Source organism: Pelodiscus sinensis, unplaced genomic scaffold (assembly GCF_049634645.1).
Source record: "Pelodiscus sinensis isolate JC-2024 unplaced genomic scaffold, ASM4963464v1 ctg127, whole genome shotgun sequence".
Taxonomy (NCBI): Eukaryota; Metazoa; Chordata; order Testudines; family Trionychidae; genus Pelodiscus; species Pelodiscus sinensis.
Window position 1 is genome coordinate 137,334 of NW_027466027.1, and position 111,056 is coordinate 248,389.

At 69.9% G+C, this 111,056-nt stretch overlaps 2 protein-coding genes across 2 annotated transcripts; both read left to right on the forward strand.

Moving 5' to 3' along the window:
• The first annotated feature begins 1,777 nt into the window (after positions 1-1,777).
• On the forward strand, positions 1,778-25,684 carry LOC102460552 (furin-like). The gene is given in 17 exon segments (XM_075918398.1): positions 1,778-1,802; positions 6,164-6,512; positions 17,153-17,251; positions 17,757-17,852; positions 18,974-19,102; positions 19,254-19,330; positions 19,883-19,971; positions 20,113-20,285; positions 20,719-20,931; positions 21,847-21,947; positions 22,042-22,145; positions 22,662-22,779; positions 23,638-23,817; positions 23,891-24,015; positions 24,814-24,930; positions 25,004-25,110; positions 25,112-25,684. Coding segments are annotated over 16 exon segments (2,343 nt in total). The 5' UTR covers positions 1,778-1,802; positions 6,164-6,332; the 3' UTR covers positions 25,547-25,684.
• A 14,577-nt stretch (positions 25,685-40,261) lies between these two features.
• Positions 40,262-94,655, forward strand: LOC142825993 (tyrosine-protein kinase Fes/Fps-like). Its single transcript, XM_075918397.1, is given in 23 exon segments — positions 40,262-40,380; positions 40,951-41,012; positions 46,619-46,857; positions 52,606-52,779; positions 54,941-55,037; positions 55,699-55,882; positions 57,704-57,735; positions 57,738-57,840; positions 57,921-57,940; positions 57,943-58,039; positions 58,909-59,055; positions 61,677-61,749; positions 61,752-61,850; positions 62,784-62,871; positions 64,276-64,484; positions 70,907-71,029; positions 73,210-73,263; positions 76,528-76,646; positions 78,671-78,765; positions 90,240-90,363; positions 90,556-90,713; positions 91,012-91,134; positions 93,959-94,655. Coding segments are annotated over 23 exon segments (2,667 nt in total). The 5' UTR covers positions 40,262-40,276; the 3' UTR covers positions 94,102-94,655.
• Positions 94,656-111,056: the final 16,401 nt, after the last annotated feature.

Genomic DNA, 111,056 nt, shown 5'->3' on the forward strand with positions numbered 1-111,056 from the left:
GCAGGCTGCATGGCCCCATCGCCCCAGGGAGAAGGCCCCGGGGCAGGCTGCATGGCCCCGCCGCCCCAGGGAGAAGGCCCCGGGGCAGGCTGCATGGCCCCATCGCCCCAGGGAGAAGGCCCCGGGGCAGGCTGCATGGCCCCATCGCCCCAGGGAGAAGGCCCCGGTCAGGCTGCATGGCCCCATCGCCCCAGGAAGAAGGCCCCGGGGCAGGCTGCATGGCCCCATCGCCCCAGGGAGAAGGCCCCGGGGCAGGCTGCATGGCCCCATCGCCCCAGTGAGAAGGCCCCAGGGCAGGCTGCATGGCCCCGCCGCCCCAGGGAGAAGGCCCCGGGGCAGGCTGCATGGCCCCATCGCCCCAGGGAGAAGGCCCCGGGGCAGGCTGCATGGCCCCATCGCCCCAGGGAGAAGGCCCCGGACAGGCTGCATGGCCCCATCGCCCCAGGGAGAAGGCTCCGGACAGGCTGCATGGCCCCATCGCCCCAGGGAGAAGGCCCCGGACAGGCTGCATGGCCCCGCCACCCCAGGGAGAAGGCCCCGGTCAGGCTGCATGGCCCTGCCGCCCCAGGCAACGCCAGGGAAGTCTTTAGTTCTCAAATATGCATCAGTACTTATAGATTAGCCAAGCCACCCCTTAGCCTTCTCTTTGTCCAGCTACGGAGACTGGGGCTGTTGCCGTAAGGGAGCTTTTCTAATTCGCTCGTCATCCTTGGGGCTCTTCTCTGAATTCTTACCAGTAACTTACATCTTCCTTGAACTGTGAGCACCAGAACTGCGCTATCACAGCTGGGCCATTTGGAGACCTATCACTTAGGCAGCGTTAATCCAGTTCATGTGTCCCAGGTTCTCGTGTGTATTCTAGTTTTTTAAATCCAAATGCTGTGATCCCTAGAGTTCTGCAAGGCATCTGACTTAGTATGTTACCTCAGCCAGCTCTATAATCTCATCAGAATAAGAGCCAGTTCATTTGACAGACTCTGTTATCCACAAACTCATGTTGATTGGCATGAATAAGATCACGTGTGTTACTCTCCTTTAATTCTGTATTAATCAAGTCCCTCTGAGTTGCTTCATTATGTTGATCAGGGTCAGCATTGGACTGCTATTCTGCTTGTGCTTTGAAACACTGACACAGCAGTACATGTCTCCCATGTTTCTGCAACTTCCCTGATCTTCCAAGACTTCTGGAAAGTCAATGATAATGGCCCAACAAACTCCTCAGCCAGCTCGTTTTCAACTCTTGGCAGCAAATGATCCTGACCTGATTTTTGAAATGTTTAATTTTAGTAGGTGCTGTTTAACTTGATCTTGAGATTCTAGTGGAATGGAAAGTGTGTGGCCACGTATGACCACATCACGTGTCTCCACAAATACGGAGCAAATAGTGGCTGAATCTTTTTGCCTTACTATGGATAGTTCTGTCATTTTCATCAAAGAGCAGACCAATGACATCACTGGGGTTCTTCTTGTTCCTATCTGCATTAAAAACTCTTTCCTAGGTCTCTAGCAACACTAGCCATAGACTTCTCCTCGCACCTTTTTGCTTCCTTTAGCAGTTTTTTCAAATTCCTAGCTTCTGACTCGTATTTACACTCTCCACTTTCCCAGAGTGCTCAGCATGTGTCACCCAGATGGAAGTCCCTCCTGAGCACACAGCGTCCCCCTACACTCTCTGGATCAGTGCCCTCGTGCGGCCGGGGGCTCTGCGGCAGACACCGACGAAAGCACCCGTCCTGTGCCGGATCCGCCAGGGCACGGAGCAGTAGATCCATTTTCTTTCAAGCTAGCAGTGACTCAGACAGGTGTGGTGCCCGCGAGCTCAGCACAGGCATTTCCACATGCCATGGACTTGTGCTGTAGAGAAACCCCCTTTCCGCCCTGCCGGGGGCCTCTCTCAGCCACTCCGCCACACTCTCTATTGCAGCTCAGGGGAGTCTGTCCGTGGGGACCCAGTGACTGGGGGAGGCTCTTACACTTCCCAGCCAACCCCCCAGCTTCCTAAGAGCAGCCCTGCGCCCATGGGGTTGAAGTGGGGGGGAGTGACTCGGTGCTTACAGGCAGGCGGGGTGGGGATGACCTGACGCGTGGGGATGCAGAGGTGGAGGGGTGGTGATTGGGGGGAGTAGTGGGGTGGGCTTGGGGGGTAGCGGGGGGGGTGAGAAGTGGGATGGGGTGACTGGGGAAGGAGCAGGGGGGAATGGGGGGGTGAGAAGCAGGGTGGGGTTGGGGGGTGACTGGGGAGGAGCAGGGTGGGGGTGGAGCTGTGGGGAGGAGCAGGGTGGGGTTGGGGGCTGGGGGGGAGGAGCGGGGAGGGGGGCCGTGGGTGAGTAGGGGGGTGGGGTTGGGGTGGCTGGGGGAGGAGCAGGGAGGTCCGGGCGCTGAGAAGCAGGGTGGGGTTGGGGGGTGGCTGGGGGGGCGGAGTGGGGGGGGTTGGGCAGGAGCAGGGTGGGGATGGGGGTGAGTAGGGGGGTGGCTGAGGGAGGAGCAGGGGGGTCTGGGGAGGGAGGAGTGGGGGGGGGCAGGGGGTGAGTAGGGGGTGGCTGAGGGAGGAGCAGGGGGGTCCGGGGAGGGAGGAGCGGGGGGGCCAGGGGAGGGTGGGGGGGCTGGGGGAGGAGCGGGGGGGCCAGGGGTGAGTAGGGGGTGGGGGGGCCAGGGGAGGGTGGGGGTGGCTGGGGGAGGAGCGGGGGGGCCAGGGGGTGAGTAGGGGGTGGGGGGGCTGGGGGAGGAGCGGGGGGGGCCAGGGGAGGGTGGGGGTGGCTGGGGTGGCTGGGGGAGGAGCGGGGGGGGCTAGGGGAGGGTGGGGGGGGCCAGGGGAGGAGCGGGGGGGCCAGGGGGTGAGTAGGGGGTGGGGCTGGCTGGGGGGGCCGGGGGAGGCGCGGGGGGGTGGGGGGGGCCGGGTCTCGGCCGCGGGCTCCCGGGTGTCCGGCGCCGCCTCCCGGGGAGGGGCCGGCCGGTCCCGCTGCTCCGTGACGGCATCCGGCGGCGCCCGCGGGGCCGGGCCGGGCCGGGCGGGGCTGCGGCGAGTCACCAGGCGGCCGGGCCGGGCCCCCCCGCTCCTGCTGGGCCGGGCTGGCTCCGGGGCGGGGGCTCCGGGCTTCCCCGCGACGTGACGCTGCTCGGCCGCCCAGAAAGGGCCGCGGCCGCCAGCCCCGCGCCCCGCGCCGCACGGTGAGAGCGGGGGGGCCGGGCCGGGGAGCGGGGGGGGGCCGGGCCGGGCCGGGGAGCGGGGGGGGGCCGGGCCGGGCCGGGGAGCGGGGGGGGGCCGGGCCGGGCCGGGGAGCGGGGGGGGGGTTGCTCGGGGAGCGGGGGGGGGCCGGGCCGGGGAGCGGGGGGGGGTTGCTCGGGGAGCGGGGGGGGGGCCGGGCCGGGGAGCGGGGGGGGGGTTGCTCGGGGAGCCCGGGCTCTGCCCCGCCGCCCGCCTGGCCCTGGCCCCAAAGCGCCACGGAGCCAGCGAAGGCTCCGCTGGGCCAGGCTGCCTGGGCGTCGCGCAGCGGGCGGCCCGTGGGGCTCTGTGCGTGGCCCATAGATGGCCTATGGGGTCTGTGCGTGCCCCACTGGTGGACTGTGGGTTTCTGTGTCCCGCGAGCGGCCCGTGGGGCTCTGTGCGTGACCCATAGATGGCCTATGGGGTCTGTGCGTGCCCCACTGGTGGACTGTGGGTTTCTGTGTCCCGCGAGCGGCCCGTGGGGCTCTGTGCGTGGCCCATAGATGGCCTATGGGGTCTGTGCGTGGCTCGCTGGTGGACTGTGGGTTTCTGTGTCCCGCGAGCGGCCCGTGGGGCTCTGTGCGTGACCCATAGATGGCCTATGGGGTCTGTGCGTGCCCCACTGGTGGACTGTGGGTTTCTGTGTCCCGCGAGCGGCCCGTGGGGCTCTGTGCATGGCCCATAGATGGCCTATGGGGTCTGTGCGTGCCCCACTGGTGGACTGTGGGTTTCTGTGTCCCGCGAGCGGCCCGTGGGGCTCTGTGCGTGGCCCATAGATGGCCTATGGGGTCTGTGCGTGGCTCGCTGGTGGACTGTGGGTTTCTGTGTCCCGCGAGCGGCCCGTGGGGCTCTGTGCGTGGCCCATAGATGGCCTATGGGGTCTGTGCGTGCCCCGCTGGTGGACTGTGGGTTTCTGTGTCCCGCGAGCGGCCCGTGGGGCTCTGTGCGTGGCCCATAGATGGCCTATGGGGTCTGTGCGTGGCTCGCTGGTGGACTGTGGGTTTCTGTGTCCCGCGGGCGGCCCGTGGGACTCTGTGCGTGACCCATAGATGGCCTATGGGGTCTGTGCGTGCCCCACTGGTGGACTGTGGGTTTCTGTGTCCCGCGAGCGGCCCGTGGGGCTGTGCGTGGCCCATAGATGGCCTATGGGGTCTGTGCGTGCCCCACTGGTGGACTGTGGGTTTCTGTGTCCCGCGAGCGGCCCGTGGGGCTGTGCGTGGCCCATAGATGGCCTATGGGGTCTGTGCGTGCCCCACTGGTGGACTGTGGGTTTCTGTGTCCCGCGGGCGGCCCGTGGGGCTGTGCGTGGCCCATAGATGGCCTATGGGGTCTGTGCGTGCCCCACTGGTGGACTGTAGGTTTCTGTGTCCCGCGGGCGGCCCGTGGGGCTCTGTGCGTGGCCCGCAAGACATCGTGTTTCCTTGCCCACGCGCGGGGCTGCCACGTTCCGCTGGATTCTGCCCGTGGGGCTTTTCCCTACCGGTGTCACTGAAGTGGCAGGCACGTTGGCGCCAGGGCCTGTGCAGCGAGGTGGGGGCTGGTTGCACACAGCCCTGCCTGTCGGAGCCGTGCGCTCCCTGCAGCCGGTCCCAGCGCTGCTCCGGTCCGGTCAGTGCCCCCGCACGGCGAGGTGAGCGAGCAGGGAGCAAAGCTGCCCTGTGCTGGAGACCGTCTGAGCTACGAGTCTTGTGACCCGCCGAGACCAGCCTCTCCCATTCAGGCCCCCTGGGAGTAAAGCTCTTGCTGCCCTTGGCTTTGGAGGGCACTGGAGGCAGGCGGTTCCCTATCAGCAGGAGGTGGCAGCTGGATGATTGACAGGGGATGGCAGTGTGTGGCTGCCCCAGCAGATGGTCTTGTGGATCAAGAGGAAGTGGTTTGTTTGGAGCCACGTGGCCTGTCGGCCACGTCTCTGCACTGGCCTGCATACTGACGTGGGGGCGGTGAGTTCCACAGGTGGCCATTCAGGTGGGAGTGCAGCGGGTGGGGTTGGCGTTGTGCGGAGCTCACCCCCAGCTGTTGAAATGGCAGGTCCGGGGCACTGCCAGGTGGGAGCCAGCTGGCCACATTCCCTGAGCTGCTTCTCAGACTCCTGAACCACCTTGGTGCCCCCCGTCCCCCCCCTGCGCTGTGCCCAGCTGGTCTCGGCCCGGGGTGTGCCCCGCACGGGCCGCAGGCACCACAGCTGTGCGGTGACTCGCAGGGCTGGGGGCCTGGGCAAAGCACCCCACCCCCTCCTGCTCCATGGAAACAGGCAGCGCTGAGTGCCGGGGCAGGCTCTGGGCGCACCGGGGCTGGGCCGATTCCCAGGCCCTGCAGAGCTTTGCTGAGGCAGCTTCCTTGCTGGTCGCTCGTCCCCTGCGGCTGTCACGTGGGGTCAGAACCCGGGGAGCTGAGCCGTGCATTCCCCCAGCCCTGTCCGTGCGAGGCGTGTCCCCGCCCGCTGGGCCCTTCGCACTATTACGGCTTCTCGTGAGGCGGGACGTGGGGCCCATCCGCGGCAGGTCCAGGCTGCTGCCTTTGTGAGCCCCATGTCCCCTGCCTGGCTTCCAGCTAGATCCACGTTCCCTGCACGAATCCGCACGAGCGTCGCAGCGCCCGCACCCGCCGGGGGCCGTGGCACCAGCCGAGCGTGGCCAGCTGGGGGGTTTGCACCGAGGGCCAGTGGCCCTGCAGCGAGTGGCTCTCCCATAGCCCCAGGAGGGGGGTTCTCAGCCCTCGGGTGTGGCTGCGATTTGGCTGCTTGACCCAGGTGGGGTCTGCCCCCGAGCTGGGCACTGGGCGGGTTCCTGTTTGAGCCGTTTGCTGCCGGGTTGTAAGTCCAGCGCGTAAACACATTGACCAATAGCTGGGTAAACAGCCCGAGGGGAGGGGAGCTCCGGCTGCAGGGCCTCCGCGCGGGAGCCGGGCCTGGGTGGGCTCTGCGGCTCTCAGCCCTGACCTGTGCTGCTCTTCCTCCAGGGGCACCGCTGCCTGCTCGTTTGGCCAGCCCCTGCCTCCAGCTCAGCCTGCTGCCCGGATGTGGTCCCCGGGCTGGCCGCAGGGCCAGCTGGGCAGAGCGAGCGGCTGAGCGCCCGGCGGGGCTGGGCGCTGCTGTTCCTGGCCCCCCGCGAGAGGCGCCGACCTTCTGATGGATCGGGGGCCCCGTTGGCTGCTCTTGCTGTGGACTCCAGTGGTGGCCGTGGCGCTGCTGGCCCAGGAGGGGCGCGGCCAGCGTGTCTACACCAACAGCTGGGCTGTGCTGGTCCCGGCGGGGCCGCAGCAGGCCCACAGGCTGGCCCGGAAGCATGGATTCCTCAACCTTGGGCCGGTGAGTGACCCTCCCTGCTTGGCGCGACACCCCCGTGCCGGGGGCTGTGTCTGGCTCCTGCCCAGGGCGAGGGGCATGTCCCCCGGGCTGGGCGTCTGTTGGCACCTCTGGCTTGGCGTGACCGGAGCTGTGGGGAGGCAGGGCGGAGGCGCTCGGGACCCACCCCCGGCAGACTCGGGCAGGCTGAGCGAGCAGGGTGCAAGGCCCAGCGGTCGGGCCCCGCGAGCGGCTGCGGGCCTGCCCGGGCGGGTTGCTGACGCTGGCTCCTGTGCCCTTCGCCGGCCGGGCCTGTCCTCTGCAAACGCAGGCGTCAGCATGTGGCCATGGGGGCTGGGTGCCGGGCCAGCCGCGTGTCCCTTCCCCATTGGCTCTGCGGGTCCTCCTGCAGGACGGGCTCCGGCCCAGGGCTCAGCACCTGCTCCCTGGAGGGGGCCCACTGCTGGGCAGACCCGTCCCGGAGGCGCCGCTCCGGAGATGCACCTGTCCCGGGCTCCTTGGCCTGCTGGAGCCGGGACGTGCTGGGCGAGGCCTTGTCTGGGTCCTTGTTTTCTTGTCCCGTTGGCAGCCTCCGGGCAGGTCCCTGGCTGGGGAGCGGTGGGGGGGGAGACCTGTCCCTGTCCGGGGGGGGGGGGGACCAGTCTCTGGCTGGGGAGCGCCGGGGGGGGGGGAGACCTGTCCCTGTCTGAGGGAGTGGGGGGGACCAGTCTCTGGCTGGGGAGCGCCGGGGGGGGGAGACCTGTCCCTGTCCGAGGGAGGGGGGGGGACCAGTCTCTGGCTGGGGAGCGCCGGGGGGGGGAGACCTGTCCCTGTCCGAGGGAGGGGGGGGGACCAGTCTCTGGCTGGGGAGCGGTGGGGGGGGGAGAGACCTGTCCCTGTCCGAGGGAGGGGGGGGGACCAGTCTCTGGCTGGGGAGCGGTGGGGGGGGGAGACCTGTCCCTGTCCGAGGGAGGGGGGGGGACCAGTCTCTGGCTGGGGAGCGGTGGGGGGGGGAGACCTGTCCCTGTCCGAGGGAGGGGGGGGGACCAGTCTCTGGCTGGGGAGCGCCGGGGGGGGAGACCTGTCCCTGTCCGAGGGAGGGGGGGGGACCAGTCTCTGGCTGGGGAGCGGTGGGGGGGGGAGAGACCTGTCCCTGTCCGAGGGAGGGGGGGGGACCAGTCTCTGGCTGGGGAGCGGTGGGGGGGGGAGACCTGTCCCTGTCCGAGGGAGGGGGGGGGACCAGTCTCTGGCTGGGGAGCGCCGGGGGGGGGGAGACCTGTCCCTGTCCGAGGGAGGGGGGGGGACCAGTCTCTGGCTGGGGAGCGCCGGGGGGGGGAGACCTGTCCCTGTCCGAGGGAGGGGGGGGGACCAGTCTCTGGCTGGGGAGCGGTGGGGGGGGGGAGACCTGTCCCTGTCCGAGGGAGGGGGGGGGACCAGTCTCTGGCTGGGGAGCGGTGGGGGGGGGAGACCTGTCCCTGTCCGAGGGAGGGGGGGGGACCAGTCTCTGGCTGGGGAGCGGTGGGGGGGGGGAGACCTGTCCCTGTCCGAGGGAGGGGGGGGGACCAGTCTCTGGCTGGGGAGCGGTGGGGGGGGAGACCTGTCCCTGTCCGAGGGAGGGGGGGGGACCAGTCTCTGGCTGGGGAGCGGTGGGGGGGGAGACCTGTCCCTGTCCGAGGGGGGGGGACGGACCAGTCTCTGGCTGGGGAGCGGTGGGGGGGGAGACCTGTCCCTGTCCGGGGGGGGGGGAACCAGTCTCTGGCTGGGGAGCGCCGGGGGGGGAGACCTGTCCCTGTCCGAGGGGGGGGGACGGACCAGTCTCTGGCTGGGGAGCGGTGGGGGGGGAGACCTGTCCCTGTCCGGGGGGGGGGAACCAGTCTCTGGCTGGGGAGCGCCGGGGGGGGAGACCTGTCCCTGTCCGGGGGGGGGGGGACCAGTCTCTGGCTGGGGAGTGCCGGGGGGGGAGACCTGTCCCTGTCCGGGGGGGGGGGGGACCAGTCTCTGGCTGGGGAGCGGTGGGGGGGGAGACCTGTCCCTGTCCGAGGGGGGGGACCAGTCTCTGGCTGGGGAGCGCCGGGGGGGGAGACCTGTCCCTGTCCGGGGGGGGGGGACCAGTCTCTGGCTGGGGAGCGCCAGGGGGGAGACCTGTCCCTGTCCGAGGGGGGGGGAGACCTGTCCCTGTCTGGGGGGGGGGGGACCAGTCTCTGGCTGGGGAGCGCCGGGGGGGGAGACCTGTCCCTGTCCGGGGGGGGGGGGGACCAGTCTCTGGCTGGGGAGCGGTGGGGGGGGACCATCTCTGGCTGGGGAGCGCCGGGGGGGCTGTGAGGGAGTGGGGGCATGGCTTCCGCTTGCTCAGGGTGATGGGCAGGGGGCCGCGTGCCGGCGGCAGCACTCGGCTCTGGCTGCCTAGGCCCCCCAGCCAGCCCTGTCCCCTGCCCGAGGGGAGCAAGGCTGTGGCACGTCCACCTGCCCCTGGCTGAGCAGCGAGTGCTTGGGGAGCGGGCGGGCTCCCTTGGCGAGGCTCTGCCCCCGCGCCCTGCCCTGGCAGCAGTGGCTTAGTGCCAAGTGCAGGGCCCTGGCTGGGCTCTCTGGGGCGAGGGCCTCTGCCCCCCTGCATTCCTGGCTCCTCTCCTCTGGTGCCCGCAGCTGCCCAGGTGCAGGCGGAGGGCGGGGAGGCCGTGGGCGCAGGGCTGGCCCTGCCAGGAAGGAAGCGTGTGCGTGGGGGGTGAAATCCCTCAGGAAGTTGCACAATAAGTGAGGGCAGGGCCGGGCCTTGCTCGGAGCCTCCAGCTGCAGCCAGCTGGGAGCCGTGAGAGCGGCTGCCTGAGCAGCCCAGGTGCCCGGTGCTGCCTGCTGGCCAGGAGAGCTGCCGGCCGCTGGGGCCAGGGTTCCGCGCTGGAGGAGGGGGGCGGGGGCGAAGCTGCCTGCTGTGCTGCCGGGCCCGGCTCTGGTTGTGGGGCCCTGCTCAGGCTGGCTCCCAGAATGCACTGGGGCTGCACAGCTCCTCTGCCAAAGGCCGTGACTTGCCTGAGCCCCATGGGGTGAGCTCAGGTCCCTTGGCCAGGGCAGTGGGTCGCCCCTGTTGCATCCTGGGGCTGGAAGTGACTAGCCCCCGTCTCTCTCGGGGCAGCGAGGGGGAGCAGGAGCTGGCCTAAAGGCTCCGTGGGGGGAGGCGCGAGCTGGGACTCCTACCCCCGTGAAGGGCAGAGGGCAGCGGGGTTGGCTCCTGGGGCAGGGCCAGGGTCCCTGCGCTGGTGCCCGCAGCGTGCCGGGCTCTGCTGAGACGGCCCTCTGGGCCTGGCTGGCACCCGGCGCCATGGGAGCGAGCGAGGACGGGCAGGACGTGGGGCGCCCCGGTGGGCGTGCCCAGTGAGCTAGCTTGGGACTGGGCTGCTGCTCGACCGGGTCTGGCCCTGGCAGTGTCGGGCGAGGGCCCAGTTCCCCCAGAGTCGCTGCTGGCATAGTGGGCAGGGGGCTGTGCGGTGCCCCTCTGCCATCTGCGCCCGCCCTGACCTGCCGGCTCGGCAAGCAGGGCCGCCCCCGCCTGTTGCCATGGAGCATGTCTGCTGAGCCCGGCCTGGGGGCGCTGCGGGCAGGCCCAGGGGTCTGGGTCGGCTGCTGGTGGCCTGCTCGGAGCATGCTGCTCCCACAGCCTGGCGGGCCCCGGCGCTGGGGCTGAGGCCGGGCTGCCTGCTGGCACTGCCGCTTGGGTCGGGCACCCTAATCCCGTCTGGCAAGCAGGCAGAGCCTGGCGCTGCGCCGAGCAAGGGGCCCTGTCCCTGGGCCAAGGGCGGCTTACGGAGCCAAGGCGCTTGTCTCCCGCCCCGTGGCTGGCCAGGACTCCAGCCCCGCTGACAGGGAACGTGGGGTCCCGTCTGTGGCCTCAGTGCCTCAGCTCTGCCCCGGTGCTGCGGGGGCCAGGGCCATGGGGCAGGAAAGGGACTCGCCTGTGGCCGCACGGGGCAGGGCCGCGCTCAGCGGAGGCACTTGGGAGAGAGAGCGGGGAGCCAGGCTGGGCAGCCACCTGTGCTGGGTGAGGCCCGTGGGGGGGCAGAGCCCAGCTGCTGCTCGGCCGGGGCCCCTGCACCTGCTTGGGGAGGGCTCGCCGGCGCCGTCTGGCTGTGCCTCCCCTGCCGGAGCCGAGGGGCCCCGCCCGGCTACCCGATGGCTGGCCTGTCCCAGCCAGGGCATGGGGCGCAGCAGTGGGGCGCAGCGTTCAGGCTGGGTGGGGCCGTGAGACCTGCCTCAGCCTCGGGGCTGCTGCTTGTGTTCCCCTGGCCCCGTGGGGCCTAGGACACGTGCAGTGGGACTGGGGCAGATGGGTGCAAGGAGGAGACTGTTGGGGACACTTCCTGGGACAAGCACTGAAGGAACCGAGCAGGGGCCGTGCGCAGCTCGACCTGCTGCTCACAAACCCGGAGGAACTAGCAGGGGAAGCAGAGGTGGGTGACAACCTGGAAGCAGGGATCACGAGACGGTGGGTTTCAGGGTCCCGATCAAAGGAGAGCAGCAAAATACACCCCCTGGACTCCAGAAGAGCAGAACTGCCGGGCAGGAGTCCCTGGGATGTAACACGAAGGGGAAGGGAGTCCAGGAGAGCTGGCAGGATTTGAAGAAGCCTTACTGAAGGCACAGGATGAAACGATCCCGAGGCGCAGCACGAAAAACAAAGCTAGTGGGCGACCAGATTGGCTTCCTGGGGACATCCCTGGTGAGCTGAAACACGGAGAGGAAGCTGACAAGAACTGGAAACTTGGACTGATGAGCAGGGAGGGGGAGAACGCGGGGGGGGTTCTCAGGCAGGCCACAGCACAACGGGAATTGCAGCTGGCGAGGGATGTGAAGGGGAACCAGAAAGGGTTCTCCAGGCATGTAGCAATGAGAGGGGATCCGAGAGGGTGAGCGGCCCCTACTGGCTGAGGGCGGTAACCCAGTGACAGACCATGTGGGGAAGCTGAAGCGCTCAGGGCGTTCTTCGCCTCTGTCTTCACGGACAAGGTCACCCCCAGACGCAGGCGCTCGGCGCGCCGGTCGGTGTCTAGCGCGGCGCCCCGGACGCAGGCGCTAGGTGCGCCGGTCGGTGTCTAGCGCGGGGCCCCGGACGCGGGCGCTCGGCGCGCCGGGCGGTGTCTAGCTGTGACGGCGCGTTGGGGTCCCCCGTCTCCTGCACCCCGAAATGGCACAAACAGACTGCACCAGCCGGTGGACTAGAGGAAGTTTATTGCCTCTCCAGGATACAGCACAGCACAGATGTAGTCTGGTCACAGAGCTGGGCTAGGATGCCTCAGGCCCCCTTGAGATGGGGGAGACTGGGCCCCTAAACTCCAGCCTCTTTCCCTAGGCTCTCCTCCATGCTCCCAGACAGTAACTAACTAAATTCCCTTCCAGCCCTGCCCCCCAGCCAGGGCAGCATCCACCTTCCTTTGTTCCTCTCCATGGGGGGTGTCTGGCTACTGGTTCAACAAGTTTGGCATTACCTCTGCCTAGTGAGGTTTTCCCTGCTGGGTCTTGCTCCAGACAGCAGGGGTCACCACAGCCCAGCAAGTACCCCCACTACGTCACACTAGCGCGGCGCCCCGGACGCGGGCGCTCTGCGCGCCGGTCGGTGTCTAGCGCGGCGCCCCGAGGGTCTGTTCTTGGACCAGTGTTGTTCAAAATCTTTCTGAATGATGCGCATGAGGGGATGGATTGCACCCTCAGCAAGTTCCCAGATGACACTGAGCTGGGGGAGGGGTAGATACGCTGGGGGGCAGGGAAGGGTCCAGAGTGACCTGGACAGATTGGAGGATTGGGCCAAAAAAATGTGCTGCATTTCAACAAGGAGAAGTGCCGAGTCCTGCCCTGGGGGCGGAAGAATCCCATAGGTACAGGCTGGGACCGACTGGCTAAGCAGCCGTTCAGCAGACAAGGCCCTGGGGGCGGAAGAATCCCATAGGTACAGGCTGGGACCGACTGGCTAAGCAGCCGTTCAGCAGACAAGGCCCTGGGGGCGGAAGAATCCCATAGGTACAGGCTGGGACCGACTGGCTAAGCAGCCGTTCAGCAGACAAGGCCCTGGGGGCGGAAGAATCCCATAGGTACAGGCTGGGACCGACTGGCTAAGCAGCCGTTCAGCAGACAAGGCCCTGGGGGCGGAAGAATCCCGTAGGTACAGGCTGGGGACCGACTGGCTAAGCAGCCGTTCAGCAGGAGAGGCCCTGGGGGCGGAAGAATCCCATAGGTACAGGCTGGGGCTGACTGGCCAAGCAGCCGTTCAGCAGGAGAGGCCCTGGGGGCGGAAGAATCCCATAGGTACAGGCTGGGGACCGACTGGCTAAGCAGCCGTTCAGCAGACAAGGCCCTGGGGGTGGAAGAATCCCATAGGTACAGGCTGGGACCGACTGGCCAAGCAGCCGTTCAGCAGACAAGGCCCTGGGGGTGGAAGAATCCCATAGGTACAGGCTGGGGCTGACTGGCCAAGCAGCCGTTCAGCAGACAAGGCCCTGGGGGTGGAAGAATCCCATAGGTACAGGCTGGGACCGACTGGCCAAGCAGCCGTTCAGCAGGAGAGGCCCTGGGGGCGGAAGAATCCCATAGGTACAGGCTGGGGACCGACTGGCCAAGCAGCCGTTCAGCAGACAAGGCCCTGGGGGCGGAAGAATCCCATAGGTACAGGCTGGGACCGACTGGCCAAGCAGCCGTTCAGCAGACAAGGCCCTGGGGGCGGAAGAATCCCATAGGTACAGGCTGGGGCCGACTGGCCAAGCAGCCGTTCAGCAGGAGAGGCCCTGGGGGCGGAAGAATCCCATAGGTACAGGCTGGGGACCGACTGGCCAAGCAGCCGTTCAGCAGACAAGGCCCTGGGGGCGGAAGAATCCCATAGGTACAGGCTGGGACCGACTGGCCAAGCAGCCGTTCAGCAGACAAGGCCCTGGGGGCGGAAGAATCCCATAGGTACAGGCTGGGGACCGACTGGCCAAGCAGCCGTTCAGCAGACAAGGCCCTGGGGGAGGAAGAATCCCATAGGTACAGGCTGGGACCGACTGGCCAAGCAGCCGTTCAGCAGACAAGGCCCTGGGGGCGGAAGAATCCCATAGGTACAGGCTGGGGACCGACTGGCCAAGCAGCCGTTCAGCAGACAAGGCCCTGGGGGCGGAAGAATCCCATAGGTACAGGCTGGGACCGACTGGCCAAGCAGCCGTTCAGCAGACAAGGCCCTGGGGGCGGAAGAATCCCATAGGTACAGGCTGGGGACCGACTGGCCAAGCAGCCGTTCAGCAGACAAGGCCCTGGGGGCGGAAGAATCCCATAGGTACAGGCTGGGGCCGACTGGCCAAGCAGACGTTCAGCAGACAAGGCCCTGGGGGCGGAAGAATCCCATAGGTACAGGCTGGGACCGACTGGCCAAGCAGCCGTTCAGCAGACAAGGCCCTGGGGGCGGAAGAATCCCATAGGTACAGGCTGGGACCGACTGGCCAAGCAGACGTTCAGCAGACAAGGCCCTGGGGGCGGAAGAATCCCATAGGTACAGGCTGGGACCGACTGGCCAAGCAGACGTTCAGCAGACAAGGCCCTGGGGGCGGAAGAATCCCATAGGTACAGGCTGGGGACCGACTGGCCAAGCAGCCGTTCAGCAGACAAGGCCCTGGGGGCGGAAGAATCCCATAGGTACAGGCTGGGGACCGACTGGCCAAGCAGCCGTTCAGCAGACAAGGCCCTGGGGGCGGAAGAATCCCATAGGTACAGGCTGGGACCGACTGGCCAAGCAGCCGTTCAGCAGACAAGGCCCTGGGGGTGGAAGAATCCCATAGGTACAGGCTGGGGACCGACTGGCTAAGCAGCCGTTCAGCAGACAAGGCCCTGGGGGAGGAAGAATCCCATAGGTACAGGCTGGGGACCGACTGGCCAAGCAGCCGTTCAGCAGACAAGGCCCTGGGGGAGGAAGAATCCCATAGGTACAGGCTGGGGACCGACTGGCCAAGCAGCCGTTCAGCAGACAAGGCCCTGGGGGCGGAAGAATCCCATAGGTACAGGCTGGGACCGACTGGCCAAGCAGCCGTTCAGCAGACAAGGCCCTGGGGGCGGAAGAATCCCATAGGTACAGGCTGGGGACCGACTGGCCAAGCAGCCGTTCAGCAGACAAGGCCCTGGGGGCGGAAGAATCCCATAGGTACAGGCTGGGACCGACTGGCCAAGCAGCCGTTCAGCAGACAAGGCCCTGGGGGCGGAAGAATCCCATAGGTACAGGCTGGGGACCGACTGGCTAAGCAGCCGTTCAGCAGACAAGGCCCTGGGGACGGAAGAATCCCATAGGCACAGGCTGGGACCGACTGGCCAAGCAGCCGTTCAGCAGACAAGGCCCTGGGGGCGGAAGAATCCCATAGGTACAGGCTGGGACCGACTGGCCAAGCAGCCGTTCAGCAGGAAAGGCCCTGGGGGCGGAAGAATCCCATAGGTACAGGCTGGGGCCGACTGGCCAAGCAGACGTTCAGCAGACAAGGCCCTGGGGGCGGAAGAATCCCATAGGTACAGGCTGGGGACCGACTGGCCAAGCAGCCGTTCAGCAGACAAGGCCCTGGGGGTTGCAGCGGGTGAGAAGCTGGAGATGCGTCACCAGGGCCCCTGGTAGCCAAGAGGATGCGAATGGCACATTGGGGGCACTAGGAGCATGGCCAGGCCCTCCTGAGAAGTGTTTATTCTGCTCTGGTGAGGCCACATCTGGGCTGCGTCTAGACTGGCCCGTTTTTCTGCAAAAGCACCTGCTTTCTGAGAGCAGCCTGCAGCTCCCGGGGGGGGGGGGGGGGGGGGGTCCAGAGAGGCTGGTCTCAGTGGGGCAGGTGGCAGACAAGGAGCAATGGGCTCAGGTTACCGTGGGGGAGGAGGGGTCTAGGTTGGAGATTAGGAAAAACTCTTTCCCTAGGCAGGTGGGAAGCGCTGGGCTGGGTTCCCTGTGGGGCGGGGGGGTGGGGATCTCCAGCCCTAGAGGTTACGTCTCGTCTGGGATGACTGAGCTGGGCTGGTCCTGCCTTGGGCAGGGGCTGGACTCGATGGCTCCTGAGGTCTCTGCCAGCCCTGGGATTCTGTGATTCTATGGGGGAGGAGGCTGCCAGGGGCTGGAAGTGCCAGGGCCCCTCGGTGTGCAGCGAGCCCTGTGGCTTACAGCCCCCTCTGCCAGCCCCGCTGCACCGGCTCCCTGCTGGCCATAGCCCCACTCCTGCTGTGGGGTGGAGCTGCAGGCTGCGCCCACCTCGCGCTGCCTGGCTCCCCCCCCCTACCTCGCGCTGCCTGGCTCCCCCCCCCCACCTCGCGCTGCCTGGCTCCCCCCCCTACCTCGCGCTGCCTGGCTCCCCCCCCTACCTCGCGCTGCCTGGCTCCCCCCCCATACCTCGCGCTGCCTGGCTCCCCCCCCCACCTCGCGCTGCTTGGCTCCCCCCCCCACCTCGCGCTGCTTGGCTCCCCCCCCATACCTCGCGCTGCCTGGCTCCCCCCCCATACCTCGCGCTGCCTGGCTCCCCCCCCCACCTCGCGCTGCCTGGCTCCCCCCCCTACCTCGCGCTGCTTGGCTCCCCCCCCATACCTCGCGCTGCCTGGCTCCCCCCCCCCACCTCGCGCTGCCTGGCTCCCCCCCCCATACCTCGCGCTGCCTGGCTCCCCCCCTACCTCGCGCTGCTTGGCTCCCCCCCCATACCTCGCGCTGCCTGGCTCCCCCCCCTACCTCGCGCTGCCTGGCTCCCCCCCCTACCTCGCGCTGCTTGGCTCCCCCCCCATACCTCGCGCTGCCTGGCTCCCCCCCCCCACCTCGCGCTGCCTGGCTCCCCACCCTACCTCGCACTGCCTGGCTCCCCCCCCCATACCTCGCGCTGCCTGGCTCCCCCCCCCATACCTCGCGCTGCCTGGCCCTCCCACTGCTGCAGAGGGGTGCAGGCTGGGGCTGCAGTCAGGCTCGTGCTCCACTCAGAGGCCTGCACGCTGGCTGTGGAGGGCAAGGCCTGGCTCCCACCCCCAGCAGTCTGTGGCTGGGAGTAGCGAGCAGGGTGACCTGGCTGCTCCCAAGCAGCAGCTGAGCAGAGGAGACCCCAGCGAGCAGCCCAGACCTGGCCCTGCCCCCAGGCAGGGGGGTTCAGGGCAGAGGCTGCCTGCGGGATCCTGGCAGGCTGGGCTGCGGCTTGGAGGGGGAGGGAGGGTGGCCTTGGCCTGCGGCCCCAGAGCACAGGCTGGGGGAAGTGGGGGCAGGCCGAGGGACCCTGCCCTGGGCTGCCTTGCCCCAGCGGAGGCCCGGGAGGAAGGCCGGGGCTGAGCCGGGCAGCGTGTGCAACCCAGGGCTGGCGAGGCCGGAGCCAGGCCACTGCGGAGCCGAAGGGGCAGGCCCGGGCTGCCGTTGGCCGCGGTCCCCGGCGTGGAGCGCTGGCCGGGCCGTGCCGGGACTCGCAGCGGGAGGCCTGACCTCAGCCGGGCACGGGGCTGCTGGCCCGGGTCGGGTGGCTGCGCCCTGAGGGAGGGAGGAGTTGCCTTGGGGCAGGCGGGCCCCTGGCGCTCTGGGGGGGGGCTTGCCCTGGCTGCTCGGGCACTCGGCCCTGGAAGGAAAGCGCAGCGCCCAAGGCCTGGGGTACGGCCCGGGGCTTGCCCAGCCTGGCGGGTGCCTGCTCTGCCCCTCCCCGCTGTGCTCACCCGCGCCCTGTGCCCTGCAGATCGTCGGTGACTATTACCACTTCCGGCACCGCGCCGTGGTGAAGCGCTCCCTCTCGCCCCACCGCGCCCGGCACGCCCACCTGGCCAGGGAGCCCCAGGTGAGTGGCGCTGGGGCGGGCCAGAGGAGAGACGGCCTGTGGGCCAGGCCTTCCCAGAACTGGGGGGCTGCTGTAGCAGAGCCCTTGGCTCCCTCAGGCTGGTGCTGAGTGCAGGGGCCCTGGCTTGCTGCAGGGGCCCAGGGGCCCCACGCAGGGCTGTCCGGGGGCATGGCCTTGCCTGGGCTCCGGCCACAAACAGGGGCGCCCGTGGTGTGGCTGGAGGGGTCGGAGCTGGGAACAGGGAGGCAGGAGGGGGCAGGTGTCTGGCTCCCGGGGCCCCGAGCCAGCAGCCTGGGCCTGGCTTGACAGCCTCAGGTGTGTTGGCGGGGAGCCAGCCGAGAGCTGGCACTCACCCCAGCAGGATGGCAGGGTCCGGCCCCCCCAGTGTGCCAGCCTCCTGGCCTGGAGCGCCCCTGCCCTTGCCAGCCTGGCCGGCTCCTGCAGCCGGACAGGGAAGGGGCATGTGGCCAGGGGCGGAGGCTCTTCACCCTGCTGCTGTCTCTAGGTGCACTGGCTGGAGCAGCAGGTTGCGAAGCGCAGGACGAAGAGAGACGCCTTCGCGGAGCCCGCGGACCCCAAGTTCCCTCAGCAGTGGTACCTGGTGGGTGATGGCTGGGTGCTGTGCCTCAGTTTCCCTGTTTCCTTCCATTTCAGCCATTCTCCAGCCTGGCCAAGCCAGGGCTCCCTCTGTTCCCTCCTGCCCTGTAGTTCCCAGCAGAGCTCCCATGTCTCCCCCCAGGCCGGCTCTGATCCCTGCCCAAGGCCGGGTGCTCTGCTTGCCGGAGGGCACTGCTGTTCAGCCCTAGGGTCTGGGGTGGGTTGGCTCCAGCAATGCGTGAGTGAGGTGTCAGGAGTGGATCTGCCCCTTTAGCCCCTCTGGGAGCAGTGTAAGGCACGGAGGGAAACCGAGGCACGCAGCATGTATATATAAACTGGGCCACTGTGTCCCATCCCCCACACACCTAGGCTGCGTCTAGACTGGCAAGTTTTTCCGCAAAAGCAGCTGCTTTTCTGGAAAAACTTGCCAGCTGTCTACACTGGCCACTTGAATTTCCACCAGAACACTGACGTCCTACTGTCTGAAATCAGTGCTCCTTGTGGAAATGCTACGCTGCTCCCGTTCGGGCAAAAGGCCAGTGTCGACAGCTCAGATTTGTTTTGCGCAAAAAAGCCCCGATGGCAAAAATGGCGATTGGGGCTTTTTTGCCGAAAAGCGCGTCTAGATTGGCACGGACGCTTTTCCCCAAAAAGTGCTTTTACAGAAAACTTTTCCGTTAAAAGCATTTGCGAAAAATCCTGCCCGTCTAGACGTAGCCCTGGTGTGGCCTGATGGCCAGAGCATCTGTTGTTGCCGGAGCCGGGGGCGGGGGGGGGGTGACAAAGTGGGAATGTGCTAAGCTCTGCCTCAGTTTCCCCACCTGGTACTAACATGGCTAGGTGACGGAACACCAGGCTGGCCTCGTTGCAGCCAGTCGGCAGTCATGCCTGCCCTGCCCTGTCCATCACCGCACGCAGCGCTCGGACAGGGCACCCAGCTTGTTCCCACTTCGGCCCACGTGTCATGGCAGCCATTTGCACGTTCCCTGTGGCTTGGGGGTCTCTGGCACCGACCGTTCCGGCAGGCCGCCGTGCGGCATGGGAGTTGCCGCCTGTGGCCTTGGGGGCTGCACCCCCGCCCGCCTTCCCAGGTTTGACCGTGGGTTTCTGGACTCGTTCCTCTAGTACAACGTGAACCAGAGAGACCTGAATGTGCGGGGGGCCTGGGAGCAGGGCTACACCGGCAGGGGCGTCGTGGTCTCCATCTTGGACGATGGCATTGAGAAGAACCACCCGGACCTGGAGAACAACTACGTGAGTAGGCCCCCGGCGCCCTGAGCCCCACGCAGGCCACCAGAGGGACGACCTCTGCCCCTCCCTGAGCCCGCTGTGACCCACAGCGCAGCCCCGGGCAGCTGCCTGGCCCAGGAGGGCTCTGCTGAGCTGCCTGGCTTCTGCTTTCTAGGACCCCGGGGCCAGCTTTGATGTGAACGACCAGGACCCGGACCCCCAGCCTCGCTACACGCAGATGAACGACAACAGGTAGCAGGGCTGGGCGGCCCGTCGGGAGGGAGCTCAGGAGGACTCCGGGGCCTCGGCTGTGGTGGGAGCCTGCTTCTCCTCGGGGCTCTTGGGGTGGCCTGCGCACAGGACCCCCAGGTCCGGGCGGGAGTGGGCCCTGCACCCGCTGTGCACTGGCAGAGCTGGAGCCGCCCCTCCTGCCGTGAGCCCTGCACTGGAGGGGGGCTGCGTGTGGCGGGGCCCGGCCGTGTTGCTGCGCGTGGCGGGCCGTGTTGCTGCGCGTGGTGGGCCGTGTTGCTGCGCGTGGCGGGCCGTGTTGCTGCATGTGGCGGGGCCCGGCCGTGTTGCTGCGCGTGGCGGGCCGTGTTGCTGCGCGTGGCGGGCCGTGTTGCTGCGCGTGGCGGGCCGTGTTGCTGCGCGTGGCGGGGCCCGGCCGTGTTGCTGCGCGTGGCGGGGCCCGGCCGTGTTGCTGCGCGTGGCGGGCCGTGTTGCTGCGCGTGGCGGGCCGTGTTGCTGCGCCTGACGGGCCGTGTTGCTGCGCCTGACGGGCCGTGTTGCTGTTCCCTGCTGCAGACATGGCACCCGCTGTGCTGGTGAAGTGGCCGCTGCAGCGAACAACGGGATCTGTGGCGTGGGCGTGGCTTACAACGCCCGGATCGGAGGTGGGTGTGCGCCCTGGCCTGCCTGCCTCTCACCCTGTGGCACCGGGGGGAGACCTGCGTGGGGCTGGTGCCTGCAAACGCTAGGCCCAGGCGGGGGCTGCAGGCTGGGCCGGGGAGCCGCTGACGTGCCTGTGACCCTAGGTGTGCGCATGCTGGATGGGGAAGTGACTGACGCGGTGGAGGCCCGTTCCCTGGGCTTAAACCCCAACCACATCCACATCTACAGCGCCAGCTGGGGCCCTGAGGACGACGGCAAGACGGTGGACGGGCCGGCCCGGCTGGCGGAGGAGGCGTTCTCTCGAGGGGTCAGCCAGGTGAGCGGGTGTGACGGCGCCCCCCGACCCTGCACCCCTCTGCCAGCCAGGAGAATAGGGAGGGACAGCCCGGCCGGGTTCCATGTGGGTATCCAAGCGAGGGGCCGGGGGGGAGGCACAGGCCCCTGACCCCAGTACCCGGCTTAGTCCCTTCTCCCTGTGTGCCCAGCCCAGAATACCCCCCCTTCGTTCACACCCCTGCCCCGGGCAGGCGAGCAGGTGCTGGGCCATGGCCTGTGCCTGCCCTCAGGGACCCCCCCCGGGCAGTGCACACGGACCCCGGCCAGCAGGGGGCACCCCCGGCCCGACACAACCAGTGACTGACCCACAGAGCGGGTCCAGGCCCCCCCAGCGTGTACAGCACCCCCCCGCTACGTCACACCAGGCGGGCGGGCACGGCTGGGCCCTGCCTCACTCTCTCTCCTTTCTGCAGGGCCGGGGGGGCCTGGGTTCCATCTTCGTCTGGGCCTCTGGGAACGGGGGTCGCGAACACGACAGCTGCAACTGCGACGGCTACACCAACAGCATCTACACGCTGTCCATCAGCAGCACCACGCAGTACGGCAACGTGCCCTGGTACAGCGAGGCCTGCTCCTCCACCCTCGCCACCACCTACAGTAGCGGCAACCAGAACGAGAAGCAGATTGTGAGTTTGGGCCGGGCCCAGGGCGTGCCGGAAGCGGCGGCCACGTCTGTCTCCGTGGGCCGGCCGGGCCCCTACCACGCTCGGGGCGGGGGCCACGTCTCTCTCCGTGGGCGGGCCGGGCCCCTGCCACGCTGGGGGCGGGGGCCACGTCTCTCTCCGTGGGCGGGCCGGGCCCCTGCCACGCTGGGGGCGGGGGCCACGTCTCTCTCCGTGGGCGGGCCGGGCCCCTGCCACGCTGGGGGCGGGGGCCACGTCTCTCTCCGTGGGCGGGCCGGGCCCCTGCCACGCCGGGGGCGGGGGCCACGTCTCTCTCCGTGGGCGGGCCGGGCCCCTGCCACGCCGGGGGCGGGGGCCACGTCTCTCTCCGTGGGCGGGCCGGGCCCCTGCCACGCCGGGGGCGGGGGCCACGTCTCTCTCCGTGGGCGGGCCGGGCCTCTGCCACGCCGGGGGCGGGGGCCACGTCTCTCTCCGTGGGCGGGCCGGGCCTCTGCCACGCCGGGGGCGGGGGCCACGTCTCTCTCCGTGGGCCGGCCGGGCCCCTACCGCGCCGGGGGCGGGGGCCACGTCTCTCTCTCTGGCTCTCTCTCCGTGGGCCGGCCGGGCCCCTGCCGCGCTGGGAGTGGGAGCCACGTCTCTCTCTCTCTCTGGCTCTCTCTCCATGGACGGGCCGGGCCCTTGCCGTGCTGGGAGTGGTGGCCATGTCGCTCTCTCTCCGTGGGCGGGCCGGGCCCCTGCCGCGCTGGGAGTGGCACTCGGTGTTGGCCGCCTCTCCGAGGAAGTGCCTGGTGGGGCCAAGCCCCGTCTCTGGCAAGAGCCCAGCAGGGGTCTCAAGAGGCCGGGCTCCACTGCTCCAGGCTGCGTGGGGCCGCGCTGGGGCAGGACGTGCCGTGGCTCAGGCCCTGCCTCTCCCCACAGGTGACCACGGACCTGAGGCAGAAGTGCACCGAGTCCCACACGGGAACCTCCGCCTCGGCCCCCCTGGCTGCAGGCATCATCGCGCTGACCCTGGAAGCCAAGTAAGGCCGGGCGGAGGCTGGGGGGCGGGACTGGTTTCAGCGTCCCGGGGGCGGGACTGTAGCCACGGCTGCCCCATCCTGCCTCTCTCCACAGTAAGAACCTGACGTGGCGCGACATGCAGCACCTGGTCGTGCGCACCTCCAAGCCAGCCCACCTCAACACCAACGACTGGGCCACCAACGGTGTAGGCCGCAAAGGTAACCCCCCCCCCGGCCCGGGCAGCCCACGGATACATGGCAAGCACCCCCCCCCGGCCTGGGCAGCCCACGGACACGTGGCAAGCACCCCCCCCCCGGCCCGGGCAGCCCACGGACACGTGGCAAGCACCCCCCCCGTCCCGGGCAGCCCACGGACACGTGGCAAGCCCCCCCGCCCCGGCCCGGGCAGCCCACGGACACGTGGCAAGCACCCTCCCCGCCCGGGCAGCCCACGGACACGTGGCAAGCACCCCCCCCCGGCCCGGGCAGCCCACGGACACGTGGCAAGCACCCCCCCCCGGCCCGGGCAGCCCACGGACACGTGGCAAGCACCCCCCCCCGGCCCAGGCAGCCCACGGACACGTGGCAAGCACCCCCCCCGGCCCGGGCAGCCCACGGACACGTGGCAAGCACCCTCCCCGCCCGGGCAGCCCACGGACACGTGGCTAGCACCCTCCTCGCCCGTGCTCCAGGGACCTTCCCTTGTCCCCCCCACCTCACCCTCTCTCTCTCCAGTCAGCCACTCCTATGGCTACGGCCTGCTGGACGCGGGGGCCATGGTGACCCTGGCCAGGAACTGGACCACGGTGGGACCCCAGCGGAAGTGTGTCATCGACATCCTCACCGAGCCAAGGTGAGAGTGGGTGTGTCCCGGGGGCCCCTGGCCTGGTGCCCGACTCCTCCCTGTGGGGCTGGCCTGAGCGTGGCGCCCTGCCCTGGCTCCGTGGCTCTGCCCTGCCTGTGGCGCGGTGCCAGGCTTTGCTGGTGCCACTCCCTGGGCGCTGCGGTTTGGGAGCAGCCGGCATGAGCTGCTCTGGGACAAGGGCCTTGTCAGGCCTCACAGACGCGCCTTTCACAGGGCTGGCTGCCGTGCCCCGGGCTCCCCTTCCCCCACCCCGCCGGGCCATGGCCAGTGCCCAGGCCGAGTGCAGCCGCCTGGCACGCTGGGTGTGGGGCTCTATCCCTGCCGCCCAGCCCCAGCTGCTCTGGGCCCCAGGGACAGCGGCCTGGCAGCTTAGGCCCAGCTCCCGGCCCAGGCAGTGGCGCTCCGCGGGGCGTGTCTCCGCTGCAGGTGAAGAAAGGGGCCATTCACGGCTGGCACAGAGGGGCCATTCAGCCTGGGAGGGGACTCGCCCAGCGCAGGCCACACGTTTCCGGGAACTGGCTGCTGGGAACGTGGTGGCGGGGGGGCTGGCCAAGGGGTCCCCGTGTCCATCCCAGAGCCAGGCCTCTGGGAGAACGTCCGCACCCCACGGCTCTGTACCGCAGCGCAGTTCTGCCTGCTCCCCTCCCCGGAGCCAGCTCCTGCCAGGCCTGACTCCGCTGCGCGTGCTTGTGCCCGGCTCTGGGCCCTCCAGGGTAGGGGGCTGGGATCCGGAGCCCCACGGCCGGGGCGGAGGGTGCCCGTGGGGCGGGGGCTGGGTTTGGCAGTGGGGGGCGCTCAGCGCCTGGCAGCAGGGCGGGCCGGGCGCTGACCCTCCTGCGTCCGCAGAGACATCGGGAAGCGCCTGGAGGTGCGGCGGAAGGTGGACGCCTGCGTGGGGAAGGCCAGTGCCATCAGCCAGCTGGAGCACGTGCAGGCCCGGCTGACGCTCTCCTACAACCGCCGCGGCGACCTGGCCATCCACCTCACCAGCCCCATGGGCACCCGCTCCACCCTCCTGGCACCCAGGTAGGGCCCCGCCCGCCCGCCGGCGCCGCCAGGCCCCTTTCGGGCAGCAGCCTCACCTCGCTCTCGCCCCCAGGCCCCACGACTACTCCGGCGACGGCTTCAGCGACTGGGCCTTCATGACCACGCACGCGTGGGACGAGGACCCTGCCGGCGACTGGGCGCTGGAGATCGAAAACACCAGCGAAGCCAACAACTACGGTCCGTCCGTCCGTCTGTCCTGCGCTGCCGTCTCCCCCGCCCGCTGCCCAGCCTCCTTCCGCCCCCTGCTGCCCCTTCCCCGCCTGCCCAGCCTCCTTCCGCCCCCTGCTGCCCCTTCCCTTCCTGCCCAGCCTCCTTCCGCCCCCTGCTGCCCCTTCCCTTCCTGCCCAGCCTCCTTCCGCCCCCTGCTGCCCCTTCCCCGCCTGCCCAGCCTCCTTCCGCCCCCTGCTGCCCCTTCCCTTCCTGCCCAGCCTCCTTCCGCCCCTTGCTGCCCCTTCCCTTCCTGCCCAGCCTCCTTCCGCCCCCTGCTGCCCCTTCCCTTCCTGCCCAGCCTCCTTCCGCCCCCTGCTGCCCCTTCCCCGCCTGCCCAGCCTCCTTCCGCCCCCTGCTGCCCCTTCCCTTCCTGCCCAGCCTCCTTCCGCCCTCTGCTGCCCCTTCCCCGCCTGCCCAGCCTCCTTCCGCCCCCTGCTGCCCCTTCCCTTCCTGCCCAGCCTCCTTCCGCCCCCTGCTGCCCCTTCCCCGCCTGCCCAGCCTCCTTCCGCCCCCTGCTGCCCCTTCCCCTCCTGCCCAGCCTCCTTCCGCCCCCTGCTGCTGCCCCTTCCCCTCCTGCCCAGCCTCCTTCCGCCCCCTGCTGCTGCCCCTTCCCCGCCTGCCCAGCTCCCCGGCCTTGTGCTGCGCCCCCCCGCCTGCCCCGTTCCCAGCCTCCTTCCGCCCCTCCCCCTTCCCCGCTGTGGCCAGCGTTGGGCCGGGCGGGCTCAGGAGGCCCCGGCGCCCCTCACCCTCTGCCTTGGCCTGCAGGCACCCTGACCAAGTTCACGCTGGTTCTGTACGGGACGGCGCCGGAGCCCCCCGGCCTCTCCAACCAGCTGGAGGGCAGCGGCTGCAAGACCCTCACCTCCAGCCAGGCCTGCGTGGGTGAGTGGGGGCCGGGCCGGGCCGGGGGCGGGGGAGGCAGGCCAGGCCGAGCACTCACCCCTCTCTCCCGCAGTGTGCGAGGACGGCTTCTACCTGCACCAGAAGAGCTGCCTGAAGCGCTGCCCCCCCGGCTTCGCGCCCGGCCTGCCGGCCCCCCCCGCCCTGGAGAACAGCGTGGAGCCCGGCCCCCCCCCGCCTGTGCGTGCCCTGCCACGCCTCCTGCGCCACCTGCAGCGGGCCCACCGCCACCGCCTGCCTCAGCTGCCCTGCCCACTCGCACCACGACAGCCTGCAGCTCACCTGCTCCCGCCAGAGCCCGAGCAGCCGGGCCTCGCCCGCCCTGCCCCAGGGCCCGCCCGCCGCCTCCCGCCTGCCCGTGCTGGTGGCCAGCCTCAGCTGCACCCTCATCGTCCTCGTCTTCGTCACCGTCTTCCTGCTGCTGCAGCTGCGCTCGGGCTGCTCGCTGCGGGGCGTCAAGGTGTGCGCCCTGGACGGCGGCCTGGTCTCCTACAAGGGGCTGCCCTCCGACCTGTGGCAGGAGGAGCCGCCCTCCGAGGAGGAGGGCGAGGTGCAGGGCGAGAGGACTGCCTTCCTCAGGGACCCAAGTGCCCTTTGAGCCCCCGGGGTGCTGGGGTGAGGGCTCCCCGCTGCTGGCCCCGTCCTGGGCCCTGGCCCCACCTGCGTTTCGTTTACCTCGCCAAGGGCCTTCGAGCGTGGCCCCCCCCGGGGCCCGCCGTGGCCGCGCCTCTCAGGGCAGCGCCGGGGCTCGGGCGGGGGAGGGGTGCGTTGCCTTGCGCTCCCTCGCCCACCGGGCAGGGCCAGGCCCCGGCTCAGAGCCCAGCAGCCAGTGGCAGCGCCTCCTTCCTCTACAGCAATAACGTCTGGGCCGGGGCCCGGGGCCCCGCCCCTGTGGCCCCTGCTGGCTGCCCCCGCTGGCCCCGGCAGTGCAGGGCCTGGGCTGCGCCGCCAGCCCCCTGCAGAGGACCTGAGGCCTGGCCCGTTCCCCGACGTGCCTTGCCCCCCTTGTGGTGACAATCCGGTCTGCTCCCCGGGGAGCCCCCCCCGTTCAGTCACAAGGCGCGAGGCAGGCCCGGGGGGGTGCCAGTGCGGGGGGGCTCCCGCGGGCCCCGGCCTTGGCCCCCGCGCCTGCTTTTCTAGCAGAACTTTTTGGTGCCCGGTAATTTCTTCTTGTAATTTAATCAGGCAGGTGCTGCCTCTTGCGCCCGGTTTTTAATTTAATGGTTGTGGATATAACGCTAGAGACTGAGAGTTATTAAATGTGGAGAACTATGCAACCCCTCCCCCGCCTGCTCGTGTGTCCCTGCACCCCGGGCCTGGGCCTCTGCGCCACGCACCCCCCTTTGGCCCCCGGCTGGCTCTTGGTCTTGGGCTCGTCTGGCCCTTGCTGCTGCCTGACTTCCCCACGCGCTGCCCGGCTCGCAGGCTGCGGGAGCACGGGGAGGCATGGGGGGGTCCACGGGGCCCTGCGGGCAGGCTGGGAGCTCTAGTCCGAGGGTGCCCAAAGCAGGCCCCTGCCCCTGCCGCACCCCCTGGAAGTCAAGGCCTGGATTCTCTGTTAGCAGCTCACCAGCAGGGGCGGGGCTCAGGCAGCCCCCCAGGGCGATGAGACGGGGCCCTGGGCTGGGGGGCTGCCCCATGGCGCTCCCCGTGCTTTCCTCAGTGCCGCAGCCATGCCCGGCGGGTGCCCGGTGCCAGGGGCGCGTGGGGGAGGGGAGAAGCCGGGTGTATTTGGAGACCCAGCGCCTGCCCTGTTGTTGGGGGGCAGTGTCATGACATGGGCAGCAAGGGGGTGGCGGGGGCAGAGGGCCAGGCTGGGAGTCGGGCCGGGCCATTTACCTGCTGCCCCGTCACTGGCAGTGGCGGCTTGGGCCCCTCGGAGGAAGGTGGAAGATCTGGGCATTGGCAGACATGGGGCAATTTGACTGCCCCCGCAGGTCACACCCCGCCCCCGGCAGCATGGCTCACACTGTGGAGGAGGGTTGTCTCGTCCCAGGGCTGCTATTTACAGAAATAGCCCCCCCACTCCCTGTGGCTCTTGTTCCGGGCCAGACCTCAATGGCTTCCTGTGGCGGTGAGTTCCGCAGGCTAACGGCAGGGCTGGGGACAGGTGTTTCCTTTGCTCGGTTTCCAAAGCCTCAGCTTGGTGGGTTGCTTCCTGGCCCCTGGTGCTCAGCCAGCAGCTCCTCCACACCCTTGGCCCGGCCTCCCCCCGCCCCTGGGCTTCCCTCGGCTCTGGCCCCCTTCCCACCTAGAGGGCTGGAGCCGGCCCCAGGTGAACTGGCCACACGCCAGGGCTGGATCCCTTTGCTGGGGCCCCGGAGCCATCCCAAGGCCCAGCAGAGGCTGGTCCGAGCGCTGCAGCCTGCCCCCCGGGCCGGGCGGGCGCACACTGGAGTCAGCCTCTCCCTTGAGCCTGGGGTGACTGGCCCTGGCCCCTGGCCCCCTGCCGGGCCAAGGGAGCAGCCTGGCTCAGCCCATGGCGTTTCCTGCCCGGTGCCCACGGACCCCTTCCTGCAGCCACGGCCTGGGGCAGGGAACGGGCAGCGCCAGCCGCCGGGCGTGTCTGAGCACCGCCCCGGTGCAGCCAGGCCTGAGCGCCCCTGCTGGGCAGCGTGTGCTGCCGGCCGCCCAGCACCGTGCCTGTGAAATCGGCCCCGCCGGGTTTCCGGCCCCCTGCTGAGGCGGGAGGCCTAGAGCCGTGGCCGGCTCCCCAGGCGGGGTGGGTCCGGTGCCAGGCTGGGGCAGAAAGGGGCCTAGAGGCAGGGCCAGGCCAGTGCTGGCAACACTCCCAGCTCTGCCGGCCAGGCCCAGGGCTCTGCTGTCCTCCCGGCACCTCCCGCCGGGTCCCCTGGCCTCCCAGGCCGGTCACTCAGGCAGGGCGGGGGCCTCCCCTCCCGGCTCCTGGGACTGCCCTGCGCCTTGGAGAGCCGCCCGGGCCAGGGGCTCAGCCCCTCCTCCGCCCCACGGCTGCTGGGCCAAGGCAGGGAGACGAGGGCCCTGCTGCCCCATCCCTCCACCCAGGGCAGCCCCTCAGTCCCTGCGCCTCTCCCAGCAGGGCCAGGAGCTGCGCACGCTGTGAAACCCGCTGCTGGAGCCTCTGGGCCCTGGCACTTCTGTCACCCCACACCTTTGACTGGGCTCCCCTCTGTGCCGCAGCGCCCCCCTCGCCACCCCGCCCCCTGGCAGCGCCCCCCTCGCCACGCCCACCCCCTGGCAGCGCCCCCCTCGCCACGCCCACCCCCTGGCAGCGCCCCCCTCGCCACCCCGCCCCCTGGCAGCGCCCCCCTCGCCACCCCGCCCCCCTGGCAGCGCCCCCTCGCCACCCCGACCCCCCTGGCAGCGCCCCCCTCGCCACCCCGCCCCCCTGGCAGCGCCCCCCTCGCCACCCCGCCCCCTGGCAGCGCCCCCCTCGCCACCCCCACCCCCCTGGCAGCGCCCCCTCGCCACCCTGCGCCCCCTCGCCACCCTGCGCCCCCTCGTCACCCTGACCCCCCTGGCAGCGCCCCCCTCGCCACCCCCACCCCGCTGGCAGCGCCCCCTCGCCACCCCCACCCCCCTGGCAGCGCCCCCTCGCCACCCTGTGCCCCCTCATCACCCTGACCCCCCTGGCAGCGCCCCCCTCGCCACCCCGACCCCGCTGGCAGCGCCCCCTCGCCACCCCCACCCCCCTGGCAGCGCCCCCCTCGCCACCCCCACCCCGCTGGCAGCGCCCCCTCGCCACCCCCACCCCCCTGGCAGCGCCCCCTCGCCACCCTGTGCCCCCTCGTCACCCTGACCCCCCTGGCAGCGCCCCCCTCGCCACCCCGCCCCCCTGGCAGCGCCCCCTCGCCACCCCGCCCCCCTGGCAGCGCCCCCCTCGCCACCCCGCGCCCCGACCCCCCTGGCAGCGCCCCCCTCGCCACCCCGACCCCCCTGGCTGTGCCCCCTCGCCACCCCGTGCCCCCTCGTCACCCCGACCCCCCTGGCAGCGCCCCCCTCGCCACCCCCGCCCCCCTGGCAGCGCCCCCCTCGCCACCCCCACCCCGCTGGCAGCACCCCCTCGCCACCCCCACCCCCCTGGCAGCGCCCCCTCGCCACCCTGCGCCCCCTCGCCACCCTGCGCCCCCTCGTCACCCTGACCCCCCTGGCAGCGCCCCCCTCGCCACCCCCACCCCGCTGGCAGCGCCCCCTCGCCACCCCCACCCCCCTGGCAGCGCCCCCTCGCCTCCCTGTGCCCCCTCGTCACCCTGACCCCCCTGGCAGCGCCCCCCTCGCCACCCCGACCCCGCTGGCAGCGCCCCCCTCGCTCCCCCTCGCCCCCTGGCAGCGCCGCCCTCGCCATCCCGACCCCGCTGGCAGCGCTGCCCTTGCCATCCCACCGCCCCCGGCAGTGCCCCCTGTGACGTAGTGGGGGTACCTGGCTGGTTTCTAGGCTGCTGGCTCTGGGGTAACCCCCACTGGCTGCCGTGGGTACCACGACCCAGCAAAACAGGATGAGTCACTATGCAAAGGGTCTCTCAACCTGTCCAACCAGCCACCCCCCATGGAGAGGGACAAAGGGAGGTGGATGCTGCCTTGGCTGGGGGGCAGGGCTGGAAGGGAGTTAGTTAGTTCCTGGCTGGAAAGCAGGGGAGAAGGAGCTGGGGAGGGGGGCTGGGACTTCCCTATCTCAAGGGGGGCACTGAGGCATCCTAGCCCAGTTCCTGTGACCAGACTACATCTGTGCTGCGCTGTGCTGGAGGAGCAATAAACCACCCTCAATTCCACTGGCTGGGGGAGTCTGTTTGTGCCATTTCGGGGTGCAGGAGACGGGGGACCCCCAACACGCCGTCACACTGGTGTCAGAAGTGGGATGCACTGCACCCCGTGGATGGAGCTTCCAGCGGCAAGCGACAAGGCGCCGTAGAAGCAAGAGCCCTGGAGCCAGGCGTGCTGGAGACAGAGTGAAGCGGTTCCTGGGAATCGTGGGGCGCTGCAGCACTAGACTGGTGAGTCTGCACCGAGGGGCCCAGCGGGCAGATGGCCTACGCCCGACTCTTGAAGGCAGAGCTGGTGGGGCTGTGCAGAGAGAGGGGCTTGCCTGTGCAGAAAGCAACCAAGGCCCAGCTGATTGCCCAGCTGGAAGAGAATGACCAGCCACAGGGCCAGGATTTGCAACCCACCCTGAGCCCCCAAAACTCCCCCCCTTGTCACATTGACCAGTAACATCCGGGCACTGAGCCCCCCCCCCGTGTGCAACCCCCCCTCTGAGCCCCCAAAACTCCCCCCCTTGTCACATTGACCAGTAACATCCGGGCACTGAGCCCCCCCCCGTGTGCAACCCCCCCTGAGCCCCCAAAACTCCCCCCCTTGTCACATTGACCAGTAACATCCGGGCACTGAGCCCCCCCCCGTGTGCAACCCCCCCCCTGAACCCCCAAAACTCCCCCCCTTGTCACATTGACCAGTAACATCCGGGCACTGAGCCCCCCCCCGTGTGCAACCCCCCCTCTGAGCCCCCAAAACTCCCCCCCTTGTCACATTGACCAGTAACATCCGGGCACTGAGCCCCCCCCCCGTGTGCAACCCCCCCTGACCCTCCAAATCTCCCCCCTTGCTCACATCTCTGCCCCCTTCGAGACTGAACTGAGCTGCGCCGAGACCTGCCGCCACCTCGTCCGACTCCAGTCCCGCCTGGAAGGACCACGGCAGAGCCGAAGATGCTGGTGCCGAGTGTCGGGGCCTTGTCTGGGACCCGACTGGCGCCGAGGAGGCCTGGAAAGGGAGCAGCGTCTCGGACTCCTAGATCTTGACCTGGACCTGGAGCCCCACCTCTGCGCCGAATGCCGGAGCCTTGGAGCCGGCGTCTCTCGCCACGCTGGTGCCGGGGCCCCACGGAAGAGGAAGAGCCGCCCCGGCACCGCTCCGTGGACTGGCCAGCGGAGCACAGGTGGCTTCCCCCTGCGTGGTGCGGGCCCGGTGGCCGGTCCCACGCCGCAGACTCCATCGTCCTGGCCACGTCCGAGGGGCCCCCGGCGACCGGGAGGTCAAGACCCGCCCGGGCTGGTTCAGCCTGCAGGGGAGAGGAGCGAGGGGGGATTTGAGAGCAGCCTGCAGCGCCCTGCTGGGGGGTCCAGAGAGGCTGTTCGGGGGGGTGGCAAATGGCGGAACGAGCAGCGATGGGTTCAAGTTGCGGGGGGGCTGGGTCGGAGATTAGAACAGGCTGTGCCATTGTGAGGGTGGGACGCGCTGCCTGGGCTCCCTAGGGAGGGGTCTCCGAGAGGGGAGACAGAGGAGGGAGGGAGGGAGGGGGACACCTGGCTGGGGGCAGGGCCTGGGCAGTTTTCTGGCTAGGAACCACGAAGGGAACAGACTAAGCTGAGGGGGCGACGGACCCTCCCCCAAGGGGGCTGGGAGGCCTGCAAGCCGTAGCCCATCTAGGGCAGGGGCCAGCCCAGCGGAGCTGCGGTGGCTGGAGATCCAGCTGCGGATGAAGGAATTGGAAGTAGAAGATCGAGAGAGGGACCGGCAGGACCGAGAGAGGCAGCGGCAGCATGAGCTGGCCATGGCAGAGCGGAGAACCTGCGGGGCACCGGCTGCGCCAAGTGCGGATGGGCCCCAGGGTCCCGGGACTGTCAGACGCTTGGAGAGGCTCGTGGTGGCCCAGTTGAAGGACATGGGCGACATAGACGGGTTCCTCAGCTCCTTTGAGAGGGCCTGTGGACTGCAACGGGTTCCCCCAGCTGACTGGCTGCAGGAGCTCATCCCCGCACTGAACCAGGAGGCGGCCGGAGTGCTCAGTCAGCTGGAGGACCTACAGCCAGGGGATTACAGCCGAGTCAAGGAGGCCCTGCTGCACAAGTTCGGGCTGACCCCCGAGATGTACAGGAAGAAGTTCCGGGGGGTACAGAAAGGGCCACGGGAGACCTATGTGGATCTGGCCTCCCGCCTGGCGCAATACGGCCGCAAGTGGGTGTCTGGAGTCGGAGCCCAGACCGCAGAGGAGCTGCTCAAGCTGGTCATGATGGAGCAGTTCTATGAAGCGTGCTGTGACGGCGCGTTGGGGGTCCCCCGTCTCCTGCACCCCGAAATGGCACAAACAGACTCCACCAGCCAGTGGAATTGAGGGTGGTTTATTGCTCCTCCACGATACAGCATAGCACAGATGTAATCTGGTTACAGGAACTGGGGCTAAGAGGCCTCAGTGCCCCCTTGAGATAGGGGAGTCCCAGCCCCCTCCCCAGCTCCTTCTTCCCTGCTTTCCAGACAGGAACTAACTCCCCCTCTCCAAGCCCTGCCCCCAGCCAGGGCAGCATTCCACCTCCCTTTGTTTCTCCCCATGGGAGACCCCCAGGAGGCCAGGAGGCTGGCGGATGAGTTCATGGAGAGCCGGTCCGGGTGTGAACGGGAGTCCCGGAGAGAAAGGGAATCGCGCAGAGACCGGATCTCGGCTGAGCGACGGAGAGAGGCACCTCCGAGGTGAGCCCCAGGGACCAGGACCAGTCATCGATACCCCAGAAAACCAGCCAGGGCCTGGGCGGAGCCGACCCAAAAGGGCCCGCAGAACCTAACTTGCCATCGCTGTGGGCAACGAGGCCACAAGAGGGCTCAATGCACCAGGCGCAAGAACAGGTCCCATGACCTGGACCGTTCCAGGGTTAACAGGCTGGGGCGGGAGGAAGGGCCGGCTGCCCAGAGGCAGGGGCTGGCCGGCAAACCTCAGCTCAGAGTGGAGGGAAGGATGCTCAGTGCACCTCCCCTGGGAGGTCTGACCCTTGGGAGGAGGATTTCTCTGTATATCGGGTGGGGCAGGACGGCCCCTGCGGCGGGACTGCCTCGTACCCCTGGAGGTGGATGGTAGGAAGGTGACGCTGGCCCGACCCGGCATAGTGGCCCCAGACCGTATGCTACCCGACACTCAGCTGACACTGAGGGGCATAGACGGCACCCCCTTTAAGGTACCCGTAGCCAGAGTGCATCTGAAATGGGAGGCCAAGGAGGGCCTCAAGGAAGTGGGGGTGCACCCGCACTTACCCACCGAGGTGCTGATGGGGGTGACCTAGAGGAGTGGCCAGACGGACCCCACAGGACGCTGGTCACCACCCGTAGCCAGAGCAAGCGAGGGGCTGGCGGCCCAGAACTCATAAGAACATAAGAACGGCCGTTCTGGGTCAGACCAAAGGTCCATCTAGCCCAGTAGCCTGTCTGCTGACAGCAGCCAACACCAGGTACCCCAGAGGAGATGGACCGAAGACAATGATCAAGCGATTTGTCTCCTGCCATCCCTCCCCAGCCTCTGACAGACAGAGGCCAAGGACACCATTTTATCCCCTGGCTAATAGCCTTTTATGGACCTAACCTCCATGAAATTATCTAGCTTCTCTTTAAACTCTATTATAGTCCTAGCCTTCACAGCCTCCTCTGGCAGGGAGTTCCACAGGTTGACTACACGCTGTGTGAAGAAGAACTTTCTTTTATTAGTTTTTAACCTGCTACCCATTAATTTCATTTGGTGTCCTCTAGTTCTTCTATTTAGGGAACTAATAAATAACTTTTCTTTATCAGCCCTCTCCACACCACTCATGATTTTATAGACCTCTATCCTATCCCCCCTCAGTCTCCTCTTTTCTAAACTGAAAAGTCCCAGTCGCTTTAACCTCTCCTCATATGGGACCCGTTCCAAACCCCTAATCATTCTAGTTGCCCTTTTCTGAACCCTTTCCAAGGCCAAAATATCTTTTTTGAGGTGAGGAGACCACATCTGTACACAGTATTCAAGATGCGGGCGTACCATAGTTTTATACAGGGGCAGTAAGATAGTCTGGGTCTTATTTTCTATCCCTTTCTTAATAATTCCTAGCATCCTATTTGCCTTTTTGACCACCGCTGCACACTGCGTGGAAGTTTTCAGAGAACTGTCCACGATAACTCCAAGATCTCTTTCCTGATTTGTTGTAGCCAAATTAGCCCCCATCATACTGTACGTATAGTTGGGGTTATTTTTCCCAATGTGCATTACTTTACACTTAGCCACATTAAATTTCATTTGCCATTTTGTTGCCCAATCACTAAGTTTGGTGAGATCTTGGGAGTCCCTCACAGTCTGCTTCTGTCTTGACTATCCTAAACAGTTTTGTATCATCTGCAAACTTTACTACCTCACTGCTTACCCCTTTCTCCAGATCATTTATGAATAAGTTGAAAAGGATTGGTCCCAGGACTGACCCTTGGGGGACACCACTAGTTACCCCTCTCCATTCTGAAAATTTACCATTTATTCCTACCCTTTGTTTCCTGTCTTTTAAACAGTTCTCAATCCAAAAAAGGACCTTCCCTCTTATCCCATGGCCATGTAATTTACACAAGAGCCTTTGCTGAGGGACCTTGTCAAAGGCTTTCTGAAAATCCAAGTATACTATATCTACTGGATCCCCCTTGTCCGCATGTTTGTTAACCCCTTCAAGGAACTCTAATAGATTAGTAAGACAGGATTTCCCTTTACAGAAACCATGTTGACTTTTGTCCAACAAATTATGTTCTTCTACAATCTTCACAATTTTATTCTTTACTATTGTTTCAACTAATTTGCCCGGTACTGAAGTTAGACTTACCGGTCTGTAATTGCCAGGATCGCCTCTACAGCCCTTTTTAAATATTGGCGTAACATTGGCTACCTGCCAGTCAGTACAGAAGCCGATTTAAAGGATAGGTTACAAACCACAGATAATAGCTCAGCAATTTCCCATTTGAGTTTTTAGAACCCTTGGATGAATGCCATCTGGTGCCGGAGATTTGTTAACATTAAGTTTTTCTATTTGTTCTAAAACCTCCTCTAATGACACTTCAATCCGGGACAGTTCCTCAGATTCATCACCCACAAAGGACGGTGCGGATTCGGGAATCTCCCCAACGTCCTCAGCCGTGAGGACTGAAGCAAAGAAATGATTTAGTTTCTCCGCAATGGATTTATCGTCCTTGATTGCTCCTTTTTTAGCTCAATCATCTAGGGGACCCACAGGTTTTTTAGCAGGCTTCCTGCTTCTAATGTACTTAAAAAACATTTTGTTATTTCTTTTTGAGTTTTTGGCTAGCTGTTCCTCAAAATCTTTTTTTGCTTTTCTTATTACATTTTTACACTTGATTTGACAGTGTTTATGTTCCTTTCTATTTATCTCACTAGGATTGGACTTCCACTTATTAAAAGATACCTTTTTGTCCCTCACTGCTTCTTTTACATGGTGGTTAAGCCACAGTGACTCTTTTTTAGGTCTCTTGCTATGTTTTTTAATTTGGGGTGTACATTTAAATTGGGCCTCTATTATGGGGTCCTTAAAACTCGAGGAGGTTCCCCAACAGGGGGCCCAGGGCCCTATCCCAGCAGACATGGAGTTGGACCTAGGCAGTGGGGGGAACCACGCCCCTGTCCCAGCCCCAGCCACTGAATTCCAGGCGGAGGTGCGAGCGGATCCCTCCTTACAGTCCCTGAGGGACCGGGCTGACCTGGGTGCAGCTCAACCCCTAGGAGGAGATGGCCAGGAGAAGTTCCAGTGGGAGAGGGGATTTCTGTACCGGGAATGGCTTCCCCCTGGGAAGAAAGGGGAGTGGGGGCTCCAGCGGCAGCTGGTGGTCCCCCAAAGGTATCGCCGCAAGCTGCTATACCTGGCCCATGACATCCCGTTCTCGGAACACCAGGATATCCGGCGCACGCGGCTGAGGCTGCTCCAAAACTTCTCCTGGCCGGGGATGTTTGCAGCTGTCCAGCGGTACTGCCGGTCCTGCGACCCCTGCCAGCGAGTGGGGAAGGCCCAAGACAGGAGGAAAGCTGCGTTGAGACCCCTGCCCATCATAGAGGAGCCTTTCCAGAAGGTGATGATGGATATTGTGGGGCCCTTCAAGAGAGTGACCCAGACGGGGAAGAAATACATCCTGGTGGTGGTGGACTTTGCCACCTGCTACCCCGAGGCCATGGCCAACGGGCTGGTGGAGAGGTTCAATGGGACTCTGGAACAGATGCTATGGACCTTTATGCACAAACACCCGCAGGACTGGGACAAGTACCTACCCCACCTGCTGTTTGCGTACAGGGAAGTGCCCCAGGAGTCCACGGGGTTCTCGCCGTTCGAGCTGTTATATGGGAGGCGAGTGAGGGGCCCCCTGGACTTATTGAAAGACGAGTGGGAGGGGAAGGTCTCCCCGGAGGGTGAGCCGGTCGTGGAATACGTCCTGACGTTCCGGGAAAGACTTGCCGAGCTCATGGGCCTGGCCAGAGGGAACCTGAGCAGGGCCCAGAGGAAGCAGAAGGTCTGGTACGACCTCAATGCACGGGCCCGCGCCTACGCTACCGGGGACCAGGTGATGGTCCTGATCCCCATGCGGAAGAACAAGCTGCAAGCCGCCTGGGACGGCCCCTTCAAGGTGGTTAAGCAGCTGAACGAGGTGAACTACGTGGTGGAGCTGACGGGCCGGACGCGCGGCCAGCGGGTACAGGCAGTCCCCGGGTTACGTACACGATAGGGACTGTAGGTTTGTTCTTAAGTTGAATCTGTATGTAAGTCGGAACTGGCGTCCAGATTCAGACACTGCTGAAACTGACCGCCAGTTCTGACTTACATACAGAATCAACTTAAGAACCCCAGGCGTCCCCAAGTCAGCTGCTGCTGAAACTGATCAGCGGCTGATTCCAGGAAGCCCGGGGCAGAGCAACTCTGCCTGGGGCTTCCTGTAGTCAGCGTTGGCCAGTTTCAGCAGAAGCTGACTTGGGGACGCCTGGGGCAGAGCAGCTGGGGTGCTACTGGACCAACCCAGCAGCACCCCATCTGCTCTGCCCCAGACGTCCTGATTCAGCCGCTGCTGAAACTGACCAGCAGCAGCTGAATCAGGACCTGGGGCAGAGCAGCTGGGGTGCTGCCGGGTTGGTCCAGTAGTGCCCACGGGCGCTGCAGGACCAATCGGCAGCGCCCCAGCTGCTCTGCCCCAGAGTCCAAAACAAAAGCCTGGTCTGCTGGGGGGGGGGAGCACACTAGCTGCGCCCCCCCCCCCCCCCAGCAGACCAGGGACACGGGGAGCAGAGCCGCAGCGGCAGCGGGGTGCCGCGCCTCTGAGGCTTTGCTCTGGCAAAGCCTCTGAGGCGCGGGACCCCCTGCGGCTGCGGCTTCAGTCAGGGTGCCTGTGGTCTGCTGGGGACCGTCCCCAGCAGACCACAGGCACCGGGTCTCATGCGGCAGCAGCGGGGGTTCCCGCGCTTCTGAGGCTTTGCTCTGGCAAAGCCTCAGAAGCGCGGGAACCCGCCCGGTGCCCCTGGTCTGCTGGAGACGGTCTCCAGCAGACCAGGGGCACCGGAGCAGCTTACGAACGGGGCTTTCTCGCCCCGACTTCCGGGGCGAGAAAGCTCCGTTCGTAAGTGCGGATCCGACGTAAGTCGGATCCGCGTAAGTCGGGGACTGCCTGTATATCATGTTAACATGATGAAGCCATACTGGGACAGGGAGAACTTGTTGCTGGCCGTGTGTAAGCCCTGGGAGGAGCAGGGGGAGGATCCCCTGGTGGGCCTGTTCCCTGGGACCGGAGAGGACTCTTCGCTGGAGTCAATTTCCCTCTCGGACCAGCTCACCCCGGCCCAGCAGGCCGAGATCCGGGAGGTGCTGCGCTCCCACCAGCAGCTGTTCTCCAACAAGCCGGGTCTCACCAACCTGGCTGTACACCGGGTGCAGACGGGCACTCACCCCCCGGTGCACTGCTCCCCATTCAGGGTCACAGGGAAAACAGCCCAGGACCTGGAGAGAGAGGTCCAGGACATGTTGGCCCTGGGGGTGATCCAGCCGTCCTCCAGCCCCTGGGCCTCTCCCGTGGTGCTGGTTCCCAAGAAGGACGGGTCGATCCGGTTCTGCGTGGACTACCGGAAGCTCAACGCCGTCACGGTGTCCGACGCCTACCCGATGCCAAGGCCCGACGAGCTCCTGGACAAGCTGGGGGGAGCTCGCTATCTCACCACCCTGGACCTCACCAAGGGCTACTGGCAGGTGCCGCTAGACCAGGAGGCCAGACTGAAATCGGCTTTCATCACGCCGCTGGGGCTCTATGAGTTCCTGGTCCTACCCTTTGGCCTCAAAGGGGCGCCGGCCACCTTCCAGCGCCTGGTGGACCAGCTGCTGAGGGGAATGGAGAACTGTGCCCTAGCGTACATAGATGACATCTGCGTCTTCAGCCAGTCCTGGGAGGACCACGTGGCCCACGTCAGCCAGGTACTGGATCGGCTGAGGGAGGCTGGGCTGACCGTAAAGGCTGGGAAGTGCAAGGTCGGGATGGCCGAAGTGTCCTACCTGGGCCATAAGGTGGGGAGCGGCTGCTTGAAGCCAGAGCCGGCCAAAGTGGAGGCCATCCGGGACTGGCCTGTGCCCCAGCCCAAGAAGCAGGTCCAGGCTTTCATTGGGATGGCGGGGTACTACCGGAGGTTTGTGCCCAACTTCAGCTCCATCGCTGCCCCGATCACAGAGCTGTGCAGGAAGGGGGGGCCCGACAGGGTGGTCTGGACGGAGCAGTGCCAGAGGGCTCTCTGTGCCCTGAAGGGAGCCCTGGCCAAGGCCCCAGTGCTGGTAAACCCAGACTTCGACAAGCCCTTTATCGTGTTTACTGACGCCTCGGACACCGGGCTGGGGGCGGTGCTGATGCAGGCGGACGAGAAAGGGGAACGTCACCCCATCGTGTACCTGAGCAGGAAGCTGCTGCCCCGGGAGCGGAGCTACGCGACCGTAGAGAGGGAATGCCTGGCCATGGTGTGGGCCCTGCAAAAGCTGCAGCCGTACCTGTTTGGCCGGCGTTTCACGGTGTTCACCGACCACTGCCCCCTGACCTGGCTGCACCAGATGAAAGGGACCAACGCCAAGCTGCTGCGGTGGAGCCTGCTCCTGCAGGACTACGACATGGAAGTGATCCACGTCAAGGGGAGCGCCAACATCATCGCCGACGCGCTGTCCCGTGGGGGGGCCCGAACTTCCCTAGGTCACGAGTGGAGTGACCCTGCTCAGTTCGCTCTCGGAGGGGGGAGAACTGTGACGTAGTGGGGGTACTTGCTGGGCTGTGGTGACCTCTGCTGTCTGGTCATTATGCAAAGGGGGCTCCAAACCTGTCTGACCAGCTACCCCCCATGGAGAGGAGCAAAGGAAGGTGGATGCTGCCCTGGCTGGGGGCAGGGCTGGAGGAGAGGGAGTTAGTTTCTGTCTGGAATCATGGAGGAAGCAGCCTAAGCAAGGGGCTGGGATTTAGGGGCCCAGGCTCCCCCATCTCAAGGGGGGCTGAGGCATCCTAGCCCAGCTCTGTGACCAGATTCCATCTGTGCTGTGCTGTATCCTGGAGAGGCAATAAACTTCCTCTATTCCACCGGCTGGTGCAGTCTGTTTGTGCCATTTCAGGGTGCAGGAGATGGGGGACCCCCAACGCACCGTCACAGCCCCCCACCTGCATGAGGCCTGGCCCCACCCCACCCCTCCTCTTCCCCCAGGACCCCGCCCCGGCCAGGCGGGAGGTTGGCTCTGGGGGCAGGGGCGGGGGCTGCTCCCAGGAGAGGCTGCTGGGTGGACGCTGCCCATGGCTGCGCTGTCCGCCTGTGCAGGGCGCCCCTCAAGCTGGGGTTGAGTGGGAATGTCTCATAATCCTGTGTATGACCAGTGTGCCTGCCTCAGTTTCCCCAATGTGGGCAGCGGTTAGCTGGGTGGTGAGACAGGCTCGTTACAGGGCCCCGGGCGGGTGGGGGCCTGGCCCCATGCCCGTGGAGACTCAGACGACAATGGGTCTTTGATTGCCTGGGATTTGGCCAACTGCCCTCTGCAGGAGGCCGGCCGGGCACAAGCCGCTGGAGAGCTAAGGGCGAAGGAGGAGCCTGACTCCATTTGCCTGACAGGGACAAAAGGTGGGGGAAGGGCCAGGCAGGTTGTCAGTGGGGCAGGTGGAGTGTTAACAGGGCGGCTGGGAGCAGAGTAGGTCGGGTGTTAATGGGGTGGCCAGGAGCAGGGTAGGTGGGTTGTTATGGGGCAGTTGGATTGTCAGTAGGGTGGCTGGGAGGGGGCAGGTGGATTGTTATGGGGCGACCAGGTGAGGGACAGGCAGGTTGTTATGGAGCGGCTGGGGGGGCAGGTAGGTTGTTATGGGGGGGCTGAGTGCGGGTCGGCGGGTTTTGTGGAGAGGTTGGGGGGCAGGTAGGTTGTTATGGGGGGCACACAGGTTGTTATGGAGCGGCTGGGGGGGCAGGTAGGTTGTTATGGGGGGGCTGAGTGCGGGTCGGCGGGTTTTGTGGAGAGGTTGGGGGGCAGGTAGGTTGTTATGGGGGGCACACAGGTTGTTATGGAGCGGCTGGGGGGGCAGGTAGGTTGTTATGGGGGGGCTGAGTGCGGGTCGGCGGGTTTTGTGGAGAGGTTGGGGGGCAGGTAGGTTGTTATGGGGGGCACACAGGTTGTTATGGAGCGGCTGGGGGGGCAGGTAGGTTGTTATGGGGGGGCTGAGTGCGGGTCGGCGGGTGGTTGTGGAGAGGTTGGGGGGCAGGTAGGTTGTTATGGGGGGCACACAGGTTGTTATGGAGCGGCTGGGGGGGCAGGTAGGTTGTTATGGGGGGCACACAGGTTGTTATGGAGTGGCTGGGGGGGCAGGTAGGTTGATATGGGGGGTGGCTGAGTGTGGGGCCGGCGGGTTGTGGGGTTTGTGGGTGATTCCATTCCCCTGTGCGTGCGATGAAGCAGGGATTTTCGCTGAGTGTTGCACAAGGACTGTGGCTGATTCCGTCCCTCGTGTGCTGAGTGTGCAATGCAGCAGGGATTTTCTCAGCGCGTTGCACAAGGACACGGGGGCTGGGCTGGGGCCGGAGCAGGGCCAGAGGTGTAAAGGGGGACATTGGGGCACAGTGACCCTGCCCCTCCCTGTTCCCAGCTTGTCCTGGAGCAGCGACTCTGCAGGGGCTGGCGGGGTCGGGGCCGGGCGGGGCCGGGGGGAGGAAGTGTGGGAAATCGTGCAAGGTCGCTGGTCAGCGCAGCGTTTCCTGTTCCTCTTTCCCAGCTGGGGCCGTGCAGCGCCAGGGAACCCAGTGCACGGGGGGCTGGCCGGGGCTGCAGGCACAGGTGAGTCTTTCCGGGGTGCAACGGGCCCTTTGGCTCTGGCTCCCGCCCCCCCCGGCACCGCTGCCCCCTGCACTGGCTCCCGCCCCCCCCAGCATCGCTGCCCCCTGCTCTGGCTCCCGCCCCCCCCAGCACCGCTGCCCCCTGCACTGGCTCCCGCCCCCCCCAGCATCGCTGCCCCCTGCTCTGGCTCCCGCCCCCCCCAGCACCGCTGCCCCCTGCACTGGCTCCCGCCCCCCCCAGCACCGCTGCCCCCTGCACTGGATCCCCCCCCAGCACCGCTGCCCCCTGCATTGGCTCCCGCCCCCCCCCAGCATCGCTGCCCCCTGCTCTGGCTCCCGCCCCCCCCCAGCACCGCTGCCCCCTGCACTGGATCCCCCCCCAGCACCGCTGCCCCCTGCATTGGCTCCCGCCCCCCCCCAGCATCGCTGCCCCCTGCTCTGGCTCCCGCCCCCCCCCCAGCACCGCTGCCCCCTGCACTGGCTCCCGCCCCCCCCCAGCACCGCTGCCCCCTGCTCTGGCTCCCGCCCCCCCCAGCACCGCTGCCCCCTGCACTGGCTCCCGCCCCCCCCCAGCACCGCTGCCCCCTGCTCTGGCTCCCGCCCCCCCCAGCACCGCTGCCCCCTGCTCTGGCTCCCGCCCCCCCCCAGCACCGCTGCCCCCTGCTCTGGCTCCCGCCCCCCCCAGCACCGCTGCCCCCTGCACTGGCTCCCGCCCCCCCCCAGCACCGCTGCCCCCTGCTCTGGCTCCCGCCCCCCCCCAGCACCGCTGCCCCCTGCTCTGGCTCCCGCCCCCCCCAGCATCGCTGCCCCCTGCTCTGGCTCCCGCCCCCCCCCAGCACCGCTGCCCCCTGCTCTGGCTCCCGCCCCCCCCCCAGCACCGCTGCCCCCTGCTCTGGCTCCCGCCCCCCCCAGCATCGCTGCCCCCTGCTCTGGCTCCCGCCCCCCCCCCCAGCACCGCTGCCCCCTGCTCTGGCTCCTGGCCTTTCTCAAGCCCGAGCAACAAGTGCAGTGCTGGGCTCCCTCCTCTCCCTTCTGCCTGGCTGGAGCCCTCTCGGCTCCCTCCCCGGCGGCCAGAGCAGCTCAGTCCCCCCCGCTCAGTGCCCCCGCCCCTTGCCAGCTGCGCCTGCCGGGCCCCCTGCCCCTCTGCCCTGCACAGAGGGGCTTCCCCCCCCGACGGCAAATGTCTGTGCAGCTCTGACGGGCCCATGGCTCGGCCTCTGGCTGCCCCCCGGGTACCCCTGCACTGCCTCTCCCCTCGCCTGTCACTCCTGGGGGCTGCTCCCCCCCCGGGCCGGGTCCTGCCCCCCGGGCACCCCCTGCACTGCCTCTCCCCTCGCTGTCACTCCTGGGGGCTGCTCCCCCCCCCGGGCCGGGTCCTGCCCCCCGGGCACCCCCTGCACTGCCTCTCCCCTCGCCTGTCACTCCTGGGGGCTGCTCCCCCCCAGGGCCGGGTCCTGCCCCCCGGGCACCCCCTGCACTGCCTCTCCCCTCGCCTGTCACTCCTGGGGGCTGCTCCCCCCCCCGGGCTGGGTCCTGCCCCCCGGGCACCCCTGCACTGCCTCTCCCCTCGCTGTCACTCCTGGGGGCTGCTCCCCCCCCGGGCCGGGTCCTGCCCCCTGGGCACCCCCTGCACTGCCTCTCCCCTCGCTGTCACTCCTGGGGGCTGCTCCCCCCCCCGGGCCGGGTCCTGCCCCCCGGGCACCCCCTGCACTGCCTCTCCCCTCGCCTGTCACTCCTGGGGGCTGCTCCCCCCCCCGGGCCGGGTCCTGCCCCCCGGGCACCCCTGCACTGCCTCTCCCCTCGCTGTCACTCCTGGGGGCTGCTCCCCCCCCGGGCCGCGTCCTGCCCCCCGGGCACCCCCTGCACTGCCTCTCACCTCGCCGGTCACTCCTGGGGGCTGCTCCCCCCCCGGGCCGGGTCCTGCCCCCCGGGCACCCCCTGCACTGCCTCTCCCCTCGCTGTCACTCCTGGGGGCTGCTCCCCCCCAGGGCCGGGTCCTGCCCCCCGGGCACCCCCTGCACTGCCTCTCACCTCGCCGGTCACTCCTGGGGGCTGCTCCCCCCCCGGGCCGGGTCCTGCCCCCCGGGCACCCCCTGCACTGCCTCTCCCCTCGCTGTCACTCCTGGGGGCTGCTCCCCCCCCGGGCCGGGTCCTGCCCCCCGGGCACCCACTGCACTGCCTCTCCCCTCGCTGTCACTCCTGGGGGCTGCTCCCCCCCCGGGCCGGGTCCTGCCCCCCGGGCACCCACTGCACTGCCTCTCCCCTCGCCTGTCACTCCTGGGGGCTGCTCCCCCCCCCGGGCCGGGTCCTGCCCCCCGGGCACCCCTGCACTGCCTCTCCCCTCGCTGTCACTCCTGGGGGCTGCTCCCCCCCCCCCGGGCCGGGTCCTGCCCCCCGGGCACCCCTGCACTGCCTCTCCCCTCGCCTGTCACTCCTGGGGGCTGCTCCCCCCCCCCGGGCCGCGTCCTGCCCCCCGGGCACCCCCTGCACTGCCTCTCCCCTCGCCTGTCACTCCTGGGGGCTGCTCCCCCCCCCGGGCCGCGTCCTGCCCCCCGGGCACCCCCTGCACTGCCTCTCCCCTCGCCTGTCACTCCTGGGGGCTGCTCCCCCCCCGGGCCGGGTCCTGCCCCCTGGGGACCCCCTGCACTGCCTCTCCCCTCGCTGTCACTCCTGGGGGCTGCTCCCCCCCCCCCCGGGCCGGGTCCTGCCCCCCGGGCACCCCCTGCACTGCCTCTCCCCTTGCTGTCACTCCTGGGGGCTGCTCCCCGGGCACCCCCTGAACTGCCTCTCCCCTCGCTGTCACTCCTGGGGGCTTCTCCCCCCCAGGGCCGGGTCCTGCCCCCCGGGCACCCCCTGAACTGCCTCTCCCCTCGCCTGTCACTCCTGGGGGCTGCTCCCCCCCAGGGCCAGGTCCTGCCCCCCAGGCACCCCCTGAACTGCCTCTCCCCTCGCCTTTCACTCCTGGGGGCTTCTCCCCCCCAGGGCCGGGTCCTGCCCCCCAGGCACCCCCTGAACTGCCTCTCCCCTCGCCTGTCACTCCTGGGGGCTGCTCCCCCCCAGGGCCGGGTCCTGCCCCCCGGGTACACCTGCACTGCCTCTCCCCTCGCTGTCACTCCTGGGGGCTGCTCCCCCACCGGGCTGGGTCCTGCCCCCTGGGGACCCCCTGCACTGCCTCTCCCCTCGCCTGTCGCTCCTGGGGGCTGCTCCCCCCCCAGGGCCGGGTCCTGCCCCCCGGGCTTCCAGCCCTTCCCCCGCCTCTCGGCTCCCAGCTCCTCCTGCCCTGGAGGGCCCGGGACTGGAGCCCTTTGGCCCCGCGGAGGCAGGCGGGGGCCCCCCTGTCTCTGGCCTGGTGGCTCGGGGGAAGCAGCCCCCCACCATGAGGGGCTGGCTCTGGCGCTCAGCGAGTAGCAGCAGCACCAGAGTCTATTTCTGACCCCACCACTTCCTCCCTCCGAGCTGTGGGAGCAGCCCCGGCCTTGCACGCCGGCTCCCCCCGGGCTGCTCCCGCCAGGCTGGGCCCCCGCTCGGCTCCGCTCGCAGGTCCGATCTGTGGGGCCGGGGCGCTTTCCCCAGCCCGCCAGGCTCCTTCAGGACCAGCCCCACGGCGCGTCCCTGAGCCACACAGACATGGTCTGCCATGGGGCTGTGCCCCGAACCTGCCCATGCTGTGTGCCCGGAGACCCCGTGGGGCTGTGCCCCGAACCCTGCCCGTGCTGTGCCCGGAGCCCCCCATGGGGCTGTGCCCCGAACCCTGCCCGTGCTGTGTGCCCGGAGCCCCCGTGGGGCTGTGCCCCGAACCTGCCCGTGCTGTGCCCGGAGCCCCCGTGGGGCTGTGCCCCGAACCTGCCCGTGCTGTGTGCCCGGAGCCCCTGTGGGGCTGTGCCCCGAACCTGCCCATGCTGTGTGCCTGGAGCCCCTGTGGGGCTGTGCCCCGAACCCTGCCTGTGCTGTGTGCCCGGAGCCCCTGTGGGGCTGTGCCCCGAACCTGCCCATGCTGTGTGCCTGGAGCCCCTGTGGGGCTGTGCCCCGAACCCTGCCCGCGCTGTGCCCGGAGCCCCTGTGGGGCTGTGCCCCGAACCCTGCTCGCGCTGTGCCCGGAGCCTCCGTGGGGCTGTGCCCCACCTCCTGTATGACCAGGTGTCCATTGGGGACCTTGTGGTTCTATTCAGCCCCTCCCCAAAGCCAACATGGGTGAGCCAGGAACACGCAAAGGGGACCCGCCTACAGGCAAATGAGCCAGGGAAGGGGCAGGGTGTGGGGCCAGGCACAGGACGGCTTGGGCACAGCGCCGGGGGAGGGGCAGGTGTCTCAGGCTGCGGGGAGGCCCCGGGCCCTGCACCCCTGTGATGTAGGGGGGGGGGTGTCTGCCCTGTGACCCGGGTGGGGGTGTGAGATGGTGCATTGGGGTCCCCGCCTCCTGCACCCCCGGAATGGCACGAACAGACTCCCCCAGCCGGTAGAACAGGGAGTTTATTGTCTCCCCAGGATACAGCCCAGCACAGATGTCACCAGGTCACAGGGCAGGCCTAGGATGCCTCAGCCCCCCTTGAGATGGGGGGGTCTCGGCTTCTAAACCCCCCAGCCTGTTGCTGAGGCTGCTTCCTCCATGCTCCCAGACAGAAACTAACTCACCCTCCTCCAGCCCTGCCCCCCAGCCAGGGCAGCATCCACCTTCCTTTGTTCCTCTCCATGGGGGGTGTCTGGCCCTACTGGTTTGCATAGTGACTCATCCTGTTTTGCTGGGTCGTGGTACCCACGGCAGCCAGTGGGGGTTCCCCCAGAGCCAGCAGCATAGAAACCAGCCAGGTACCCCCACTACGTCACAGGGTGTGATAGTGGGGGGGGTCTGCTCTGTGACCCAGGGTCCCCCTGGCTGCAGGTGGGGGTGTGACAGTGGGGGGGGGGTCTGCTCTGTGACCCAGGGTCCCCCTGGCTGCGGGTGGGGGTGCAATAGTGGGGGGGTCTGCTCTGTGACCCGGGGTCCCCCCTGGCTGTGGGAGGGGTGTGACAGTGGGGGGGTCTGCTCTGTGACCCGGGGTCCCCCCTGGCTGTGGGGGGGTGTGACAGTGGGGGGGGGCTGCGCTGTGACCCGGGATCCCCCTGGCTGTGGGGGGGGTGTGACAGTGGGGGGTCTGCTCAGGACCCAGCCCGGGGGGGGCGGTGCAGGACGGCTGGGGCCCAGCGCCCGGGGGGGGCGGGTGCAGGACGGCTGGGGCCCAGCGCCCGGGGGGGGGCGGTGCAGGACGGCTGGGGCCCAGCGCCCGGGGGGGGCGGTGCAGGACGGCTGGGGCCCAGCGCCCGGGGGGGGGCGGTGCAGGACGGCTGGGGCCCAGCGCCCGGGGGGGGGCGGTGCAGGACGGCTGGGGCCCAGCGCCCGGGGGGGGCGGGTGCAGGACGGCTGGGGCCCAGCGCCCGGGGGGGGCGGTGCAGGACAGCTGGGGCCCAGCGCCCGGGGGGGGGCGGGTGCAGGACGGCTGGGGCCCAGCGCCCGGGGGGGGGCGGTGCAGGACGGCTGGGGCCCAGCGCCCGGGGGGGGGCGGGTGCAGGACGGCTGGTGCCCAGCGCCGGGGGGGTGCTCTGAGCTCAGCTCGGCTGCTCTCTCTCCAGCAGCGGGGGAGGCCTGGGGGCTCCGGATGGACCTGTGTGGCCCCCAGGCGCACGGCGCCCTGCTGCGGCTGCAGGACTCGGAGCTGCGCCTGCTGGAGCTGATGAAGAAGTGGATGGCGCAGCGCGCCAAGAGCGACCGGGAGTACGCGGCCCTGCTCCACGCCATGTTCAGCCAGCTGGAGAAGCAGGAGGGCCAGGCCCAGGCCCGGCCGGGAGACTACAAAAGCCAGATCAGCGAGGTAGGGAGCCCGGCCCCCAGCCGTCCCCAGCGCCTGCGGCCTCCGCTAGACATGGGAGGGGCTGGAGCCGAATAGGTCCCTGGAAGCACGGCACCTGGGCTGGCTCAGTCTCGGGGCTCGGGCTGCGGGTTTCACCGGGACTCGGGCTGCGGGTTTCACCGGGACTCGGGCTGCAGGTTTCACCGGGCTCGGGCTGCGGGTTTCACCGGGGCTCGGGCTGCGGGTTTCACCGGGACTCGGGCTGCGGGTTTCACCGGGACTCGGGCTGCAGGTTTCACCGGGGCTCGGGCTGCGGGTTTCACTGGGACTCGGGCTGCGGGTTTCACCGGGACTCGGGCTGCAGGTTTCACCGGGCTCGGGCTGCGGGTTTCACCGGGACTCGGGCTGCGGGTTTCACCGGGACTCGGGCTGCGGGTTTCACCGGGCTCGGGCTGCGGGTTTCACCGGGACTCGGGCTGCAGGTTTCACCGGGCTCGGGCTGCGGGTTTCACCGGGGCTCGGGCTGCGGGTTTCACCGGGACTCGGGCTGCGGGTTTCACCGGGACTCGGGCTGTGGGTTTCACCGGGACTCGGGCTGCGGGTTTCACCGGGACTCGGGCTGTGGGTTTCACCGGGACTCGGGCTGCGGGTTTCACCGGGACTCGGGCTGTGGGTTTCACCGGGACTCGGGCTGCGGGTTTCACCGGGACTCGGGCTGCGGGTTTCACCGGGCTCGGGCTGCGGGTTTCACCAGGACTCGGGCTGCGGGTTTCACCGGGCTCGGGCTGCGGGTTTCACCGGGGCTCGGGCTGCGGGTTTCACCGGGACTCGGGCTGCGGGTTTCACCGGGGCTCGGGCTGCCCGTTTCACCGGGCTCGGGCTGCGGGTTTCACCGGGACTCGGGCTGCCCGTTTCACCGGGCTCGGGCTGCGGGTTTCACCGGGACTCGGGCTGCGGGTTTCACCGGGGCTCGGGCTGCGGGTTTCACCGGGGCTCGGGCTGCGGGTTTCACCGGGGCTCGGGCTGCGGGTTTCACCGGGACTCGGGCTGCGGGTTTCACCGGGGCTCGGGCTGCCCGTTTCACTGGGACTCGGGCTGCCCGTTTCACCGGGGACAGGCTGCGGGTTTCACCGGGACTCGGGCTGCGGGTTTCACCGGGACTCGGGCTGCCCGTTTCACTGGGACTCGGGCTGCCCGTTTCACCGGGGACGGGCTACGGGTTTCACCGGGGCTCGGGCTGCCCGTTTCACTGGGACTCGGGCTGCCCGTTTCACCGGGGACGGGCTGCGGGTTTCACCGGGACTCGGGCTGCGGGTTTCACCGGGACTCGGGCTGCCCGTTTCACTGGGACTCGGGCTGCGGGTTTCACCGGGCTCGGGCTGCGGGTTTCACCGGGACTCGGGCTGCGGGTTTCACCGGGCTCGGGCTGCGGGTTTCACCGGGGCTCGGGCTGCGGGTTTCACCGGGACTCGGGCTGCCCGTTTCACCGGGCTCGGGCTGCGGGTTTCACCGGGACTCGGGCTGCGGGTTTCACCGGGGCTCGGGCTGCGGGTTTCACCGGGGCTCGGGCTGCGGGTTTCACCGGGGCTCGGGCTGCGGGTTTCACCGGGGCTCGGGCTGCGGGTTTCACCGGGGCTCGGGCTGCGGGTTTCACCGGGACTCGGGCTGCGGGTTTCACCGGGGCTCGGGCTGCCCGTTTCACTGGGACTCGGGCTGCCCGTTTCACCGGGGACAGGCTGCGGGTTTCACCGGGACTCGGGCTGCGGGTTTCACCGGGACTCGGGCTGCCCGTTTCACTGGGACTCGGGCTGCGGGTTTCACCGGGGACGGGCTGCGGGTTTCACCGGGACTCGGGCTGCGGGTTTCACCGGGCTCGGGCTGCGGGTTTCACCGGGGCTCGGGCTGCGGGTTTCACCGGGACTCGGGCTGCCCGTTTCACCGGGCTCGGGCTGCGGGTTTCACCGGGACTCGGGCTGCGGGTTTCACCGGGACTCGGGCTGCGGGTTTCACCGGGGCTCGGGCTGCGGGTTTCACCGGGGCTCGGGCTGCGGGTTTCACCGGGACTCGGGCTGCGGGTTTCACCGGGGCTCGGGCTGCCCGTTTCACCGGGGCTCGGGCTGCCCGTTTCACTGGGACTCGGGCTGCCCGTTTCACCGGGGACGGGCTGCGGGTTTCACCGGGACTCGGGCTGCGGGTTTCACCGGGGCTCGGGCTGCCCGTTTCACCGGGCTCGGGCTGCGGGTTTCACCGGGACTTGGGCTGCCCGTTTCACCGGGCTCGGGCTGCGGGTTTCACCGGGGCTCGGGCTGCGGGTTTCACCGGGGCTCGGGCTGCGGGTTTCACCGGGGCTCGGGCTGCGGGTTTCACCGGGACTCGGGCTGCGGGTTTCACTGGGACTCGGGCTGCCCGTTTCACCGGGGACGGGCTGCGGGTTTCACCGGGACTCGGGCTGCGGGTTTCACCGGGACTCGGGCTGCCCGTTTCACTGGGACTCGGGCTGCCCGTTTCACCGGGGACGGGCTACGGGTTTCACCGGGGCTCGGGCTGCCCGTTTCACTGGGACTCGGGCTGCCCGTTTCACCGGGGACGGGCTGCGGGTTTCACCGGGACTCGGGCTGCGGGTTTCACCGGGACTCGGGCTGCCCGTTTCACTGGGACTCGGGCTGCGGGTTTCACCGGGCTCGGGCTGCGGGTTTCACCGGGACTCGGGCTGCGGGTTTCACCGGGGCTCGGGCTGCGGGTTTCACCGGGACTCGGGCTGCCCGTTTCACCGGGCTCGGGCTGCGGGTTTTACCGGGGCTCGGGCTGCGGGTTTCACCGGGGCTCGGGCTGCGGGTTTCACCGGGGCTCGGGCTGCGGGTTTCACCGGGGCTCGGGCTGCGGGTTTCACCGGGGCTCGGGCTGCGGGTTTCACCGGGACTCGGGCTGCGGGTTTCACCGGGGCTCGGGCTGCCCGTTTCACTGGGACTCGGGCTGCCCGTTTCACCGGGGACGGGCTGCGGGTTTCACCGGGACTCGGGCTGCGGGTTTCACCGGGACTCGGGCTGCCCGTTTCACCGGGGCTCGGGCTGCCCATTTCACCGGGGCTCGGGCTGCGGGTTTCACCGGGACTCGGGCTGCGGGTTTCACCGGGACTCGGGCTGCGGGTTTCACCGGGGCTCGGGCTGCGGGTTTCACCGGGACTCGGGCTGCGGGTTTCACCGGGGCTCGGGCTGCCCGTTTCACTGGGACTCGGGCTGCCCGTTTCACCGGGGACGGGCTGCGGGTTTCACCGGGACTCGGGCTGCGGGTTTCACCGGGACTCGGGCTGCCCGTTTCACTGGGACTCGGGCTGCCCGTTTCACCGGGGCTCGGGCTGCGGGTTTCACCGGGACTCGGGCTGCGGGTTTCACCGGGACTCGGGCTGCGGGTTTCACCGGGGCTCGGGCTGCGGGTTTCACCGGGGCTCGGGCTGCGGGTTTCACCGGGGCTCGGGCTGCGGGTTTCACCGGGGCTCGGGCTGCCCGTTTCACTGGGACTCGGGCTGCCCGTTTCACCGGGGACGGGCTGCGGGTTTCACCGGGACTCGGGCTGCGGGTTTCACCGGGACTCGGGCTGCCCGTTTCACTGGGACTCGGGCTGCCCGTTTCACCGGGGACGGGCTACGGGTTTCACCGGGGCTCGGGCTGCCCGTTTCACTGGGACTCGGGCTGCCCGTTTCACCGGGGACGGGCTGCGGGTTTCACCGGGACTCGGGCTGCGGGTTTCACCGGGACTCGGGCTGCCCGTTTCACTGGGATTCGGGTTGCGAGTTTCACCGGGCTCGGGCTGCGGGTTTCACCGGGACTCGGGCTGCGGGTTTCACCGGGCTCGGGCTGCGGGTTTCACTGGGACTGGGGCTGCGGGTTTCACTGGGCTCGGGCTGCGGGTTTCACTGGGACTCGGGCTGCGGGTTTCACCGGGGCTCGGGCTGCGGGTTTCACCGGGGCTCGGGCTGCGGGTTTCACCGGGACTCGGGCTGCGGGTTTCACCGGGACTCGGGCTGCGGGTTTCACCGGGCTCGGGCTGCGGGTTTCACCGGGACTCGGGCTGCGGGTTTCACCGGGCTCGGGCTGCGGGTTTCACCGGGACTCGGGCTGCGGGTTTCACCGGGACTCGGGCTACGGGTTTCACTGGGACTCGGGCTGCGGGTTTCACCGGGACTGGGGCTGCGGGTTTCACCGGGACTCGGGCTGCGGGTTTCACTGGGACTCGGGCTGCGGGTTTCACCGGGACTCGGGCTGCCCGTTTCACCGGGACTCGGGCTGCGGGTTTCACCGGGACTCGGGCTGCGGGTTTCACCGGGCTCGGGCTGCGGGTTTCACCGGGCTCGGGCTGCGGGTTTCACTGGGACTCGGGCTGCGGGTTTCACCGGGACTCGGGCTGCGGGTTTCACTGGGACTCGGGCTGCGGGTTTCACCGGGACTCGGGCTGCGGGTTTCACCGGGGCTCCGGCTGTGGCAGGAGAGGGTGAGCCTGACTTTTCAAGAATGCTCTAGCCATGGGCCCTGACTTCACAGCCCAGGCCCTGTGTGGCAGCTGGGCCAGGGCCCCCAGTCACAGCCCCCGCCTACCTGCCGCCCCGCCGGGCCCTGGGCTTTGCAGCACCCGCAGGACGGCACATGGCGCAGGAGGCAGATCAAGGAGCCCTAGTGGGGCCAAAGGGCTCCCCGCCGCGCCCAACGCCCCACCCAGAGCCCAGGAGGAGCCTGTCGTGGCCTCCGCTGAGAGTTGCCCAGACCCCTCCAGCGCACGAGGGGCGCAGAGCCGCACGGTTAGCGTTGGGCACCCTGCCCTGCAGGGGTTAGTCCAGGCAGACGGGCAGACAAGCTAGCGGGCAGGCAGGCAGATGACAGCTGTGTCTTGCCCCGTGCCCCGGGCAGGCCCCACGACCCACAAGGGGGCATCCGGCATTCGGGAGAGGCCTTGCGGGACACTTCAGGACGCCTCCTATGTAGGTGCCCCCCCCCGGGCTCTCTGTGCCACGGCCAGCCCGCACCAAGAGGGCCAGGGCAAAGCTCCGCTCACCCCCAGATCCAGCTGGGTGCCTGGGGTCTCCTCAGGCTCCCAGTAAAACACCCCCCGGCTCCCCCATTGCCCTGCCTGGGGCTCCCTTATACTCTGCCACCCCAGCTCTTCTGCTTCCACACAACAGCTTCCCCCACACACTCAGCCCCCCAACAGCTCCCAGCCCCCGAGCTCATAGCACCCTGACACTCCTGGCCCCTGACTCCCGCTCTCGTGGCCCCTGACTCCCGCTCTCGTGGCCCCTGACTCTCGTGGCCCCTGACTCCCGCTCTCGTGGCCCCTGACTCTCGTGGCCCCTGACTCCCGCTCTTGTGGCCCCTGACTCTCGTGGCCCCTGACACTCATGGCCCCTGACTCCCGCTCTCGTGGCCCCTGACACTCATGGCCCCTGACTCCCGCTCTCGTGGCCCCTGACTCTCGTGGCCCCTGACACTCATGGCCCCTGACTCCCGCTCTCGTGGCCCCTGACTCCCGCTCTCGTGGCCCCTGACTCTCGTGGCCCCTGACACTCATGGCCCCTGACTCCCGCTCTCGTGGCCCCTGACACTCATGGCCCCTGACTCCCGCTCTCGTGGCCCCTGACTCTCGTGGCCCCTGACTCCCGCTCTCGTGGCCCCTGACTCTCGTGGCCCCTGACTCCCGCTCTCGTGGCCCCTGACTCTTGTAGCCCCTGACTCCCGCTCTCGTGGCCCCTGACTCTCGTGGCCCCTGACTCTCGTGCAGTCCTGGTGGGTGCTGGCGAGCCAGACGGAGGTGCTGAGTCAGATCTTGCGGCGCCATGCGGAGGACCTGGCCGCCGGGCCCCTGCACAAGCTGAGCCTGCTGATCCGGGACAAGCAGCAGCTGCGCAAGGCCTACAGCGAGCAGTGGCAGCAGCTGAGCCAGGACTACACTAGGGTAGGAGGCGCCCGGCCTGCCCCACAGCCCCCGGCAACCCCGCCCCCAGGGCTGCTGCAGGCGCCGGCCTGCCCCACAGACCCGCCCCCAGGGCTGCTGCAGGCGCCGGCCTGCCCCACAGACCCGCCCCCAGGGCTGCTGCAGGCACCGGCCTGCCCCACAGACCCGCCCCCAGGGCTGCTGCAGGCGCCGGCCTGCCCCACAGACCCGCCCCCAGGGCTGCTGCAGGCGCCGGCCTGCCCCACAGACCCGCCCCCAGGGCTGCTGCAGGCACCGGCCTGCCCCACAGACCCGCCCCCAGGGCTGCTGCAGGCGCCCGGCCTGCCCCACAGACCCGCCTCCAGGGCTGCTGCAGGCACCGGCCTGCCCCACAGACCCGCCCCCAGGGCTGCTGCAGGCGCCCGGCCTGCCCCACAGACCCGCCCCCAGGGCTGCTGCAGGCGCCGGCCTGCCCCACAGACCCGCCCCAGGGCTGCTGCAGGCGCCGGCCTGCCCCACAGACCCGCCCCCAGGGCTGCTGCAGGCGCCGGCCTGCCCCACAGACCCGCCCCCAGGGCTGCTGCAGGCGCCGGCCTGCCCCACAGACCCGCCCCCAGGGCTGCTGCAGGCGCCGGCCTGCCCCACAGACCCGCCTCCAGGGCTGCTGCAGGCGCCGGCCTGCCCCACAGACCCGCCCCCAGGGCTGCTGCAGGCGCCCGGCCTGCCCCACAGACCCACCCCCAGGGCTGCTGCAGGCGCCGGCCTGCCCCACAGACCCGCCCCCAGGGCTGCTGCAGGCGCCGGCCTGCCCCACAGACCCGCCCCCAGGGCTGCTGCAGGCGCCGGCCTGCCCCACAGACCCGCCCCAGGGCTGCTGCAGGCGCCGGCCTGCCCCACAGACCCGCCCCCAGGGCTGCTGCAGGCGCTGGCCTGCCCCACAGACCCGCCCCCAGGGCTGCTGCAGGCGCCGGCCTGCCCCACAGACCCGCCCCCAGGGCTGCTGCAGGCGCCCGGCCTGACCCACAGACCCGCCCCCAGGGCTGCTGCAGGCGCCGGCCTGCCCCACAGACCCGCCCCCAGGGCTGCTGCAGGCGCCCGGCCTGCCCCACAGACCCGCCCCCAGGCCCTGCTCCGTCGTGGCTCAGGTGTTTCCACTCATGGGAGACGCCCTGCCCTGGGGGTAGCTGGGCTGGCAGCCTCCTTCCCTGTTGCCCGCAGAGCCCAGCCAGGCCTGGGATACCCAGCCTCTGCCCCAGGCAGCCCCTCGCCCCGGCTCTGCCCCCACCCGCAGCCAGACGGACTCTGGGGCGGAACAGAAGGGTTATTGGCTGCCAGGGACACAGCGTAGCTCAGGCTTGTCACAGGAACCAGGAGCCGCCAGTGCAGCCCGTCTTGGCCCCGGTTCCCCCGCCCCCGGCCAGCCAAAACCTAACTCCCCCTCCCAGCCACTGCTCCGGCCCCCAGGCAGCCCCCCCCCGCTTCGTCCTGCTTCCAGGCCCAAGGTGCTATCTGCGCTTACCTGGGCCTCAGGCCGTGAGACTGAACACACTGCCCCAGTGCAGGGCCCGGCCTCCCCTCCTCGTGCGCAGTGCCCAGGGAAACCGAGGCACGCACCCAGAGTTACTCCAGAACAGCCCAGGACAATAGAATCTCACACACTCAACAAAGCAAACCGGGCCCGGGGGGGCGCCAGGAACCCCAGCCCCCCAAGGCCCATGCCCTGCCCACGTGGGGGGGGGCGGGAACCCCAGCCCCCCAAGGCCCATGCCCTGCCCGCGCGGGGGGGGGGGGGCGCCAGGAACCCCAGCCCCCCAAGGCCCATGCCCTGCCCACGTGGGGGGGGGCGGGAACCCCAGCCCCCCAAGGCCCATGCCCTGCCCGCGCGGGGGGGGGGGGGCGCCAGGAACCCCAGCCCCCCAAGGCCCATGCCCTGCCCACGTGGGGGGGGGCGGGAACCCCAGCCCCCCAAGGCCCATGCCCTGCCCACGTGGGGGGGGGGCGGGAACCCCAGCCCCCCAAGGCCCATGCCCTGCCCACGTGCGGGGGGGGGGCGGGAACCCCAGCCCCCCAAGGCCCATGCCCTGCCCACGTGGGGGGGGGGCGGGAACCCCAGCCCCCCAAGGCCCATGCCCTGCCCCCGCGGGGGGGGGGCGCCGGGACTGGCTCTGTGTCTTGCTCACAGACCAGCCAGCAGGAGCTGGAGAAGCTGAAGTCTCAGTACCGGAGTCTGGCCCGGGACAGCGCCCAGGCCAAGCGCAAGTTCCAGGAGGCCAGCAAAGGTGGGTGCCTGAGCCCAGGTTCCCTGCAGAACCCCACGGCCCCGCCCCACGCAGCCTGCTCTGCTGCCTGGAACCCACTGGGCTGGGCTCCCTTCCTCAGCCACCGTGGGGCTGGGAGTGGGGCTGGAGCGTGGAACTAGATGTGGGGCTGGAGAGTGGGGCTGCGCTTCAGGGCTGGGGCTGGGTGTGGGGCTAGGTGTGGGGCTGGGGCTGGGTGTGGGGCTGGGCGTGGGGCTGGGGCTAGGTGTGGGGCTGGGCATGGGGCTGGGGCTGGGTGTGGGGCTGGGCGTGGGGCTGGGGCTAGGTGTGGGGTTGGGCATGGGGCTGGAGTGTGGAACTAGATGTGGGGCTGGAGAGTGGGGCTGCGCTTCAGGGCTGGGCATGGGGCTGGGGCTGGGGCTAGGTGTGGGGCGTGGGGCTGGGGCTGGGGCTGGGTGTGGGGCTGGGTGTGGGGCTGGCGTGGGGCTGGGGCTGGGTGTGGGGCTGGGCATGGGGCTGGGGCTGGGTGTGGGGCTAGGCGTGGGGCTGGGGCTGGGTGTGGGGCTGGGCGTGGGGCTGGGGCTGGGTGTGGGGCTAGGCGTGGGGCTGGGGCTGGGCGTGGGGCTGGCGTGGGGCCTCCCCAGGCTCCGCCCCCGGCCCCCCAGCTGCGGCTCTCGCGCAGACAAGGAGCGGGAGCGGGCGAAGGAGCGGTACGTGCGGAGCCTGTGGAAGCTCTACGCCCTGCACAACCAGTACGTGCTGGCGCTGCGAGCCGCCGAGCTGCACCACACGCTGCACTTCCAGCGGGCGCTGCCCGGCCTGCACCGCTCCCTGCACGGCCTGCAGACCGAGATGGCGCTCGTCCTGTAAGAGCCCGAGCCTGGCACGGGAACCCCCGCCCCCCTCCACCCCCCGGCAGCCCCGCCCCCCCGGCAGCCCTGCCCCCCCCGGCACCCTCCACCCCCCGGCACCCCGCCCCCCCCGGCAGCCCCGCCCCCCCCGGCACCCTCCACCCCCCGGCAGCCCCACCCCTCCCGGCACCCTCCACCCCCCCGGCAGCCCGCCCCCCCCCGGCACCCTCCACCCCCGGCACCCCCCCCGGCAGCCCCGCCCCCCAGCACCCCCCCCGGCAGCCCCGCCCCCCCCGGCACCCTGCACCCCCCCGGCACCCCCGCCCCCCCCGGCACCCTCCGCCCCCCGGCACCCCCGGCACCCTTCACCCCCCCGGCAGCCCCGCCCCCCCCGGCACCCTCCACCCCCTGGCACCCCCGCCACCCTGCACCCCCCCGGCACCCCGCCCCCCCCGGCACCCTCGCCCCCCCGGCACCCTCCGCCCCCCGGCACCCCGCCCCCCCCGCACCCCCGGCACCCTGCACCCCCCCGGCAGCCCCGCCCCCCCCGGCACCCTCCACCCCCTGGCACCCCCGCCACCCTGCACCCCCCCGGCACCCCGCCCCCCCCGGCACCCCGCCCCCCCCGGCACCCTCCACCCCCGGCACCCCCCCGGCAGCCCCACCCCTCCCGGCACCCTCCACCCCCCGGCAGCCCGCCCCCCCCGGCACCCTCCACCCCAGCACCCCCCCGGCACCCCCCCCGGCAGCCCGCCCCCCCGGCCACCCGCCCCCCCGGCAGCCCCGCCCCCCCGGCAGCCCCGGCCCCCACCGACACCCTCTACTCGCTGGCACTCCCCCGCTGGCACCCCCTGCTGCTGCACCCCCCCGCTGGCACCCCTGCTGCTGGCAATCCCCCCCCCCACCTCTTGCACCCTCAGCCCCTGCCACTCATGCGAGGCCCAGGAGCTTGGGGCGGGGGGCTCTAGCAGGGCCCTGAGAGGCGTCATGGTGTCCGCACGTGCCAGGGATGCTGCCCTCAGGACCATGGCCGCTGTGCGGGGGAGCAGCCGGCTGCCAGGTGTGCGCACCCCCGTGGTGCAGGGGTTGTGTTCACTTTGTGTGTGGTGTGGTAGCTGACTCGACTGTCTTGTGCTGCTCTGTGGTAGCTCTGTGCGTGCCTCAGTTTCCCTGGCACTGCACAGGTGCCCGGCTGGGGATGGGAGTGTGGGGGTGACTCTCCCTGCGGGAGGCTCAATGTCTCTGGCTGTCCTGGAACCTGAGCCTGGGGGGGGCACAGCCAGGTGACCCCGAGCAAGGGGGCGGGGATCCTTGCTGGGTCTGGGCTGGCGGAGGATGCAGGGGGGCGCTGGGCCCCCTGTCTCAGGGCGCGGGGGAGCCCCCGGGCCAGAGGGGACTCGCAGCCGGCCAGAAGCCCAGAGGGGTCCCTGGGCGCAGCGTGAGGACCCAGGGCTGCCGGACTCATTCCTTGGGGCGAAGGGGGCCCGGGCCCCTCTGACACCCTCCCTCGTCCTCGCCCTGCCGGGACTAACCCTTCCCACGGCCCTGCCAGCCTGGTGCAGCCCGGCCTGCCCTTTGGCTCCCTTCTCCCTTTCTGTGTGGGGAAACTGAGGCACACGCCCCCCCCCCCGGCACAGTACAGCAAAGAGGGAATGTGGCAGCACCCCTCCCCCCAGTGGCATCGCACTGGCTGCGCCTGGCCCCTGGGAGCCAGTGACCCCTCTGGGCTCCCGGCCGGCTGCGGGTGGGGGAGGGCCCGGGGCTCCCCACACACCCGGCAAGCTGGGCCCAGGCCGGTGGGGCGGGGAGTCCAGCTGCCCGTGGCTGTGCCCGCAGGAAGGAGATCCTGCAGGAGTACGCTGACGTCACCAGCTGGTGCAGGAGGAGGTGGGCTCCGTGCACCAGGAGATCACGGGCGCCATCCAGGCCATCGACCCGGCGGCGGAGTACGACAGCTTCCTCCAGCAGCACAGGTCCGGCCCCCGCCCCGCGGCCCCCCGCGCCTGCCCCCCCGCGGAGCCGCGCTGGCCCAGCCCTGACACTGTCCCCCCAGGTGTGCCAGCGACATCCGGCCCCGGTGGCCTTCGACGAGAGCCTGCTGGACGAGGGCGAGGGCCTGGACCCCGGGCAGCTGCAGCTGAACGAACTGACGATCGAGAGCGTGCAGCACGCGTGTGTACAGGCCAGGGGGCGGGGGGCAGCGGGCATGGGAGGGGGCGGCAGCTGGGCCCTGGCGGCCCCCGGCTGGCTCCCCACTGCCCGGGGGGTGTCAGGCCCGGCCCTGGCCCTGGGGGCCCCCAGCTGGCTCCCACTGCCCTGGGGGTGTCAGGCCCGGCCCTGGCCCTGGGGTCCCCCAGCTGGCTCCCCACTGCCCGGGGGGTGTCAGGCCCAGCCCTGGCCCTGGGGTCCCCCAGCTGGCTCCCCACTGCCCTGGGGGTGTCAGGCCCGGCCCTGGCCCTGGGGTCCCCCAGCTGGCTCCCCACTGCCCGGGGGGGTGTCAGGCCCAGCCCTGGCCCTGGGGTCCCCCAGCTGGCTCCCCACTGCCCTGGGGGTGTCAGGCCCAGCCCTAGCCCTGGCGGCCCCCGGCTGGCTCCCCGCGGCCCCCGGCTGGCTCCCCACTGCCCTGGGGGTGTCAGGCCCGGCCCTGGCCCTGGGGGCCCCTCGGCTGGCTCCCCACTGCCCTGGGGGTGTCAGGCCCGGCCCTGGCCCTGGGGGCCCCCGGCTGGCTCCCCACTGCCCTGGGGGTGTCAGGCCCAGCCCTAGCCCTGGCGGCCCCGGCTGGCTCCCCGCTGCCCTGGGGGTGTCAGGCCCAGCCCTGGCCCTGGGGTCCCCGGCTGGCTCCCCGTCCCCGGGGGTGTCAGGCCCGGCCCTGGCCCTGGGGGCCCCCAGCTGGCTCCCCGTTCCCCCGGGGGTGTCAGGCCCGGCCCTGGCCCTGGGGGCCCCCGGCTGGCTCCCCACTGCCCTGGGGGTGTCAGGCCCAGCCCTGCCCTGGGGGCCCCCGGCTGGCTCCCCACTGCCCTGCTAGCTGGTGTCTCTTGCAGGCTGACGGCCGTGGACGAGGACCTGGCTGCTGCCACAGAGAGCATGAGCAGCAAAGAGCAACACGTCCAGGAGCTGCAGGCTGAGCTGCTGGGCGAGGAGAGGAGCCTGGGGCCCCGGAGCGGTGAGGGAAGGGGGGACTCTGGGGAGTGGCAGGGGCCAAGGAGCAGCAAGGCCCTGGGAGGCAGGGGGAGAGCGGAGGGGGAGCGGGGGGGCCGGGTCTGGGCGGAGGGGAGGGGGCCGGGCGGAGGGGTAGCGGGGGGGCCAGGTCTGGGCGGAGGGGGAGGGACCGGGCGGAGGGGGGAGCGGGGGGGCCAGGTCTGGGCGGAGTGGAGGGGGCCGGGCGGAGAGGTAGCGGGGGGGGCCAGGTCTGGGCGGAGGGGAGGGGGCCGGCGGAGGGGTAGCGGGGGGGCCAGGTCTGGGCGGAGGGGGAGGGACCGGGCGGAGGGGGAGCGGGGGGGCCAGGTCTGGGCGGAGGGGAGGGGGCCGGGCGGAGAGGTAGCGGGGGGGGCCGGGTCTGGGCGGAGGGGAGTGGGCCGGGCGGAGGGAGAGCGGGGGGGCCAGGTCTGGGCGGAGTGGAGGGGGGGCCGGGCAGAGGGGTAGCGGGGGAGCCGGGTCTGGGCGGAGTGGAGGGGGACGGGCGGAGAGGTAGCGGGGGGGGCCAGGTCTGGGCGGAGGGGAGGGGGCCGGGCGGAGGGGTAGCGGGGGGGGACGGGTCTGGGCGGAGGGGTAGTGGGGGGGGCCGGGCGGAGGGGTAGCGGGGGGGGCTGGGTCTGGGCGGAGGGGTAGTGGGGGGGCCGGGCGGAGGGGTAGCGGGGGGGACGGGTCTGGCGGAGGGGTAGCGTGGGGGCAGGGTCTGGGCGGAGTGGAGGGGGGCCGGGTCTGGGTGGAGTGGAGGGGGGCCGGGCGGAGGGGTAGCGGGGGGTCTGGGTCTGGGCGGAGGGGGAGGGACCGGGCGGAGGGGTAGCGGGGGGGCCGGGTCTGGGCGGAGTGGAGGGGGGCCGGGCGGAGGGGTAGCGGGGGGGCCGGGTCTGGGCGGAGTGGAGGGGGGGCCGGGCGGAGGGGGAGCGGGGGGGCTGGGTCTGGGCGGAGGGGTAGTGGGGGGGCCGGGTGGAGGGGTAGCGGGGGGGCCGGGTCTGGGCGGAGGGGTAGTGGGGGGGGCCGGGCGGAGGGGTAGCGGGGGGGACGGGTCTGGGCGGAGGGGTAGTGGGGGGGCCGGGCGGAGGGGTAGCGGGGGGGGACGGGGTCTGGGCGGAGGGGTAGTGGGGGGGCCGGGCGGAGGGGTAGCGGGGGGGGACGGGTCTGGGCGGAGGGGGTAGCGTGGGGGCAGGGTCTGGGCGAGTGGAGGGGGGCCGGGTCTGGGTGGAGTGGAGGGGGGCCGGGCGGAGGGGTAGCGGGGGTGCCGGGTCTGGGCGGAGTGGAGGGGGGCCGGGCGGAGGGGGAGTGGGGGGGGCCGGGTCTGGGCGGAGTGGAGGGGGGGCCGGCGGAGGGGTAGCGGGGGGGCCGGGTCTGGGCGGAGGGGGAGGGACCGGGCAGAGGGGTAGCGGGGGGCCGGGTCTGGGCGGAGGGGAGGGGGCCGGGCGAGGGGGAGCGGGGGGGCCAGGTCCGGGCGGAGGGGGAGCGGGGGGGGGCCGGGTCTGGGCGGAGGGGAGGGGCCGGGCGGAGGGGGAGCGGGGGGGCCGGGTCTGGGCGGAGGGGAGGGGGCCGGGCGGAGGGGGAGCGGGGGGGCCGGGTCTGGGCGGAGGGGGAGGGGGGCCGGGCGGAGGGGTAGCGGGGGGGGCCGGGTCTGGGCGGAGGGGAGGGGGCCCGGGCGGGGGCGGAGCGGGGGGGGCCGGTCGGGGGGGGGGGGCCGGGTCTGGGAGGGGGCGGGGGGCGGGAGGCGGAGGAGGGGGGCCGGGCGGAGGGGGAGCGGGGGGGCCGGGTCTGGGCGGGAGGGGAGGGGGCCGGGCGGAGGGGGAGCGGGGGGGGGGCCCGGGTCTGGGCGGAGGGAGGGGGGGGGGGAGGGGGGAGAGGGGGGGGCCCGGGCGGAGGGGGGAGCGGGGGGGGGGGCCGGGTCTGGGCGGAGGGGAGGGGCCGGGCGGGGGGAGCGGGGGGGCCGGGAGGGGTAGCGGGGGGGCGGGTCTGGGCGGAGGGGAGGGGGCCGGGGCGGAGGGGGGGGAGCGGGGGGGGCCGGGTCTGGGCGGAGGGGAGGGGGCCGGGCGGAGGGGGGAGCGGGGGGGGCCGGGTCTGGCGGAGGGGAGGGGGGCCGGGCGGAGGGGGAGCGGGGGGGGGCCGGGTCTGGGCGGAGGGGAGGGGGGCCGGGCGGAGGGGGGAGCGGGGGGGGCGGGTCTGGGGCGGAGGGGAGGGGGCCGGGCGGAGGGGGAGCGGGGGGGCCGGGCGGAGGGGTAGCGGGGGGGGCCGGGTCTGGGCGGAGGGGAGGGGGGCCCGGGCGGAGGGGTAGCAGGGGGGGCCGGGTCTGGGTGGAGGGGGAGCGGGGGGGGCCGGGTCTGGGTGGAGGGGGAGCGGGGGGGGGGCCGGGTCTGGGCGGAGGGGAGGGGGCCGGGCGGAGGGGGAGCGGGGGGGCCGGGTCTGGGCGGAGGGGAGGGGGCCGGGCGGAGGGGGAGCGGGGGGGCCGGGTCTGGGCGGAGGGGAGGGGCGCGGGCGGAGGGGTAGAGGGGGGGCCCGGGTCTGGGCGGAGGGGAGGGGGCCGGGCGAGAGGGGGAGCGGGGGGGGCGGGGCCGGCTCTGAGATGCGCCTGTTGCTGGCCGGCGCAGGGTTCACCTGCTGGGAGGCGCCAGGCCCTGCAGGAGGCGCAGCAGCAGCTCCAGGTGGCTCTGTGCGCCCAGGCCAAGCTGCAGGCCCAGCGGGGCGGGACCTTCTGCGCCGCACCCTGGACCAGCTGGGCACCAGCGCCCCCCCCCCAGCCCTGCCCCTGCAGGACGACGGGCAGTCCCTGTCCCCCACGGTGAGTGTGCCCCCGTGCCAGCGCCCCCCGCCCTGCCCCCAGCGGCCCCCCCCGCCCTGCCCCCCAGCGCCCCCCCCGCCCTGCCCCCCAGCGCCCCCTCCGCCCTGCCCCCCAGCGCCCCTCCCAGCCCTGCCCCTGCAGGACAACGGGCAGTCCCTGTCCCCCACGGTGAGTGTGCCCCCGTGCCAGCCCCCCCCAGCCCTGCCCCCAGCGGCCCCCCCCAGCCCTGCCCCCCAGCGCCCCCCCCGCCCTGCCCCCCAGCGCCCCTCCCAGCCCTGCCCCTGCAGGACAACGGGCAGTCCCTCTCCCCCACGGTGAGTGTGCCCCCGTGCCAGCGCCCCCCGCCCTGCCCCCAGCGGCCCCCTCCGCCCTGCCCCCCAGCGCCCCCTCCGCCCTGCCCCCCAGCGCCCCCCCCGCCCTGCCCCTGCAGGACGACGGGCAGTCCCTCTCCCCCACGGTGAGTGTGCCCCCGTGCCATCACCCCACTGCCCTGCCCCACCCCACCTCCCAGCACTGCCCCCCACCGTCCTGCTCCCCAGAGTCGTGCCCCCCCTCCCAGCCCTGCCCCCCAGCGCCCCCCCCCGCCCTGCCCCTGCAGGACGACGGGCAGTCCCTCTCCCCCACGGTGAGTGTGCCCCCGTGCCATCACCCCACTGCCCTGCCCCACCCCACCTCCCAGCACTGCCCCCCACCGTCCTGCTCCCCAGAGTCGTGCCCCCCCTCCCAGCCCTGCCCCCCAGTGCCCTGCCCGGCATAGCACCTATCCCTCCCCAGAGCCCCCCCTCACAGCCCTGCCTCACGCCAGCCCCCCCCAGTGCCCCGCCCTGCCCTGCCCAGCTCTGGCCTCGGCCTTGCTCGGAGAAGTGGGTGCTGCTATGTGCTGAGCGCAGCTCCCCCCCCGGCCCTCGGCTCACCCATCTCTGCCCCCGGCAGGAGCCAGAGCCGGAGCGCCCAGGAGCCAGAGCGCTGGAGACCCTCAAGAATCACATCTCGGGCATCTTCCGGCCCAAGTACTCGGTGAGTGCCCCGAGCCACTGCCTGCCCGCCCCGCCCTGCCCCATGTCTCCCCTCCCCCGCCCCGCCCTGCTCTTCCCTCTCTTATCCCCTCCCCCGCCCTGCCCCATGTCTCCCCTCCCCGCCCCGCCCCTACGTCTCCCCTCCCCGCCCCGCCCTGCCCCATGTCTCCCCTCCCCCGCCCCACCCTGCCCCATGTCTCCCCTCCCCCGCCCTGCCCCTACGTCTCCCCTCCCCCGCCCTGCCCTGCCCCTACGTCTCCCCTCCCCCGCCCCGCCCTGCCCCATGTCTCCCCTCCCCCGCCCCCGCCCCTACGTCTCCCCTCCCCTCCCCCACCCTGCTCTTCCCTCTCCTATCCCCTCCCCCGCCCTGCCCCTATGTCTCCCCTCCCCTTCCCCCGCCCTGCCCTTCCCTCTCTTATCCCCTCCCCCGCCCTGCCCCTACGTCTCCCCTCCCCTTCCCCCGCCCTGCCCTTCCCTCTCTTATCCCCTCCCCCGCCCTGCCCCTACGTCTCCCCTCCCCCACCCTTCCCTCTCCTATCCCCTCCCCCGCCCTGCCCTTCCCTCTCCTATCCCCTCCCCCGCCCTGCCCCTATGTCTCCCCTCCCCTTCCCCTGCCCTTCCCTCTCTTATCCCCTCCCCCGCCCTGCCCCTACGTCTCCCCTCCCCCGCCCTTCCCTCTCCTATCCCCTCCCCCGCCCTGCCCCTACGTCTCCCCTCCCCCACCCTGCCCCTATGTCTCCCCTCCCCCACCCCCGCCCCTTCCCTCTCCTATCCCCTCCCCCGCCCTGCCCCGACGTCTCCCCTCCCCCGCCCCGCCCTGTCCCTACATCTCCCCTCCCCTCACCCACCCTGCTCTTCCCTCTCCTATCTCCTCCCCCACCCTGCTCCAATGTCTCCGCTCCCCTCCCCCGCCCTTCCCTCTCCTATCCCCTCCCCCGCCCTGCCCCTATGTCTCCCCTCCCCTTCCCCCGCCCTGCCCTTCCCTCTCTTATCCCCTCCCCCGCCCTGCCCCTAAGTCTCCCCTTCCCTGCCCCATGTCTCCCCTCCCCCTACCTTTCCCCTTTCCTCCCTCCCCTCCCCGCCCTGCCCCATATCTTCCCTCCCCCGCCCTGCCCTTACCTCACCTATCCCTTTCCCTTCCTCACCCCTCCCTACCTCTCCGCTTCCCTCCCCCACACCAGTGCATCCCCTCCCCCCGCCCTACCCACCTCCTTCCTTACCCAGCCCTGCTCCCTCCCCTTCCCACCGCTCCCCCCCGCCCCACTATCTCCCTCCCCCATTGCGCTAAACAACCCACCCATTCCCGCCCCAGTGCCCTGGCCCTCCCCACCCGTCTCCTGAGCCCTCGGTCTGGGGGAGCAGGGCCCGGAGGTCCCGCTGGGCTCGCCCCTGAGCCTGTCTGTCTCCAGCTGCCGCCCCGGTGCCGCTGCTCCCCGAGGTGCAGAAGCCCCTGTGCGAGCAGGCCTGGTACCACGGCGCCATCCCCCGGGCGGAGGTGCAGGAGCTGCTGCTGCAGCGCGGGGACTTCCTGGTGCGGGAGAGCCAGGGCAAGCAGGAGTACGTGCTGAGCGTGCTGTGGGACGGGCAGCCCCGGCACTTCATCATCCAGGCCTGCCAGGTGAGCGGGCCGGGGGCCGGGGCCGGGGGCCGGGCCGGGCGCGGCTTTGCAGGCAGCCCCAGGCCCCAACCTCCCAGGCCTGCTGGGCGCGGGGTGGGGCGCTTTCCTGCTGCTCCCTGAGCCCCGTCGGGCCCTTGTCCCAGCCCCTCGCCAGTGCCTGGTGTGCTGGGCCGGGCCGGGTCTGGGCACCGCTCGGGGCAAATTGCTCAAAACCAGGGCTGGAGACCTTCAAACAGGCCACAAACACCCCTCAGACACCCCATCTCTCCCTGTGCCACAGCCAGCCCTGGGCCTAACACACAGGTGAGGGGCTGTAGAACCCAACCTCAGCTCCCCCGAACGGATCCTCCCGGTCCCAGATCCCCGGTCAGTTTGCACTCTGGCTCTCCCCCACAAGACCTCGCGGGCCGGTCCTTTAGCATCTACACTCGAAAGAGTTATTACCAAGAGAAAGAAAAGCCCGAGAGTCAGGTCGCTAAGGAGAATACGTGACCTGCACCAGTTGCCGAGTTCTGGGCAGGCCTCATCACCGCAAGGTCGTCACAGAGACAAGATCCTTGCCGGTTTTACAAACCCGCGGGAAAGCTTGGTAAGAGCCACAGCGGATCGGATCTGCTTTTGCAGCATGATCCCGTGTGTCAGGTGGTCATGCCCAGAGCAATGAAAATGGTAAAGTTGTCCAGGCCAGCTCTGGCAAGTGTCTGAAATCCAATTAGCACCGAGTTAATTCTCATCCCCCATAGTGTAGGCATCTTGGCCCTTAGCCATGAAAACGTCATGGTGGTGTGCCTCAGTTTCCCTTTCCACACAGCATATTATGGCTGGAAAGAAGTTCCAAGACCAGTTCCAGGCCTTAACTGTGAAATCTCAACATCACAGGGTCCTTTAACAGCCAGTCTGTCCTTGGTACAACTCTTGTCAGGTTCAGTGGTTTTCCAAAGCAGCCCGCGCATTGTCCATGTTTACAGTTCTTGGTGCCGACAGCCCATTGGTTACAAAAGTTAACACGAGTACCCGGGACAGCTCCGTCTCCAGTGGATATCGACGCCACTGGCTGTCAACATGCCACGTCTTTGGCTCCATCCCCTTGTAGTTTTGGCCCTTCAGGTTTAAACTGCAATTTTCCTTTGCCAAAGCAAATTTGGCCCTTCCCCCTTGCCCTGTGGGCTCCAAACCTGAGGTCTCTGGCTTAACCAAGACAAAGGGCTGGCTGGGTGTGTCCTCCCTGTTCACAATGGGCTTGGCGTTTTCATTCTCCCCCCAGTCAGCTGGGTAACAATAACAAGCTGTACATTTACAAAATCTCTGTCCTTTCACCTCCAACCTCTGCTCCCACATGGAACCAGTTAAGTTCCCTGATCAGTTACGAGTGTCCACCGTGTCCAGAGATGGGAGCGTAACCGCCATCTCCTGCATCCTGGGGAGAGTGACACAGCCGTTCTGCTCTGCACACTTGGCTACACTGCCCTTCTCCTGAATCTGAGACACTCACTGTCCACCCTCCTCGGGCACCCGGGAGCAACCCTGTCCCGACCACACTGGCTTCCCAGCAAGCTGGCCACACAGTCACTTGGTTAGCACAAGCCTGCTCCAATCCGCGGGCTGTCTCTGCCTCACCTGGAACAACCCTCAGTCCCTCGGAGACCTCTCCACTGCGCCAAGCACAGCCAGGGCTCTCTTCCCCGTGAGCTTCCTTCACCGCAGCCCCCCCGCCCCTGGCCCTGCTGAGCCCCAAGCAGCTCCTGAGATCCCCTTGCCCCCGAGCCATCTCTGGCCCCTCCGGCGATTCCTAGGCAGCCCCCGCAGGCGGATGCGTGAGACACGAGGCTGGAGATGCCTCCCTCGGGCGAAACACAAGCCTGTCTGATCTCCGGGATCCGGGCGAGACACTGCCTGGATCTACCCCAGTCGCAGCATCCCTCCCCAGCAGACACCGACCTAGGGCCACCCCGTCTGGGCCTTAGCCGTATCCAGACCCAACTCGGACAACAGCCCTGCTCTCAGCCATCACAGGCGGAGGGGCGCCTTCTGCAGGCACAGGACAGGAGGAAACCCTCCCCTGTCTACACTGCAGCCCCAGTTCGAACTAGGGTGGTTAATGGCGGCATTCGAAGTTGCAAATGAAGCCCAGGATTTAAATATCCCAGGCGTCATTTGCATCTTGCTGGGCGCCGCCATTTTTAAATCCCCGGTAGTTCGGACTCCCTGCCCGCGGCTACACGCGGCTACACGCGGCTACACGCGGCTACACGCGGCACGGACTAGGTAGTTTGCATTAGGCTTTCTAATTCGAACTATCATTCCACCTTGTTCCACGAACTACCGGGAATTTAAAAATGGCGGCGCCCAGCAAGATGCAAATGAAGTCCTGGATATTCAAATCCCGGGCTTCATTTGCAACTCCGGTTGCCTACATTAACCACCCTAGTTCGCACTAGGGAGCTAGTGTAGACACACCCAGACAGAGGACCAGAGCTCGTCTCTCCTTCGCCCCAGCACCCCTGGCTGATCTCAGGCACACGGCCCGGGACTGAGCCAGCTTCCTTCACTGACACACTGCCCCTCCCAGCAGCCAAACTGCCAGTCTCCACACACTGCTCCCTCGCACGACTCGCTTCCCGCTTGTGCAAGTGCAGTTTCACAAGCACCACCAGCCAACAGCCCATCCCCCTCCAGAACTTTATCTTCTTCCTCAGTGGGGAATTCAGCCCGGCCACCCCCTGCAACCTGCCCCCGAGGGGCATTGCCCTGACCCCTGGGCTCTTCCTGCCCCGCTTCTGGTCCCAGCCTCACCCCTGAGGCATCAGACAGGCCCCAGAACCCTCCCTCCCAGGCCCGCTGCTCCCCTGCACCGGCACACGGCCACCGGCCTCAGGCAAACATTTCAGGAACTCCCCTTGGTCACAGCAGAAGCGGCCAGCCACAGACACCTGCCCGGGTCACACGCACACCCAGTGCAGCCCTCCGCTAGCTGCAGGGGAGAGAGGCGTTGCATGCATGCTCTGGGGCTGGCTAAGGCATCAGCCGGGTTAGACACGTCTGCCCTGCCAGAATCCCCCGCACAGCCCAGGGCGACACACCGAACTCCCAGGGGCACGCAGGCTCTTCCGCTCTTCTATCCTCTGCAGCTGAAGTTCAAGTCTGGCAGCTCTCTCATTGGCCTGTCTGATCCTTCGGCCCGGCCCGGCCCGGCCCTCCTCTGTGTGTGCTCAGGCTCGCGTCTGCCCCCCCAGCAGCTTCTCTTCCTGCCTCAGCCACGCTCTGCCTGGCCCGCAGACGGATCCCTCCTGTTCTTGATTTTGGTGTTGCGATCCCCTCGCTGCACCCTGCCTGCTCCTTTCTTCTGCAGCGTCTCTGCCGCTCCCGAAGAGCTCAGCTGTGGCCCAACGCCAGGCCTCCAGCGCCTCTGCCGACTCATCGCAGCTGCTCTTTACCCAGCCGAGCTCTCAGCGCCAAACCGAATGTAGCAGAGCGGAGTCCTGACCCAAAGCTCACTTGACCAAGTTCTGCGGGTCCTGCCGACTACGCCACTGGGCCGGGCCAGGTCTGGGCGCCACTGAGGGCTCCGCCCAGGACAAGTGGCTCAAAACCAGGGCTCCTTGCAGCCCCAGACTGGAGACAGACCAGTCCCACCGAGCACTTCAGCTGCCAATCCGGCCGGCAGGAACCCCCCGAGCCAAACCCCTCGGGCACCCCAGCTCTCCCTGGGCCCCAGTCAGCCCCCGGCCTAACACAGGTGAGGGGCTACAGGACCCATCTCCCCTCCCCCGAACGGGTTCTCCCAAGAAACCAGCCACAGGTCCTAGGGCAGTTTGCACTTGGGATCTTACCCACAAGGTCATGCTGAGCCCGTCCTTTAGAATCTAAATTCACACGCTAATGGACTCAATCTTGATTGGGGTTGGAGGGTGCTCACAGCTCTGAGCGGTACCCTTCCTGTCCCAGCAATCTGTCTATTGACTTTGATCTTCATCTGCTGAGGTTGAGCACCCATTCTCCAGGTACTTAAAGAAAAAAACAGGAAGGGGGGAGGGAGACAGAGCATCATATCCCCCCCCCCCCCCCCGACACACACACTTTCCCTTCTCCTATTTATTTCAAGTTTTCAAATCCCCTACTCATAACTCCGGTCATCTGAAGACGTGGGCTGCACCCACGAAAGCTCATGATCCCATCGACAGGATTTGTTAGTCTATAGAGTGCTACCAGACCATTGGTTGGTTTCTTCTGTAAGGGTCTGTCTACACTAGCCCCTAGTTCGAACTAGGGCGGTAATGTAGGCAACCGGAGTTGCAAATGAAGCCCGGGATTTGAATTTCCCGGGCTTCATTTGCATAAAGCCGGGCGCCGCCATTTTTAAATGTCCGCTAGTGCAGACTCCGTGCTGCGCGGCTACACACGGCACGGACTAGGTAGTTCGGACTAGGCTTCCTATTCCAAACTACCGTTACTCCTCGTGAAATGGGGAGGAAGCCTAGTCCGAACTACCTAGTCCGTGCCGTGTGTAGCCGCGCGGCACGGAGTCCGCACTAGTGGACATTTAAAAATGGCGGCACCCGGCTTTATGCAAATGAAGCCTGGGAAATTCAAATCCCGGGCTTCATTTGCTACTCCGGTTGCCTACATTACCACCCTAGTTCGAACTAGGGGCTAGTGTAGACAGACCCTAACAGACTAACTTGGCTACCCCCTGAAGCTCCTAAAAGCTAAAGGTTTATCACTGAAAGAAAGCAAAGCATGAAAGTGAGGTTGTTAAGGAGAATACATGACACGCACCGAATTGCCCAGTTCTCGATACAGGCTCTCAGCAGAGATGTTACAAACTGCCAGCTTAGAAGTCTCTGGTTACATCCTATGTCAGGATGGGTCAGCAACCCTCCCCAGCCCTGTCCCTCGCAAGGCTGCACCCGGGATCAGTAGCAAGATCACAGACAAGATGGAGACGCCCTCATGGCACTTTATATCCATTCCCGGTGACTCCCAAGCTGGAGCGGGTCACGTGGTCAAGTGACCTGTCTCTGTTCCACACGCCGGCAGCCATTACGCCCCGGCTGGTTGCAGGTTTCCAGACGCATCCCTCAGGTGTATTGGCCTCTCCGAGAGCCGCTGTCCTCGAAGCCGTGCTAATTAGCACAGTCCTTCCTTGGACAGTCCTTCCGTGCAGCAGCAGGCCAGGCAGAGAACGTTCACAGGACCAGCCCCGAGTCCATAGTCGTAGCTCCGCAGCGCACAGAGTCAGGAGAGCGTGAGCTTTCATTTGACAGCTCCCATGGCCCCTTGTACAGACTTTGGGGCAGCCCTTCCATGGGTGCAGCAGAGACCTGGCTGCACCCCTTAAAATCCAGCAGCCAGGGAGGCGGAAAGGGCTGGCTGGCACTGCCCTGCACGCCGTGGCTTTGCCCGGGGTGTTATGCTTATAAGCAGGGCTCGCCAGCCGCGCAGTTTCGCGTGGTTCTGCGCATGCGCTGATCACTCTGCGCCAGCTCTTCCAGTCGTAATCTCCTCGCCACGGGCAAGTCGATGACATTGTTTGTCGAGCCCTGCTGATAAGAAGACGAGACCAGGAGATTGGTGCAAGTCGCTCCATCTTTTATAGCACTTTTCTCCCATTCAGGTCTATGCATTTTGCTTCATCAGCTCTTAATCAATCCCCATCCGTTCTGCTTCATCCCTGTGTCTCTGGGAGTTCTTCTTTGCTCTGACATCGTGTGTTGGTGTCTCCTTCCCAGGGTTATTCCCAGGCTGCCTTGTTTGTAACAGAGCACTTGCTTTTTAACACTCCAAGGCCGGCCATATGGCCTCTGTCGGTCTGCTTTGTACTGGGCCCAATTTATGGTACCTTGGTGCCTCTGAGTCTTCCAGTCCCCTCCCCTCATCCACCGTCTGAACTCTGAAAGTGTTGTCTCCAAACACTCACACTCCATTCACTCCCCCTCCCAGGAACTACACAATCAGTCCGCACATGGGAAAGGGACACATTGTCCATACAACAGGTATCAGTCTCATTCCTGGCACAAAGCTTCTATTCGTATCCACTGCTAAGGTTTGATGATATTTTCTTCACAACACAATCTACATTCTTGACTCCTAAGAGCGGCAGTGTGATCCCGCTGAATCACAAGAGCCCTGCTGAGCTTTCTCTCTTGACATCAGCGACAACCACAAGCAGTTTGCCTGGTGGATCTTTATTAGCGCCTAGAAGACTGCTCCTCCCTGCTACCCGGAGAGGGGCTGGCAGAGTTAGAATTGCGTCATCTTTATTTTCACACGCCCCATTAAGCGCCTCAGACAAACCTGTGGGCTGCAGGGAGTGCTGGGGGGTGGACGGGGGAGGCTGGGGAAAGGGGGGGTGTAGGGGCGGGTGGGGCTGCGTGAGCAGGGCTGGCACGGGGGTGAGAGCCCAGCCACTCCTCCTCTCCCAGGACATGTACCGGCTGGAGGGGGACGGCTTCCCCAGCATCCCGCTGCTCATCGACCACTTCCTGCAGTCCCACCAGCCCATCACCAAGAGAAGCGGAATCACCCTGGCCAGGGCCGTCCCCAAGGTACCGTGTCTGGTGGGGACCATGGGCCAGGAGGGCCCCACAGACCACGGGTCGGAGGGGCCCGGCCAGGTTCCTTGTTAAGCGAGGTGGAGTGATGGGTGTCAGTGGGCTCCACCGATCCCCCACACCCGTAGCCTAGCAACCGACTGACTGTCGTGGGAGACCCCCGCCCCCGGCAGGTACAGACAGCTACCCCTCACTGCTGCCATGCCTGGGTGGGGCCCTGTGGGGAGTGGGACCACGGTCTCCCAGAGAGCCGGCGGTCCTGTGTGCTTTCCACTCATGTCCAGTGCCGATGGCTTCTGCCCCGGGCCTGTTCTCAACGCCTGCTTTGCGCTCTCAGCCCTATTCGTGCCACGTTCTGTGAGCAGGGGTGTCACAGCGGGTGGGGGCGTCACCGGGCCTGCACCCCTGGGACATAGAGGCGACTGTATTCACTCCTGTAGTCCCTGTATTCACCCGGTTTGCTTTGTTGTGTGTGAGATTCTACTGTCCTGGGCTGTTCTGGAGTAACTCTGGGTGCGTGCCTCGGTTTCCCTGGGCACTGCGCACGAGGAGGGGAGGCCGGGCCCGGCACTGGGGCAGTGTGTTCAGTCTCACGGCCTGAGGCCCAGGTGAGCGCAGATAGCACCTTGGGCCTGGAAGCAGGACGAGGCGGGGGGGGGCTGCCTGGGGGCTGAGACTAGTTGCTGGGGGTGAGTTTAGTTTCTCAGCTGGTTTAGGGAGAGGGGAGTCTAGCTGGCTGGGGGGGCGGGCAGGGGCGCTGGCCCCCCCTACCCCCAAGATGGATTGTACTGACTGCCCTGGTTCCTGGAACAAGTCTGTGCTGTGTCCCTGGGAACCAGTAACCCTTCTCTTCTCCCTGCCGCCTGAGACTCCCCCTGGCTGTGGAGGGGGGCAGGGCCCGGCGACTCCCCCGCACCCCGTGACAACCCCCACCCGCGGCCCGGGGACTCTCAGGCGGCAGGTAGACGAGAAGGTCTGTGGGGTCCCAGGGACACGGCCTAGCCCAGACTTGTTACAGGAGCCGGGGCAGCCGGCCCAGCCCAGCCTGGGGACGGGGCCCGGAGCCAGGGTCCTCGGCTCCCTGCCCCCCAAGCTAGAGCCCTGCAGGCAGCCCCGCCCCAGGCTCAGGTTACGGCCACCGGAGCCCTTGTGCAGCCCGGGCGGCCCCGCAGGGAGTCACACCCACGGCTCCCGTCCCCAGCCCAGGGAAACTGAGGCACCCACAGAGCAGCGCAGGAGAGTAGGACTCAATACAGCACGACCAAGTGACCACAACCCCCGTGCGCCACAAGAGGCTGCCTCTGCCCCACAGCGAAGCTTTGTGCCCCCTGCCACGTGTCCACTGACAGCCTGGGCCCTCCTGCTACCACACGTGCTGGGGGCATCCCGCTCAGGGCTCTGCAGGGGGGGGGATCCCCGCTCAGGGCTCTGCAGGGGGGGGGGCATCCCGCTCAGGGCTCTGCGGGGGGGGGGCATCCCGCTCAGGGCTCTGCGGGGGGGGGGCATCCCGCTCAGGGCTCTGCAGGGGGGGGGATCCCCGCTCAGGGCTCTGCGGGGGAGGGGAGGGGATCCCCGCTCAGGGCTCTGCGGGGGGGGAGGGGATCCCCGCTCAGGGCTCTGCTGGGGGGGCATCCCGCCCAGGGCTCTGTGGGGGGGGGGAAGGGGATCCCCGCTCAGGGCTCTGCGGGGGGGGGGATCCCCGCTCAGGGCTCTGCAGGGGGGGGGATCCCCGCTCAGGGCTCTGCGGGGGGGGGGGAGGGGATCCCCGCTCAGGGCTCTGCTGGGGGGGCATCCCGCCCAGGGCTCTGTGGGGGGGGGAAGGGGATCCCCGGTCAGGGCTCTGCTGGGGGGGGCATCCCGCTCAGGGCTCTGTGGGGGGGGGGGATCCCCGCTCAGGGCTCTGTGGGGGGGGGAGGGGATCCCCGCTCAGGGCTCTGTGGGGGGGGGAGGGGATCCCCGCTCAGGGCTCTGCGGGGGGGGGGGGGACTTATGGCCAAGGGCAGCTGAAAGTCTCCGGGGAAACGGGCCTGGGTCTCTGTTGTTGGGAGATTTGTTAAGTGGGGACGACGCGGAAGGTCTGAGCCCATGGGGTGCCCCCCCGCGCCCTGCGTCTGCAGGCAGAGCCGGGGCAGAGGGGCTGGGCCCGCCCTTTGACTCCTGCCTCCCTTCCCCAGGACAAGTGGGTGCTGAACCACGAGGACGTGCTGCTGGGCGAGCGCATCGGCCGGGTGAGTGCAGGGCACCGCGGGCCGCGCCCCGAAATCCTGCTCTCACCCTGGGGCTCAACATGCCCCCCTCCCTGGGCTCCAGCATAGCCCGGGCTCCGGCGTCACCCCCTCAGTGTAGCCCCTCCCCCCAGGCTCTGGCGTCACCCCCTCAGTGTAGCCCCTCCCCCCAGGCTCTGGCGTCACCCCCTCAGTGTAGCCCCTCCCCCCAGGCTCTGGCGTCACCCCCTCAGTGTAGCCCCTCCCCCCAGGCTCTGGTGTCACCCCCTCAGTGTAGCCCCTCCCCCCAGGCTCTGGCATCACCCCCTCCCCCCAGGCTCCGGCGTCACCCCCTCAGTGTAGCCCCTCCCCCCAGGCTCTGGTGTCACCCCCTCAGTGTAGCCCCTCCCTCCAGGCTCCGGCATCACCCCCTCCCCCCAGGCTCCGGCGTCACCCCCTCAGTGTAGCCCCTCCCCCCAGGCTCCGGCATCACCCCCTCCCCCCAGGCTCCGGCGTCACCCCCTCAGTGTAGCCCCTCCCCTCCCTGGGCTCCCTTGTGACTTGCAGGCTGCCAGTTTGCAGGGCCTCTGAGCAGAGAAGGACCCTGCCGGGCCTGAGCTCGGTAACTGCCCCCGCAGGACGGGCTCCCCGCCCCTCGGCCCCGGGAACTCGGCTCACTGGCCGGGCAGGCCCAGGTCCCTGGGGCGCTGGTTGCTGAGGCCTGGCAGCCCGGCCTGGGGCGCTGGGCCCCCAAGAACTTCCTGTGGGACCAGGACACCTGGGCCAGCCCTGCCGGGGTGTCACTGTGACGGCGCGTCGGGCCCCCGACCCTGCACCCCCGGAGCAGCAAGAACAGGCTCCCCCAGGCAGTAGAACGGGGGGTTATCGCTGCTCCAGGCGCAGCCCCGCACAGACGGGACGTGGCTACAGGGGTCAGGGCCAGGCAGCCGCAGCCCCCTGAGATGGGTCCCTGGCCCTGGGTTCCAGCCCCTCCTTAGACTGGTTCCTCCGTGATTCCAGCCCCAGACTGCCCTTCCCCGACCCTCACCTCCTAGTTCCCTCGCTGCCCTCAACCGGTCAGACCGGTGGGGTCTTACGCAGCCCACCTGCTGGCAGTGCTCTGGACACCGGCCAGTAGGGGTCACCCACAGCCCAGGCCTAGCGACCAGCAAGGTACGGACACTACAGCACAGCTCCGGACCAGCCCTCCCTCCGGCAGCCCCGCCCGGCCTGGCCCGGTGCCACCTGGCCCTTTGCAGCAGCAAAGCCCCGCGGGGCCCCAAGGACCAACCAGTGGGGCCATCGGGGGGTCACACAGCCAGGCCAGGCCGAGCTGAGCTCCCTACAGCCTGGCCCCCACCCCGTCCCCCCAGCCCACCCCGGTGCGTGGCTCGCTGAGCCGGCCCTGTCTCTGGGACGGGCAGCCTGTGTCCCTGACACTCGTGGGCTGCCCGTCCCCGCGCCGGGCCTGGCCGAGCTGAGCTCCCTACAGCCTGGCCCCCACCCCGTCCCCCCAGTCCACCCCGGTGCGTGGCTCGCTGAGCCGGCCCTGTCTCTGGGACGGGCAGCCTGTGTCCCTGACACTCGTGGGCTGCCCGTCCCCGTGCCGGGCCTGGCCGAGCTGAGCTCCCTACAGCCTGGCCCCCACCCCGTCCCCCCAGTCCACCCCGGTGCGTGGCTCGCTGAGCCGGCCCTGTCTCTGGGACGGGCAGCCTGTGTCCCTGACACTCGTGGGCTGCCCGTCCCCGCGCCGGGCCTGGCCGAGCCGAGCTCCCTACAGCCTGGCCCCCACCCCGTCCCCCCAGTCCACCCCGGTGCGTGGCTCGCTGAGCCGGCCCTGTCTCTGGGACGGGCAGCCTGTGTCCCTGACACTCGTGGGCTGCCCGTCCCCGCGCCTGGCCTGGCCGAGCTGAGCTCCCTACAGCCTGGCCCCCACCCCGTCCCCCCAGTCCACCCCGGTGCGTGGCTCGCTGAGCCGGCCCTGTCTCTGGGACGGGCAGCCTGTGTCCCTGACACTCGTGGGCTGCCCGTCCCCGCGCCGGGCCTGGCCGAGCCGAGCTCCCTACAGCCTGGCCCCCACCCCGTCCCCCCAGTCCACCCCGGTGCGTGGCTCGCTGAGCCGGCCCTGTCTCTGGGTCGGGCAGCCTGTGTCCCTGACACTCGTGGGCTGCCTGTCCCCGCGCCGGGCCTGGCCGAGCCGAGCTCCCTACAGCCTGGCCCCCACCCCGTCCCCCCAGTCCACCCCGGTGCGTGGCTCGCTGAGCCGGCCCTGTCTCTGGGACGGGCAGCCTGTGTCCCTGACACTCGTGGGCTGCCCGTCCCCGCGCCGGGCCTGGCCGAGCTAGCTCCCTACAGCCTGGCCCCCACCCCGTCCCCCCAGTCCACCCCGGTGCGTGGCTCGCTGAGCCGGCCCTGTCTCTGGGACGGGCAGCCTGTGTCCCTGACACTCGTGGGCTGCCCGTCCCCGCGCCGGGCCTGGCCGAGCCGCGGGCCTTGAGTCTGCCTGCAGAGAGCGGCTTCTCTCGGCACGGGGGGCCCGGGGGCCCAGGGGCCCACGGCGGGGGGGGCCAATATGCACATTGGTTTCCATTCAGCACAAGCAATCGGTGGCAGGTGTCTCAGCCCCGCCCCCGCCGGTCAGCACTCGGCCCGGTGCTCTGGCCCTACGCCCCAGGCCTGGCCACTGAGCTACCCTGGCGCTGCCAGGCCGGGAGCCCCCGCGAGCCTGGGGGACTCTGCCTGCGGGCGCCCGCCCTGCGGAGGACCCTGCTGGGGAGGGAGTCGCCCCCTGCTCCCGACTGGCGCCGTCGCCCTGTGCCAGCTCTCCAGCCCCCGGGAGCGCAGAGGGGACACCGGCTCCCAGGGACACCATGCAGCCCTGCCTGGGGAGAGGGGGACCCAATGCCCCAGCTCTGGGCCCTTGCCTGGCCCCCCCGGCCAGCCAGACCCCCCCCAGCCAGCCGGAAAACCAAACTCCCCACCCAGCCCTCCAGGCCGCCCGCCCCCTCCTTCGTCCTGCTTCCAGGCCCAGGGTGCTGAACACACGGCCCCGTGAGTCGGGCCCTCGTCCAGCTAGCGCTGCAGTGCCCGGGGAAACTGAGGCACGCACAGTCACTCCAGAACGGCCCAGGGCAGTAGGGTCACACACGGCAAAGCGAACCGAGGGACTCCCGTCCCCGCCCTCACGCCCTCACCCGCGGGGCGGGCTGGGGGGGGCAGGGCAGACCAGGGCCCGGCCCGGCGGGACTCGGGGAGCAGGGGCAACGCCTGCGTTTGCGTCGTCCGCAGGGGAACTTCGGGGAGGTGCTGAGCGGCCGCCTGCGCGCTGACAACACCCCGGTGGCCGTGAAGTCCTGCCGCGAAACCCTGCCCCCCGAGCTCAAGGCCAAATTCCTGCAGGAAGCCAGGTCTGTACAGAACCCCACAGGTGTCGCAGGCCTCTCCCCGGCCCCACTGGCCTCTCCCCGGCCCCACTGGCCTCTGCCCCCCAAGCGCCGCAGGCCTCTCCACGGCCCCACTGGCCTCTCCCCGGCCCCACTGGCCTCTGCCCCCCAAGCGCCGCAGGCCTCTCCCCGGCCCCACTGGCCTCTCCCCGGCCCCACTGGCCTCTGCCCCCCAAGCGCCGCAGGCCTCTCCCCTGCCCCACTGGCCTCTCCCCGGCCCCACTGGCCTCTGCCCCCCAAGCGCCGCAGGCCTCTCCCCGGCCCCACTGGCCTCTCCCCGGCCCCACTGGCCTCTGCCCCCCCAAGCGCCGCAGGCCTCTCCCCGGCCCCACTGGCCTCTCCCCGGCCCCACTGGGCTCTGCCCCCCAAGCGCCGCAGGCCTCTCCCCGGCCCCACTGGCCTCTCCCCGGCCCCACTGGCCTCTGCCCCCCAAGCGCCGCAGGCCTCTCCCCAGCCCCACTGGCCTCTCCCCGGCCCCACTGGCCTCTCCCCGGCCCCACTGGCCTCTGCCCCCCAAGCGCCGCAGGCCTCTCCCCGGCCCTACTGGCCTCTCCCCGGCCCCACTGGCCTCTGCCCCCCAAGCGCCGCAGGCCTCTCCCCAGCCCTACTGGCCTCTCCCCAGCCCCACTGGCCTCTCCCTGGCCCCACTGGCCTCTGCCCCCCAAGCGCCGCGGGCCTCTCCCCAGCCCCACTGGCCTCTGCCCCCCAAGCGCCGCGGGCCTCTCCACGGCCCCACTGGCCTCTCCCCAGCCCCACTGGCCTCTGCCCCCCAAGCGCCGTGGGCCTCTCCACGGCCCCACTGGCCTCTGCCCCCCAAGCGCCACGGGCCTCTCCCCGGCCCCACTGGCCTCTGCCCCTGGCCCCACTGGCCTCTGCCCCCCAAGCACCGTGGGCCTCTCCCCAGCCCCACTGACCTCTGCCCCCCCAAGCACCGTGGGCCTCTCCCCAGCCCCACTGGCCTCTGCCCCCCAAGAGCCACGGGCCTCTCCCCGGCCCCACTGGCCTCTGCCCCCCAAGCGCCCCAGGCCTCTGCCCCCCAAGTACCCCAGGCCTCTGCCCCCGGCCCCACTGTCCTCTGCCCCACCCAGGCACCGCAGGCCTCTGCCCCCTCTTACACGTTGTGCTGCCCTGGGATGTCTGCCAGCGGGGGCTTTGGGGACGTGGGCCTTGCTTACACTTCAATCAAAACAGCTTTTCTGGATGAAAATCTTCTCCTGGAGCATGGGGCACCCCTAGCGCTGAGGGCCGGGGGTCCCCATCAGGGTCAGGGGGTCCCCATTAGGGCCAGGGGGTCCCCTCAGGGCCAGGGGGTCACCATCAGGGTCAGGGGGTCCCCTCAGGGCCAGGGTGTCCCCCTCAGGGTCAGGGGGTCCCCATCAGGGCCAGGGGGTCCCCTCAGGGTCAGGGGGTCCCCATCAGGGTCAGGGGGTCCCCATAGGGCCAGGGGGTCCCCTCAGGGTCAGGGGGTCCCCATTAGGGTCAGGGGGTCCCCTCAGAGCCAGGGGGTCCCCATCAGGGTCAGGGGGTCCCCTCAGAGCCAGGGGGTCCCCATCAGGGTCAGGGGGTCCCCTCAGAGCCAGGGGGTCCCCATTAGGGTCAGGGGGTCCCCTCAGAGCCAGGGGGTCCCCTCAGGGTCAGGGGGTCCCCATCAGGGTCAGGGGGTCCCCTCAGAGCCAGGGGGTCCCCATCAGGGTCAGGGGGTCCCCTCAGAGCCAGGGGGTCCCCATTAGGGTCAGGGGGTCCCCTCAGAGCCAGGGGGTCCCCATCAGGGTCAGGGGGTCCCCATCAGGGTCAGGGTGTCCCCCTCAGAGCCAGGGGGTCCCCGGGAATCCCAGCAAGGCCGAGGGGTTCCAGCAGGGCGGGGTCCCCAAGCCGGGCTCCTGGGGGGAGCTAGGTCCAGCCGAGCTGTGGGAGGCCCTGGCAGCCTCCTTGCTGCCGGTGGCCTGGCCCCTGCCCCGTGCGTGACGGGGGCCGGCTGCCTCGCCCAGGATCCTGAAGCAGTACAGCCACCCCAACATTGTCCGGCTCATCGGCGTCTGCACCCAGAAGCAGCCCATCTACATAGTCATGGAGCTGGTGCAGGGTGAGTGCCCCCCGCAGCCTGCCCCACCCCGGGGGCCCTGCACCCGGCCACCCCCCCCAGCCTGCCCCACCCCGGGGGGCCCTGCACCCGGCCACCCCCCCCAGCCTGCCCCACCCTGGGGAGCCCTGCACCCGGCCACCCCCCCCAGCCTGCCCCACCCTGGGGAGCCCTGCACCCGGCCACCCCCCCCAGCCTGCCCCACCCTGGGGAGCCCTGCACCCGGCCACCCCCCCCGCAGCCTGCCCCACCCCGGGGGGCCCTGCACCCGGCCACCCCCCCCAGCCTGCCCCCACCCCGGGGGGCCCTGCACCCGGCCACCCCCCCCCAGCCTGCCCCACCCCGGGGGACCCTGCACCCGGCCACCCCCCCGCAGCCTGCCCCACCCCGGGGGGCCCTGCACCCGGCCACCCCCCCCAGCCTGCCCACCCTGGGGAGCCCTGCACCCGGCCACCCCCCCCGCAGCCTGCCCCACCCCGGGGGGCCCTGCACCCGGCCACCCCCCCCAGCCTGCCCCACCCTGGGGAGCCCTGCACCCGGCCACCCCCCCCGCAGCCTGCCCCACCCCGGGGGGCCCTGCACCCGGCCACCCCCCCCAGCCTGCCCCACCCCGGGGGGCCCTGCACCCGGCCACCCCCCCCGCAGCCTGCCCCACCCTGGGGAGCCCTGCACCCGGCCACCCCCCCCAGCCTGCCCCACCCTGGGGAGCCCTGCACCCGGCCACCCCCCCCAGCCTGCCCCACCCTGGGGAGCCCTGCACCCGGCCACCCCCCCGCAGCCTGGCCCCACCCCGGGGAGCCCTGCACCCGGCCACCCCCCCGCAGCCTGGCCCCACCCCGGGGAGCCCTGCACCCGGCCACCCCCCCGCAGCCTGGCCCCACCCCGGGGAGCCCTGCACCCGGCCACCCCCCCGCAGCCTGCCCCACCCCGGGGGGCCCTGCACCCGGCCACCCCCCCAGCCTGCCCCACCCTGGGGAGCCCTGCACCCGGCCACCCCCCCCAGCCTGCCCCACCCTGGGGAGCCCTGCACCCGGCCACCCCCCCAGCCTGCCCCACCCTGGGGAGCCCTGCACCCGGCCACCCCCCCCGCAGCCTGCCCCACCCCGGGGGGCCCTGCACCCGGCCACCCCCCCCAGCCTGCCCCACCCCGGGGGGCCCTGCACCCGGCCACCCCCCCAGCCTGCCCCACCCCGGGGGACCCTGCACCCGGCCACCCCCCCGCAGCCTGCCCCACCCCGGGGGGCCCTGCACCCGGCCACCCCCCCCAGCCTGCCCCACCCTGGGGAGCCCTGCACCCGGCCACCCCCCCCGCAGCCTGCCCCACCCCGGGGGGCCCTGCACCCGGCCACCCCCCCCAGCCTGCCCCACCCTGGGAGCCCTGCACCCGGCCACCCCCCCCGCAGCCTGCCCCACCCCGGGGGGCCCTGCACCCGGCCACCCCCCCCAGCCTGCCCCACCCCGGGGGCCCTGCACCCGGCCACCCCCCCCGCAGCCTGCCCCACCCTGGGGAGCCCTGCACCCGGCCACCCCCCCCAGCCTGCCCCACCCTGGGGAGCCCTGCACCCGGCCACCCCCCCCGCAGCCTGCCCCACCCTGGGGAGCCCTGCACCCGGCCACCCCCCCCGCAGCCTGCCCCCACCCTGGGAGCCCTGCACCCGGCCACCCCCCCGCAGCCTGGCCCACCCTGGGGAGCCCTGCACCCGGCCACCCCCCCCAGCCTGCCCCACCCTGGGGAGCCCTGCACCCGGCCACCCCCCCGCAGCCTGGCCCCACCCCGGGGAGCCCTGCACCCGGCCACCCCCCCGCAGCCTGGCCCCACCCCGGGGAGCCCTGCACCCGGCCACCCCCCCCGCAGCCTGGCCCCACCCCGGGGAGCCCTGCACCCGGCCACCCCCCCGCAGCCTGGCCCCACCCCGGGGAGCCCTGCACCCGGCCACCCCCCCGCAGCCTGCCCCACCCCGGGGGGCCCTGCACCCGGCCACCCCCCCCAGCCTGCCCCACCCTGGGGAGCCCTGCACCCGGCCACCCCCCCCGCAGCCTGCCCCACCCCGGGGGCCCTGCACCCGGCCACCCCCCCCAGCCTGCCCCACCCTGGGGAGCCCTGCACCCGGCCACCCCCCCCGCAGCCTGCCCCACCCCGGGGGGCCCTGCACCCGGCCACCCCCCCCAGCCTGCCCCACCCCGGGGGGCCCTGCACCCGGCCACCCCCCCCGCAGCCTGCCCCACCCTGGGGAGCCCTGCACCCGGCCACCCCCCCCAGCCTGCCCCACCCTGGGGAGCCCTGCACCCGGCCACCCCCCCCGCAGCCTGCCCCACCCTGGGGAGCCCTGCACCCGGCCACCCCCCCCAGCCTGCCCCACCCTGGGGAGCCCTGCACCCGGCCACCCCCCCCAGCCTGCCCCACCCTGGGGAGCCCTGCACCCGGCCACCCCCCCGCAGCCTGGCCCCACCCCGGGGAGCCCTGCACCCGGCCACCCCCCCGCAGCCTGGCCCCACCCCGGGGAGCCCTGCACCCGGCCACCCCCCCGCAGCCTGGCCCCACCCCGGGGAGCCCTGCACCCGGCCACCCCCCCGCAGCCTGGCCCCACCCCGGGGAGCCCTGCACCCGGCCACCCCCCCCGCAGCCTGCCCCACCCCGGGGGGCCCTGCACCCGGCCACCCCCCCCAGCCTGCCCCACCCTGGGGAGCCCTGCACCCGGCCACCCCCCCCAGCCTGCCCCACCCTGGGGAGCCCTGCACCCGGCCACCCCCCCCGCAGCCTGCCCCACCCCGGGGGCCCTGCACCCGGCCACCCCCCCCAGCCTGCCCCACCCCGGGGGGCCCTGCACCCGGCCACCCCCCCCGCAGCCTGCCCCACCCTGGGGAGCCCTGCACCCGGCCACCCCCCCCAGCCTGCCCCACCCTGGGGAGCCCTGCACCCGGCCACCCCCCCCGCAGCCTGCCCCACCCTGGGGAGCCCTGCACCCGGCCACCCCCCCCAGCCTGCCCCACCCTGGGGAGCCCTGCACCGGCCACCCCCCCCAGCCTGCCCCACCCTGGGGAGCCCTGCACCCGGCCACCCCCCCGCAGCCTGGCCCCACCCCGGGGAGCCCTGCACCCGGCCACCCCCCCGCAGCCTGGCCCCACCCCGGGGAGCCCTGCACCCGGCCACCCCCCCGCAGCCTGGCCCCACCCCGGGGAGCCCTGCACCCGGCCACCCCCCCGCAGCCTGCCCCACCCCGGGGGGGCCCTGCACCCGGCCACCCCCCCGCAGCCTGCCCCACCCCGGGGGGCCCTGCACCCGGCCACCCCCCCCAGCCTGCCCCACCCCGGGGAGCCCTGCACCCGGCCACCCCCCCGCAGCCTGCCCCACCCCGGGGGGCCCTGCACCCAGCCACCTCCCCCAGCCTGCCCCACCCCGGGGAGCCCTGCACCGGCCACCCCCCCGCAGCCTGCCCCACCCCGGGGGCCCTGCACCCGGCCACCCCCCCCAGCCTGCCCCACCCCGGGGAGCCCTGCACCCGGCCACCCCCCCCAGCCTGCCCCACCCCGGGGAGCCCTGCACCCGGCCACCCCCCCCAGCCTGCCCCACCCCGGGGGGCCCTGCACCCGGCCACCCCCCCCAGCCTGCCCCACCCCGGGGGCCCTGCACCCGGCCACCCCCCCCCAGCCTGCCCCACCCCGGGGGGCCCTGCACCCGGCCACCCCCCCCAGCCTGCCCCACCCCGGGGGGCCCTGCACCCGGCCACCCCCCCGCAGCCTGCCCCACCCCGGGGGGCCCTGCACCCGGCCACCCCCCCCAGCCTGCCCCACCCCGGGGGGCCCTGCACCCGGCCACCCCCCCGCAGCCTGGCCCCACCCCGGGAGCCCTGCACCCGGCCACCCCCCCGCAGCCTGGCCCCACCCCGGGGAGCCCTGCACCCGGCCACCCCCCCGCAGCCTGCCCCACCCTGGGGAGCCCTGCACCTGGCCACCCCCCCCAGGCCTCCTCTGCCCCCCGCAGCCTGGCCCCACCCTGGGGAGCCCTGCACCCGGCCACCCCCCCGCAGCCTGCCCCACCCTGGGGAGCCCTGCACCTGGCCACCCCCCCCAGGCCTCCTCTGCCCCCCGCAGCCTGGCCCCACCCTGGGGAGCCCTGCACCCGGCCAGCCTCCCGCGCCTCGGCCGGCCACCCCCCCCGGCCTCCTCTGCCCCCTGCAGCCTGGCTCTGCCGCGGGCCCCTCTGCTTCCCCCCCCAGCCTGGCTCTGCCGCAGGCCCCTCTGCTTCCCCCCCCCAGCCTGGCTCTGCCGCGAGCCCCTCTGCTTCCCCCCCCCAGCCTGGCTCTGCCGCGAGCCCCTCTGCTTCCCCCCCCCAGCCTGGCTCTGCCGCGAGCCCCTCTGCTTCCCCCCCCCAGCCTGGCTCTGCCGCGAGCCCCTCTGCTTCCCCCCCCCAGCCTGGCTCTGCCGCGAGCCCTCTGCTTCCCCTCCAGCCTGGCTCTGCCGCGAGCCCCTCTGCTTCCCCCCCCCCAGCCTGGCTCTGCCACGAGCCCCTCTGCTTCCCCCCCCCAGCCTGGCTCTGCCGCGAGCCCCTCTGCCCCCCCGCCCAGCCTGGCTCTGCCGCGAGCCCCTCTGCTTCCCCCCCCCAGCCTGGCTCTGCCGCGGGCCCCTCTGCTTCCCCCCCCGGCCTGGCTCTGCCGCGGGCCCCTCTGCTTCCCCCCCCGGCCTGGCTCTGCCGCGAGCCCCTCTGCTTCCCCCCCCCAGCCTGGCTCTGCCGCGAGCCCTCTGCTTCCCCCCCCGGCCTGGCTCTGCCGCGAGCCCCTCTGCTTCCCCCCCCCGGCCTGGCTCTGCCGCGAGCCCCTCTGCTTCCCCCTCCAGCCTGGCTCTGCCGCGAGCCCCTCTGCCCCCCCCCCCCAGCCTGGCTCTGCCGCGGGCCCCTCTGCTTCCCCCTCCAGCCTGGCTCTGCCGCGAGCCCCTCTGCTTCCCCCCCCCAGCCTGGCTCTGCCGCGGGCCCCTCTGCTTCCCCCCCCCGGCCTGGCTCTGCCGCGAGCCCCTCTGCTTCCCCCCCCGGCCTGGCTCTGCCGCGGGCCCCTCTGCTTCCCCCCCCCGGCCTGGCTCTGCCGCGGGCCCCTCTGCTTCCCCCCCCCAGCCTGGCTCTGCCGCGAGCCCCTCTGCTTCCCCCCCCCCCGGCCTGGCTCTGCCGCGAGCCCCTCTGCTTCCCCCCCCCGGCCTGGCTCTGCCGCGGGCCCCTCTGCTTCCCCCCCCCGGCCTGGCTCTGCCGCGGGCCCCTCTGCTTCCCCCCCCCAGCCTGGCTCTGCCGCGAGCCCCTCTGCTCCCCCCTCCAGCCTGGCTCTGCCGCGAGCCCCTCTGCTCCCCCCCCGGCCTGGCTCTGCCGCGAGCCCCTCTGCTTCCCCCCCCCGGCCTGGCTCTGCCGCGGGCCCCTCTGCTTCCCCCCCCAGCCTGGCTCTGCCGCGAGCCCCTCTGCTTCCCCCCCCCCGGCCTGGCTCTGCCGCGAGCCCCTCTGCTTCCCCCCCCGGCCTGGCTCTGCCGCGGGCCCCTCTGCTTCCCCCCCCCGGCCTGGCTCTGCCGCGGGCCCCTCTGCTTCCCCCCCCCAGCCTGGCTCTGCCGCGAGCCCCTCTGCTTCCCCCCCCCCGGCCTGGCTCTGCCGCGAGCCCCTCTGCTTCCCCCCCCGGCCTGGCTCTGCCGCGGGCCCCTCTGCTTCCCCCCCCCGGCCTGGCTCTGCCGCGGGCCCCTCTGCTTCCCCCCCCCAGCCTGGCTCTGCCGCGAGCCCCTCTGCTCCCCCCTCCAGCCTGGCTCTGCCGCGAGCCCCTCTGCTCCCCCCCCCGGCCTGGCTCTGCCGCGAGCCCCTCTGCTTCCCCCCCCCCGGCCTGGCTCTGCCGCGGGCCCCTCTGCTTCCCCCCCCAGCCTGGCTCTGCCGCGAGCCCCTCTGCTTCCCCCCCCCGGCCTGGCTCTGCCGCGAGCCCCTCTGCTTCCCCCCCGGCCTGGCTCTGCCGCGGGCCCCTCTGCTTCCCCCCCCCGGCCTGGCTCTGCCGCGGGCCCCTCTGCTTCCCCCCCCAGCCTGGCTCTGCCGCGGGCCCCTCTGCTTCCCCCCCCCAGCCTGGCTCTGCCGCGGGCCCCTCTGCTTCCCCCCCCCCGGCCTGGCTCTGCCGCGGGCCCCTCTGCTTCCCCCCCCCGGCCTGGCTCTGCCGCGGGCCCCTCTGCTTCCCCCCCCCAGCCTGGCTCTGCCGCGGGCCCCTCTGCTTCCCCCCCCCGGCCTGGCTCTGCCGCGAGCCCCTCTGCTTCCCCCCCCCAGCCTGGCTCTGCCGCGAGCCCCTCTGCTTCCCCCCCCGGCCTGGCTCTGCCGCGAGCCCCTCTGCTTCCCCCCCCGGCCTGGCTCTGCCGCGAGCCCCTCTGCTTCCCCCCCCCGGCCTGCTCTGCCGCGAGCCCCTCTGCTTCCCCCCCCCAGCCTGGCTCTGCCGCGAGCCCCTCTGCTTCCCCCCCCGGCCTGGCTCTGCCGCGAGCCCCTCTGCTTCCCCCCCCCAGCCTGGCTCTGCCGCGGGCCCCTCTGCTTCCCCCCCCCGGCCTGGCTCTGCCGCGAGCCCCTCTGCTTCCCCCCCCGGCCTGGCTCTGCCGCGGGCCCCTCTGCTTCCCCCCCCCGGCCTGGCTCTGCCGCGGGCCCCTCTGCTTCCCCCCCCCCGGCCTGGCTCTGCCGCGAGCCCCTCTGCTTCCCCCCCCCGGCCTGGCTCTGCCGCGGGCCCCTCTGCTTCCCCCCCCCGGCCTGGCTCTGCCGCGGGCCCCTCTGCTTCCCCCCCCGGCTGGCTCTGCCGCGGGCCCCTCTGCTTCCCCCCCCCGGCCTGGCTCTGCCGCGGGCCCCTCTGCTTCCCCCCCCCCGGCCTGGCTCTGCCGCGAGCCCCTCTGCTTCCCCCCCCGGCCTGGCTCTGCCGTGGGCCCCTCTGCTTCCCCCTCCAGCCTGGCTCTGCCGCGAGCCCCTCTGCTTCCCCCCCCCAGCCTGGCTCTGCCGCGAGCCCCTCTGCTCCCCCCCCAGCCTGGCTCTGCCGCGGGCCCCTCTGCTCCCCCTCCCAGCCTGGCTCTGCCGCGAGCCCCTCTGCTTCCCCCCCCCAGCCTGGCTCTGCCGCGAGCCCCTCTGCTCCCCCCCCGGCCTGGCTCTGCCGCGGGCCCCTCTGCTTCCCCCCCCCAGCCTGGCTCTGCCGCGAGCCCCTCTGCTCCCCCCTCCAGCCTGGCTCTGCCGCGGGCCCCTCTGCTCCCCCCCCCAGCCTGGCTCTGCCGCGAGCCCCTCTGCTTCCCCCCCCCAGCCTGGCTCTGCCGCGAGCCCCTCTGCTTCCCCCCCCCCGGCCTGGCTCTGCCGCGGGCCCCTCTGCTTCCCCCCCCCCCGGCCTGGCTCTGCCGCGGGCCCCTCTGCTTCCCCCCCCCCAGCCTGGCTCTGCCGCGAGCCCCTCTGCTTCCCCCCCAGCCTGGCTCTGCCGCGGGCCCCTCTGCTTCCCCCCCAGCCTGGCTCTGCCGCAGGCCCCTCTGCTTCCCCCCCCCGCCTGGCTCTGCCGCGAGCCCCTCTGCTCCCCCCCCCAGCCTGGCTCTGCCGCGGGCCCCTCTGCTTCCCCCCCCCAGCCTGGCTCTGCCGTGGGCCCCTCTGCTTCCCCCCCCGGCCTGGCTCTGCCGCGGGCCCCTCTGCTTCCCCCCCCCAGCCTGGCTCTGCCGTGGGCCCCTCTGCTCCCCCCCCCAGCCTGGCTCTGCCGTGGGCCCCTCTGCTTCCCCCCCCCAGCCTGGCTCTGCCGTGGGCCCCTCTGCTTCCCCCCCCCAGCCTGGCTCTGCCGCGGGCCCCTCTGCTTCCCCCCCCCAGCCTGGCTCTGCCGTGGGCCCCTCTGCTCCCCCCCCCAGCCTGGCTCTGCCGCGGGCCCCTCTGCTTCCCCCCCCCAGCCTGGCTCTGCCGTGGGCCCCTCTGCTTCCCCCCCCAGCCTGGCTCTGCCGTGGGCCCCTCTGCTTCCCCCCCCCCAGCCTGGCTCTGCCGCGGGCCCCTCTGCTCCCCCCCCCAGCCTGGCTCTGCTGCGGGCCCCTCTGCTCCCCCCCCCAGCCTGGCTCTGCCGCGAGCCCCTCTGCTCCCCCTCCCAGCCTGGCTCTGCCGCGAGCCCCTCTGCTTCCCCTCCCAGCCTGGCTCTGCGCGAGCCCCTCTGCTTCCCCCCCCCGGCCTGGCTCTGCCGCGAGCCCCTCTGCTCCCCCCCCCCCGGCCTGGCTCTGCCGCGAGCCCCTCTGCTCCCCCCCCGGCCTGGCTCTGCCGCGAGCCCCTCTGCTCCCCCCTCCCAGCCTGGCTCTGCCGCGAGCCCCTCTGCTTCCCCCCCCCAGCCTGGCTCTGCCGCGGGCCCCTCTGCTCCCCCTCCCAGCCTGGCTCTGCCGCGAGCCCCTCTGCTCCCCCTCCCAGCCTGGCTCTGCCGCGAGCCCCTCTGCTCCCCCCCCCAGGCTGGCTCTGCCGCGGGCCCCTCTGCTCCCCCCCCCAGCCTGGCTCTGCCGCGAGCCCCTCTGCTCCCCCCTCCCAGCCTGGCTCTGCCGCGGGCCCCTCTGCTTCCCCCCCCCAGCCTGGCTCTGCCGTGGGCCCCTCTGCTTCCCCCCCCCAGCCTGGCTCTGCCGTGGGCCCCTCTGCTTCCCCCCCCCAGCCTGGCTCTGCCGCGGGCCCCTCTGCTCCCCCCCCCAGCCTGGCTCTGCCGCGAGCCCCTCTGCTCCCCCTCCCAGCCTGGCTCTGCCGCGAGCCCCTCTGCTTCCCCTCCCAGCCTGGCTCTGCCGCGAGCCCCTCTGCTTCCCCCCCCCGGCCTGGCTCTGCCGCGAGCCCCTCTGCTCCCCCCCCCAGCCTGGCTCTGCCGCGAGCCCCTCTGCTCCCCCCCCCGGCCTGGCTCTGCCGCGAGCCCCTCTGCTCCCCCCTCCCAGCCTGGCTCTGCCGCGAGCCCCTCTGCTTCCCCCCCCCAGCCTGGCTCTGCCGCGGGCCCCTCTGCTCCCCCTCCCAGCCTGGCTCTGCCGTGAGCCCCTCTGCTTCCCCCCCCCAGCCTGGCTCTGCCGCGAGCCCCTCTGCTCCCCCCTCCCAGCCTGGCTCTGCCGCGAGCCCCTCTGCTTCCCCCCCCCAGCCTGGCTCTGCCGCGGGCCCCTCTGCTTCCCCCCCCCGGCCTGGCTCTGCCGCGAGCCCCTCTGCTCCCCCTCCCAGCCTGGCTCTGCCGCGAGCCCCTCTGCTCCCCCTCCCAGCCTGGCTCTGCCGCGAGCCCCTCTGCTTCCCCCCCCCGGCCTGGCTCTGCCGCGAGCCCCTCTGCTCCCCCTCCCAGCCTGGCTCTGCCGCGGGCCCCTCTGCTTCCCCCTCCAGCCTGGCTCTGCCGCGGGCCCCTCTGCTCCCCCTCCCAGCCTGGCTCTGCCGCGAGCCCCTCTGCTCCCCCCCCCCGGCCTGGCTCTGCCGCGAGCCCCTCTGCCCCCCCGCCCAGCCTGGCTCTGCCGCGAGCCCCTCTGCTCCCCCCCCAGCCTGGCTCTGCCGCGGGCCCCTCTGCTCCCCCTCCCAGCCTGGCTCTGCCGCGGGCCCCTCTGCCCCCCCCCAGCCTGGCTCTGCCGCGAGCCCCTCTGCTTCCCCCCCCCAGCCTGGCTCTGCCGCGAGCCCCTCTGCTCCCCCCCCCCCAGCCTGGCTCTGCCGCGGGCCCCTCTGCTCCCCCCCCCGGCCTGGCTCTGCCGCGAGCCCCTCTGCCCCCCCCCCAGCCTGGCTCTGCCGCGAGCCCCTCTGCTTCCCCCCCCCAGCCTGGCTCTGCCGCGAGCCCCTCTGCTCCCCCCCCCCCGGCCTGGCTCTGCGCGAGCCCCTCTGCCCCCCCGCCCAGCCTGGCTCTGCCGCGAGCCCCTCTGCTCCCCCCCCCAGCCTGGCTCTGCCGCGAGCCCCTCCAGGCGTCCCCTCGCTCCGGCCCCAGGAGCATTGTGCTGGTCTCCAGGCGCGCGTAAGCAGCAGGGTCTATGGAGCGTCTGAGTCCAGCCCAGGAAACTCTGCGGGCCCCAGGCCTGGTCCCCCTCAGCACTTGGAGGTCTCCTCTGCACCCTCTGCTCTCCCTTGGGCCCCCCCAGCTCCTCTCCGTCCGGCCCCTCCACTCGCTCCTGAGGCGGGGAGTCCCTGGGCCCTGTCCCCACCCCGCGGGGGGCTCCCAGCCGGCAGGGAGCACAGGAGGGGCCCCGAGCCAGCCAGCGTCACTCCTACCCCCCTGCGCCAGCCCCACCTCCGGGGCAAAAGGGGTCCCTTGTCACGTCCAGAGAGCCTTGGCCCTTGGGTACGGGCTGGGCTGGGCAGCCTCCCTCAGTGAGCCCTGCCCAAATTCCCTGCCCCGTCCAGGCACCGGTGCCGTGCCCAGGGAAACTGAGGCAGGCAGCACAGGAGAGTAGAAACCAGGCGCAGCATGACAAAGGGAGCAGCGTAAATCCAGCCCCACTTCCTCACAGCCTCGCCCCAGCCTGCGGCAGCACACAGGGAAACTGAGGCAGGCCTGCAGTGTGCAGCTCCCCCCCCACTAGCTCACGAGCTCTGCCCCTCCTCCCGCAGGGGGGGAAACCGAGGCAGGCCCGCAGTGTGCAGCTCCCCCCCCACTAGCTCACGAGCTCTGCCCCTCCTCCTGCAGGGGGGGAAACCGAGGCAGGCCTGCAGTGTGCAACCCCCCCGCTAGCTCACGAGCACTGCCCCTCCTCCCGCAGGGGGGGAAACCGAGGCAGGCCCGCAGTGTGCAGCTCCCCCCCCACTAGCTCACGAGCCCTGCCCCTCCTCCCGTGGGGGGAAACCGAGGCAGGCCTGCAGTGTGCAGCCCCCCCCACTAGCTCACGAGCCCTGCCCCTCCTTTCGCGGGGGGGGAAACCGAGGCAGGCCTGCAGTGTGCAGCTCCCCCCCCACTAGCTCACGAGCCCTGCCCCTCCTCCTGCAGGGGGGGAAACCGAGGCAGGCCTGCAGTGTGCAGCCCCCCCACTAGCTCACGAGCCCTGCCCCTCCTCCCACGGGGGGGAAACCGAGGCAGGCCTGCAGTGTGCAGCCCCCCCACTAGCTCACGAGCCCTGCCCCTCCTCCCGCGGGGGGGGAAACCGAGGCAGGCCGGCAGTGTGCAGCTCCCCCCCCACTAGCTCACGAGCCCTGCCCCTCCTCCCGCAGGGGGGGAAACCGAGGCAGGCCCGCAGTGTGCAGACCCCCCACTTGCTCACGAGCCCTGCCCCTCCTCCCGCGGGGGGGAAACCGAGGCAGGCCCGCAGTGTGCAGCCCCCCCACTTGCTCACGAGCCCTGCCCCTCCTCCTGCAGGTGGGGAAACCGAGGCAGGCCCGCAGTGTGCAGCTCCCCCCCCACTTGCTCACGAGCCCTGCCCCTCCTCCCGCAGGTGGGGAAACCGAGGCAGGCCCGCAGTGTGCAGCTCCCCCCCCACTTGCTCACGAGCCCTGCCCCTCCTCCCGCAGGGGGGGAAACCGAGGCAGGCCCGCAGTGTGCAGCCCCCCCACTTGCTCACGAGCCCTGCCCCCCCTCCCGCAGGTGGGGACTTCCTGAGCTTCCTGCGCGCCGAGGGGCAGCAGCTGAGGGTGAGGGAGCTGCTGCGGATGACGGAGAGCGCGGCCGCTGGGATGGAGTACCTGGAGAGCAAGCATTGCATCCACCGGTGAGCCTGCGTTCCTGCGGCCCCTTGGCCAGGGCTGCCCCGAGGGCAGTGTCCCGCCCCATGCGCCGGGCGGGCCCAGGCTCTGGCCAGCAGGCCTAGTGCCGCCGGGAGCCAGGCGGGGGGGCCCTCCGGCGGGCTGACTTGGAGCCGTGCCTGCCAGTGGGTGAGGGGCTCTCGGCTCTGCTCCCGCAGGGACCTCGCGGCCCGCAACTGCCTGGTGGCGGAGAAGAACGCGCTGAAGATCAGCGACTTCGGGATGTCGCGGGAGGAGGAGGACGGGGTCTACGCCTCCACGGGCGGCATGAGGCAGATCCCGGTGAAATGGACGGCCCCCGAGGCGCTGAACTACGGTACGGGCGCCGGGCCCCGCCAGGCTGCCCGGGGCCTCGCTCGCCCCTCAAGGGGCACCCGCAGGTGCAGGCTGGAGCCCCGAGGCCACATGGCTCCTCCTGCTCCCCTCCAGCCCGACGTGGGGCAGCCCCTTGCCTGCAGGGATTTACTGGGCTGGCTGGGTCCCTCTGGCGGGCAGCGGGAAGTCATGGGAAGGGGGGTCAGATGCCAGGCCTGGCGGAGGCTGCTCAGGCCGCCTCAGGGTCCGGGCCTGCCTGGGAACCCTGCAGGGACCTGCCTAAAGCCCCGTCTCCCCAGGCCGCTACACCTCCGAGAGTGATGTCTGGAGCTTTGGGATCTTGCTGTGGGAAGCCTTCAGCCTGGGCGCCGTCCCCTACTCCTCCCTGAGCAACACCCAGACGCGCGAGGCCATCGAGGCGGGTAAGCAGGGAAACCGAGGCACGCTCACAGCGTTACCACAGCGGCCCCCGGTGGAGCTGGCCCTGCCCGAGCAGGGCGCCCGTGTGACGGCTCACAGGTGGTGCCCACACTCGGCCTGCCTGTCCCCGGGCGGATCCCCCCAGGGCGGCAGCCCCCCTCGGGGGTCCCCCCTCCAGCGGCAGTGGGACAGCCCGTTCCCAGGGGCCACTCCAGTGCGGTGACCCTCTCCTGGGGGGCCACTCTCACCTGGGGGGGCGCCCCTCCGCCTCCGGGACGGCGCCTCTCGGGCCCTCCAGCCGCCTGCCTCTGCCGCGAGCCCCTCAGGGGTCCCCTCCCCCGGCCCCCAGGGCCCCCCCCAGGGGACTAGCCCAGAGCGACCCCCAGCCAGCGCCCAGCAGGAGGGCGATGGAGCTTTGAACCCAGCGAAGGATCCCTCGGGCCAGTCGGCCTGGGCCCCCGGCCCCACGTCAGTCTCCCCGCAGCCGGCTGAGTCCTGCCTGCCCTGCCCTGCCCCCCAAAACAGCCCCGTCTCCCAGCAGAGCCCCCAGTACCCCAGCAACAGCCCCTCCCCCGCCATTGCCTCTCCCCAGGTAACCGGGTCGCCTGGGCCCCTCTTCTCCCCCCCTTCCCGCCCAATGTCCCCCCCCTCGCTGGGACCCGCTGGGCCGGTCGGGTCCCCTCTGAGCCCCTTGTCTGTGTCTGGCCGGAACCGGCCGTGTGCTCTGAGCGGGGCCGAGGCCCCAGGGCACCAGACACCCCGGCTCCAACTCTGGGCTGTTCCCTGCAACAACCAACTCCCCCCCATTGTCACATTGACCAGTAACATCCGGGCACTGAGCCCCCCCCGTGTGCAACCCCCCTGAACCCCAAAACTCCCCCCCTTGTCACATTGACCAGTAACATCCGGGCACTGAGCCCCCCCCGTGTGCAACCCCCCTCTGAGCCCCCAAAACTCCCCCCCTTGTCACATTGACCAGTAACATCCGGGCACTGAGCCCCCCCCGTGTGCAACCCCCCCTGAGCCCCCAAAACTCCCCCCCTTGTCACATTGACCAGTAACATCCGGGCACTGAGCCCCCCCCCGTGTGCAACCCCCCCCGAGCCCCCAAAACTCCCCCCCTTGTCACATTGACCAGTAACATCCGGGCACTGAGCCCCCCCCCGTGTGCAACCCCCCCTGAGCCCCCAAAACTCCCCCCCTTGTCACATTGACCAGTAACATCCCGGGCACTGAGCCCCCCCCCGTGTGCAACCCCCCCCGAGTCCCCAAAACTCCCCCCCTTGTCACATTGACCAGTAACATCCGGGCACTGAGCCCCCCCCCCGTGTGCAACCCCCCCCTGAGCCCCCAAAACTCCCCCCCTTGTCACATTGACCAGTAACATCTGGGCACTGAGCCCCCCCATGTGCAACCCCCCCCTGAACCCCCAAAACTCCCCCCCTTGTCACATTGACCAGTAACATCCGGGCACTGAGCCCCCCCCGTGTGCAACCCCCCCCGAGCCCCCAAAACTCCCCCCCTTGTCACATTGACCAGTAACATCCGGGCACTGAGCCCCCCCCCCGTGTGCAACCCCCCCCGAGTCCCCAAAACTCCCCCCCTTGTCACATTGACCAGTAACATCCGGGCACTGAGCCCCCCCCGTGTGCAACCCCCCCTGAGCCCCCAAAACTCCCCCCCTTGTCACATTGACCAGTAACATCCGGGCACTGAGCCCCCCCCCGTGTGCAACCCCCCTGAACCCCCAAAACTCCCCCCCTTGTCACATTGACCAGTAACATCCGGGCACTGAGCCCCCCCCCGTGTGCAACCCCCCCCGAGTCCCCAAAACTCCCCCCCTTGTCACATTGACCAGTAACATCCGGGCACTGAGCCCCCCCCCGTGTGCAACCCCCCCCTGAGCCCCCAAAACTCCCCCCCTTGTCACATTGACCAGTAACATCCGTGCACTGAGCCCCCCCCGTGTGCAACCCCCCCCGAGCCCCCAAAACTCCCCCCCTTGTCACATTGACCAGTAACATCCGGGCACTGAGCCCCCCCCCGTGTGCAACCCCCCTCTGAGCCCCCAAAACTCCCCCCCTTGTCACATTGACCAGTAACATCCGGGCACTGAGCCCCCCCCCGTGTGCAACCCCCCCTGAGCCCCCAAAACTCCCCCCCTTGTCACATTGACCAGTAACATCCGGGCACTGAGCCCCCCCGTGTGCAACCCCCCCTGAGCCCCCAAAACTCCCCCCCTTGTCACATTGACCAGTAACATCCGGGCACTGAGCCCCCCCGTGTGCAACCCCCCCTGAGCCCCCAAAACTCCCCCCCTTGTCACATTGACCAGTAACATCTGGGCACTGAGCCCCCCCCCGTGTGCAACCCCCCTCTGAGCCCCCAAAACTCCCCCCCTTGTCACATTGACCAGTAACATCCGGGCACTGAGCCCCCCCTCGTGTGCAACCCCCCCCTGAGCCCCCAAAACTCCCCCCCTTGTCACATTGACCAGTAACATCCGGGCACTGAGCCCCCCTGTGTGCAACCCCCCCTGAGCCCCCAAAACTCCCCCCCTTGTCACATTGACCAGTAACATCCGGGCACTGAGCCCCCCCCGTGTGCAACCCCCTCCGAGCCCCCAAATCCCCCCTTCCTCACAGCCGGGCGCTACGGCCCCTCTCCCCGCGCCGGAGCCGGCTCTGCCGAAGCAGGAGGTGCCTGGCCCGTCCCCCAGCCCGGCAGTGCCAGGCCGACACAGGGAAGGAGCCATGCTGCCCAGGGGCTCCCGGTGTTTCTGGCTCTCCCGCGCCAGGGCTCTGAGCCTGCTGCCTGTCTCCCCAGGGGTGCGGCTGGACCCCCCCGAGCAGTGCCCGGAGGACGTGTACAGGCTGATGCAGCGGTGCTGGGAATACGACCCTCGGAAGCGGCCCAGCTTCAGCGCCATTCACCAGGAGCTGGTCAGCGTCCGCAAGAGGCACCGGTAACGGCCGTGGCTTCGGCAGCCCCATGGCCCTCGCCTGCCCCGCCTCGCTCCCAGCCCCCCTCCGTGGCCCCTGTGGCCGGCCCGGCTCTGTCCTGCCCGGCGGTGCTGTGGCGCCCCCAGGGGAGGCCGGGGGCACTGCAGGGCCCGGGCTGGCCCCAGGAGCAGGTCTCTGGCCTGCGTGGCCGGGCCGGGGCTGGGCCCACGGGAGCGGGACGTGTGCTGGGACCGGGCTGCGGCCCCCAGCCCTTGGCACCCCAGCAGCGCACGGACACGGTCAGCAGGCCACCGGGCAGAGCCCAGCCCTGGCTAAGCGGCTCCAGCAGGGGCAGCGTGGGCTGCCACGGACGTTAGCAGGACCTTGCCCCAGGCAGACAGCCCTGCCCCAGGGAGCTGCAGGCCACGCTCAGGGCCACACGGGGGTGCTGTGCCGACTGGCAAGTTTTGCAGGTTGTAATGTGTGCCTCAGTTTCCCTCTGTGCTTTGCACTGCTGTGCTGCCACGGAGCTGCAGGCTCTCCTCTGTGCCTCTGCCATTAAAGAGCCCCTTGGAATGCCCCGTCAGTGTGCCTGCCCCCCGCGGCCCCTCCTCCCTCGTGGCAGCCTGGCGCCGAGGCTCCTGGTTTGCACTGCGAGTCCTGCCTGCGTGTCCCCTGGCTGCCTGCTCCAGCCCAGCCTGGGTTTGTTAGTCCCTGGCACAGGCCGTGGGCCTGCGGTCGGCCTGCCCCACGGCGGACTCCAGGCCCCACCGCCAGGCTGCTACAGACCCTGTTTGGCTGCGTCTGTCGGTCCCGCCGGAGAGCCCCCGTCCTGCCATCCGCCAGCTCTTCGGGTCAGCCAGGGCCTGATCACGTGCACCCTGGCGCAGCGGGCCCCAGCCCTCTGGGGTACCCCGCCCCCACCGCAGCTGGCGGGAGAGGCGTGTCCTGCCCCGTCTCTCAGCCAACCAGCGCTGGGCAGGGGCGGGTCTCCTCCCGGCCGCGGAAGAGCGCTTTGCGGCACGGCAGCCTTAGAGCAGCCACGGCCCGGGCAGCAGCGCTCAGCTGGCGGCTGGGAGGCAGGGCGAGGTGTGGGGGCGGGGCAGAGCTACACTGGGGGCTCTGGGGTGAGGGGCCCCGGGGGGTGAAGCTAATACTGGGGGGTCTGAGCTTGGAGCTAGTACTGGGGAGCTCCAAAGGGCGGTTGGACTCTGAGGCAAGGGGCTGACACTGGGGGGGCTGTGGGGGTAGGGCTAGTGCTAGGGGACCCAGAGGGTGAGGGGCTGTAACAGGCAGGGGCTGGCTTGGGCGGCTCTGGGCTGGGGCTAGTAGTGGGGCCTAGGGATGGCTCTGTGGAGGTTGGGTGCAGTGGGGCTCTGGAAACAGGAGGCTGGCTCGGGGGGGTCTGGTGTGGGGCTCTGCGGGGTGGGCGCTGGCTCAGGTGTTTGGGATGGGGGGCTGGCACTGGGGAGTTGGGTGAAGGGACTCTGGGGTCAGTGGCTGGCGCGGGGGGGTACTGGAGGGGTGGGGGGCTGGCACTGGGGGGCTCTGAGGGCAGGAGGCTGGCACTGGGGAGTTGGGTGAAGGGACTCTGGGGTCAGTGGCTGGCGCGGGGGGGTACTGGAGGGGTGGGGGGCTGGCACTGGGGGGCTCTGAGGGCAGGAGGCTGGCACTGGGGAGTTGGGTGAAGGGACTCTGGGGTCAGTGGCTGGCGCGGGGGGGTACTGGAGGGGTGGGGGGCTGGCACTGGGGGGCTCTGAGGGCAGGAGGCTGGCACTGGGGAGTTGGGTGAAGGGACTCTGGGGTCAGTGGCTGGCGCGGGGGGGTACTGGAGGGGTGGGGGGCTGGCACTGGGGGGCTCTGAGGGCAGGAGGCTGGCACTGGGGAGTTGGGTGAAGGGACTCTGGGGTCAGTGGCTGGCGCGGGGGGGTACTGGAGGGGTGGGGGGCTGGCACTGGGGGGCTCTGAGGGCAGGAGGCTGGCACTGGGGAGTTGGGTGAAGGGACTCTGGGGTCAGTGGCTGGCGCGGGGGGGGTACTGGAGGGATGGGGGGCTGGCACTGGGGGGCTCTGAGGGCAGGAGGCTGGCACTGGGGAGTTGGGTGAAGGGACTCTGGGGTCAGTGGCTGGCGCGGGGGGTACTGGAGGGGTGGGGGCCTGGCACAGGATGGGCTCTGGGGGCCGGGGCTTTGGGTGGACTGGTAACACTGTATTTGCATATTCACTATTTGCATAATGAATACAAAAATATGCAGCTACAAATGTTATGAGTCCACCACAAGCGTGCGGTGGGTTTGCCGGTCGGCGGTGCACTCGGCTGGAAGAGCTGGGTCCCGCCGGGCGGGCAGAGACGGGGCTCGTGCCTCACGAGGGCCCTAGGAGCCTAGAGCTGACACCTTTCCGGGCAGGAGCATGCGGCTGCACTTGCACTGGTCTCCCGTCGGGCTGCCCTAGAGCCCCCTGGCCTGTGTGGTGCCGAGTCAGGTCCGCGTCCCACCATGCCCGGCTCCGCGGCTCTGGTCCCGCTGGGAACGCTACTGCCCTGCCCCCGACTGTGCCCGGCTCCGGACGCGCCCTGCTCTCGAGCGCACCTCGCGGCTCCCCACTGGGGCACCAGGCCGGCGCCCGGCTCCGGACGCGCCCTGCTCTCGAGCGCACCTCGCGGCTCCCCACTGGGGCACCAGGCCGGCGCCCGGCTCCGGACGCGCCCTGCTCTCGAGCGCACCTCGCGGCTCCCCACTGGGGCACCAGGCCGGCGCCCGGCTCCGGACGCGCCCTGCTCTCGAGCGCACCTCGCGGCTCCCCACTGGGGCACCAGGCCGGCGCCCGGCTCCGGACGCGCCCTGCTCTCGAGCGCACCTCGCGGCTCCCCACTGGGGCACCAGGCCGGCGCCCGGCTCCGGACGCGCCCTGCTCTCGAGCGCACCTCGCGGCTCCCCACTGGGGCACCAGGCCGGCGCCCGGCTCCGGACGCGCCCTGCTCTCGAGCGCACCTCGCGGCTCCCCACTGGGGCACCTGGCCGGCGCCCGGCTCCGGACACGCCCCAGCTGAAGCTACTGGATCTGCAGGGCTTGGGAGGGGGAGAGGCTGTGCAGGCCCAAGAATGCTGGAGCTCTGGGAGCAGCATGGGAGAGGCAGGGGAAGGGTTGCACCAGGGACCGCGGTAGTGCTGGCTGGGAGCCAAGGGGCTGCAGCAGGTGCACTAGCCGCCAGCAGTCGGTCAGGGCTGTGACGGCGCGTTGGGGTCCCCCGTCTCCTGCACCCCGAAATGGCACAAACAGACTGCACCAGCCGGTGGACTAGAGGAAGTTTATTGCCTCTCCAGGATACAGCACAGCACAGATGTAGTCTGGTCCCAGAGCTGGGCTAGGATGCCTCAGGCCCCCTTGAGATGAGGGAGACTGGGCCCCTAAACTCCAGCTCCTCTCCCAGGCTGTCTCCTCCATGCTCCCAGACAGCCAGCAACCCACTAACTAACTTCCAGCCCTGCCCCCCAGCCAGGGCAGCATCCACCTTCCTTTGTCCCTCTCCATGGGGGGTGTCTGGTTCAACAGGTTTGGCATCACCTTTGCATAGTGAGGTTTTCCCTGCTGGGTCTTGCTCCAGACAGCAGGGGTCACCACAGCCCAGCAAGTACCCCCACTACGTCACAAGGGCCATGCCGCACTTGGCAGACCGTCACCACAGCCCAGCAAGTACCCCCACTATGTCACAAGGGCCATGCCGTACTTGGCAGACCCCCGCCCCCCGCACGGGCGCACCCCCAAGGAGGAGTATGGGGAACAGGATACCCCTGCACCGTGTGCCAGGGCCACTTGGGACCCCCCCAGTCCTGGCAGCCAAGCCTGGCTCCGGAGAAGGCCCCTCGGGTGCCCTGCGGCGCGACGGAGGCTCTAGCTCGCGCCCTGCTGCTCCAGCCAAGAGGCCGCGCCGTGGCTCCGTGGGCCCCAGGGACGTGGCAGTTTGCTTATGGACGCAGGCACGGCCTGTGAATCTTGAGACGCTTCCACAGGCCCTGTGGGGCAATGGAGCCAGCGCTCAGCGCCCACCAGCAGCCAAGCCCCCAAGTGCGGGCGGCCAGACAGCCAGGGCAGGGGCCGCCGGGACAGACTGAAGGGCTGGCGCTGGCCGGCAGGGAAGGGACCAGCCCGCAGCGCTCGTGGCACAAGGGCTCAGTGCCAAATGGGGAGTCAGGAACCCCCAGCATGAGCCGCTGCGCTGGCAGGGGCCTGTGCCCGCGTGGCCCCCAGGCTAAGCACGGGGCACCCAGCCCAGCCTGCCTGTGCCCTGCACCCTGGGGCAGTGCCCCCTTGCCTCGCGCCTGCCGGGCAGGACGCAGCCAGCAGCAACGACCGTCAGTCTGGCGTTTGCACTGAGCACCCGCCCCCTGGCAGCCCCCGCCCCTCCCACCGGGCCGCGCACTGCGGAGCCGCTGCTGCATCTCGCCACGTCGCGCTCACAGCGCCCGGAGGCAGAGGCGGGCGGGGCCGGGAAAGAAGGGCCGTGCTTGGAGCTTGCTGAGCGTCCTGTGTGCTTGGGGCTGTGCTGCCGCTTCCCTGGCCAGCGGGCACTGATGGGCGAGACGTGTCCCCGGGGCCCGCTGGCCCCTCCGAGCTCTACCATGTCTTGCACGTGGCCAGGAGCCCAGCCCGGCACAACAGGAGACAGCGAACGGCTCTGCATGCCCACGGCCCTCACAGTGCGTCCCCCACGCAGGGTGGCATGGTACAGCCCCCTCGCGTCTCTGGAGCTCTCCGCCTGGCGTCCCCCAGGCAGGGTGGCACGGTACGGCCCCCTCGCGTCTCTGGAGCTCTCTGCCTGGAGTCCCCCAGGCAGGGTGGCATGGTACGGCCCCCTCGCGTCTCTGGAGCTCTCCGCCTGGCGTCCCCCACGCAGGGTGGCATGGTACGGCCCCCTCGCGTCTCTGGAGCTCTCCGCCTGGCGTCCCCCAGGCAGGGTGGCATGGTACGGCCCCCTCGCGTCTCTGGAGCTCTCCGCCTGGCGTCCCCCAGGCAGGGTGGCATGGTACGGCCCCCTCGCGTCTCTGGAGCTCTCCGCCTGGCGTCCCCCACGCAGGGTGGCATGGTACGGCCCCCTCGCGTCTCTGGAGCTCTCCGCCTGGCGTCCCCCAGGCAGGGTGGCATGGTACGGCCCCCTCGCGTCTCTGGAGCTCTCCGCCTGGCGTCCCCCAGGCAGGGTGGCATGGTATGGCCCCCTCGCGTCTCTGGAGCTCTCCGCCTGGCGTCCCCCACGCAGGGTGGCATGGTACGGCCCCCTCGCGTCTCTGGAGCTCTCCGCCTGGCGTCCCCCACGCAGGGTGGCATGGTACGGCCCCCTCGCGTCTCTGGAGCTCTCCACCTGGCGTCCCCCACGCAGGGTGGCACGGTACGGCCCCCTCGCGTCTCTGGAGCTCTCCGCCTGGCGTCCCCCACGCAGGGTGGCATGGTACGGCCCCCTCGCGTCTCTGGAGCTCTCCGCCTGGCGTCCCCCACGCAGGGTGGCACGGTACGGCCCCCTCGCGTCTCTGGAGCTCTCCGCCTGGCGTCCCTGCGCTGCAGGGTGGGGCCAGCTCGGCGCTGGCTCCAGAAACGAGGCCTCGTGCAGCCCACAGCCCCTGCCCCGGCTTGCCAGCCCCAGTCGGCGCTGCAAGGCGACCCCACTGTTCCGTGCACATCGCTGGGCCCTTCTGCCGCTGGGTGCTCGCCACCCGCAGCGCTGCGTCAGCTCTCGCTCTCCCTCAGACGGCTGGGGGCGTGGCGGCCTGACTCACAGAAATCCCCTTGGGCTTGTCCCCCCACGGCCTGATCAAGCCTCTGATGCCACCTTCCTGCCCGCTGGGCTCCCCACCACCCTGTGCTGCTGGGCCAGCAGCCCTGGTCTCCCCCAGCCCAGGCGCAGAGTTGGGGTCACCCCCCCGGAGAGCAACACAGACCCTGCCCCAGTTCAGCTCCAGGAGGATCCAGCTGTAACACCTCAGCCAGGAACCCAACCGCCAAATGGGACCAAAGGCCCAGTCAATCTGTCCTGCTCTGGGACAGCTGTACGCAGGCAGACTCATGAGGCCGGCCCCCTTCTCAGGGGGGGCAGAGACGCCCAGCGGAGCCTCCCCCAGGGAACTGCTATCGACACTGGGCCCGATGAGAAACCAGAGTGTGTCCCGGGCACAGGCAGGGGGCGCTAAGTGGCTGCGAGTGCAAACAGACAGAGCAAAGCCAGTTACTAAACTAACATGAACAAAACCACTTAGCTGCTTCTAATCCACGAGAAACCTGCTCCCTGCGAATTCCTGCCCGAAGCAGCTGTTCTTGCCCCCGTACCAGCTGCATGGCAGAGCTGCTCTTCCCTCTGGCCGGGGTCTACGGCTTCTGCAAAGTCCTTTGTCTCCTCTTAGGGCGGGCCAGGCCGTTTCCAAAGGCAGCTGAAGGCAAAGGACTTCCCCTTGCGCACGTGGACTTTCCCCAGGGAGGGGATGTGCTGTGGTGGGCAGGCCGTGCCCTCTGGGCATCCCCTGGTGGCTGTGTGGGCTGGGGTGACCCCTACTGGCCGGTACCTGTAGCTCTGCCCAGCAGGACGGCTGCCTTAAGGCACATAGGCAAAGACCCAACCTGTCTGGCCGGTTGAGGGCAGGCAGGGAACAAAGGAAGGGAGGTTTCGGGGGAAGGGGCAGTTGCTGGCTGGGGAACATGAAGGAAGCAGCCTTAGCTGAGGACTGAGGGTCTAGTGATGACGATGGACCCCCTAATCCAAGGGGTCTGAGGTTTCCTGGCCCTGACTCCTGAAACAGTGGTGCTGTATCCTGGAGGAGCAATAAACCCTTTCTATACCACTGGCTGGCGGAGTCTGTTCTTGCTGCAGGGGGGAGGGGGAGTACCCGGCGCGCCGTCCCAGTGGTGTCAGGAGTGGGATGCCCTGCACCCCGTGGGTGGAGCTTCCAGCAGCGAGTGCCAAGGCGCAGTAGAGGGGAGGGGCGTAGAGCCAGGCGTCCTGGAGACAGAGCAAAGCGGTTCCTGGGAGTCGTGGGCACTGCAGCACTCGGCCGGTGAGTTTATACCTCGGGGCCCAGCGGGTCGATGGCCTACACCTGACTCCCGAAGGCAGAGCTTGTGGGGCTCTGCAGAGAGGGGCCTGGCCACGGGGGCAGCAACCAAGGCCCAGTTGATCGCCTGGCTGGAAGAGAATGACCAGTCCAGGGGCCGGGATCCTGTCCCGGCGGGGAGCAGCCAGACCCCCCTGGCGAGGGTCTCAGGCTCTCAGACCGGACGGAGGGCTGGAGCCCGCCAGAGAAACACGGTGCCCGCCGGGTCACGCTCTACCCCGTCTAGGGCGGGGTCCAGCCTGGCAGAGCGAGGGCGGCTAAAGGAGTTAGAGGACCGTAGGGAGGAGCGCCAGGACCGGGAGAGGCAGCGGCAGCATGAGCTGGCCATGGCGGAGCGGAGGAGCCGAGGGGCCCCGGCTGCGGTGAGTGGGGAGGGCCCCAGGGGGCCTGGGGCGACCAGACATTTTGAGAAGCTCGTGTTGGCCCAATGTAAGAACGCAGGGGCATGGACGGTTCCTCAGCCCCTTCGAGTGGGCCTGTGAGCTGCACCAGACCCCCCAGCGGACCGGCTCCGGCAGCTCCCCCCTTGCTGGATCAGGAGGCCGCAGGGGGGCTCAACCAGCTGGAGGATCTGCAGCCGGGCGACTGCGAACGGGTCAGAGAGGCCCAGCTGCACAAGTCGGGCTGACCCCGAGACGTACAGGAGGAAGTTCCGGGGGGCGCAGAAGGGGCCAGGGGAGAGGATCTGGCTCCCGCCTGGCGCAATCCTGCCACAAGCGGGTGCGCGGGGCCGGGGCCCAGGCCGCAGAGGAGCTGCTTAAGCTGATGATGCTGGAGCAGCTCTATGAAGCGTGTCTGCCCAGCCTGAGGCTGTGGCTCCAGGACCGGAGGCCAGAGGACCCAGGAGGCCGGCGGACGAGTTCATGGAGAGCCGGTCCGGGGGTGAACAGGAGTCCTGGAGAGAGGGAATCGCGCAGGGACCGGATCTCGGCTGAGCGATGGAGAGAGGCACCTCTGAGGCGAGCCCAAGAGACAGGGACCAGCTGTCTGCATCCCCGAGAACCAGCCAGGGTCTGGGCGGAGCCGCCTGAAGGGGCCCACAGGACCTAACTTGCCACCGCTGCAGGCAAAGGGGACACGAGGGCTGAGTGCACCAGGCACCAGGACAGGGCCCACGACCTGGGACTTTCCAAGGTTACCTGGCTGGGGGAGGGGCAGGCTGCCCCAGAGGCAGGGGCCAGCAGGCAAACCTCAGCTCAGAGCCGGGGGAAGGTGGCTCAGGCCAAGGCCTCCCAGAGACCTGACGCTCCAGAGGCGGGTCTCTCCGTGTACCGGGTGGGGGCAGGGCAGCCCCGCGGAGCGAGAGCCTCGTGCCCCTGCAGGTGGATGGCAGGGAGGTGGCGGGTTTCTGGGACACGGGGGCGGAGGTGACACTGGCCTGGCCCGAGGTCATAGCCCCAGACCACATGGTGCCCAATACTCAGCTGACCCTGAGGGCCATAGACAGGACCCCGTTTAAGGTGCACGTAGTCCGGGTGCATCAGAAAAGGAGGCCCCAAGGAGGTGGGGGTCACCAGCACTTGCCCACGGAGGTGCTGATGGGGGGACCTAGAGGAATGACCAGATGGACCCCACAGGGCCCTGGTCACCACCCGCAGCCAGAGCCAGCGAGGGGCTGGTGACCCTGACTCAGGGGAGGGCTCCCTGCAGGGGGCTCAGGGCCCCACCCCAGCAGACATGGAGCCTGGCCAAGATGGGACTCTGGACCCAGGTGGGGTGGGGGGGGGGAACAGGGCCCTGTCCCTGCCCCAGCTGCTGAATTCCAGGCTGAGGTGCAGGCAGACCCCTCCTTGCGGACCCTGAGGGACCGGGCCAACCTGGGCGTAGCTCAGACCACAGAGGGAGATTGCCAGGAGAGGTTCCTGTGGGAGTGGGGATTCCTGTACTGGGAATGGCTCCCCCGGGAAAGTTGGAGGATGGGGGCTCCAATGACAGCTGGTGGTCCCCCAAAGGTATCGCTGCAAGCTGCTGTACCTGGCCCATGACATCCCCTTCTTGGGACACCGGGGGATCTGGCGCACCCGGCTGAGGCTGCTCCAAAACTTCTACTGGCCGGGGGTATTTGCAGCTGTCCAGCGGTACTGCCGGTCCTGCGACCCCTGCCAGCGGGTGGGGAAGGCCCAAGATAGGGGGAAAGCTGCTTTGAGGCCCCTGCCCATCCTAGAGGAGCCTTTCCAGAAGGTGGCAATGGATATAGGGGGACCTTTCAGCAGGCTGACCCGGACGGGGAAGGAATACATCCTGGAGGGGGTGGATTTCACCACCTGCTACCCGAGGCCGTGGCTCTGCCCTCTATCAAGGCAAACACTGTGGCAGACGCGCTGCTGGCCCTTTTCAGCAGGGTGGGGTTGCCCCAGGAGGTCCTCACGGACCAGGGATCCAACTTCATGTCGGCCCTGCTCCGGTGCTTGTGGGAGAAGTGCGGGGTCCAGCACACCTGGGCCTCAGCGTATCACCCCCAGACCAACGGGCTGGTGGAGAGGTTCAATGGGACTCTGGAACAGATGCTACGGACCTTTATACACAAACACCCGCAGGACTGGGACAAGTACCTACCCCACCTGCTGTTCGCATACGGGGAGGTGCCCCAGGAGTCCACAGGGTTCTCCCCGTTAGAGCAGATGTATGGGAGGTGGGTGAGGGGGGCCCTTGGATTTACTGAGAGATGAGTGAGGGTGAGCCGGTCGTAGAATACGTCCTGACATTCCAGGAAAGACTTTCCAAGCTCATGGGCCTGGCCAGAGAGAACCTGAGCAGGGCCCAGAGGAAGCAGAAGGTCTGGTACGACCGCAATGCACGGGCCCGCGCCTACGCTACCGGGGACCAGGTGATGGTCCTGATCCCCGTGCGGAAGAACAAGCTGCAAGCCGCCTGGGACGGCCCCTTCAAGGTGGTTAAGCAGCTGAACGAGGTGAACTACGTGGTGGAGCTGACGGGCCGGACGCGCGGCCAGCGGGTGAATCATGTTAACATGATGAAGCCGTATTGGGGCCAGAATTCAGTGCTGGCCGTGTGCAGGCCCAGGGGGAGGATCCCCTGGTAGGCCTGTTCCCTGGGACCGGAGAGGACTCTTCACTGGAGTCAATTCCCCACTCGGACCAGCTCACCCCGGCCCAGCAGGCCGAGATCCGGGAGGTGCTGCGCTCCCACCAGCAGCTGTTCTCCAACAAGCCTGGTCTCACCAACCTGGCTGTCCACCGGGTGCAGACGGGCACTCACCCCCCGGTGCGCTGCTCCCCATTCAGGGTCACAGGGAAAACAGCCCAGGACCTGGAGAGAGAGGTCCAGGACATGTTGGCCCTGGGGGTGATCCAGCCGTCCTCCAGCCCCTGGGCCTCTCCCGTGGTGCTGGTTCCCAAGAAGGACGGGTCGATCCGGTTCTGCGTGGACTACCGGAAGCTCAACGCCGTCACGGTGTCCGACGCCTACCCGATGCCAAGGCCCGACAAGGTCCTGGACAAGCTGGGGGGAGCTCGCTACCTCACCACCCTGGACCTCACCAAGGGCTACTGGCAGGTGCCGCAAGACCCTGAGACCAGGCTGAAATCGACATTTATCACTGCAGTGGGGCTCTATGAGTTCCTGGTCCTGCCCTTTGGCCACAAGGGAGCACGGGCCACCTTCCAGCACCTGGTGGACCAGCTGCTGCTGGGAATGGAGAACTGTGCCCTAGCGTACATCGACAATATTTGTGTCTTCAGCCAGTCCTGGGAGGACCACGTGGCCCAGGTCAGCCAGGTACTGGATCGGCTGAGGGAGGCTGGGCTGACCGTAAAGGCTGGGAAGTGCAAGGTCGGGATGGCCGAAGTGTCCTACCTGGGCCATAAGGTGGGGAGCGGCTGCTTGAAGCCAGAGCCGGCCAAAGTGGAGGCCATCCGGGACTGGCCTGTGCCCCAGACCAAGAAGCAGGTCCAGGCTTTCATTGGGATGGGGGGTACTACCGGAGGTTTGTGCCCAACTTCAGCTCCATCGCTGCCCCGATCACAGAGCTGTGCAGGAAGGGGAGGCCCGACAGGGTGGTCTGGACGGAGCAGTGCCAGAGGGCTCTCTGTGCACTGAAGGGAGCCCTGGCCAAGGCCCCAGTGTTGGTAAACCCAGACTTCGACAAGCCCTTTATCGTGTTTACTGACGCCTCGGACACCGGGCTGGGGGCGGTGCTGATGCAGGCGGACGAGAAAGGGGAACGTCACCCCATCGTGTACCTGAGCAGGAAGCTGCTGCCCCGGGAGCGGAGCTACGCGACCGTAGAGAGGGAATGCCTGGCCATGGTGTGGGCCCTGCAAAAGCTGCAGCCGTACCTGTTTGGCCGGCGTTTCACGGTGACACCGACCACTGCCCCCTGACCTGGCTGCACCAGATGAAGGGACGAACGCCAAGCTGCTGCGGTGGAGCCTGCTCCTGCAGGACTACGACATGGAAGTGTGATCCACGTCAAGGGGAGCGCCAACATCATCGCCGACGCGCTGTCCCGTGGGGGGGCCCGAACTTCCCCAGGTCACGAGCGGAGTGACCCTGCTCAGTTCGCTCTCGGAAGTGGGAGAGATGTTGCTATAGCGGGCAGGCCATACCCTCTGGACATCCACTGGTGGCTGTGTGGGCTGGGGTGACCCCTACTGGCCGGTACCTGTAGCTCTGCCCAGCAGGACGGCTGCCTTACGGCATGTAGGCAAAGACCCAACCTGTCTGGCTGGTTGAGGGCAGGCAGGGAACAAAGGAAGGGAGGTTTCGGGGGAAGAGGCCATTGCAGGCTGGAAATATGAAGGAAGCAGCCTTAGCTGGGAGCTGAGGGTCCAGTGATGACAATGGACCCCCTAATCCAAGGGGTCTGAGGTTTCCTGGCCCTGACTCCTGAAACGGCATCACGTCCATGCTGGGCTGTATCCTGGAGGAGCAATAAACCCTCCGTTCTACTGCTGGCGGCGTCTCATCTTGCTGCAGACGGGGTGCAGGATTGGGGGGAACCCGACGTACCGCCACAGGGGGACCCTTTGTTCGCATCCCCCATACCTGTGGAAAGGTACCATGCTGGAGATGGATTCCAGTACCAGGTGCCTGGGCACGTGTCTTTCTAGGGCGAAGCGCAGTTTGGGTCACAGGACAAACGCTCCCATTTGCAGGTTGCTGGGTTGATCACCGAGCCATTAGGTTTCTGGAGCAGCAGTAATGGCCCTTGTTAGCCCTGGCACCTCAGACAGACCCCACGTTGCATGCCCGAGTGGTCCATGCGCGAGGGGGAGACCCATTCCGCAGATGGTACCGCAACCCCGATCCGGGCCAGGGCCTGTTTTGCATAAAGCATCTTGGAGTCCTGCGTGTTCCTGGTCCCAAGCCAGGTCTCCTGTGGGGGGCGGGGCTCCTGGGCCTGCAGTGCTGTTCAGAGGCGGACAGCCAGGAGGGACGCGTGGGTCTTGGGAAGTTGAAAACGGGTGAACGTGATAGGCTGGAGGTGATATTATGGGATGGAGAACACTGCTGAGCGCTTGCTGCATGACTTGGTTCTGCCCAGCCCTGCGTCACCAAGACCTGAACAGCGGCGGGGAGCTCCTGGGGATCCCACCCTCTGGTGCACCTCCCCGTGCATCGACACACACCCTCCTGGTGCGACGCACACGCACAACAGCCTGCTGAGTGCGGCAGCTGTGCGCTGGCCAGGGTGACTTGCACTGGCAACCCTAGCGCAGACATGGCCTTGGTGGCTGGGTGTAGGTGTGAGTGTTGTGGCTCTTGGGGGTCCCAGTGGCTTCCTGGATCCCCGTGCTAGGGGCTGCCCCTGGGTGCCCAGACTCCTCGGCCCTCCTGCCTGGCCCCACAGCAGCATGTCAGCCCTTCTGCACCCACTGGGCCGCACAGCCCTGCACGTCACTCGCAGGAGTCTCCCGGCCCTGCCCCCTTCAGCTCCTCTGCACTGAGCACAAGGGCCCGGAGCCACGGTGAGGGACAGCAATGGGGCCAGGCCCAGGCTGGGTCCCAGGACAGGCAGCAGCTGCAGGGTGTCCTCCAGGCCCGGTCCCCAGGTGACGGGCGGGTGGAGCTGAGTGAAAGACGCTGCAGCGAGGCCTCGTGACAAGCAGCCTGGGCCGGGGAACTGGCACCAGGACCCACCAGTGCGCAAGGGGGAGACCCCGGGAGCCTGCGTAAGAAGGGGGTCCGGGCGCATGCCCCTCCCTTGGGCCTGAAGAGACAGAGGAGCACAACCCGGTGGGTGGGCTCGGACGGGTCTCTGGGCTGAGGATGTTCACGGGCGAGTGTCGTACCTCGGTGTTTTCGTGCCTTCGGTGGTCTGGACTGTCGGTGTCAGCGTCGTCTGGTCAGGGTTGTCCTGGCGCGCTCCTGGCAGGACCTCTACTCCATTGTTACACTTTCGGCTGCGTGCGTAACAATGGGTGCTCCCTTTATCTAGAGCGTTAGACCCCGTGCACTTGGGTCAACACGAGATCTCTGAGAGGCCCCGGAAACGACAGATGCAGGCAAGGTCTGAAATCAGTCGAGCAGGTTTATTGTCAGATGCGAAGCTCTACCAGTTGGTAGCAGAGATCAGTCCAATGTGACACCACTGGGCACTATGGCCCGCGTTGACACGGTGCCAACACCGGGCAGGCCTATTGCCATATAACAGATATTAACAGCAGTTAGTCAAAGTTAAGCTACTGTGCACTCTGTAAGTTTAGGCAATGACACCTGCCGTTCAGGCGCCTAGTGCGCCCCCCCCAAGGTCGGCCGGAGAGCACCCTCTGCGGTGTCCTTTTATAGACAGGTACAAACAACTTACATCACTTCTTTACGCACCAGATTACGACCCTCTGTTGCCTAGTTACCACCCCTCACCTTAGGGAAGGGGGCTCACTTACTATCCCTCATGCTGTCAATTCCGACCCAGTCCTGAACCTAGGTTGGTATGTGCATTAGTTTTTAGGGAGTTTTTGTACCAAGACATTTCTATTAAGATGTTCCAATACTCCCCTTTGGCTTACAGTCTGTACCCAGAGCCTCCCTGTGTCCTTCCATGCTCGACCTAACTTACACAATCGCACAGTTATCAATAGGGCCTCTTTCTTGTCTCCTGTTACTGAACCAAAGTCTTGCTCACTAGATTGCAGGCCTGTTGCTGTTTTCATGTTATAGACCTCTATTTAGGCCTGCTGACTCCATGTTACTGACCCTCAATTTACTACAGTGAGTGTTTAATTGACTAGACGGGCTGGGGCTCTTGGGCAGCTGGGGCGGGGGTAGTCCCACTGACTCTGGGCGGCAGGCATTGGCAGCTTTGAAAAGTAGGAAAGTCCCCAGCAGCGGCTCTTGCGCATTTCAAAGTGGTCGCACCGCACGGAGCCAGGGGTCGTGGGGAACCAGAGTCCCACCGCTGCCCCGGGCTCCATGTGGCGCTGCCCCTTTGAAATGCCGCACGGAGCCGGGCTCAGCAGGGGACTCCAGCTGCCCCCGGGCTCCCCATGGTGCTGCCCCCTTGAAACACCGCATGGAGCCGGGCTCAGCAGCGGACTCCAGCTGCCCTGGGCTCCACGTGGCGCTGCCCCTTTGAAACAGCACACGGAGCTGGGCTCAGCGGGGGACTCCAGCTGCCCCCGGGCTCCACGTGGCGCTGCCCCTTTGAAACGCGGCACGGAGCCGGGCACAGCGGGGGACTCCAGCTGTCCCTGGGCTCCACGTAGCACTGCCCCTTTGAAACGCTGCACGGAGCCGGGCTCAGCGGGGGACTCCAGCTGTCCCCGGGCTCCACGTAGCACTGCCCCTTTGAAACGCCGCACGGAGCCGGGCTCAGCGGGGGACTCCAGCTGTCCCCGGGCTCCACGTAGCACTGCCCCTTTGAAACGCTGCACGGAGCCGGGCTCAGCGGGGGACTCCAGATGCCCTGGGCTCTACATGGCGCTGCCCCTTTGAAACGCTGCCCGGAGCCGGGCTCAGTGGGGGACTCCAGCTGCCCCCAGGCTCCCCGTGGTGCTGCCCTTTTGAAACGCCCAGGCAGCATTTCAAAGGGGCAGCCCCACACAGCTGAGCCGGGGCTCAGCCCTGCCGGCGCAGCTGCTTTGAAGTCCCCCTTCTCCCTGTTGCTGGTCTGTCTGATGGGGCAGCGGGGGAGGGGGAGGCAACTTGTCCTTCACACCCTTCCCCTGGACAGCTCCCACGTAAGGAGCTGAGGCCTGAGCCTGGCTGCCTGGTGTTGCTGGAGAGGCCCATGGGCTCCTGGGGGAGATGGCTCAGGGCAGGGCCAGCAGGCTCCTGGCCCCCCTTGTGTGCTGGCCTACGCAGGGGTCTCTCGCAGGGCCGGGGGCCGTGAGACAGACGGACAAACAGGCAGACACAGGGACAGCCGGGCGACAGGGCCGGCCCAGGCTCGGCAGCGTCCAGGCTCTGTGGAGCGGTTTGGCTGCAGCCCAGAGAGGTGTCTGGGGTGGGGGGCGGGTGCAGCCCAGCCGGCCGGGGAAGGGGACGCAGGGGACAAGTGGAGGCTGGGGGTTAGGCCACCAGGCAAGAAAGGAGACAGACAAGCAAAGAGCTGGGAGAGGGGATGAATGGAAAAGGCAGACAGCGGGGGAGGGGACAGATGGACGGACAGCACGGGGAGGGGACGGACAGACAGCTGGGGAAGGGGATGGATACACCACAGGGGGATGGGACAGACGGGTGGACAGACAGGGGACGGGTGGACAGATAGACAGACGGACAGCAGGGGGAGGGGACGGACAGATGGAGCGCAGGGGGAGGGGACGGACGGACAGACAGCTGGGGAAGGGGATGGATACACCACAGGGGGATGGGACAGACGGGTGGACAGACAGGGGACGGGTGGACAGATAGACAGACGGACAGCAGGGGGAGGGGACGGACAGACGGAGCGCAGGGGGAGGGGACGGACGGACAGACAGCTGGGGAAGGGGATGGATACACCACAGGAGGATGGGACAGACGGGTGGACAGACAGGGGACGGGTGGACAGATAGACAGACGGACAGCAGAGGGAGGGGACGGACAGACAGACAGCAGGGGGATGGGACAGACAGACAGACAGCAGGGGAAGGGGACGGACAGACAGACAGCTGGGGAAGGGGACGGACAGACAGACAGCAGGGGGATGGGACAGACAGACAGACAGCAGGGGGAGGGGACGGACAGACGGAGCGCAGGGGAGGGGACGGACAGACGGACCGCAGGGAGAGGGGACGGACAGCAGGGGAGGGGACGGACAGACGGAGCGCAGGGGAGGGGACGGACAGACAGACAGCAGGGGGATGGGACAGACAGACAGACGGAGCGCAGGGGAGGGGACGGACAGACGCAGCGCAGGGGAGGGGACGGACAGACGGAGCGCAGGGGAGGGGACGGACAGACAGACAGCAGGGGGATGGGACAGACAGCAGGGGGATGGGACAGACAGACAGACAGCAGGGGAAGGGGACGGACAGACAGACAGCTGGGGAAGGGGACGGACAGACAGACAGACAGCAGGGGGAGGGGACGGACAGACGGAGCGCAGGGGAGGGGAGGGGACGGACAGCAGGGGAGGGGACGGACAGACGGAGCGCAGGGGAGGGGACGGACAGACAGACAGCAGGGGGATGGGACAGACAGACAGACGGAGCGCAGGGGAGGGGACGGACAGACGCAGCGCAGGGGAGGGGACGGACAGACAGACAGCAGGGGTATGGGACAGACAGACAGACAGACAGCAGGGGGAGGGGACGGACAGACGGAGCGCAGGGGAGGGGACGGACAGACAGACAGCAGGGGGAGGGGACGGACAGACGGAGCGCAGGGGAGGGGACGGACAGACAGACAGCAGGGGGAGGGGACGGACAGACGGACGGAGCGCAGGGAAGGGGACGGACAGACGGAGCGCAGGGGAGGGGACGGACAGACAGACAGCAGGGGG